General features: G+C 39.4%; 3 protein-coding genes across 5 annotated transcripts; 2 read left to right on the top strand and 1 right to left on the bottom strand.

Moving 5' to 3' along the window:
* Window positions 1-65,345: 65,345 nt before the first annotated feature.
* hgh1 (HGH1 homolog (S. cerevisiae)) lies at window positions 65,346-75,099 on the bottom strand. 3 transcript variants are annotated; one of them, XM_051936045.1, is made up of 8 exons: window positions 74,662-75,099; window positions 73,522-73,602; window positions 72,012-72,623; window positions 71,682-71,782; window positions 68,441-68,539; window positions 67,140-67,231; window positions 66,310-66,432; window positions 65,346-65,624 (listed from the first exon to the last, which is right to left on the bottom strand). In XM_051936045.1, exons 3-8 carry the CDS (start codon window positions 72,548-72,550, stop codon window positions 65,457-65,459), a joined length of 1,122 nt encoding a protein of 373 aa, XP_051792005.1. In that variant the 5' UTR covers window positions 72,551-72,623; window positions 73,522-73,602; window positions 74,662-75,099; the 3' UTR covers window positions 65,346-65,456. The 3 variants fall into 3 exon arrangements, with proteins under 3 accessions (XP_051792005.1, XP_028673934.1, XP_028673935.1); XM_028818101.2 differs by lacking the exon at window positions 73,522-73,602; XM_028818102.2 differs by lacking the exon at window positions 73,522-73,602 and having other exon boundaries at window positions 74,666-75,099.
* Window positions 75,100-75,314: 215 nt separating this feature from the next.
* LOC114664109 (ATP-dependent DNA helicase Q4-like) lies at window positions 75,315-93,987 on the top strand. Its single transcript, XM_028818082.2, has 8 exons — window positions 75,315-75,386; window positions 77,409-77,493; window positions 77,578-77,611; window positions 80,355-80,455; window positions 81,919-82,065; window positions 82,798-83,858; window positions 92,969-93,070; window positions 93,853-93,987. Coding segments are annotated over exons 1-7 (1,509 nt in total). The 5' UTR covers window positions 75,315-75,384; the 3' UTR covers window positions 93,048-93,070; window positions 93,853-93,987.
* Window positions 93,859-134,719, top strand: recql4 (RecQ helicase-like 4). The gene is given in 22 exon segments (XM_051936046.1): window positions 93,859-93,994; window positions 96,505-96,615; window positions 96,730-96,879; window positions 98,047-98,139; window positions 98,849-98,985; window positions 99,915-99,998; window positions 100,098-100,262; window positions 100,264-100,287; window positions 102,369-102,546; window positions 104,353-104,480; window positions 106,388-106,392; window positions 106,528-106,535; window positions 107,425-107,466; window positions 112,985-113,226; window positions 115,833-115,970; window positions 120,888-121,083; window positions 122,313-122,442; window positions 124,788-124,954; window positions 129,503-129,698; window positions 133,151-133,313; window positions 133,391-133,499; window positions 134,466-134,719. Coding segments are annotated over 22 exon segments (2,724 nt in total). The 3' UTR covers window positions 134,588-134,719.
* Window positions 134,720-144,179: the final 9,460 nt, after the last annotated feature.

Genomic DNA, 144,179 nt, shown 5'->3' with positions numbered 1-144,179 from the left:
CACCGCTCATCACCAGGCCAATACCATCCCTACAGTGAAGCATGGTGGTGGCAGCATCATGCTGTGGGGATGTTTTTCAGCAGCAGGAACTGGGAGACTAGTCAGGATAAAGGGAAAGATGACTGCAGCAATGTACAGAGACATCCTGGATGAAAACCTGCTCCAGAGCGCTCTTGACCTCAGACTGGGGCGACGGTTCATCTTTCAGCAGGACAACGACCCTAAGCACACAGCCAAGATATCAAAGGAGTGGCTTCAGGACAACTCTGTGAATGTCCTTGAGTGGCCAACCAGAGCCCAGACTTGAATCCGATTGAACATCTCTGGAGAGATCTTAAAATGGCTGTGCACCGACGCTTCCCATCCAACCTGATGGAGCTTGAGAGGTGCTGCAAAGAGGAATGGGCGAAACTGGCCAAGGATAGGTGTGCCAAGCTTGTGGCATCATATTCAACAAGACTTGAGGCTGTAATTGCTGCCAAAGGTGCATCGACAAAGTATTGAGCAAAGGCTGTGAATACTTATGTACATGTGATTTCTCACTTTTTTATTTTTAATAAATTTGCAAAAACCTCAAGTAAACGTTTTTCACGTTGTCATTATGGGGTGTTGTGTGTAGAATTCTGAGGAAAAAAATGAATTTAATCCATTTTGAAATAAGGCTGTAACATAACAAAAGGTGGAAAAAGTGATGCGCTGTGAATACTTTCTGGATGCTATCTATCTATCTATCTATCTATCTATCTATCTATCTATCTATCTATCTATCTATCTATCTATCTATCTATCTATCTATGCTTCACGGTGGGGATGGTGTGTTATTGATCATGTGCAGTGTTCAACCATGGTGTTTAGTCTGATGGCCAATTTTGGTCGCTTTGGACAATAGAACCTTCTTCCAGCTGAATGTGCCTTCTGTCAGACTCTAGCTGTGATGTCATGTGTACGTTTTGTCTCTTGGCCCACTTTCCCATCAAGCTGTGACTGGTGATGCAGTTGTTGTCTGCATAGTCACTCCTGTCTTATCCACTGTAACTTGTCACTCCTTCAGAGTTCTCAGAGGCTTCTTGACGGCCTCCCTCACTCGTCTTCTTCTTGCACAAATATTTAGTTTTTGTGAATGGCCTGCTCTTGGCTGATTTACAGCTCTCCCACACTCTCCATTTCATAATGATTGATTTAATTGGACTCCAAAGGATATTCAGTGACTTGACTTTATCTTCTTGTCTCCATTTCCCCTAACTTGTGCTTTTCAATCACTTTTTCATGGAGTTGCTTGGTTTGTTCTTTTCTCTTCATTGTGTAAGTTAGCCCACCATACTGACTCCCCACAAGGTGGACTGTCCATATCAGTTGTATTTACATGACAGCCAATTGCAACCCCAGATAGGTGACCTCCACTGAACTCATCCTGAGGCTTCTAAAACCAGTTGGCTGCCCCAGTAATGATTCAAGGGCATCATATTAAAGGGGGTGAATATTTATGCAGTCAATTATTTTGGGTTTTATATTTGTAATTAATTCAGACCTCTGTGCCGAGATCAGTTTTAACTTTGGCATTAAAGAGTGTTTTTTGTGTTGATTAGTGCAAAAAAAAAAGCCAAATGAAATCCACCAGGATTCAATGTTGTACAACAAGAAAATGTGAACACTTCCAAGGAGCTGAATAATTTTTCTGGGCAGTTTATTTATTAAAAAAAATAACTACTATAAATCAAAGATCCAGGGGAGTGATAGTTATAAGAAGTGCCAAAACTGCACAAATAAACGTGACAAACAAGTAACCCTGGTGCCCCTGTGGACCTTCATATACAGGCTGGTATGTTTGCCCACCAAAGATGATCCACTATGGCAACCACTAATGGGAGAAGCCGAAAGAAAAGATGTTTGCCCACTTCACAGCTCAGCACCAAAACATGCCCCCCGTCTCTCACCTTTCAGACATGTTTCTGGGATCCCCTGTTGTGTCTTTGCCTTGCCATTTCGGTTCAAGCTTTGGTTCACTCACCTCATCTCCAAAATGAGTCCACCTTATGACAAATCACTGGTGGGCTCAGTAATCACAAAGGGACTGGAAGACCTCCACTGCTGATGACAGAAGAATCCTCACTATGGTAAAGAAAAAGCCCCCAACGCCTGACAGATCAGAAACAGTCTTCAGGAGGCAAATGTGGATGTTTCAGAGATGTCTCACTGTAAGGTATGCCATCTGGAAATCCTGGGCCATCTTCCTAGAGCTCCCTCTGGTGGCTCCAGATATTCTTGTAACGTTAGTGGCCATCTTACATTTAACAAGCAAGCCTGTCTCCTGTAATAAACACTATGGTTTCATGTATAGTCCAGTTGACCCCCTGGCTGCCCCCCCAGCAGGATAATGGACTTGTACTAAATTACCCATCATCCTTCCTTGTAGTTCTCCTGCTTGTACCTCTTCCAGAAAATACTCCGGTGAATGAAAATGGAATGTGTTTATGGTGTATTGAACAATATTTTAGTAGAAATACATGTATTTGGGGTCTTGTGAGCATATGTCTGGATGACCTGACATGTGGATTACACAACACAAATAGCGTGAGATTTTTTTCATGGACATTTTGAAACTGATTGCTGTTGTCATTGTAGATCAGAAACTTTGTACATGAAAACATGACATTAAAAAGTTTTCTTGGCCATCCCTATAAACTACGTGGGATAACTTATTAGGATCATTTTGGGGTTGGGTATCCCTTTAAATCGAATTGACTGCATTGCACTATACTTAAACCGAAAGAATCCCTAGTGATGCACTTGAGCACCAGCTCAGCCGTCCTGCTGCTTGCATTGAACCCGACACAATCTGCTCCTTGTATTGTTTGCTTTTTCTTGCCTTTGTATCTAAACTGAGGCTTCTCTTACTAGCGCAACTCTTAATAACATTAGTGTCAAAGCTCACTAAGTCAGGAGAGGCACACATCCTTCTTTAAACCCTTTTAAAGGAATGCTCCTCACCAATACTGAAATTCTAAATTTGTAAAAAAAACGTATGGATGAGTTTTGTGTTTTTTTGACTGTCCAGGCATTTATCATCCTTTTGAAAATATCAGATGCCGTACCTCGGGTCTTGATGGTGTTTCTGATTGAAGCAAAGGTGAAGTAAGCCTTCCCTAGGGCGCTATCGCGGTGGCTGAGGTAAGACTGGAACTCAAAAGATTTGGCAGCTAAATCTCAAATTTTGACCTGTAAACCATCAAAATACAGACCAAAGCTGGAACGTATCCTTAATATCAAATTTTAAATACCTACTTGGGTGAAATGGATATATCTAACAAATGCTTTAACATTAGAACATATAGTTTAACCCTTAAGATGAACATATACTAGCATTCTTCAAGAGGTTCCTAGGTTAGTTATTTTTTTCTTTATGCATATTTCTATTTAATTATTTAATTTCTCACCTATTTCATTTTCTTTGTATGAATTATTCAGTAGTTGCCTTTACTTGTTTCTGCCCAGTGGTGGATCTGAGAATCCAGAGCCCTGCAGCTGGTCATTTGATGCCATCCATAAGGTGAGCACTCCACGCATTCCCACGAGGATCAGTGGTACTGTGAATCCTCACCTTCCCAAAGTGTTCAGATTTAACATACATTTGTATATATATATATACTAGTCATTTAGCCCGTTACAATAACGGGCGCTAGAACAGTAGTGCATAAACATTAGTAGGAACAGTCTATATTAAGTGGCAAGGGACTTTGACCTCATTGTTTTTGTTGGTCGTATTTTTCTTTCTTTCAGCCTTTCTTTTGTTGATGTTTACTTGCTGAGTTGACCGTTCTTCATGGGCTGCCGCCGTGTATTGTGTGTCTTTAATTTTCTGTGACAGTAATACTGTCTTGTACGGCTCTATTCAATAAGGGCGCGTAGATATCCATCCATCCATCCATTTTCCAACCCGCTGAATCCAAACACAGGGTGACGGGGGTCTGCTGGAGCCAATCCCAGCTAACACAGGGCACGAGGCAGGGTGCCAACCCACCGCAGGACACACACAAACACACCCACACACCAAGCACACACTAGGGCCAATTTAGAATCGCCAATCCACCTAACCTGCATGTCTTTGGACTGTGGGAGGAAACCGGAGCGCCCGGAGGAAACCCACGCAGACACGGGGAGACCATGCAAACGGGAAGCGAACCCGGGTCTCCTAACTGCGAGGCAGCAGCGCTACCACTGCGCCACCGTGCCGCCCGGCGCGTAGACAATTTAGTTCAAATGGCTGTGGAATATTTGAAGAACAACAGGTGCAGATCTTTATTTACGCGCGCCTTTATTCGCTGCGCCCAATTGAGGTCGTCCTTTTGAGGCTCGCCTTTTTGTGCGCACCCTTATTTAAGGATACCGTCTTGTACGTCCGCTGGCTTGTACGTCCGTAATATACGTCTGTAATATACCTTTAATTTTCTCTGGCGGTAATACAGGCGTGCGCGTCGGTAATATGCCTTTAATATCCTCTGACAGTAATACTGGCTCGTATGTGGCATTAATATGCGTCATTGTATTGTGTACATTTAATTTCCTATCGCAGTAATACTGGTTTGTATTTCCGTAAAACGCCTTTAACTTTCTCCGACAGTAATATCGCACGTAGCACCATGCCACGCGCATGCGCACTTCACCAGAAGACACCCACACACGGACTATCAGCCAGAATATCAGCCAATCAAATCATTGATGTAAACGTACCAACCAACCAACCAACCAACAGACAGACATGCTGAAATATATATATATATATATATATATATATATATATATATATATATATATATATATATATATATACAAGGTGTGATAAAAAAATACAGTGAATGCTTTAAAAAAGAAATGTTTATTGCAGTAAAAGATTTACAACTACTAGTCACCCTCAAAATACTCTCCTCCACTTCGAATGCACGTATCCCAACACTCCTGCCACTTTGCGAAGTAGATCTAGAAGTTTTCTTTCGAGAGTGTCTTTAGTTGGGCTGCCTGGATGTCCTCAATGGATTGAAATCGTTTGCCTTTCATGGTCATTTTCAATTTAGGGAACAGCCAGAAGTCACACGGTGCCAGATCGTCCTGATCTTTTCTTGTCTTCAGCCGAGTCAGATCCATTACAAAATCGATCATGCCACTTGTAACCAGTCTTAATTGGTGGTGCAGTGTCACCATAAACCGATTTTAACATCTGATGGGTTTCCTGAGCTTTTTGCAATTTGAAGCAAAATTTCATGTTAATGCATTGCTCGATATCCATTATTAACGACAAACTTGAAAAACACACTTGAACTCAACAGTGGCTCACAAACGACTGACAGTATCAAAGAAGGTGAAAGTTGTGACAAACGCGGCTCTAGGATGGACATGTCAGAACTTGCATTGAATTGTTTTGCATTGCTCTTGGATGGTGCTCTGCATCAACATTCACCGTACTTTTTGATCACACCTCGTATGTATATTAAATTACAATGGTGTGGTGATTAACACTATTGATATCAAGTTCTAGAGTCCCGGGTTCATATATCAGTCCTGTCGCTGTGTGTGTTTCTAAGTTGAGTTTGTCCAAGTATTGTACTTCAGTATCCTCCCAAAGATTTATGTGGTGTGGTGGTGCAGTGAATGGCACTGCTGCTTCACAGATCATGCATCCTGAGCTCAAATCCTGCTGTATGAATTTCTCCACGTGTTTGTGTCAGCTTTCCACTGAATGACTATGAATTGGCCCCAGTATGTGTGGCTGCTGTTGTGTGTCCTTCCAAAGACTTGTACCCTGCCTGGGATTATTTCTTGTCCTGTTTCCGTTGTCACCAAGACAGGCTCCAGAGCCCTGAAACTGTTATGGGACAATGTATATAACCCAGAATTGTGTGTATTAGACTGATTAGTGTCTCCAGACTGAAATGAGCGCTGCCGTGAACATGCCACGTGATTCACACATTGCACCTGATTTTGCCAGGGTAGGCTCAATTTATCTGGGGTGATGTACTTGAAAAAAGGGAGTTTAGCAAATGAATGATTTTCTCTGTCTGTATGCAGAACATTAATGAACAAGACAGGATCCCTCCTTTGGGACAAGACTGATTTATACTCTGGACTTTCTCATGACCACACACAAACATCTACTAGTACTGATCAATTTTAATTAATGCCATTTCTCCAGATTATGAGAGAACACAAATGTTTGTGGCTTATTTTTGTCTATATTCTGAAAAAGATAATTATTTAATGACGCTCTACCACAATGCTGATTTGTTTCCCATTTGGGTGCCACTGTATTGGATTTCTGTTTCTGCTGTCTGAATGGAGAACTTTCATAGAAAGTGCGCTCATTTGTGACATCAATATTGCCACAAAGCAAAGATCACTGTGGACATTTCTGAAGTACCTGAGCTTGATGGATAAACCTTATTTATGGCATCAAAAGATCTTTATTTGATCCTTTCTGTTTTTTTTCTAATGCTCACTCTTAGTTTTCTCAGAATTTTTTCAATTGTGTTTTGGCTTTGACAGAAGATTTCCTTGTCTCCTGATTTGACCTTTGGCCCATTTTTTGACTTTTGTTTCTCCAAGTTATTTTCATTTCATTTTTTAGTATCTCTCATGAGGCAATATAATCCTAGGGTGAACAAGGCCCACAAGAAGAATCCAATAAATTGAGCAAAAAGTCAAAAAATATTAAATCTAAAGGCAACAGTACAGTAATTACACAAAGAACTCACTTAAGCAAACCACTCACTGTTATAATCCGAATATAATTGCTGGAGGGATATCCCTAACATACAGAACGCAGAGAAACTAAATAACCGCAAAATAAAATAAGATTTATGCGTAATACACAACAAGACAAATAAGAAATGCATAATGTGTTTCAGTTCCTTTTTTTCACAGTTCTCTCCAATTGGGTTTTCCGATGTGCTGAATCATATTTTGCAACTTATTTTATAATTATTAATATTATTAACATTTTCAGTTATTCACTAAAATAATGACTATTTATTTTTTAAGGGCGCCTCAATTTTTAGTCAACATTGTTATGACACAATTTCAATTGTTGGAGGCCTTCTCTAGAAATAACATAATTCGCGACATTGACATGATAATATGAAATGTGATTCATCAGATGCATCATTATCAGGGTTTGATGATATTTCTAAAAAAAAAAATAACAGTTTGTGTGCGTGTGTGCGTGCGTGTGCGTGTGCGTGCGTGCGTGCGCGTGTGTGTGTGTGTGTGTGTGTGTGTGTGTGTGTGTGTGGGTATTCCAAGAGCTTCAGTATTGCCAGGCCTTGACTCTTTGCTTTTGTTTCCTTTGTAACAAAGGCGCTATATAGGCACCTGACCCGACACAGACTCACACCGGAGGCACGTATAAAACAAACAAACTTTTATTTTTCTTCACCTGTGGGGCACATCTTCCCCGTGTCCCACAGGCACAACACAGTCCCAAAGCAGACAAAAACACCAACACACAGAGTCCACTTTTGCACCACCACTCCTCCATCTACCTTCGTCCTCCTCCTCCTCCTCCTCCCCACTCTGGCCCTTGAGTGGTGGCTGCTGGCCCCTTTTTCAGTTCACCCAGAAGTGTTCCAGGTGTTTGACTGCTGAGTGCTGGTTGCACTTCCAGTTGTGGCAAATACATTGCCCATAAAGGCTCAGGAGTCCCAGCTGCAGCACCCCCTGGTGGTGCCTGCGGGACCCAACAGAGCTGCACCCAACTCCAATTCTCATGGAGCCCTGCGGGAAACTGAGGCATTGCTCCAACCCAGGGGGGCTGCCATCTAGCGTCCAGGGGGAGGTATGGCACCATCCATGGCTGCTCCACCTGAACATATACTGAAGGGGTGTCCCGGCCAGGCATGGACTCCAGCCGTCCACCACACCTTATAACCAGTGGCAGACTGTGTACATTTTTGGGGCCCTGAAACTTGAACTGTTATGGGGGCCCCTTCACAACCAGCAACAAGATTCTGGGTAACCACTGATATCTTCCTTAATTAGACTGTACTAGGGCAGATCATTGCAATTTGTTTTTTTTAAACGTTAATAACCTATTAGTTTTTACTTTAATTATTATTTTGTGCAGAATTCATCCATCCATTTTCCAACCCGCTGAATCCGAACAAAGGGTCACGGGGGTCTGCTGGAGCCAATCCCAGCCAACACAGGGCACAAGGCAGGAACCAATCCCGGGCAGGGTGCCAACCCACCGCAGTTGTGCAGAATTACACTATATTATTAATATTATATTTAAAAAAAAAAAACCTTCTTGTACAGTAGACATCCAAAAATTTTAAGCAATTTGGACCAAAGTCATCTCTGGATCCCTGCTGGCATTAGGGGTCCAGAAGCTTATGCTTCATTAGTTTCATCATTGATTTGCCCCGCTCACAACTACGAGGTGTGATCAAAAAGTACGGTGAATGTTGATGCAGAACACTATCCAAGAGCAATGCAAAACAACTCAACGCAGGTTCTGACAGGTCCATCCTAGAGCAGGTTTGTGACAACTTTCATCTTCTTTGAAGTTTATCGTTAAAAATGGATATCGAGCAATGCATTAAAATTGCAAAAAGCTCAGGAACCCATCAGATGTTAAAATCGGTTTATGGTGACACTGCATTGCCAATTAAGACTGTTTACAAGTGGTTTGATCAATTTCGTAAAGGATCTGACTCGGTTGAAGACGAGAAAAGATCAGGAGGTCCTTCGACATCAATAACCGAGGAAAATGTTGAAACAGTTTCATTTTTCATCATGACAACGCTCCATGTCACACATCCCTTCTAGTATGACAATTTCTGTCGAATAAAAACATTACGCTGTGTCCGCATCCACCTTAGTCGCCAGATCTGGCACCGTGCGACTTCTGGCTGTTCCCTAAATGTTAAATCTGAACACTTTGGGAAGGTGAGGATTCATTAGTTGGTCTGCTTGCTACTATAAGAGATGCCCCTTCGGTCTCAGCTTTTAAATCCCAGCTGAACACTCACTACTTCAGTTTAGCATATCCTGACTAGAGCTGCTGATTAACTGTACAGACTGCATCTCTGTTGTTAGTCATTAGCACTAAAACATAAGTAACATGATAGTTAGAATTGGATACTAACCCTCACCTTTTCTGTTTCTCTTCTTGGTACTCAAATGTGGCACTTGGTGCCACGGCCCACCTGCCAAGTTGTTTTGCCTGCCTAAAGTAAAGTCATCTCTGATGGAGGATCGCAGGAATCGTGAGAAAGAGGGGTCCTTTCATCGGATTGGCTGGCCCAGCACTGTTTCAGCCATGGAATGGCCAAATGGGGAAGGCAGCTTGATGGATGAGGTCTCCAGGAGTCTAAAATTATCCAAATCTTATTATGTGATATCATCTACTGTTAAATTCTGGTTTTTATTGAGGATTTGTTCTGTTCTGTGTATTGTATTTATTGATCCCCTTCTCTTGACACCCACTGCACACCCAACCTACCTGGAAAGGGGTCTCTCTTTGAACTGCTTTTCCCAAGGTTTCTTCCATTTTTCCCTACTAGGTTTTTTTGGGAGTTTTTCCTTGTCTTCTTAGAGAGTCAAGGCTGGGGGGCTGTCAAGAGGCAGGGCCTGTTAAAGCCCATTGCGACACTTCCTGTGTGATTTTGGGCTATACAAAAATAAACTGTATTGTATTGTATTGTATTGTATTGTATTGTATTGTATTGTATTGTATTGTATTCACAGTACCACTGATCCTCGTGGGAATGCATGGAGTGCTCACCTAATGGATGGCATCAAATGACCAGCAGCAGGGCTCTGGATTCTCAGATCCACCACTGGGCAGAAACAAGTAGAGGCAACTACTGGATAATTCATACAAAGAAAATGAAATAGGTGAGAAATTCTTTTTTAAAACATTCACCATATTTTTTGATCACACCTTGTATACTTTGACTAGTGTTTTTGTTGTGATAGTCGATCAGATCAGAACAGATTTTTGCTTTTGACAATATTTACATAAACAAAGGTAACTAAGGCATCAAAAATGAGTTAAAAATGCATAAAAAGCAATTAAAACCTAAATATGACAGTGCCTGATGCTCCGCTTGTTATACTGTCACATCGATTACGCTAATTTCGGTATTGCAGGTAGCACACAACACCACATCGCAACAATGGCAACTCAACATGGTGCCCATCAAAATAACAAAACTAGAACAGAATCAGCACAATTATTTTTATTAATAAAAAATAAGTGCACAGAATCCTAACACTCACAGAGATGGACTGGGTATGGGCTCTGAAATCAGGACTCAGAATGCACCAGGAAGCCGCAGTATCTAATGTGCCACTTGTCGTCCTAATAAAAAAATAAAACAAACTCATGTTTGATTTAATAAAAAAAATATCAGACACAAGTCAAAAAAAAACCAAAACACCTTACTTTCTAATTCATTGCGTTACGCTGCCCCCCCACACCCCATCTACTCATCTGCTCTTGTGGCATGCATCAGCTGCAGTGCCGTTTATGATGGCTGACAGGCTCTCGTTATTTTTCAGCTTCCATTTCAAACACATGCTGAAATACTACCTCTCCTGCTAGAGCTGAAGCTGCCACTGATGAAAGCCCACATGAGGATATCCTTCTCATGCTCCATTGTTTATTAGTGCAAAAAATGAACTTTCTGATGCAGTGTGATATACAGAGTGCTGTAATATTGCAGGATAATGTAACATTTCATCTGGAGTCGAAAAACCTCATTAGGATTAAAGTTCTACAAGCAGGCAGCCCCTCCAAACATCAGCTGGATCACATAGCACCCGAGAGCTGTCCCAGTGGGTACGTTAGACTCCATGGTGCCATATAAGCTGCAGGGTTAGGTGATGCCCTAATGGTGTTCAACATGCATTCTGAAGGGGCAAAAGATGTTGTGAGAAGTCAAGGAGGTGAAGTGGGTGAAACAAAGAAAGAATGAAATTAGAAGCAAAAGACAAAAGAAATGGTGACAGGTGAAGTTGAATTGTTGAGACACTCGTCAGTATAGGCATAATTTCCAGCAGGTAAGTGTTCTGGCCTAACGGGGTCTTTTGAGCAAATCATGCACCCAAATAAAAACCAAAAAGGCCAAGTTATATAAAAGGATTTATTATAACAAAAACACAAAAATTATAGGAACATAATAAAATGGATGTCCTCTGAGTCTAACTAAATGCCGGTCACTCCAGAAGTCCACTTGCCTACCCCATTGTGGTTCCTTTTATTTCTTCCTATTCACTCCTTCCACCTTTCTTCTTTCTTTGGTCTTTCTTCCTGTTCTTCTTCTTCCCACCAGTTGTATCCTTGCTTCTATTTCATTACAACATGGGTGATACTGGCCATCAGTTTATCTGTAACATGAAAACAGAAGTGAGGAACACATCAGGTAAGCTGATTTGTGGTTTCTTTTAATGAAAACTAAGTTCTGCGTTTCTTTATTTTTATATGTTCTTATTGATTATGGTGATGGAATATGCTGAGTAGTGATGAAGAAAACACTGCTGAATTTACTTCTCCTTGAGTTCTGTGAACATGCAGAAATGTTTGCAAAATGGACTGAAGTCAATGAGGAAAAAGAAACTGGACCATATTTGAGGGGATTATAATGCTGCAATGGTCTTTTAAGTATATGGCGTAAATTATTCACACATATGTGAAGCAGATCAGGCACTGCTGTAACGGGTGAGGTGGAGTACACTTACAGTACTCATGTGTGAAAGTTCAGTGCATACGTGGGTAGCACAGACTGAGTAGTGACATTCCAACATGGCTGCGACAGACCTGTGATGTCACGCTGGTCTTGTAAATCATCATGGGGCACTAGGAAAAAAAGTTTGTTTAATCCTACAGTATGGCAACACTCAGCAAATTTACTGTGAAAAATGCTTTAGTGAAATTCGCCAGTGAACACTAGTGGTGACATGTTGCCTGTTGGTCAGATATGCAAGTAAGAACACAAAACAATATGCAACCTGTGTGAACTCCAAGTTTGTTTAGCCTGTAGCACGGCGGTCCTTTTAACTCCCTTCCTTGGAAGGCCAAGTACTACTTCCCGGGTTCAGGAATGGCATGCGCAACTCGTGGATTTGCCCTGTCAGAGCTCCCCTAAGGGTCCCAAGGTGCCTCTGCAATCCTGGACCACAGACTTACATTTACATTTACATCTGTTCACTTAGCAGACACTTTCATTAAAAAGTGACTTAAAAGAGGAGTCAGCATAATCGAGTTAACATCGGTCTGGGGCACTGTTTGGAAATAAGTGCTACAGGAGAAGGGTACAAAATTGATCGTCACAAGTGAAGAGCTCAAAACCGAACAGAAGACACAAGACTAGTTCTTTTTTTATCTACTAATTGTTATGATTGTGTGTACTTAAAAAAATTTATTGTCTGCGTGTTTCAGCTCTTTTTTTTCACAGCTGTCTCGACTCGGGTTTTCCAACGGGCAGAATCATATTTTGCAGCTTATTTTATTATTATTAATATTATTAGCATTTTCAGTTATTCATAAAAATAATTACTTTTTATTTTTAAGGGCACCGCCATTTTTAGTCAACGTTGTTATAACACAATTTCAATTGTTAGAGTCCTTGTCCAGAAACCTATTAATTTTTATTTTAACTATTATTTTGTGCAGAATTACACTATATTATTAATATTATATTTTAAAAAGCCCTTCTTATACAGTAGATGTCCAATATTTTAAAGCAATTTAGACCAAAGTCATCTCTGGAGCCTTGCTGGGATTAGGGGTCCAGAAGCTTATGCATTATTAGTTTCACTGTTGATTCGTCCCGCTTACAACGATACTTTGACTAGCGTTTTTGTCGTGATAATCGACAGGACAGATCTTTGGCTACAGTTAACATTTTCTCTACCAATCATCACCAGTCATCTTTTCAAGTGCAAGGCATAATACTAAGAACCGAGGATCAAAGCCATTAACATTGTGGAGGAATATATGCTCAATTTGTGTGTGTCTCGTCAGGGTTTGTATTCTGCTCTGTTAACTTTAAATCCTTTCATTAGAAAAATATTTGTAGCTGTTTAACAATAAGTAATGAACCGAGTTTCATATATTGTATGTTAAATTGTTTCATACTAGTTAATTTCTTTAAGTGTTGTACAACATGCTTATGAAATATTTGCAGAGGCAGACATTAGAGAAGGCAATGTTTTGCTCTTGTGTAAGGAATAACTTAAGAATCCAGGCAGCTACTGATAAGACAATGAATGGTCTCTGTAAACAATGCAGCTGTTAAGTGTTTGCTCACTAAGGGTCACCAGACTTGACATGAATTTATGGAATGGCAAAAGTGGGGGAAAGATTTTAAGCTATAAAGGGTGTGCACTGAGTGAACTGGACAGTCAGAGATTAAAGTTCTGGATCAGCTTTAAAGCTTTTAAAGACCTCCTTTTGTTAAATTAAAACATTGTGGCTTCTTTTCTTCCACATCAGATAGAAAGACATTCATAGAGCATTAGTCTTCAAACACTTCTTAAACACAGAGGGAGTCAGTAGATCCACCAGCTTGGAGCTACTCATGAAAAGAGTCTGGATTGAGAATTGATGCCACTGTCACACACTTGCACATGGGAGGCAGCTAAAGGGCCTGAATGAATGTAATTCCATACCAAACCAGAGGGTGGCAGAGTGCACTAAACTCTTTCTCTCACTCCTCTGCAGACCAGTTACGAGAAATTCTGCCTGGCCCTGATGACATCACTTCCAGTTCCGGCCTCAATGATGTCACTTCCGGTTGTGGGCACAATGACATCATGTCCGGCACTGGCTCCAGAGATGACGTCACTTCCGGTCACAGGGTTAGCGACATCACCTCTGGTTCTGGCCTCAGAGATGACGTCACTTCCTCCAGTCTGCCTTAAAACCATCATCTTTTTGCCAACAAGGCAGTTCAATACTGGACTCCATTTTTGAGCCAGGGAATAATAAACAGGTGGCTGCCCCAAACCTTTTTGTGACTCTTTGTCGAATCTTTTGTGACACCACGTATGGGTGCCATCACCAGACACCATTTATTAGCAGATCTGAGTGGGCGAGAAGGAGCATAGGAGTTCATGAATGCCTCCATGTATGTATATTTTTTGTTCTGAGAGTTATCAGGCAGGGAAGACAGAACTTTCCAGGTAAGGTAGTTATGCCCGGCAATCATGGTACCAGTGTATCGTGTATTGATTAGAATTCCACTGTACTGGAGCCATGGGACAGTAATGACCCTGAGGCTATTGTGAGTAGCATGTGCAAATATGTGGGCCATTAAATGCAATCGTTTCAGCTGACTCAGAAGTAATTGCCTTTGCCCTGCAATGACAAGCAGTCATCTGGGGTTATGCATAACAAACATCCCAAATCATTAACTCTTTACAGACACCGTTATCACCCTAATTTCTTTTGATGTTATATTCATGGCCACATAGTAAGGACACAGCCATTTCTTTGTGACATTTCTAACCAGGAGTTTCTCCTATTTTAAAAATGTAGCCTGAAGGTATTTACATCACCTTCTGGCACGTTCACCTCTTCACTCAACTTCCAGACTATTAAAATGAAAGTGACATCCCTGTGTGTGAAGAAGAAAAGTGAGAAAGTGAAATTTTGTGGAAATAAGTCAGAAGACAGAACAAATAGATCAGAGATGAAAGACAGGAACCCGGTGACTCAGACGGGGAAAAAGTCAAAAGAAAGCAGGAAAGGGAAACCGAGCAACGAAATATATAGAACATAATAATACACTCTACTTCCAAAGATGAAAGGGGAGAGAGCATGAACCTCGATTAAACTGTAAAAAAAAATGTCTGAAGAAATTTGGTAATAATATACGTTATACAGGCAAATGGATGGAATGTTTTATTCCTGCGACTGTAACTCAAGGTATAAGTGTGACTATAAAATTTACAAAGAAAAAGTAAAGTGGGGTTAGGAGACTTTCCGAGTTCTTCCGGACACAGAGGTGCTACATACCATTTTTGCATTTTCTGAGTTCTGGGCTAAAAGTACATTTTTGGGTCCTCTTCCATATGCTATTTGTACAAGAAGTGTTATGCACCGCACAGGAAATTGCTTACACATCGTGACAATGAACAATAAAGTGCTGTTTTGAAGTGTCGGCCCTGCGGGACCTACGTTTATACCACAGAGACAAACACATTTATTAATACGAGTGTGTCTACATATGGTGTCTATTAGGGCCAATGACAGAAACTGGCAGGTCAAACAACCCTAAAAAAGAATTAAAAGCAGAATGATTGGGAGATTAAACAATGCTGTTTCAAGGGGCAAAACAAAGGAACAGTCAAAAAAAATGTTGAGGAAGACAAGAACTTCAGTTACTAAAACAAAAAAACTTTGCAGAAAATGTGTAGTCACCCGAGGCCTTAATCATTTCTTAAAAAGCCTTTCCCTGACCAACAGCAGCTGACAGATTTGTTGCTGTTTTAAATGATCTAAAAGTCGAATACAACATGCGATGGCATCACAGACCTCACCTCCATTATGTCACACATCACACTCATGTGACCGGCAACGGGAGCTGTCACTAGAAACAATACCGTTATGCCACAACCAAAAAACAAGAGCACAGTGATTTCAAAAATACGATAGTAAGATGAAAAAATAAGAAGAAAAATTGTTAATCTGAAAAAAATAATAAACAGCCACATGTTTAGAAATAGCTCTAAAATGAGATTGCAACAGTGTTAACCTGGATTTATTCAATGTTAGATGCAGAGGATGGGGTGGCCTACAAGGAAGTCAACAATAAAAAATAAATAAAATCATTTTAAAGTCAAAGATCCCAGAGTACAGTGGGAAAAGGATCTCTCACTCGACATCACAGAAAAGGAGTGGAAGGCAGCCATGCACAGAATTCACTCAAGCTCCATATGTGCAAAGCATACAATTATTTAACTTAAAATTATCTATTGAGTGCATCTCCATCCATCCATTTTCCAGCCCGCTGAATCCGAACACAGGGTCACGGGGTCTGCTGGAGCCAAGCCAACACAGGGCACAAGGCAGGAAACAATCCCGGGCAGGGTGCCAACCCACCGCAGGACACACACAAACACACCCACACACCAAGCACACACTAGGGCCAATTTAGAATCGCCAATCCACCTAACCTGCATGTCTTTGGACTGTGGGAGGAAACCGGAGCGCCCGGAGGAAACCCACGCAGACACGGGGAGTGCATCTCTCTCCTTTAAAATTGTCCAAAATGTTTCCAGGACAAGATCTAACCTGCGAATGCTGCAATCGAGTTCCATTCTCAATAGGCCACATGTTTTGGGCCTGCACCAAATTAATATCATTCTGGACCAAAATTTTTAAATGTCTATTGGACAGCCTTGGGGGGTCACAATCCCTCCTAATCCACTAAGAGTTGTGTTTGGTGGACTTCCAGGTGGCTTATAGTGGAGAAGGACAAACAAACCGTAATTGTCTTGAATTCACTATTGGCACGTTGACTTAACTTGGTCAACTGGAAGAATCCTAGCCCACCACCTTTAAGTCAGTGGGTAACTAATCTTTATATATAATACGCTACCATGGCTGTCCGTTTGTCTGTCCAGGGTATTAAATCTCCTGTAGCTCACAAACCGTTTGGACTCTTGACCTGAAATTTAGTACACACTGTCCACTGTCTGCTTCCAACGTGATGATTGACCTCCAAGGTTATTCCTCTTTTTTATTTTTATTTTATTTTATTGTAGAATCAACTCTTGGTAGTGGCCAGCAGGGCGGCCGTGCTTTACATGTGTAACAGGCGCTGTTCTCATCCCTACCACCTTTGCATTCACTTCCCCTACCTCCATCCATCCATCCATTTTCCAGCCCGCTGAATCCGAACACAGGGTCACGGGGGGTCTGCTGGAGCCAATCCCAGCCAACACAGGGCACAACGCAGGAACCAATCCCGGGCAGGGTGCCAACCCACCACAGGACGCACACAAACATACCCACGCACCAAGCACACACTAGGGCCAATTTAGAATCACCAATCCACCTAACCTGCATGTCTTTGGACTGTGGGAGGAAACCGGAGCACCCGGAGGAAACTCCTCTACCTCTTCATATCTTAAATCATTCTTCAGGCAGATTGAAAGAAAACGTACTAAGTAATTGCAACACAAACACTGACTTAATCAGTTTTAACGTGAAGAGATGCTGACAAAAGAAGAGAAGCAGCGGGCCGCTAGGATGGAGTAAAGAAGCGCTGCTCAGGAAGCAGCAAGCGCATCAACCTCTGAGCAAACGAATGTGAAACGTACTGAGAAAGAGGATGAAAACTAGGAATACTCAAGGCAAGTGGATTCACTGCACGTTATCGTGCAATACGCCGTTACTGATGTTATATATTATTTGAAATAGGAAAAAATCAAATTCTCACTTAGAGACCTGGCAGGATCTAGTCAATAACATTTTAGAATACTGTATGCATTTAAATGGATGAAGCAGATTCCCTTCCCTTTTTTAATTAACTAATTTATTTATTTATCCTACTATTAAAGTTTTTACTTTCTCATGGGTGGGGGTTGATTTGACTTGAACTTAGTTCTATAAAGTTTGACTTGCTTGTATGGAATATTATTTGCTTTTAATGTTAAATGTTAATGTTAATGTTAAACAATAAAATGTTAAAAAAAAAAAAAGGTCAACATTAAAAATTACATCTAAGAGTTGCGGTGACAGAATTTACGAGAATTAACTGCAAACTCAATGAGAACTTTTATTTTGAAGTGATATGCATGTGCTGGTTAACCTAGTACTGTGCACTGTGATTTCATTTGGTTTGATATACTTGGTTAATCGACGAGGGGATCACCTTTGGGGGTCAGAGAGCAGGGTCAGCCATTGTACAGTACCCCTGGAGCAATTTCTCAGGCTAAAGGCCTTGCTCAGGGGCCCAACGGAGTAGGAGTTAATCTGGTAAAGAAGAAGGACCTCCTTTGCATGTTGGCTTCATTACTGAATGTCAATATTGTAAGAGTGTCATTCTCTTTAAAAATGTTATGGTACCCTGGACATAACAAGAACAATAATAAAAATCTTGAACACCCCTCAGTACTTCCTTCACTCCTGAATTTGGTTGCTATTAACTAATATCCTGACAATCAAAGAGTTCTATCAGAAATGGTAATGGGACCCAATCTTGCTCCTCTTTGTTGATTAGAAGCACTGCATATTCTTTGGTAGAATAACGTATGTGGTTGAAGTCGTTGTCTTGCTGCATGACCCAGTTTCTCTTGAGATGTAGTCCAGAGACAGATGTCCTGACATTTTCCTTTAGATTTCACTGGTATAATTCCGAACTCACTTTCCTGTTCACATTGGCAGGCTGTCCTGGCTCAGACGCAGCAAAGCAGACTCAAAGCATGATACTACTGCCACCATGTTTCACAGATGCGATGAGGTGCTCATGCTGGAATGCAGTGTTTTTCTTTCTCCAAACATAACGCTTCTCATTTGAAACAAAAAATTCTGTTTTCATCACATCTGTCCATAAAACATTACTCCAATAGCTTTCACGTTCTTCAGCAAACTGTAGCAATGTTTTTTACTTTGAAAGCAGTGGTTTTCTCCTTTCAACCCTGACATGCACACCACTGTTGTTCAGAGCTCTCCTGATGGTGGACTCATGAACATTACCATTAACTGATGTGAGAGAGGCTTTGAGCAGCTTAATAATGTAGTTACCCTTGGTTCTTTTGTGACTTCGTGGACAATCGCATGCCTGTTGGTCGACCACAGCTGGAGAGAGTTACAATAGTCTTAAACGTCGTCCATTTGTACACAGTCTGTCTGACAGTGGATTGGTGCAGTCCAGACTCTTTAGAGATGCTGTTGTAGCCTTTCCCAGCACAATGAGATTCAGCAATTCTTGTTCTGAGATCCTCTGAAATGTCCTTTGTCTCTGACATGTTACACTGATACTGCACAAGTGAGTCTAAAGATGAGGCCCTTGTGGAACTTCATCAGAAGTTTCTCAGCTCACAACTTGCCTCAGTGAAATTAAAACCTGGATGGAGCAGAACTCTTTAAAATTAAATTGCAACAAAACTGAACTCCTGCAAATAGGGACTAAAGTGCAACTTAATATAATGAGCTCCTTCCCAGTCCATCTTGGCTGTGCCTCTACTGCAAAGAATCTTGGTGTCATTTTTGATTCCTCCCTTTCTTATTCCACGCACATAAATCACATTAAGAAACTTTCTTACTTTCACCTCCGTAACATATCCCGTGTTCGCTCCTTCCTCTCCTTTTCTAACGCTGGGAAACTTGTCCATGCTTTTATCACATCCCGCATCGATTATTGTAATTCCCTACTGGCAGGTGCCCCTTCTAATCTTATATCACAGCTCCAGCTTATTCAAAACTCGGCTGCAAGAGTCCTTACTCGAACCAGCAGCAGCGAGCACATCACACCCATCATGCTTCGCCTTCACTGGCTCCCTGTGTCTTACAGGATTGAATATAAAATTCTACTAATAACCTACAAAGCCTTAAACAACCTTGCGCCAAACTACATCAGTGACCTTCTCCATCACTATGTGCCTGCCCGCCCACTAAGGTCCTCTGATTCTGGTAATCTTGTTGTACCCCACACTAATCTACACTCCATGGGTGACAGGGCCTTCAGCTGTATAGCGTCCAGACTCTGGAATGACCTGCCGAAATTAATCAGGTCAGCTGACTCCATGAATTCTTTTAAAAAACAACTCAAAACTCATCTGTTCAGGAAGGCTTTTAGCTCTACTTGACTTTATTACCCTTCTCTCAGTTTACCTCTCTGTCAAGACGCTCATGTAACCTGTGTGTGTGTGTGCGAGACCATCAATTATGTTGTCTGTTAGGCTTTTCTCTGAATTACTATCTTACTCTTCTTTATTTATTTATCTGGTTTGTACAATGCTATATACTGTATACCCTGCCGTTCTTTCTTAAACTCTGTGAAGTGCCTTGAGCATGGGAAAGGCGCTATATAAATAAAATGTATTATTATTGTTATTATTATTATTATTGACAGACCCCTGTTCTTTAAATATAAACAGATCAGGTGTGCCCATTCACACCTGATCGTCATGACATTGACTGACACCACATGACTCTAATCTCACCTTCAAATGACCTGCTAGGTTGCCACTCACAGATATATAATACCAAGTGATTTCCCTCAATAAATAAATGGCAAGGTATGATATTTGTGTCTCATTTGTTCTGCTGGGTTCTCCCTATCTACTTTTAGGACTTGGGTGAGAATCTGATGATGTTTTAAGTCATATTTATGCAGAAGTATGAAAAATTGTGAAGGGTTCACTAACTTTCAAGCACCACTGTAACTCCAAGTATTCTGACACAGCTGTCACTGTGTTCACACAAAGAGCGAATAACACACAAGAATGGCCCTGTTACCCTGTATTCCTGCAGCCCTTCCCACAACACACGCCAAGGGACCCGGTCATATGCTTTTCCCAAATATACAAAATAGATGTATACTGGGTCTTTGTGCTTTGACCTACTCTTCAGCAACTCCGTCAGGGAGAAGAGCTGCATGTAGGACGGATTCGACATTTTCCTGCTGTATCTCAGTCTCAACCACCAGACATGAAAGTTTTCTCTCTGATACCCTAATATTATCCTTACCTGGAAGGCGGAAGGGCGGAGTGGTGGCTCTGAGGCTGGGGATCTGCACTGGCAATCAGAAGGTTGCTGGTTCGAATCCCACACTCTACTTCTTTGGGCTCTTGAACAAGGCCCTTAACCTTCAATTACTCTGTCCTGGGTATGACGTTAATCTGCATCCAGCCCGGCATGTAGGCCCTCCAACCTGCAGGGAAAATCCAGTCACCATAAAAAACCTCACACTGTTCCATTCCATCTGAACTAGTGTGGTGCTGCATGGCTGCACTCGGGCCCTGATTTGGGATCCTGAGTTGGTGGTGGGTGTGGCAAGGTGCTGTATCAGCACGTGCTCCTAACCTCTGGAAGGCCGAAGAATGTGATGTGGCTTTAGTTGTAACACAACCTCCGGTCACCGACCCTTAAACGTGGGATCCACCACACCAATCTGCCAGTCCATGGGTACTTTACCCACCTTCCATGTGACATTGAATAGTTGTGTTAACCATGTGAGCTCAACAATGTCTACAACAACATTTATTTATATAGCACATTTTCATACAAATGATGTAGCTCAAAGTGCTTTACAAGATGAAGAAAGTTTATAAAACTAGGGGGCTTTGTCCCCTGCTTGCTTCGCTCATCCAACCCCCCACAGCCTGTGCTACACGCCAACCACTTTGCGTCTCTGCCACATCCGTTGTGAAGAGGGGGGCTAAATGCACCCTAAGGAGATGTGGTTGCTCCTCCGACACCCCCTCTTAAATGGTGATACAATGGGAAACAAATACAGTTTTTTTTTAGCTCCTCTTTGCTCGATCAGCTGCTGGGTTGCTGCTGCTGTCATGCCACATTATCTGCATCTTGCGCGGCTCACTTCTGTCATATCGCCTACTGTATGTCCATATATTCATTCTCTTTTCGCTTTTACCTTTACATCAATATCTCATTGAATTTTGATTCCGTGTTTGGAATTACATCATGACAATGCAATGTATAACTGCCCGTGAGTGAATATTGTTTCTTTCTTTCTACAAGAAATGTGTCTGACATAACCATGCAGGACTTTTCCAAATTTCTTTGCATAAGCTTTTGTCTCGCGGGGCCTCCGGCTCTGGGCATGGTTACATCGCTTGGCACGAAGACTCGTCTCGCGGGACGTGAAAGTGTCTCTGAGACAATCATGTCTCGTCTCCTTCCAAGATTTTTTTTTTGCAATAGAGAGAAATAGAAATAGAAAAATAAGGTTAGGCAATACTAAATAACAAAGAATAATGTAAGGTGTGATGGTCAGGGTGACAAAAAAAAAAAAAAAAAACTCCAGAGGGCTGGAGAAAAAAAAAAAAACAAAATCTGCAGGGGTTCCAGGCCACGAGACCACCCAGCCTCCACTGGGCATTCAACCTAACATCAATGATCTCAATCAGTCCTCGTGGTTTTCGGGCTTCATGTGGAAGAATTAGATGATGATCATCATGTGGCCTTCAATCCATCAATGTAGGGACATCACGGTGCTTTGATCAGGTGGTGGTGGTGCAGATCACCACCACAGAAAACTGGAAAAAGAACAACAGAGAAAGTTGGGGTTAGTATGGATTGTGGAGATATGACCAAAATAATAATTGAATGCATATACAGAATATCAGGGTTACACTACAATGAAGCTATGACAAAGCCATGTTAAAGTAATGAGTTTTTAGCAGTTTTCACCGTATTAGCTTGGTGAATTTCTATCGGTAAGCTATTCCAGATTTTAGGTGCATAACAGCAGAAGGCCACCTCACCACTTCTTTTAAGCTTTGCTCTTGGAATAATAAGCAGACACTCATTTGAAGATCTCAGGTTACAATTTGGAGTGTAAGGTGAAAGACATTTTGAAATACAGTATAGGATGGAGCGAGATTATTTAAGGCTTTGTAAACCATAAGCAGTATTTCAAAGTCAATTCTAAATGGCACAGGTAACCAGTGTAGTGACATCAAAACTGGAGAGATGTGCTCGGATTTTCTTTTCTTAGTTAAGATCCTGGCAGATTTATTCTGCACTTGTTGTAATCGATTGATATCTTGTGCCATTCAACCAGTCGGCTCTGATCCACCCCAGCAGCCTTACCACCATGTCACACTATCAACTAATTTAATTAACATATCTTTAATAAGCTAGTAAAGAAGAAGACCTTGCAGACGCTGTGAGTTTATGAAAAGTGTAAAAAAACCGGACATTCAAGTAAGACATCAGATGGGGTCTTAGCTCTTCAAGGCAGTAACCCTGCTAGCTGCCCTTGTTATAAACTCTTTATCCGTCCATCTTCCCTGAACCTCCTCATCCAATACAGCTTGTACAGTTGACTACAAGGCAGGAATTACCATTTCATGAACATTTACAAATACGTCCATACTGACTCCCACAGTGGCAGTTTAGAATGAATAGCTAATTTAGAGGGTCTGTGAAATGGAAGAGAACATCGGTAGAACATGCAAACTCCAAAGACCGCTAGTCAGGACTCATCAAAAGCTTAGGCTCTATGAGACTACAGTACTACCACGCTGTCTTTGTAAATTTGAATTATTTTATGTGTCATTGTTGGCAGCTTATGGAGCTCATAAACAAAAAAAAATGCCAGGCCACATTGATTTAACAGCTGAGCAGTAACAAAAAAAAAAAAAAAAGAAGCAAAAGGAAAGCGAACACTTCAGTGGCATCCTGTCTGGTCTCTGCTGGCGAGGGCTGTGGGGCTGAAGGATGCCGTTGTCTTGTTTCACTCACTGAAGGCAGTCGCCAGTTTTCTCTGACAATGTGTTGCTTGAGCCCCCTGCCTTTGAAATGTCTCCTTAACTCCAAGCTAATTCAATAATCACCTTATTAACCAAAGCTCCAGAGACGCAGAAGACTGCAAAACAACCGAGAGGCTGCTCTTCTGCCGCCTGTCTGCAGTGAGCATTTTCAACACGCCGTGAGACACACTCGTGTGTGAACTTGAAAGGCCTGACTTCAGAATGGAAATTTCTTCTTTCGGGGATATGCTTTAGTATGAAGTGGCAAATTAGGTGTGCGCTGTCATTCTCTGATGGTTTACACTGATAAGAAGTTATGACACAACCACAGGGCTATTTGGGTAGGATAGGGGGGCACTGCTCTCCCAGGGATGAATTATAGTGCTCTGACCATAACAGCCCGGCTAGTATTACTATCAGAAATATTAAACTAAAACTTAGCATTGGCATTAATTACTTACATGCCATCTTTAAGGATAGATTTAGAATGCTTTAATTTCCTACGCCAGTGTTATCCCAACCATTTTTCTGGGCTGGCACACTTTTTGTAACCAAAATCATCCCAAGGCACACCACTGTTTTACTAACCACAAACACATTATATCTCACATACGTGCTCAGCTGTCTGAAGGGTTTGAACTACCAGAGAAACCATTTTAAGAAAGCAGCTCTGAGATTCGCGTTCGCAGACACGACACTCGGTGAGCACCAGCACACACCCAGGAAGATGGACTCTAGCAGCCAGGAGACACATCCAAAGTGCTTGAACATAGCGACCGCCAAGCTGCTTTTATGCCAGCTTCTCCAGGTGGTCCTGTCCTCCTCAAACAGGTCTCAGTCATCCCTCTCAGGTTCAGACCCAGGTGCCCTACACTATTATTTCCATGGCACACCTTGGTAGTTCTTACAGTGCACCACTGGGTAAAAAACTCTGTCCTAGGCAGATAGTGTGATGTACTGCCTTTCAACTCACTTTAACCCTGCGCAAATCACCTAAACTCACTCTGCTTCAGGTGTAAAGAATGTAAGCAAACAATCTGTAGTGCACCCTGAAAGTATAAGTCACCTTTGACCGATACAGCACATTGTCGCACCCACCACATGACGAACCACCTCAGGATCCCAAATCTGCAGTTGTAGATGCTCTGCACAGAGGGCAATGGTGTCCTGGTGATCTTCTCAGCAGTCTTTACCACTCTCTGCAGACGTTTGCGGTCCATAGCAGTAGTGTTGCCATACCACACGGTGATGCAGCTGGTCAAGATGCTCTCAACAATGCAGCTGTAAAAGTTGCCGAGGATCTTAGTCGACATACCAAACTTCCTCAGCCTCCTCAGAAAGTACAGACGCTGCTGGGCCCTCTTAACCAGCTGTGTAGTGTCCAAGTGAGGTCCTCACTGATGTAGACGCCCAGGTATTTAATGCTGCTCACCCTCTCCACTTCAAGCCCTGAGATGAACAGTGGCCAGTGAGGTCTCCTCTCTTCCTCATGTTCGCTATCATCTCCTTCGTCTTGTCAGTGTTGAGGGTGAGGTTGTTGTCCTCACACCATGATACCAGACTGGCCACCTCCCTCCTGTAGGCCACCTCGTCCCCTCCAGTGATGCGTCCTATCACTGCAGTGTTGTCTGCGAACTTTAGGATGATGTTATCTTTGTGGGAGGTGACACAGTCGTGGGTGAACAGGGTGTAGAGGATGGGGCTGAGGATGCATCCCTGTGGGGTGCCTGTGTTTGTGATAATGGTGGCTGAAATCCTATTACCAATCCTGACAGACTGGGGCTTGCTAGTCAGAAAGTCTAGGAGCCAGTCACAGAGGGTGGGGTGCAGGCCAAGTACAGACAGTTTATGGGTGACTTTATGGGTTATAACCATGTTAAAGGTGGAGCTGTAGCCAACAAAGAGCATCCTGATGTAGGAGTCTTAATAATGTAGTGCGGCTGTGATGGCATCTAAGGAATACTGTAGGGGGTCCAGTGTGTCCGGTATGCTGCTTTGAATGTGGGCCAGCACCACTCTCTCAAAACACTTCATGATGATTGGAGTGAGTGCTATCAGCCTATAATCAGTCTGTCAGTCATTTTCTAACCCACCTAGTGCTGAACAGGGTTGTGGGGTCAGCTGGCACCTATCCCAGCTAGCATGAGGGTGCAAGGCAAGAACAAACCTTGGACAGGGCACCAGTCCATTTTCAGGATGAAAACACACACATCCACCAAACACACACTAGGGCCAATTTAGGAAACGGTCTTTGGACTGTGGGAGGAAACCCACGCAGACACGGGGAGACCCTACAGTCCCCACCCGGGGTGTAAAGAGTGGTCCTCTTACTTCAGGGCAACAGCACTACCAGTGCGCTACCATGCCACCCTCGACTGAACCAGATGCATGAAAGACTGGTACAATACAGGAAGAAGGTATGAGAAAGGATGTGTACAATGCCTGTAATTAAAGTCCTGTATATTCTGTTCATTCTTGGTTCATTTGAGCAAAATAATGAATTTAATATAAACAGTCTGCAGTTCAAAACTGGAAGATTTTCCACTCCAGGATAGTGTCCTATTATTATCCATATACGGCAGAAAAATGTGACACCGATCATTTCTTAAAATCATCATAAGTATTAGTTTTCCACCAGTAGGCAGGCTCTGGTTATGGATTGGCAAATCTAACTTTACCTGTCTTATGACTTCCTTTTTGCTCTCTGCTGCATTTCTTTCCCTTTAACATTTTCCAGTAGCATTATTCTCTATCGTTTATGTGATTTCTTCCCCTCTGGTTTCCCTTTAGTGGTGTCTTTTAGCTAATGTCCTACCCATCAGATTCCTATCCTCAGTATCTCCTCTGTAGGACAGACTGGCATTACCTATCTTGCTAGGTTTTCACACACAAGCCTGTGCTAAAAAGCAAACTGCCAGACACTCATCATTCCAGAAGGAGTGGAAGTTTTCTCTCCACAGGGTCTCTTTGGAATGCAAATCTGAAAAAAATGACCAATCACAGACTAAGAGAATTCCAGAGACATTTCCTTGCTGCACCATCTAAATACTCGATCAAGTACAAAGAGCCATAACGTACAGTGCATCCGGAAAGTATTCACAGCGCATCACTTTTTCCACATTTTGTTATGTTACAGCCTTATTCCAAAATGGATTAAATTCATTTTTTTCCTTAGAATTCTACACACAACACCCCATAATGACAATGTGAATAAAGTGTACTTGAGGTTTTTGCAAATTTATTAAAAATAAAAAAAATTGAGAAAGCACATGTACATAAGTATTCACAACCTTTGCCATGAAGCTCAAAATTGAGCTCAGGTGCATCCTGTTTCCCCTGATCATCCTTGAGATGTTTCTGCAGCTTAATTGGAGTCCACCTGTGGTAAATTCAGTTGATTGGACATGATTTGGAAAGGCACACACCTGTCTATATAAGGTCCCACAGTTGACAGTTCAAGTCAGAGCACAAACCAAGCATGAAGTCAAAGGAATTGTCTGTAGACCTCAGAGACAGGATTGTCTCGAGGCACAAATCTGGGGAAGGTTACAGAAAAATTTCTGCTCCTTTGAAGGTCCCAATGAGCACAGTGGCCTCCATCATCCGTAAGTGACAGAAGTTCGAAACCACCAGGACTGTTCCTAGAGCTGGCCGGCCATCTAAACTGAGCAATCGGGGGAGAAGGGCCTTAGTCAGGGAGGTGACCAAGAACCCGATGGTCACTCTGTCAGAGCTCCAGTGGTCCTCTGTGGAGAGAGGAGAACCTTCCAGAAGGACAACCATCTCTGCAGCAATCCACCAATCAGGCCTGTATGGTAGAGTGGCCAGACGGAAGCCACTCCTTAGTAAAAGGCACATGGCAGCCCGCCTGGAGTTTGCCAAAAGGCACCTGAAGGACTCTCAGACCATGAGAAAGAAAATTCTCTGGTCTGATGAGACAAAGATTGAACTCTTTGGTGTGAATGCCAGGCGTCACGTTTGAAGGAAACCTGGCACCATCCCTACAGTGAAGCATGGTGGTGGCAGCATCATGCTATGGGGATGTTTTTCAGTGTCAGGGACTGGGTGACTAGTCAGGATAAAGGGAAAGATGACTGCAGCAATGTACAGAGACATCCTGGATGAAAACCTGCTCCAGAGCGCTCTTGACCTCAGACTGGGGCGACGGTTCATCTTTCAGCAGGACAACGACCCTAAGCACACAGCCAAGATATCAAAGGAGTGGCTTCAGGACAACTCTGTGAATGCCCTTGAGTGGCCCAGCCAGAGCCCAGACTTGAATCCGATTGAACATCTCTGGAGAGATCTTAAAATGGCTGTGCACCGACGCTTCCCATCCAACCTGATGGAGCTTGAGAGGTGCTGCAAAGAGGAATGGGCGAAACTGGCCAAGGATAGGTGTGCCAAGCTTGTGGCATCATATTCAACAAGACTTGAGGCTGTAATTGCTGCCAAAGGTGCATCGACAAAGTATTGAGCAAAGGCTGTGAATACTTATGTACATGTGATTTCTCAGTTTTTTTATTTTTAATAAATTTGCAAAAACCTCAAGTAAACTTTTTTCACATTGTCATTATGGGGTGTTGTGTGTAGAATTCTGAGGAAAAAAATGAATTTAATCCATTTTGGAATAAGGCTGTAACATAACAAAATGTGGAAAAAGTGATGCGCTGTGAATACTTTCCGGATGCACTGTAACAATGGACAACATTGATGGGCAAAACTTCACACCAACTGTCAACCACAAAAAGCCAATGGCAAAACATTTATTCATTCCTTTAAAAATTATTACAAACACCAGATCTGTGCTTTCTCTACGTATTCACTGCTCTGATCTTAGCCACCGAGACCCTGTTGACTGGGGTGTGATCGTAAGAAAGACTGGAGTGACCCCTTTTACTTTGAAGGGTAACATGGCGCTGGATGGAAGAGTGGAAGACTTGTCTGTGTTGGAGTTAGATGAGGGTGCCACAAATCCAAACCTCGTTAAGGAATAGCAAGTGCACAAGCAAAGGAGAGACCTACAGTACGATATGTAAAAGCCACACAATCGTCTTGCTAAAGATGTGTGTGCAGAAGGTGCCACCAAACTTAAGAAAGAGAAAAGAGAATTGTGCTGAAGAAAGCCGACCAGTAAAGGAACAAAGCATCGCCTACACTAAACCAGAAGTACACCTACAGTGATTCTGAGACCTGTTAGTTGTAACTTTGTAGCTAAACCCAGCTAATGTATTAGGGAGTTGGTGTTACTGCAACTGAAAAGTGTTTGCAAACCTTTCTGAAAACATGTTCTCACTTTGTCATTATGGGTATTGAGTGTGGACGGCCAAAATGGCATCCATTTCAAATTAAATCTACAACACAATAAAATGTACAGAAAGTGAAGGAGTCTGAATACTTTCTGAATCCTCTGTATATGGAGGCACTCAGGAAGTCCAACGGTCCTCCTCACTCCCTCGGGTCCGTTAGTTGATGGTGTCTGGTGATACAACCTTTATGTGCCATCAAATCACAATCCACACTTTCCAGGAGTTGCTCCTAGCTGGTGGAACAAGCTGCCCAGCTCTATCGAAACTGCTCTGCTGACCCCCTCTCTGTGTTTAAGAAGCGTTTGAAGACCCTCTTGTGCTGTGAATATCTTTATACTTGAATATGGTTTTGATACCCGGTTCTTGGAGATAAGAGTAGCTAGTCTTACGTTGCTCTGTTTGGCGTAGAACTCAATTTCTTAACCTTGTTCTGTAACGCTTGTTAGCTCAGATACGTTCATCTCTTTTGCAAGTCGCATTTGATAAAAGCATCTGCTAAGTGAGTAAATGTCAAAGGAAATTCAATCTTGATACACGATTGGCTGTTTAATCAAAGGAATTGTTGAGGAATGTGATCTGATTTCTGTTATTTTTGATGTAATTATTCCCCAATTTAAGCATCTCACTTTCATATTACTTTTATGGCCTTACTAATTTATAGTGAGCCACGCTAGGGCATGGGCTTGGGTTTGTGTTTTGGTTCTTCAGAGTTCTGGCATGCAGTGCATCACATAGCTACAGAGTCAGGGTGGCCGGGGCAGAGCCGGGCGCTGTGACCGTAGATGGAAAGCTTTCATACTTGGATTGCTTTCACTTGGATTTCACACGTAGTCACTCCGCATCCAATATGGGCCACTGGAGTCATAAATCGAGGGAGAGCGCAGAAATCGGATCACTTCCCCAACAGTCTCCTGCATTTAAAGTCATAATTTACTTAAAACAAAATAGTTATAATGATGCCCTGTGGTTAGATTTCAGTGCAAAAACGTAAAGAACTGGTTAGTTTAATTAGTAAAAACAAATCCAACAAGCCTAAGATCTTTTTACCTTAGGAGATTTATTTTTTCAGACTGTAGTGAAGTAAAAACATTTATTTTTTTATTTCTAATTGAAGAATCTGCTCTTTTATTATTTATTGTAATGTTCTTTTTGAGAAAGGGTGTTTCGGCCCTGCCTCCATATAATAATAATGAAGTGGCTCCAAAGCCAGGTGGGCAGAACCTCATCTATGGCGACTACCCAACACTAACACGGTGCAAACGTCTGATGACTGGAGACACTACTTAGAGTGCACTACGTTACCATTTTGGGACACCATCTGGAGAAGATAAAAAATAAAATACTAATAAATGGACGTGTTAAATAGGTGTGAGTGTGAGTGGGCCGTGTGATGGAGCGGGACCCCCACTCCAGGCTGATTCCTGTCTTGAATAAAGTGCAGCCAGGAAAGGCTCAGTCTCCCCACGATCCTGCATTAGATTTGGCAGGTTTGAAGGTTTAAGAATGTTATGTTGTTCCTCAAAGTCTCTCTAACTCTTTCTTTTTTAATTGTTTGAAGTTGGCAGACTGATTATTTAAAGGGGGCAATGAAAATGCTGGTTGTGCAGGCTGAAGTCATACACAAAACATTTGAGAAAACCAGCAAAGGTTCGGATTTCCTATTTAAAATAATTATTTTCTTTTCTGATTGCTCTGTCCAAATTCTTTGGTTTAGGCTTGTAGAGACTTACTTACCCAAGAAGACTTGCAGCTCTGATTTCTGCCAAAGAGTTTTTTTTCACAAAGTACTGAATTTGTACTCTGTGTGTGTGTGTGTGCGTGTGTGTGTGTGTGTGTGTGTGTTCACCCCAACATGGACTGGTGTCTTTTTCCAGGTTTTCTTCTTGTCCTGAGTCTGAATGTTGCTGGGATCGGCTCCAGTTTCCCTGCGGTCCTGTTCAGGATAAAGCGGGTTTAGAAAATGGATTGATGTTTTGATATGTAACATAATGTAATCGAACATTCTGAACATTCATGGGGGGGGCTGAAGCCTGTCATATCAGCACCGGGCACTGTACTTACCTGATGGACTTCTGTGTACCATCATAAAGGAAAAACACCGAAAAAATTAATTAATGCCAAAAAAGAAAAGCTAGCAGTTCACCTGGGTGGCAGCACAGGCAAAGCCCACCTGGTTTTTTAAACCCAAACTTCCCTGCTACAAAAAGAAGCTGGCAAAAAAATCAGAAGATGAAAAGACAAAGTAAAAGCCAGAAGATCAAAAGAACCAGGCAGTATTTATTCATAAGGAAGGTGGGTAGATATACCCCCCTGTATGGCAGTACAATAACAACAATGTATTTTTTATTGCCCAAAATCACACAAGAAGTGTCACAATCGGCTTTAACAGGCCCTGTTTTTTGACAGCCCCCTAGCCTTGACTCCCTAAGAAGACAAGAAAAAAACTCCCAAAAAAAGACCCTTGTAGAGAAAAACAAACAGAAGAAATCTTGGGAAAGGCAATTCAGAGAGAGACCCTTTTCCAAGTAGGTTGGATGTGCAATGGGGGTCAAAAAAATAGGGTCAATACAAAACAGAGAGCAGAAAACAAGTAATCCTCTTCACAGAGCTAGATGGCCAGCCTGTCACTGCCGCCTCTGGAATAAAATGCAATAGTAGAATCTACAAGGCAGAATGCAAGAATAGATGATACCACTCACTAAGTTTGAGTACCGGGAAGAGTAACAGAATAGGTGAGGGTTAGTAACAAATTATAACTATCATATCACTTATGTTTTAGTGCTAATGACTAATCATAGAGATGCAGTATGCATTGTTAATCAGCAGCTCTAGTCAGGGTGTGCTAAGCTGAAGTTGTGAGTCTTCAGTCGGGATTTTAAAACTGAGACTGAAGGGGCATCTCTTATAGAAGCAGACAGACCATTCCACAGCTTTGGGGCCCTGAAACTAAAAGCTCGAACTCCCACTGTGATTTTATTAATCCTTGGAATCATAAGCAGACCGGAATCTTGAGATCTTAATGTGCGCTCAGGTTTGTAAGTAAAAAGTTCAGATAAATAACCAGGGCCATGTCCATTTAAGGCTTTATATGTCAAACGGAGGATTTTTCAAATCTGCCTTAAGCTTAACTAGGAGCCAATGTAAGGATTTAAGAACTGTTTGTATTTTCTTCTTCTTGCAGCAGCATTTTGAATTAACTGCTGAAAGTTGTGTAAAGATCAATTTGAACAGATAGTGAACACTGCATTGTAGTAGTCAATCTTACTAGAAATAAATGCATGAATTCATTTCTCAGTATCCTGCAGTAAGGCTCACTTACCATGACGGTGGAGAGTGGTGATGTGCTGCCTGCTGATTAGCACATGCAAGTAATAATTTCACCGTAGTCTGTAAATGTGACAACACTGTCCTTATGAACTCTGAAAGAACAAGGCAAGACAAAGTCAGGGTGTCGGGGTACCTTGCGGCAAACCTTGTATAATAAAATGAATGATAAATGATAAAAGAAAGTGTTAAAAGTGGAGCGAGTTGTCTTCAGACCAGAGTCTTCTTAGGTGACTCGGCAAGATGGCGGTTCCTCCAGTTATGACATATGCGGGCAGGAACAGGTGGGTCCAGACGGGCGGACCCAGGAAGTGACATCAGAGGATGAGAGCTGTCAATCTTCCTTTCTGCAGAAGGAGGAAAGGAAAAGCTGCCATCACACAGCGCCAAACCAAGGATTGGCAGAGAAATACCATCACCAAAGCTCTTAAACTTAAACACTAGTAGCACTTTATACTTTACTTATTTTTTTTTACATTATTCCTTGTATATTAGCCAGCTATACACTGAAGATTGTGTAATGTGACTTTTTTTCGTATCTTTTTGGGTGATGATTTCAAAAGGAAAACCAGTTTTCTCCATCATGTAGCGTTTTTTCACAAAACTCATTTTTTATCTGTCAATTATAGTTTATTTTTGTTGTTTTTGCACTATAACTAATTAAATATCAGTATTTTATAATATCAAAATATATGTTTAAAGCAAAGCACTTATTTTATTCCACAATTATTAGGATGTATGTTTGTTTTTATTTTTTCATATGTTTTTTTGCATTCTGAAATCAAACAGTTGTTTTAGGAGTTTTGAAGTCTCTGATTATAATTATAATGTTTATTTTTGGAAATTCCAACTGTGTAAAAAGTTGTCTCATTTTTTTTTAGTCCATTTCATCCACCATTTTGTATCTCGTATTACTGCTGCTATGTTTTGTTCCCATTGTTAGGACTGCGTCACATGTTATTAGGGGTGTGTCCTCAGAGTTCATGACCTTTGGGTAACAATGTGATGGATGGTTATCAAAAAAATTACTTCATTGTCCGAGTCGCAGATTCAAAGCCCTTTTTCGAAGAGCTTGTCCTAAAGTTTTCCGTATTGAATTTTTTGTGTCTTGTTTTGCTTTGATGCTTGCGTGTTAACATCTCCTGGTTTTTTAACCCTTTTCTGTTACTGTTATTTCTCCTCCAGGTCATACGTCAGATCAAGTCAGTTCATTGATACAACAATGATAATGTTTAGCATATAGTTGGTAGGACAGAAGAGGCATAAGTTGGCATTGAGTTCAGGAAAGGCCAGACTGTAAAAAGTTCCAGCTTGCTGCCAAAAACATCACCAGACCTGGCTTGGTGGATCCAGATCAAGTGTTGCTACCTCAGCATCATGTAAGGCTTGGTTTAATAAAGCAGTCTGTCAAAACCCTTCAAAAGATGGCGCCCATGTGATGTGTTTGTACTGAACATTTCTGGGATTGTCTAAATTGAACAAGGGAATTTTTGCCAAACCTGATATAAAAAAAACTTGATTTCTGACAAATGACCTGTAATGACAGACTTGGGTATCATTAAAAAGTATAGTTTTTAGGTAACAACAAAGGTCGAAATAATGGAGAAACTGTAAAAAAAAAACGTGTCAGGTAAGTTTACGGAACTGGGTTTCAATGTGAGTCTCAAAGTTCACTTTTCAGATTCACATCCTGAAAATCTTGGATTGGTGAGTGAAGGGCAGGGTTAAAGATTCCATCAGGATATCAAGGACATGTGGAGAAGACACCAGGGAGGTTGGGATGTCAGTGTGATGGTGGACTACACACCAGAAAAAAACAAAAGTACAAATGACGGGCCAAAAAAACTAAGAAGTGACAAAAAGTTATACGTAAGTCAACAAATACAGGTATGTCTTGTTGTTTCTTTACAAATATGTTCAAGAATATTACTAAAATGTTTTAATGATAAATTGATGTAGAGCAATATTGAATACAAGAATAAATTGTGTTGAATTAATTTTTTTTCAATTTTATACTTAAATGCGATTTGATGGAAACATTCCAATTCAATTTATTATTTTAATGACCCGTATAAGTCGGGTCTTGAAACCTGAAAAATCGATCATAAAATCAGACCCTGACTTATACGCCCGTTCAAAAATGCAACACTTAATTTTTTTCTTAACATCTTCTTGCCTCCTCCAACCTCACATCAGTTTCTCAGACACTTTGAATTTTGTTGCAGCAACCCCGTTACCAATTTCTTTTGCTACTTCAACGACGTTTAATTTAAAACCAGCTTCATATTTTCTTCTGATCGAATGCTCCATCGTAGATAAGGGATGTTCTGACGATAAAGGTGTATAAGGGTGTGAGATACAAAAAACACAAATCAGTGCAAACGTCGGTTCGTTATAGTTTGGGTATTACTGTGTGGTCACGTAGGCAGAGAGAGAGCTTAGGAGCACGCGCTGATACAGTGAATTGCCGCACCCACGTAGAAAGAAAAGGCCGTGTGCTCCGTGGTTACTCTCTCAGGTGGGTGTTAGCATATCATAATCTCTTGGACCAATAGCGTGAATTTTCCGCATTTGATGTATATGACCGACATTATAAAATACCAGAAATTATACAGTAAAATCTAGTCCCGACTTATCCGTGGTAGAACGTATCCGCAAGTATATACAGTAATATTCACAATTACCACATTTTTATGAGCTTAATTTTGCAAGCCTGTTATTTTAAGAATCCATCCATCCATCCATTATCCAACCCGCTCTATCCTAACTACAGGGTCACGGGGGTCAGCTGGAGCCAATCCCAGCGAACACAGGGCGCAAGGCAGGAAGCAAACCCCGGGCAGGGCACCAGCCCACTGCAGGGCACACACACACAAAGCACACACTAGGGACAATTTAGGATCGCCAATCCACCTAACCTGCATATCTTTGGACTGTGGGAGGAAACCGGAGTACCCGGAGGAAACACACGCAGACATGGGGAGAACATGCAAACTCCGCGCAGGGAGGACCCGGGAAGCGAACCCGGGTCTCCTAACTGCGAGGCAGCAGCGTTACCACAGCGCCACCCTTTAAGAATCCATTTGTTAATATATTTGAATTTTCTAAGAAATATTAGTGTTGTTGTCCTGCAGTGGGTTGGCACCCTGCCCAGGATTGGTTCCCTGCCTTGTGCCCTGTGTTGGCTGGGATTGGCTCCAGCAGACCCCCGTGACACTGTGTTCGGATTCAGCGGGTTGGAAAATGGATGGATGGATATTAGTGTTGTTCTTTGGTTTTTATAGGCTACCATTTGGGATTTATTGGCCTTTTTGAGAGTGCAGGCCTCAGACCTGCTTTTGAGTTTCAGGGCCGGGCCTGTAATCAGCGCATGCTCCCAACATCCTCCTCCTCCTCCTAACCAGACCATTTCAGACCATTTTTTCTTTAATTCAGGCCTTTTTGTAGTTTTTGGGACCCAACAAGGCCAACATATTTATTTCCAGAGCCTGAGGTTTCTTGTAAAAACATGAGCTTTAAAAGCAGGAACCAGTGAATTCCCACCTACATTGATGTAGTGGTTTTCAACTCCCCAGTCACTCTTTGACCTCTCTCAGTAGCTTCTGTGTCACTTGAGTCCCTGTTCACACTCCTGCCAATTTCTGGCTCAGCGTGAAATGGCCCTTTTATTCCCTCCTCTAGTTTACTTTGTCAGCGATATCAGAAACCTATCATCAAGGAAAAAAAGGTCCAGGTTGTCATACATTAAACCTCCAGGTAGGCTTACTCACTGTTGTAGCTATTCTTGGGGAAAGGCCAGGAAAGTAACAATTCTCAGAGCGCCTTGCAGTGTGATATAACCTTACGCGTTGCCATTTTCAGGAGACCCCAAGGCCGTCTTCAAAGTTGATGTGGGAGCCTTTAAAGCAGTTGCCCTCAGCTGATGCTCCTGTTCCTGTCAGCATTTGACAGTTGGCCAGTTCCCTTGTTACTGTGAATGTGGTGGAGCTGTTGGTTCATCATATCGGTCATATGGGTCTCCCTGACCTAAAAGCTTAACACCATTTCTTCCTTTGATGCCCATTTGCCCACTGGGTTGCCTGTCAAAGACCTTAAAGACTTTAAATAATTTCACTTATTAGCACACTTTACAATTTTAAAATGAATTCTTAAATGCATGAATGACTGAATAGAAATCACTGAAAAGATTTGCTTCTTGCTTTGCAATGCTTACTGAGGAAATTTGCTTGCTGGGAAAGTTCCACCAAGGACCCATAAAAAAGTCACCAAACTCTGCCAAACAAACTATGCCACTGGTCTTAGCATTTTGAACTTTAATGTTCGATAATTTCAACAGACATAAACGTTTAGTTTGAGAATTTATGTTCATTCATTGAAAATTTTAATTTGTTAGGGTTTGTGGCATGTGGGCAAAGTGGATTAGAACTGCATTTTCACAGTTTTGTGAACACTGCGTCAACAGTTGGTCCAGAACCTGTGGAGTTACTGGGCACTGCAGTTCCTCCCTCATTCCTTGGGTGGGTGAGCTAGATTGATCGTGCCTCTTTCAATTGCAGTGAATGAGCGTGGTGCCCAGAGCTGCTGCTGTGATAGGCTCCATCTCCCTGTAATCTTAAAACTGGACTAAGATGGATTTTCAAACTTGGAACAGCATTCCCACATGTATGATTTATGTTCTGCTTTTCTGTTCAGGGGCGGCACGGTGGCGCAGTGGGTAGCGCTGCTGCCTCGCAGTTGAGAGACCTGGGGACCTGGGTTCGCTTCCCGGGTCCTCCCTGCGTGGAGTTTGCATGTTCTCCCCGTGTCTGCGTGGGTTTCTTCCGGGCGCTCCGGTTTCCTCTCACAGTCCAAAGACATGCAGGTTAGGTGGATTGGCGATTCTAAATTGGCCCCAGTGTGTTAGTGTGTTTGTGTGTGTCCTACGGTGGGTTGGCACCCTGCCCAGGATTGGTTCCCTGCCTTGTGCCCTGTGTTGGCTGGGATTGGCTCCAGCAGACCCCCGTGACCCTGTGTTCGGATTCAGCGGGTTGGATAATGGATGGATGGATGAATGGATTTTCTGTTCAGTTATTGGCACAGTATTAGATAGCATCTGAGCAACCAAATTTCCACAGATTCCGAACAGAACAACACAAATGGCAAGTTTAGATGGCCCACTCAATGTATTTAATGTAGAAAAGCAGTTAAAGAAGAACAGAAAGTAAGCCCATCCATCCATTTCCTTTTTTTAATTTTTAGATTTTGTCATAAGTATAATCCAAAGAGATCAAAAAAGTTTGGGGCAGCCACCTGTATATTATGCCCTGGCTGCAAATGGGTAATTTTTTGAGAGTTGTTCACAGGTCAGAGTCCAAAACAGAACTAATTTTAGGCTGTTAAAGATGGCGACTTTAAAGGCAGAGACAGGAAATGACATCATCGGGACTGGAACAAGAAGTGATGTCATCTCCACTGGAAGTGACATCATCTTAGGCACCAGAAACGTGTGAGATTTCCCGTGGATGGTCTGCAGAAGATTGAGAGAGAAAGTCAGTGCACCTCGCCACCCCTTGGTCTGGCATGGAGCTATTATTATTCAGGCCCTTTAGCTGCCTCCCAATTGCACGTGTGTGACAATATTATACAAAGTACATACTGTAACAATTAGGGGCCGGCAGGATGGTGCTGTTGTGCGTAGCACTGCTGCCTTGCAGTAAGGATGTACCGCTGCCCCGGGAGAACAACTAAACCCCGGGTTACCACACGATTAGAAAACTGCTGGTGTAAAGCAGTTCAATATCGAAAATCTATCGGGCAACGTGGCCAACGCTCGTCCTTTTATTGACCCCTCATCACAAGTCCCAGCTCAGCATTAACAACAAGCCATATCACAAAATAATGAAGAAGCATAAGAATAACACATATATATTTTACGTATAAAAAAAACAAACAAACAAATACATAGCAATCGAAACCGCCCTTCCTGGTTTAAACGCGCGATGTTCATGAATAAGAGAAACCAGTTTGTCCAAATGGGTTTACTGTCCTTATTGTTCAGGGTAAAGAGAAACCCTACCAGAATACGCCGGCCATCGAGCCGATAACAATAAAGTTTAATCCTACCGGTCCAAGTGTTCGTCAGCGAAATCAAAGAAAAAAAGAGTCCGTCTTCAGAGATGTGTCTCCCTTGTGTCGCTGAGAAGAACTTTTTCCAGCAGATACTTTACTTGCCACTACCTCGTCTCTTCTCTTTGCTCCACCACAAGATGTCTCTCTTTCTCCCCTTCTTTTCCGGTTTTTAAGTCTTCAACACCAACCACCCTGACTGAGTTATGACCTCCCCCTTAAAGGTGTATTTACAGTGTCCTTCTTCCCTGCAATGCACCCAAAGAGGCAGCAAACTGCTCACTGAATAATAGCACATATAAGTGGCATCCGCTACAAGGAGACCAGAGTTTGCATTCTGGATCCTCCCTTCATTGAGTTTGCGTGTTCTTCCCCAGTCCAAAAACATGCAGGTTAGGTAAACTGGCGACAGTAAATTGGTTCCAGTGTGTGGATGTGTGTAGAATGTGTGTGTTTTCACCCTGCAATGGCCTAGCTCCCTGTCCAGAGTCTGTTCCTGCCTTGTGCCCTATGCTTGCTGGGATAGGCTCCAGCAGACACCCAAACGACCCAGTTCAGGACTTTGAAATGAGATTACAATTAGTGAAATACAAGCCAGTCACACATACATCGTATTCAGATCAAATCTGACATCCCTCATCTGAACAATCCATCCATCTTCTAAAGCTGCGTAATTCAAGCTTAAAGTTGCACTGCTGCCTATCCTGGTAACACTGGGCTCAAGGCAGAAAGGGGTTCTGGACGGGGCACCCATCCACATGTGTGCCTTCAGGAATATGAGCGGCATGGAAAGAATGAATATTTAGGACCTGAGAAGGCGTCAAGGTCAAAATACCGAAAAACGGTTATCATTAGGAAAATTGAAAAAAGACAAAGAGTGCCGAAAACCAAAATGTTAAGCAACATGGTTGTCAGAAAGGAAAATGCAAGAGTTTTGAAACTAGAAAATCACATTTGGAAGCATACTGTTGCACTCACACAAATAGGGAGCATCCTCCCCGCACCATTAAAGTAAGACGTGACACTGTTTGTGTGTCACAGAGACGAGGCAAAGGCAGCAAGTGCAGTTTTTATTGGGATAGTGGTGACTTGGGTTGGTAGTTAGGGCTGAAGGATGAGCTGGCGCTGAGCCGTTAATGGGGGAATTGGCTAATTAAGTATGCATGTGTGATCGAGAGATAGTGCAGCCATCCCTCATTAGGAGTTTTGGGTGTTAGTAGCACAGCACCAACACTAGTATATAAAAGATTTGAGTCCAGGGAGAGAAAGGAAAGAAGGCATACGTCCAGAAAGCCAGCATGAAAACCCAAGCAGGAGAGGGCAGGTTGGGTGGAAGTCGTCAGGGGGAGCAGGCGAGTGAGGAGTGCTGTTGAGAGAAGATGGGTCAAGTCCAGAGGATGACTGGAATGAGCAGTGGGAGATCGAGGGCTATAAGGTCTCTGAGGAAGACAATGGAGGTGGCAGTGAGTAGAACGGACTCTGAGTAACTCTTAGCAGGTGCTAGGGACGTCTTAATATCATCACAGGCCCCCAGGCAAAGAAATGCACTGGGGCCCCTGTTTTGAAAGCAAAACAGAAACATACATAGGCATCAGAAACATTGTGGGCCCCTGTTCTCCTGGGGCCCCGAACCAGTGCCCATTGTGCCCCTACGTTAAGGCAGTACCCTTGCCGTCGTAATTCTGCTGAGTTACTGTTGAGTAGGAGCAGATGGGACAGGCAGTTTGTGGGCAAATGAGGAAATATGGCTGACTGTGATTTGACCAAGACCAAGATCAAGGCGTAAGCACCAGTAGCTTGTGTGTAATCGCATGACAGATGGAAAGACTTTAGCATTTTATGCATAAAGATTTAAGTAAAAGCATCATGAAATCAAGAAAATAAATTGTTCTGTCAGAGAACTGGCAGGTAAATGTTCTTAGCAAAAACCAGGAGATACACATAAAGAGCCCAATGAAGCCCAATACGAGAGACAACAATCGTGGTCGAGAGAGCATGAGAGTCAAAACCAAAACTACATGTGAGAAAAGTGATAAAGTATGGTAACCACAGAACGGATAAGAATTTACACTCATAGCCGTCCTTTTATCCTGCCACGTCGATGACAAATGGGCATCAACCTCAGAGGCCAGGCCCCTAGCAACACTGGAAGTGGACCTAACAACAGAAATCAACACTGGTGGTGTTGGACGACCCAAAAGGGAGGTTTAGAAGCGTGGGCTGATAGTGAGTCGCCGCACCCACCACACGACAAACCATCGGGATTGTGACCCAAGTATAGCAGGTGACAACTCACAACCACACTGGGACAATGTGAGGTTTTCTATGGTGGCTGGAGAGCCAATCCTGCCACCAACCCCAAAGTTTTCCCTGTAAGTTGGAGGGCATTTACGGAATTTGAACTGGCAACTTTCTGATTGGTGCACAGATCCCTAGCCTCAGAGCTAGCACTCCGCCTGACCCAAATCTGAGTAACCCAATTACAACAACATCAAGACCTACTCAGTCACCAATCAAGCTAACCAACATGTCTTTGAGATCAAAACCAGACTCCACTGACACAGACAGAGCATATAAAGTCCACACAGTTAGTGACCAGTCCAGGGTTTGGAGCTGGAGGTGGGCCAACTACCCAAAGACTAAAACAACACTGTAAATATGGGCAAGAATGGCATGGCAACTTAAAACACAAAAGCAAAAAACAGTATTAGGCTATTCAAAAGAATGATGTACGGGTCTAAATGGTCTGTCTTATATATTTTATTAGCTTTTTGCATGATTGCCCTGAACAGTAAAATTTAGGGCACTATAATATATGAAAAAAGAGATTGCTTTGGGAACAATCCGAAAAGTAGCCAAAATGAGAGCAAGATTTAGTAGGAATTGAACAACGCTTCCTGGAAGGGCCTCCAAAGTAAACCACAGCCACGCCACTATGAGGTGCGACATCCAAAAGCTGCACGTGCCAAGAAAAACACAAGTGGAGCAAAAAAAAAAAACATCATGTTGAAAAATAACCGCTTTTTAACTTAAATTTTTATTTTTTTTATTTTTTAATGTGTTGTAAAGTGTGAACTTTTCGGTGAGTGAGCCATATAAATCCACAAGACCCCCGTTCCTCTCTGGCCGCAGAACTCACACTCTCCAGCCCCTTCTGTGGGTCAATCTATATTGTTTAAATTGGTCTGCAGAGCAAAACTAAACACCACCTACTCCTCCAAAACAGTAACTAAATACCTTCAAGAAATGACAGATTGCCTATATTTTCCTTGGAAACTTGCTGGGATTTTTAAATTTATATAAGGTCTAACCTATTCGCTGTAGCAGCAGGTCTCCTCCTGGAGGCTCCGGCTCAGTGAAACTTAATGCAGCCACTGCGCCGTGTGAAATTAATTTCTTCCCAGTGTGGTGCTTTTCCACAGGAGGGAGACAGATTTTGCCCTTCCAGTACGGTGCACTCATTTTAACTGACTGCAGATCAGGAGATTCCGGCTGGGCATTGATGGTGGGGGGAACCTTCTGGATTTCCTGGCACACAGTGACAATGCTGAAAGGAGTTTTAATTGAGATGATGTGTTGTGTTTGTCCTTCCCTGTGCATTCCATATGGAAAGTAAAAGTGAGTGTGGAGTAGTGTCTGAAGAGGTGGCAAAAGCTGCCGGTTCAGTCAACACCATTACTTTTTCATGTGACCCTGACCTGTGACCTGTAGACAAAATGGAGATGATTAGCTATATTTAAGAGAAGCGATTCATTTCGGTGAATGAATTAGCATGATGGCACAATGTGGCTATCTTAGCTCCTCACCCTGGTCGCTGTCTGTTCAGATTAAACACATTCACTCTGTGAGCACGTGTGATGCCCCCATGCATTGGCACCTCTGCACCAACTCACAGACTCCTGGCATCTGTAGTTGAACCTGAATGGATCGGGCTGGATGAAATGGCAGCACAGACCAAACTATTAGACCAAAAACAAATGTTCTTGATTTCAACGCCAGAAATAATAATTCTAGTGTCATGCAATAAATCACAGTCTGAGGCAATGACACAAAAATAAGTGAAGGAGAATCTGTACAGTGTTTAAAGTGTCTCAAAAACAATAAGTGATAAACTATACAGTATTGCAAAAGTATTGGGGCGCCCCTCCAAATCATTAAATTCCGGTGTTCCAGTCACGTCCATGGCCACAGGTGTATAAACTCAAACACCTAGGCATGCAGACATCTGCTAAATACGAATGGGTCGCTCTCAGGAGCTCAGTGAATTCAAGCGTGGTACCGTGATAGGATGCCACCTGTGCAATAAGTCCATTCGTGAAATTTCCGCACTGCTAAATATTCCACAGTCAACTGTTAGTGGTATTATAACAAAGTGGAAGCAATTGGGAACAACAGCAACTCTGCCACGAAGTAGTAGATCATGTAAAATCACAGAGCGGTGATAGCGCAAATGGAGGGGTGCAGAAGTCACCAACTTTCTGCAGAGTCAATAGCTAATGACCTCCAAAAGCTTAAGAACAGTGTAGCGTAGAGAGAGAGCTTCATGGAATGGATCTCCATGGCCGAGCAGCTACAGCCAAGAAAAATTTTACCAAGTGCAATGCAAATCGTTGGATGCAGTGGTGTAAAGCCCACCACCACTGGACTTTAGAGCAGTGCAGATGTGTCCTCTGGAGTGACGAATCACACAATCTGATGGTCAAGTCTGGGTTTGGCGGTTGCCAGGAGAATGGTTCTTGCCTGACTTCATTGTGGTATGGTGTGGGGTTGTTTTTCAGTGCTTGGGCTTGGCCCCTTAGTTCCAGTGAAAGGAACTCTTAATGCTTCAGCATACAAAGCCATTTTGGACAATTTAATGCTCTTAACTTTGTGGGAACAGTTTGGGGATGGCCCCTTCCTGTTCTAACATGACCGCGCACCAGTGCACAAAGCAAGATCTATAAAGAAATGGATGAGCGAGTTTGGTGTGTAGGAACTTGACTGGCCTGCACAGAGTCCTGACCTCAACCCGACAAAACACCATTGGGATGAATTAGAGAGGAGATTGCGAGCGAGCCAGGCCTTCTCAACCAACATCAGTGCCTGACCTCACAAATGCTCTCCTGGAAGAATGGTGAATAGATAGATGCCTCATGGGAGGCTATGACAGTTTCAACTCTTCTGGAAAGGCTATCCATCTATGATGATGTGATGATGTAATTTCCTGCCCAGATGATGTCACTTCCAGTCTAGACCTTTAAAGCCACCATCTTTGCCACATGTCATCAGTTCTGTTTTGGACATTAAACCTGACACAACTCATCAATAACTAACCCTTTTGCAGCCAGGATATAATACACGAGTGGCTACCCCAAACCTTTTTATGTCTCCTGTCCATTCTTGTGACTACATATATATATATTCATGGCATTCGTAGTCTGAATGAAAGAGGGCACCGTGGCGGATGTTAGCTGACTTGTTGACCAACCACAAGTGTTACCTGGTAGGTAACAACCCATATAATCAAATTGTGATTCAGACTACGAATGCCATGAATGTAGTTACTCCGATCTACATGCTGTCAAATGAAAGATACGCACGCCGTGGCGCAACGTTACAGGCTTTGCCACCACCAGGGGTACACCAGACACCCTAACCTGACACAAGGAGACACCAGGCACAAGTTTTGCAGCACCACACACATTCATTTTACGTGGGGAAGCGCTTTTGTCTCGCTCCCCACAGCAGCACAGTACAATAGTAGTCCAAATCATGGTAAACTGTCACTTTCTTACCTTCTTCCTTTTCCTCTTCCTCTTTCTGCCTCCACTCCTCCACTGGCAAGCTTTGTCTCTCTCCCTCCCAACTCTGGCTCCTCGAGTGAGGTGAGATGGAGCACTTCAGGTGGCTCATCAGCGTTAACTGGAAGTACTCCTGGGTGGGATGGAAACCTAAAGTAGGGCTCTGCAGCTTCCCCTGGTGGCCCCATGGAACCCAACAGGGCTGTGCCAAACTGGAACTCTGAGGGACTCTGGGGGCTACCATGTAACGCTCTGGGGGAGGCGGTGTCCTGTACACGTCTGGTCCCCAAGTCCTTCAAGTACATTGGCCTCCCGGCTGGGAAAGGGCCACAGTCAACTATCACAATATATATACAGTATATTACACATGTAATATTTTAAAGCATATTTATATAATTTGTAAGTTTAATACATGAAGCAAGTTCCATCCATTTACTGAAGATGCTAGCAAAGTTTACCAAAAAAACAAAACTCACTCATGCACCAACTTGCCAATTTCAAGTCATCAAGCCCATCTTTGGAAATCTGGGTTCTGACATGAAACCCACTGAGTCATTAGAAGAACATGTACCCCCACATAGATAACACCTCAGGGTCACCTCCTTTGCTAACATGCTGTCCATTTATGAGATTATTGTTTTTAGCTCAACGCCGTTAGTACTTCTAGTTCTGCTTTAATTGGCTGACCAAACTAAATGGGCTGCCCTGCTTCCCATCCAGTGTATGCTTACTTGCAGATCCACGTTCACTCCCACCAGACCAACTGAGTTATTGAAATACACCCACAAGCTACAACATTAAAACCACCTGCCTAATATTATGCAGGTCCCCCTCTTGCTGCCAAAAAACTCTGACCCATCAAGGCATGGAGTCAACAAGGTGTCCTGTGGTATCTGGCATCAAGACGTTAGCAGCAGATCCTGTAAGTTGTGAGGTGAGGCCTCCATGGATTGGATTTGTTTTTCCAGCACATCCCACAGGTACTTGATTGAATTGAGATCTGGGAAATTTGGAGGCCAAGTCCACACCTTGAACTTTTTGTCATGCTCCTCAAACCATTGCTGAACAACTTTTGCTGTGTGACAGGGTACATTATCCTTCTGAAAGAGGCTACTGGCATCAGAGAATAACGTTGAGATGAAGGGGTGTAGGTGGCCTGCAACAATCTTTAAGTAGGTGGTATGAAGGCCAGGATCCAAGGTTTCTCAGCAGAACACTGCAGCACAGCATCACACTGCCTCTGCTGACACATCATCTTCCCATAAATAATCCTGCTGCCATCTCTTCTCCTGGTAAATGACGTCCACATACATGGCCACCCACATGATCTAAAAGAAAATGTGATTCATCAGACCGATCCACCTTCCTTCATTGCTCCATGGTCCAGTTCTGATGCTGATGTGCCTGGTTTGGGTACTTTGGGTGGTGGGCAGAGGTAAGCAAGGGCACTCTGACCAGTCTGTGGCTGTACAGCCCTTACTTAGCAAGCTGCAACACACTCTGTGTTCTGACACCGTTCTTTCACATTTGGGTTTTTCAGCAATTTCTGCTACAGTAGTTCTTCTGTGGGATTGGACCAGGCATGCTAGCCTTTGCTCCCCACTTTCATTAATGAGCTTTGGGCACCCATGATCCTGTTGCGGGTTAACAAGTTGTCCTTCCTTGGACCATGTCTGGTAGGTACTAACCACTGGGGCCACCTCACATGACCTACCGTTTTGGAGATGCTCTGACCCAGTCGTCCAGCCATTACAATGTAGCCCTTGTCAAAGTCACCTACATCCTTATGTTTGCCCATTTCTCCTGCTTCCAGCACATCAACTTCAATAACCGACAGTTCACTTGCTGCCAAGGACATCCCAACCCTTGATTGGTGCCATTGTAATGAGATAATCAATGTTATTCATTTCACATGTCAGTGGATTTACTGTTGTTGTTGATTGGTGTATAACAGGTACACATCACTGGGACGTGGAAGAAAAGATCAGACAATCTTTCTCTATGTAGCACCTTTCACAAAGAGCACCATTACAGGGTGCTTTATAAAGAAAATACACTGAAGACTAATGGAAACAATGAAACAGCCTGGAAATATCCTAACATCAAGGCAAAATGAAATCCATTCATTCATCCCTACATTATCACGCTTACCTAATGGAGCTCGCCCAAGCAGCATCATACACTAGGTAGGAATCAAGTGTGCACAGGGCATCAACCCATCACAGGGCACTCTCACTCCCACGGCCACACTGGCCAGTGTGCCTCTGTGCTGTCCAAAATGAAAACAAATAAAATCAATGTACATTGAACTGACTGACAATGCAGACAGATTGAAATCTGCATGGCACCTCAGTTTCACAAGAACAAAGAAAGAGCAAACACCACACAGATGGTGAGCAAACTGGAAAGTAAACCTACATTACTGGAACTATGAGACAGCAGTACTAACCACTGAGCCACCACGAACATGTCCACATTATCCTTTCTACCAGCTTCCTTATTTTGGCAAAATTATCAGCGTCACAGGAAACCAAAGCATCATAAAGGTGTGTGGTGCTCCCGATATCTATGGAAAAAGATGAAGGTCCAAGTCTTTAGAGTCCAGGGGCTTCCTGTCTTGCTATATCGTTGATAGACATGGACGCTATCCAGTGACCTGAGATGATGACTGGACTCCTCTGGAAAATCCTTGGGTACTGCTGGTCTCGAATGAGGCACATTACCTACTTTGTGAGGGAATATCAGCTACGCCACTACGGCCATGTGGCGTGATTTCTCAAGGTTGATCCGGCTCTCTAACCCTCACCTATTCTGTTTCTTTTCTTGGTACTCAAATGTGGCACTTGGTGCCACGGCCCACCTGCCAAGTTGTTTTGCCTGCCTAAGGTTAAGTCATCCCTGATGGAGGGTTGCAGGAATCATGAGAAAGAGGGGTCCTTTCATCGGATTGGCTGGCCCAACACTGTTTCAGCCATGGAATGGCCAAATGGGGGAGGCAGCTTGATGGATGAGGTCTCCAGGAGTCTGAAATTATCCAAATCTTATTATGTGATATCATCTACTGTTAAAGTCTGCTCCGTACTTCTAAAAAATGTTTATTTTTTATTTTTTATTGAGGATTTGTTCTGTTCTGTGTATTGTATTGACCCCCTTCTTTTGACACCCACTGCATGCCCAACCTACCTGGAAAGGGGTCTTTCTTTGAACTGCCTTTCCCAAGGTTTCTTTCATTTTTCCCTACTAGGTTTTTTGGGAATTTTTCCTTGTCTTCTTAGAGAGTCAAGGCTGGGGGGTTGTCAAGAGGCAGGGCCTGTTAAAGCCCTTCCTGTGTGATTTTGGGCTATACAAAAATAAACTGTATTATTGTTCAAGGCTCAAGTAGCTAGACCAGGTCAAGGGGATGCCCATGTAATACCTGGCTGTGGCAGATAGATGGTTGGAGTGGACCTTGTGTCTCCCTGGGGGGTTGCCAACCAGGATGCTGAGCTGTTTTGTCATGTGGTGGGTGTGCCAACGTGCTATACCAGTGCATGCTCCCCAACCTGACCTGACGATAAGACAGGGCCAACTTTGGTGCTGTACTGGCAACTCTTTCACAGATTTTTCCTGCCTTGCACACAGTTTTTCTTGGGCAGACCTTAACTGTCCTGACTCTAAGAGTGAGTTACTTTAGAAATCTGCACTTAAATGGACTGCCATTCCCATCCATGGCCGATTCCTGCCTTTGTGTCCAACGCTGCTGGATAGACAAGGTGAACCTCACTCAGGATGAATTCTCCTGAATAGTCATCCAGGTTAAAAGAGTTCTATCTTAGGTCATCCAGCTTAGCTGAGGAGCAAGGAAACTACCAGACATGCAAGGCAATCCACTCCAGCAGCCTGCGATTATCAAATAGAAAAATCTGGGTTCAAGTCAATGGAAGGATCATGTCAATACAATTCTCATTTTACAATTTATTGGTTAGAAGAAATATTAATTAAATATTCCTCTCCCATTTGCGAGTGCTGTTATATGTCAGAATTCAAATAAGTAATGTTATGCTTCCCTAGTGGTGCTAAATAGCTAAAAAGCAACAGACGTCGGGGTTCACGAAAATGCCTTTGATGCCATGTGCTTTCAGTAATGTGAACAGGACACCATGATGTCGGGGAAACTGGCTAACAGATTAGAAAGTGAAACGCGGAGGACTAGTGCAATGCAGCACATTTATGTCATTTTATTTAAAATAAATCAGGAAAAAAAAAATCCCGTGACAGAAATTTATAGCCACTTAATTTTTTTTTTGATAACTTTTTCAGTCTCCAGTCACTGTAAGGAGGGCTGGGAGGCCATTTATCACAAACAGATTGAATCTGAAAGTCTCTGCTCGGGTAGCACGCTCACTTTTAGTGGTTTACTTTATATTTTATTTTCTTTTTCTGGCATCAGCTGTGGTCCCGTCCCTTGTGCTCCATTAGCTAGGCTGTAGCCTCGAAACATTTGAAAAGTGGGCGAATCTGTGTACATTTCTCTTAGTAGAGTTTTTCTTCTTCACTCATATCGAGTTTCAAAGAATACTTGGTTAAAAAAAAAAAAGTTACAAAAGATTAAAAAGGAAATTTCTGCCTAGAGCCTGGCCTAAGGAATACTTACTGAGTATACTTTGTGTGGCAGAATTTGATCTGGTGTTGTTTCATGTGTTGAACAGGGCCAGGGGCATTGCTCATGTTTTAGTCTTATCATCTCCATGAAAGTCAAATGTCATTTTTGTCTTTTTTATTTTTGAGTTCACTTTATGCCCACTCCACTTAATTTGGATTGTTTTGACACATCACCTACTGTGATGATGAAACGCTGTCAGTACGTCTTTGATAGTGAACAAAAGATTACAACTCAAGTGCTGCTCTTTTGTGAGGCTCACTTGTCACCTATCAGGTCAGGCTCTGGTGCTGTCAGGAACTGTCATCCACTGTGACTGAAGTATAAGATGTCACTAATCATTCAAACACCTTCCTGATCTGACTGACCAAATCCAAGGGTTACTGAGATGGCTATTTTTTGCATTTGCCCACTGGCCTCACTGTTCTGTCACTACAATTCATTTGCACTTGTGGTTTCATAGATAAGGTAAACATCAGCGCCGTATATCCTGCCGTATTAATGTTAACATTGGGGAAACAGGGAGGGAAACAATGCTGAAACTGTGAGAGATTTATTGCTTTATTGACCTTCTGGAGTGGCGTCACAGTGGCACAGTGGTACTGCTACTGCCTCGCAGTTAGGAGACCTGGGTTCGCTTCCTAGGTCCTCCCTGCATGGAGTTTGCATGTTCTCCCCGTGTCTGCATGGGTTTCCTCCGGGTACTCCATTTTCCTCCCACAGTCCAAAGACATGCAGGTTAGGTGCATTGGTGATCCTAAATTGTCCGTAGTGTGTGCTTGGTGTGTGTGTGTGTGTGTGTGTGTGTGTGTGTGTGCCCTGTGGTGGGCTGGCGACCTGTGTTGGCTGGGATTGGCTCCAGCAGACCCCCATGAGCCTGTGTTAGGATATGGCAGGTTGGATAATGGTTGGATGGATGGACCTTCTGCAATGGGGTTTTCCAGAATCTGTCATTCCTTCATACAGACCAACTGGGTTTAAGCTGGGATGACTTTGTGATGGCTGTAGCTTTCTCCAGAGCAAAATGAGGTAAGACCTCCAAAAAGAAGCTAGGAAGAAGGTTAGAAATCTACCTGGTCTTCTTAGCACAGGCCTCCATTTAGAGCAAGCCCAGAAATAAGGAACTGACAAAATTACTGTAAAATGTTCAAAGTCTATAACAAAAGCCCAGCAAGGAGAAGGGTAACCGTCAGCCTTCTACTTGGGTAAATAGGGAAAGCAAAGAATCTTCAGAAGAATAAAATTTATTAACAAAAATTTCAGACATACTGGATTCTCTCCCCTCTTTTTCCATTCTATCTATCTATCTATCTATCTATCTATCTATCTATCTATCTATCTATCTATCTATCTATCTATCTATCTATCTATCTATCTATCTATCTATCTATCTATCTATCTATCTTTATTTATTTATTCACATATTTTTTACTATTATTAAAGTGCTACTCTGCTGACCTAGCTCTCTTTCTCATGGGTAGTGGTCGATTTGTTTCAAGCCAGTTTTGTTAAACTTGACTCGCATGTATGACATGTTTTTTGATTTTAATAAAATAAAATATCTCTCTATTATAAAAAAAATCTTGCGATGAGACATGATCTTTGGAAGAGAGACAGAGAAACACTTTCACGTTCCGCGAGACAGACAAGTCGCGTCATACTTACAACCTTTGGAAGCGAGTCCCGTGACACACATGCAGAGCAGGTTAGAGATAATGGAAATAGGAAAATTCGAAAGTCTCAAAAAAATTAGAGTAAAGACTGCATTAGTGCAAACAAACGGAAAATATTACTCGGTGAAATAACAGAACAGCGAAAAGCGATCACATGGTGTTTGAGAATGTCTGGGGGACAAGAGAGACAAGGCAGTGAGTCAAAAGGACAGGTGCTGTACAGGCTTTTAAATGTTGGAAGTGCCGCATGAAATGCAAATCACGCGGCATGGCAGCAGCAGCAGCAGCAAACCAGCAGCTGATCGAGCAAAGAGGAGGTAAAAAAAACAACTCTTATTTGTTTCCCATTGTATCACCGATTCAGAGGAGTGGGCGTGTCTCCTTTGGGTGCGTTCAGCCCCCCATTTTCACTACGGTGCGTAGCGCTGGTTTAAGTGGGGGGGGGAGGGATTGGCAGAAGGGGGCAAAGCCCCCTAGTAAAAAAAAAAAATTCAGACATACAAATAACATATCAAAAGAGCAAAAAGTGCACAAAGGAATTGCCTAAAAGACAACGCTAAAGAAAACAAAGTCCCAAACACAGTCCAGTAATGACTCCCAGTCCCAGGCATTTAAATAGCCTGAGGGAGGGGCCAAGATTGGTGATGTCAGAATAGTCCCACCTCCTGGAACTCCACCCATAATTAACATGGAATGTCAGTACATTTAAAGAGACAGGACACCATTATAACATACAGTATCTAAACTAGCAGTGTAAGCCTGTGCTGTAAAGAGCCCGGGGTCCTAGAAACTATTGAAATTGTCAGGAGAAAAACTGAAATGTAGAGATGTCAGGTAATTGAAAGGAACTACTCTGGGTGTCTCTCTCCTAGGAGGATTCATTTTGCTGACGTGCTCGCCTTGCTTGTGTATTAGCGGCGGGAGGAAAATTAAAAGCGATACCGTTTTAACGATGTTGGCGGCTAAGCAACTTTGTCTTTCTTCTGAGGTTTCCTTTTGGTGACGTGCTGGCCCCGCTTGTGTTACAGCAGTTAAGCGAGTTTTCTGTTTCCTTGGAGGTGGAGCCCTTACCCCGACTCCACCTCTCACTTCCGGGCCGGACAGACACACACACTTCTACATGTAGACGTTTATATATAAGAATATGAAAGAAAATAAAGACGTGAAACAGAATAACTAGTAAGATTTTTCTCATATTTAAATACTTCCTGTTCACAAAGACAGTGCTAACTCCACTTCTAACAAAAACTTTCACATTTTTCAGAATATCAGAATAGACAGTGCAAAATGCTTTCAGTTTGTAAAATTCTTCCCTACAATTTTCAGACATCCCAGTAAATGTAAGTTTGTCATGAGTTTTATTTCTAATACGGTTTTGAGAAATTCCCTAAAAATTTGTTTTACAGGCGACATCGCAATCACAAAAATTCATGTTTTAAACTTGTTTGGGATGGAGAGCAAGGGATATTTGGTGTCCAAGACTGCTGCCACCTTCCTCAGTTTCCCTCCAGTGCTGCTTCTGCTTCCCTGATCGTCCACGTGGGTCCGCATGCTCTCATCAGCCTTGGGCATTGTCTGCCTGCTCTCAGTTCTGCCTCATGCCACTCAGGTTTAACCTAACACCATCTGTGCATGCCTTCCCCAACTCTGTAAACTGATCTAAGCCAGACTCCGTCTAGAGACTTGCTGGTGGCCACGCACCCAGGCCAATGGATTTCAGCAGAGAAGAAGGCCCTCCACAGAGTGCACCTTAACAACCTCGGTACCAAAATCAACTGGGCCATGTTTTTGCACCTAGAGTAAAAAAGGTTTCAGATGAAATGGAAATAAATGTATTTCATTCGTTGAGAAACACCTTTTATTTTGCTAATTTTTTTGCAAAGTGAAACCCAGGTTTTGCTGCTGTATAATCCAATTTCATGCGAATCATTTTGCCCATCACTTAGGAGCCATGCACTGGTACTTCTGGGTTTTGTTGTATTTCTTCCTTGCCTTTATCTGCTGTCTTTGCTAAATTTTGGAGATAAAATAAAGCTATTCAATTTATTTGGTAACCCTTTAGTTTAGGTACTGCACAAATGTGTCTTTTCATGTACTCTTATGTAACAAGGCCTTAACATACACCTGTTTGGTTCTTCATAAACTTACAAAGCATCGGTAAAGTGTTTATTCATCTCTGCAATGTGACCAACTAACAAAACAGCACTTTGGAGTGGTCTGAGGAGGCTTAAGTGAGACACAGTTCTCTAAATCCTTCATATTGACAAGTCTTTTTAGATAGATAGATAGATAGACAGATAGATACTGTAGATAGATAGATACCTTATTAATCCCCAAGAGGGACTCCAGCAGCAGCATACTGATAAAAACAATATTAATTAAAGAATGATAAAAACACAGTGCAAGTTAAAAAGTGCAAGGCGGAGAGTGCGAGGCAGGTATACAGACAGACAATAACTTTGTATAATGTTAACGTTTACCCCCCAGGGTAGAATTGAAGAGTCGCATAGTTTGGGGGAGGAACGATCTCCTCAGTCTGTCAGTGGAGCAGGACAGTGACAGCAGTCTGTCGCTGAAGCTTCTCCTCTGTCTGGAGATGATCCTGTTCAGTGGATGCAGTGGATTCTCCATTATTGACAGGAGCCTGCTCAGTGCCCGTCGCTCTGCCACGGATGTCAAACTGTCTAGCTCCATGCCTACAATAGAGCCTGCCTTCCTCACCAGTTTGTCCAGGTGTGAGGCGTTCCTCTTCTTTATGCTGCCTCCCCAGCACACCACCGCGTAGAAGAGGGCGCTCGCCACAACCGACTGATAGAACATCTGCAGCATCTTATTGCAGATGTTGAAGGACACCAGCCTTCTAAGGAAGTATAATCGGTTCTGTCCTCTCTTGCACAGAGCATCAATATTGGCAGTCCAGTCCAATTTATCATCCAGCTTCACTCTCAGGTATTTATAGGTCTGCACCCTTTGCACACAGTCACCTCTGATGATCACGGGGTCCATGAGGGGCCTGGGCCTCCTAAACTCCACCATCAGCTCCTTGGTTTTGCTGGTGTTCAGTTGTAGGTGGTTTGAGTTGCACCATTTAACAAAGTCCTTGATGAGGCTCCTATACTCCTCCTCCTGCCCACTCCTGATGCAGCCCACGATAGCAGTGTTGTCAGTGAACCTTTGCATGGTTTTTACCAACATGTCAATATGCCACCCAGCACAGAGATGACTAACCGATCAACTGATGCTTTATAAGAGTTATGAAGACCTGAAGAAGCCTTTGTTAAGGGCTTGTTACATAAGAGGAAATGAGTAATAGATGGCAAGTCAATTTTTTGATGTTCCAATCGATTCCTTCATTTCTTAAGAGAACATATTTACCCTTTAATTAATCTGTTGATATATGGAATTGAATTCACGGCCCACCGTAAGTGTAGGTATGTTTGGGTGTTTGTAGTAGCTCCTCCATTTTACTAGTAAACAATGAGGAGTAATGAGTGAACCCATTGAATTCTCTTTGCTTTAATTTTGATGAAACATGGAAATGTTCTGGAATTTTGGCAGACTTGTTGAAATGCATTGAAGCCAATGTGGAAGGAGAAATTAAACTGTTTTTAAGTGGATTATAATGGTGTGGAGGGCCAGGGAAGCATCTCTCAACTATTGTGAACTGGTTATTGTGGTAAAAAATGTGACCTGAACTGTGAGGCAGTGTGGTATAGCGGATCCGTGGCTTAGAAGAAAAGGCCAGCTTTTAAATAAATAATCACCACACTCGCAGCTTATAGAGGGGGTGTAGTAGTGTGGCTGGAGCGGCCCCCAGGCGCAAAGCAGGCTTTGGCATTTCCATACTGAAGTGCACAGGTGAGGGATCGCCCATGTCCGTGACTGATGCCGGGAGCTCCTAATTGCCACACCAGTGCCACATCCCCATTATAAAAAGGAGAAGTGCGAGTGCGGAAGGAGGAAGAAAAAAAGAAAAAATCTGAAAGAAAAGAACAGAGGTTAAGGAAGAAGAAGGGAGAAGGCGATGGGAGCCGGTGCGTCAGCGAGAACAGGCTCACTGTATTAATGATAGGCAACTGGGAGAAGAGCACGTTAGTAGTGTTTGGCCGACACTTGGGGCCAGAAAGAAGTGGTCGCTCCTGCTGAGCACTTATGAGGAGCAGGAGTGACCGGAAGTTGGTCTGGCTCACCGCATAAGGCCGCGGAAGGCAGTGTGAGTCGGAGGCTTGGGAGGGTGAAGCCCCAGCGTGAGCGCCCTGGTCACTGGGGAACCCAAGTCTCGGTCTGGAGGAGCTGAACGAAGACAGGGATCAGGAAGCTACCAGACCAGCAGAAGGAGAAGAACAGCTGCAGGTAGGGCGACTCCCTTGATGCAAGGCCCGGATGGGAGAAGCAGGGGAGCCGCCAGCTCAAGAAGGTACCGGGTTTTGTTTTAAAGGACTGCTTCCTGCCATTGTTTTTAACCTCATTTTAATGGATTTACTAATTGGGATTTTAACCTCCACATTTTCACTCTGTTTTTAATGGATTATTTATTGACTTTTGAAGCACTGCACTTTCTTTTGAACACTATTTGGATTTGTTTTATTCATTTTTAATAAAAGCACTCTTTGCATCGTTCCCTTGTTTTGTTTGGTGTCCTCATTGTCCAGCTCATCTGGTTACATTACAGACGATGTCGAGCTCAAGAGGCTCCCAAAAGGGAGATGGAAGCATGGAGCAGGACCCGTGTCATTACAGGCAGCAGTGCTAACCACTGTGCCACTTGGCCTCCCTAAGATAAAATGGTATACACAATACTGGGAGGCCTTTATCTCTCTCTTCATCTCCTGAGCTCCTAACACTATAACTAACTAACTAACACCCACACAGTCTGTGATGCTATGGCTCAGTGTTGTGAGCTGTCTCTGTCACTGCCAGACCTGTGCTACGTAGCAAGGAGCATAACGTGCTTAATCCAGCAGTCAAGACACAATGCAGAATGATTCTATGCCAAACAATGAGGTATTTTCATATTCTCATTATGGTCTGCTAATATACCCTTTACTTTATTTTGAAACACTTGCAGGGTGCAAATCCAGCTGGATTACTGATCTTGCAGTGACATCATGTCTGTGTTTGTGCACTTTAAATTATTCACGCATGCGCAAAGCAGATCAGGCAGTGCAGTAAAATGTTAGATGAAGTACGCTTAGTACACACCTACATGAGACTTCTGTGCTTACGTTACAGTAGGCAGCAAGCGCAGAACGAGTTGTGACATCCCCATTCAACATGGCTGACACAGCTCTATTTGTTACACTGGCTTCGCAAAGCATCATGGGGTATGGGAGGAGTTTGTCTGATCTGGCCATACGGCGAATTTTCAGTATAAAATTCGATAAACAAAATCACCGGCGAACTCAGCAAATTTGCTATGAAAGGAGCTTTGACGAATTTTGTTGATCCACACAACTCATGAGACATGGAAAGACAAAAGTGAAGAATATCCATCCAGTATTGACTCCCATACAGCTATTGCCTAATTTGTTAATTTGTCCCCGTCCCCTACCCAAACTCATTTGGTGTAATTCCGTCTCAACGTTTCTCCATTAAAGTGTGTGTTCATTTATAGACAATCAGTGCCAAGACTGGTTCAGTATCGTTGTGTGGCTGTCCTGAGAACACCCTGGCAATGTCACCTGTGCCATGAAACACGCCTGGTGCTCTTGTTAGTCTCAGAATTCAACAAATTTCAAAATTAATGTCAATCATCCATCCATTCATTATCCAACCCGCTATATCCTAACTACACGGTCACGGGGGTCTGCTGGAGCCAATCCCAGCCAACACAAGATAGAAAGGCTGGAAACAAACCCCGGGCAAGGTGCCAGCCCACCACAGGGCACACACACACACACCAAGCACACACTAGGGACAATTTAGAATCACCAATGCACCTAACCTGCATGTCTTTGGACTGTGGGAGGAAACTGGAGCACCCGGAAGAGACCCACGCAGACACGGGGAGAACATGCAAACTCCATGCAGGGAGGACCCGGGAAGTGAATCTGGATCTCCTAACTGTGAGGCAGCAGTGCTACCCACTGCACTACCGTGCCACCCGTCAATCATCCTTGATGTAAAATAAATTGCAATAATATTTTTCTCTTTTGTGTTTTGCATTGATTCATTAGGGTGAATAACATTTGTTATCGATCGAGAAATTAAAAGAAACAAATACAAGGAAAGTGTTTTAAATCCTTTTCCTTCCTTCTCCCTCATCTCCCTCCTGTGTGGATAGGTCACCCATGAGACTTGGCTTTGTTGATATTCTAACTGTAAATGCCTCTTTTGATGACCTCCTGCTGGAACATGAAGCGGCGGCTTCATCTGAGACAAGTTCAAGGGGAGCCATTACTTAATGCTGGATTGCTTGCGGATTCTAAAGTATGTAGCTGCAGCCACATAATAAACTGGCATTATCGGTTACCACTCGCAGATGTTAGGCTCTAATTTAGACTAGAACACAACAGAAGCTCAAGTTAAAGATGACCGCACTTTGGGGGTCTTTTGTTCCATACTAAGCTCCTGACATTTCTGAAACAACGATATTTCCCAGTTGTGTGTTTTGCCCTCCAACTGGGCCACTGTACCTCTCTGATTTCCTGTCAGCCTCCACCTTTTCTAATTTCACCTCAGCTTCCAACTGCTCATGGCCTCTAATCAGTACACCTAAGAGTCTGAACTTTGTCACCTGCTCCTCTTTGTTTCCTGGAGATCCTCATTACCTTTGACAACTTGTTGTTGATTCTTCTGTCACCCTTTTTACTAGCGAATCTCAGATCATCCATCATTGTCTATGGACAGACTTTCTAACATGGCAGTGTTGCTTAGTCATCTGCTGGCCAGATGTCTCCCAGTAGCTCGCCTCTGACTGAGGCTCCTTCCTCTGATCCCTTTATCAATGAAACCATTTGGAGAACTGCTTGAAAAATGATACTGAAACAGGTTATACACATTTATTTAGCTGAAGATTTTATTGAAAAAGAATGAGAGGGTTTTCTATTTTTACGCAATAGGTGCACTGGCTGGTGGGAGCTCCCTTGTGGTTTACTGGCCAGCACAGTCTAGGTCAGTACAGACATACAAACTGCCTACCAAGTCCTGCTTTACCTGTGTGAATGGGAGGCTCACATCAATGCTAGATAAATATGTTTCTGGATGGTCACAGTAGTGTAGTAGTAGTGTAAATCGAGCTTTTTTCGGATCTTCGAACTATTTATTTTTCTATATAGTATATAGGTTATTTGGTGACTCTTGAAATGTGCGTGACTGTTGATTAATAAAGGCCTGAATAAAAGGTAAAGTACCACTTCTGGTTAGCGGAAATAGCTCAAAAATTGCTAAAAATCTATGTTTTGTACCCAATACTTGTTTGCAAAATTTGGTTGACCTAAGTGAAAGTGTACTCAAGTTATCGAGTTTACATACATGCACACACAGACAGACACACAGACATAATTCCAAAAATTGTATTTTTGTACTAAGGGAGGCCTAAAACGTCGAGATTCATCAAAATCTCGATACTGAATTTTTGGATGATTACAATACTTTCCGTATGCTTCGTATACGAGAAAGTAAAAAATAATAACATAATATAAATTTTATTTATATAATAACAATACAAAAACTAAATGAACATGAACTTGTATTGTCGGCTTGTCTCAAATGCTGTTTTTATGTTTATTTTGTCAATTTTCTATGTTAACAGTGCTGATTATTTAATTTCTTTAGGTCAATGTGTATTCTGCTGTGTTCCTTGTGTTTAATGGGTGGTTCCCCAAGAGGCGGGGCCACCTGCCCATCACCACCAAGGGACTACCCACACATCTATAAAGGCTGAGAACAACCAACAGTGGCTTGCGGTTCATTGTTAATGAGCTGGTGGTGGTGGTGGTGAGTTTCTCTTGTCGTTATTGTAATTGGGCTTTACTGGATTTTTAAACCAGTACTCTCTTGTTTTGAGCGAAGCGAGCAGGGGGCGAAGCCCCATCGTCTTATATAATAATAAAATTTGAAAACGTCCAAGGGCTTTTATAGGCACTGTAGATAGATAGATAGATAGATAGATAGATAGATAGATAGATAGATAGATAGATAGATAGATAGGAAAGGCACTATATAATAGATAGGTAGATAATGATTCTGATAAGTGCTTCATTTTGTTTTTAGGTTGCCAGCCTGCTGTTATTTGCTGTTGATGTAACAGGATCTTGAGGGGATCACAGATGCAGCATCTTAATAAACTTGAAAAAAAGGAAGGAGACAGGTTTGTAAGCTAGATATGATTATCCAAGGTTCTTATTCTTCTTGTTAGTAATGCAATTTTAACAGATACCTTTATCTAAGGTCAGTTACAAAAGCCAACATGCTGCATATACTGTTAAGCAAAGCAGTAAACAAAGAAAGAGAGAAATAAACTTTGAAGTAGGGCACAAAGGCTTAGTACCACAGTCATTCCTATTCCCACAGCTCAATGTCAATTACTATTGCAATAAAACTACATTTAGTTAATACTTGATGAGGTGAAAGTAAGCTGTAGACATTCAGCAGCCCAAACAGGCCTGGTGTATTTTGTGAAGTAGACTGGAAGCAGTTTGGACGGCCATGGGAATCTCATTCTGTGGTTTGGTAGCAGGAATTGGTTAACAGCTGATATTTTTAGCTCATTGGGTCAGAGGAAGAAAAGTTATTGAGGAAGGCTGAATTAGAATTCAAGATACTAATAGGGACATATGGTGAGAGCAGAGAATGGAGGCTATCAACAGTAGAGCACACAAGAACTTAAGGTCAAGATAACACTATTAAACTAAATTATAGCAGAAGCTGCAAGACAATGGACCGGCCGAAGCAAAGGATTAGTGTAAATGAAACAAGAAACAAAATATAACTGACTGGCAACAGAAATACAGATAAATCAGAGAGGCCAGATAGCAGCTGCTTGATGCCATGTCTGTTATTTATCAGGTTGAAATTATGTGTATTTTATATTTTCCTAGGGTTTGTGTTAATTTTGTATTATGTCTCATGTCTTTTGTTATTTCTGTTGGTTTTCTGTGTGATTTTCTATTAGAGTACTGTTTCTTTAAATGTAGTTATGTTCCCTGTTCTTTGTGGGTGAAGCCCCAAGAGGTGGGTCCACTCTGATGCCACCACGCCTGGGCCTTCCCTCTGGCTGTTTAAGTAAGCTGTGAAGGTCCAGGAGTTGGGAATCATTTCTTTAAAATTGCATTTTGTGAGTATTGTGGTCTTTATTGGACTTCATGGCTTCTTTAACCTTACTGCTATGATTGATCAAATTGTGTATCGGGACTTTGCTTGCTTAATATTGCCTTTTAGGCAACTCCATTGTGAACTTTTTTTTTGCTCTTTTGAGCATTTTTTATATTTTGACATTTTTTAAAGTAAGTCCTTGATTCATAAAAGTTTCTTTCTTTTGCCCTTTAACACGAGCCAAGGGTTCACAGTCATCTTTCCTCTTGTGGGGTTTTTACAATACATATTTTTGTGATAGTTTGTGTTATTTGTGGAGTCAATGGGGGGCTCTGATCAGGGCTCTTGAGAGACTCAGTGAGAAGTCTGAGTGTCTGGGTTTGTGAGTGTCCTGGATAACAAATCAAGATCCAGGCCTTTAATAACCTGTTAGGCCCCGCCATCAGCAGTGCATCTGTCTGCGGAGAGAGTGTCAACTACGTCGAGAGGTTTACTTACCTTGACAGTGACATTCATGTCTCTGGTGACTCTTACTATGAAGTCAGTAGACGGATTGTGAGAGCATGGGAGGTCATGAGGTTGCTGAAAAGGGGTGTGTGGCGCTCCTCATATCTTTGCAAAAGGATAAAGGTCCAAGTGCTTCCTGTTTTGCTATATAGTTGCGAGACATGGACGCTATCCTGTGACCCGAAATGAAGACTGGACTCCTTCAGTACTGTGTCTCTCCAGATGATCCTAGGGTACCGTTGGTTTGACTTTGTGTTGAATGAGCGGTTGCTCATGGAGTCCCAAATGAGGCACATTACCTGCATTGTGAGGGAGTGTCAGTTACGGCACTACATACAGCCATGTGGCGCGTTTCCCGGAGGGAGATCCGACTTGCAGGATCCTCATTGTTGGGGACCTGAGTGGCTGGACCAGGCCAAGGGGTCGCCCACGTAACACCTGGCTGCGGCAGATAAGAGCGTTATTTCCAGAGGGTAGGACTGGACAGCGTGTCTACCTGGGGGTTTGCCAATCAGGATCCTGAGCTGTTTCATCATGTGGTGGGTGCAGCAACGCGCTGTACCAGTGCATGCTCCCTGACATGACCTGGAATTCATTTTTTTCTTATTAAGTATGATAAAACCCAGCCAGAAAGATACTTTATAATTTTATTTTGTCTCCTGAAAAAAATGTATTATTATTAATATATTTATTGCATCGCCATATTTTGTTTCTATTGCTGACAATTCACCAGATTGCGCTGCACAGAACAAACACGGCACAATAAATAATAGTGGAATGTAGGTCCTGGTATCTGTGATTTGATTTAGTTATTTAAAATTCTAACTTTTGCTTTGTTTGTCATTCTTCTGGTATTCTGAATCTTTGTGTGCCCTTTTTGACTGTTGCCTTTTGACTGAACTTATTCGGTTCTTGTTGTCTTCTTCGTATCAATGCCCCTTCTCTGCATAACTTTGATTCTTTTATGGTGGGAATTTTCACACCATCAGCCTTAATTCAGTATAAGTTCTGCAGAGGTCAATTAAACCTCACAGAAAAGTGAAATTTCTATTTTTTTAACATTCTGACTCTCTTGATCTTAAAAAGAAGCAGGTGTGGATGTCTTAATAGAGGAGCTTTAGTTAACTTTTCCTTTGACATATTGAAAGCAATTGGTGCTTAATATGCCAGTTGAAACTGCATAGTATCTGCATGTTCATACTGTATATATGTATGTTATCATTGTTCGAACAGTAATATGTTAACAAATATGATACCAATGTTCTTATAACTCTTCCATAATAATTCACATAATCTATGAATCTTGGCACCTGCTTAACCAAAGATGGCTCTTGCCAAAAATCATTCCTTCTGTTTTTCTTCAATCCATTATTAGGCTACCATGAAATATTGTATTTCCTATAAATATCATTTAATTAATGTGAAATTTGTCTGTTTCTCAATTAGCAAAGAGGTTGCTTTCACTTAAGCAAAGCAAAACTGTAGCACTTCTCAAACATATTAGGATTTCTTTGTTTTAGTTGAAAATGATATGGTATTGTTGATATATGCTAAAACAGAATTCTCTAAGAATTCACTGATTATGCCATTTACCAATAACTGAAAACTAGCATTAAAATGCATTAGCAAGTTCTTAAGGTACGAACGAGTAAAGAAAAATTAGTGGTATGTGTGCGGAGTACAGTGAAAGTCTTACTTGTGTGTGCTTATCATGGCCACTAAATCTCAAATGGGAGACGGGAACATTTGATAACCCTACCCAAATGAACAAAACTAATAATGTTTCGAATGTTAAAAATTATTTAAAAAATAAAAAATATATTATTTAAAAAAAGAAAAATACACAAGTGCAGATAGGGTTCATAGGGTTATTATTATCATGTGTACATAGTACAGTGAAATTCTTATTTGCATGTACATAATCAACATGTCTTCCTTACCTGAAAAATCACAGAACACAGTTTTCAACACTACCTACAATTACGAGACTTATTGAGTTTCACTGAAAAGCTACTGATGGAAAGCTGGATTCATAAATACACAAACCCATATAGCAAAAGAATACTAACTTGAAGCTTGCAATGTTAGGCAAAGATGGAATTCAGAAACAAAAGACTATAAACGGAGAATACTTTTGGAGCTTTAATAATCCAACAATCTAGGATGGTGCTGTTAATAAAATGCCAGCTTATATACTGCTGTGCTAATGACCCAACCTGGCGCGTCCTCCAAAGCCACGCCCCTAGCAATGAGTCATAGCAACGTACTGAAACATGGAGTCACTAGAGCATAAAACAAGATTGTAAATACATTGTAACCTTAATGGCACCATTAAAATGCCATTAAGTTCTCCATGAAAAAAAGGCAGAATAACTTCCAGAAATGAGCATAAATGTATTTAAGCAGAAATAAACTTTGAAAATATGTTGAATTGTAATGCCGTCCATGCTACTACTAAGCTTTCACACAGTCACTATAAATATAGACACAAACTTTTAAATATATTTGCTATTTTGATTTATTGCTGCCTGAGACACATAGCATATTTTTAAAATGTACACTCAATTTAGCATCTACACTCAACACAGAAAGAAACACTGGCACAATTATAGCTTTAAAAATATACCCAGTATGTTTTAATTATTTTAGTACCCCCTTCTTTAGAATGCTTGCCTAGACTGTAAGCCTGTACTTTGCTGTCCCTTGTATTACTCTATCAAACTATTTACTTCTTCATAAATTATTTCCTTCAAATTCTAGAAAAGTTAAAATGCTGCAATTCCAAAGGCAAATGCTATAAAAACCTAAATATATAACTACCGGACACAGTTAATTTTACCAAAGACCTTGAAACTTCACACTATTGTGCTCTTTCCAACCCTCTATAAAATCACAAATGATTATTGAAAAAAATGTTTATGCAAATCATTCCCACATATTATGCAATATAAGATTATTTAAAGTTATTTTATAGAAAAAAGCAGATTAAGAATGGATTAAGGGTTTAAAAACATGTGGTTTGGAAAACAAACTCCACACCTTTGTGGTTTCTGACCACAGCATTTTGAAGACTTTTTACAAGTTTTAAAGCATGTGTTCTTGCCAGAAGCTGGGATGAGTCGTGCTCTTTGAATGAGAAATATCCTCACTGCCAAAATAAAAACAAAAATCTGCATGAAAAATTGTGCCATTTGGAAAAGATGGTGGTTTTGTGGATCCATTTATTTTCGGAACCCTCAGCATTGATTACAGATTTGCAGGGAGCTGGTGCCAGCAACATCAGGCAGAAACCATCCCTGTTAGTGCATCACAGGGCACATTCACTTACTTGTTAATGTTACACAACTTCAGGATGTGAGGGAACACTGGGGAAAAAAAACAAAACTAAATACTGAAATTTCAACCAACATAGCTAGTTATGAAGAAGCAGTGCTAACCACATCCAGTAACCTGGTAACACACAGTACATGATGGGTACAAAGACGACACATTGATCCACTGTGTAATCCGCCTTTTAGACACAACCCTAAACTCATGGGATTACATTTCTTATTGTTTACATTTTATATTCAGTTTATTCTTTACGAAGTACTCAAAAGATTCACAATATAAAATGTGTCACAGTGGTTAGCATTACTCCTTCATAGATCCAGAGTGCCGTGAAGAGTCTGTGTGGCCTTTTTCCAGGTTCTTCTCCCACATCCTAAAGACACTGTGTCAGGTTGACTCTAAATTAGCCCAGGATTACTGAGTGTGGATGTGTGTGTGAGTGTAACCTGCAATAGACTAGCTCCCTCTCTCAAGGGCTGATTACCCCCTCGAGCCTGACGTTCCCTAGAGAGTCTCTGACCTTCATAACCATAAACTAGATAAGGCAAAAAGAAAATGCATGTACAGATGGTGGGTATATGACCACACAATTTTTCCATACATAAACTTAAACGTAAATCTCAACAGTCATGCTAACATGATGTCCTGTTAATTTAAGAACTGAAAATATGACAACAAAGGAGAGGAAAAGAGAAACTTCAATTAACAGCATCACTGGAGAAAATAAAAATGAAGATTTCATGAGCTAGGTGACCATGAACTAGCTGCCCTCAAACTTTGTGAATTTTATAATTTCATAAGCACATGCAGAAATCTACAAATGTATAAATCAGAAAAAAAACAAATAAGCATGTTGTTGTGTGAATAAACAGTGAATCTTACATTTCTCTATCACTTTGATTCCATGGGCAGGAGCAGCAGCTTGAAATAGCAGCGGCCCCAAGTGACCTTCATTTTATACCATTATACCACATCTGTTATGAACAGTCCGAGTCTCTGTTTAGGTAAGATACCCCTAAGAATCTGCTTTTTCATTTTATTTCGAGGTTTTTTTTATGACAATATAATTAGTGCGAAAAAAAAAAATTATGATCATAGTACATAAATCATAATAGCAAACATCAAAATACTGTATATACAGTATACAAATATTAAAACACTAATGATTTTTAGATAATTACAAATCTGACTACTAAAACCCTGTGATGAACTGCCACCCCCCAGTGTGGGTTGATTCCTTTCCTGCATACAATGCTTCCAGGATACAATTTAGAGACTCATAAATATGTCTTGGAACATGAGAGTTTGGAAAATGCCCTCCTTTCATCTTCAAATCTGCTTGCTTATTTGAAATAATCATTCATTCATGGTGTTGAAATGATCAGGGCTACTACCCATCAGCACCAGCAAATTGGGATTGAGCCCAGCCTCAACACTGCCTGTGTGGAGTTTGAATGTTCACTCCATGCCTGCATGAATTGTTCTCCTTTATCCTAATGGTGTGCGGTTTAGCCAGGGGACTGCTCTAAGTTAACCGTGTTTAGAGTGAGAGTGAGTGTGCCTTGTGACTGATTAGAGCCTCAGCCAATATGGTGCACGAAAACACACTCTGTGGCAACCAATTGGATTAGATACATAAACTAATGTGTGCTTTCACCACATCCTGTTCAATTCAGTTAGAACTTTCATTGCCCAAGGAGTGAATTTTTGGTGTGTCAACAGTGTTTTTACAGAAGGGCAAAGACATGAACTCAGACATCACACATATCTTTGTAAAATTTTACATTTATATTTGTGATAAAAAACACACTTTGATGACTATGTTGTAAAATCTTATTTCATTATTGTACAGCTATTTTTGACACATTGCCAAGGAAGTAAACTTAAAAGTATACATTTTCTGGATGTGGTAGGAATGAGGGCATACTTCAAAGAAACTACAGAAAGCAGTGCAAAAAGGAAAAACCCAGAGTTACTAGCCTTTCCAACAGATTTTAATTTTATTACAATTGCATGCAGATAGATTTGTAAACTTAAATTAATCAAAATATTTTCAGAAAACAAGCTTATTGATCACTCAAGGCTGTAATGATTAATTCGATTGACTGTCATCTTCCCTTTTTTGAAGTTCCTCTTGCTCTTTCGCGATCTGTCTCTGTTCCTGCTCATCCAAAACTTGCAGTTTTTCCTCAATCTCCTTTGGAATGTCAACCTCCAAAAGATTCTCCATTCCTGGCTCTGGTTCATCCCCAATAAGGACCTAATGAAAATGAAAATGAAAATTAGAAAGAAAACTGTTTATTAAAGCGTTTACATCAATATTATTGTACATAGTGCATTTACATACAGCTGTATTACAAATCTCTTTAAAAGGCAACACAAAATAATAAGCTTCTGTTAGATTAGATTACAAGATATGTGACTTTGAAATTTATGTTGTCATATCGGTTTGAATGATTTCATCTGCGTTATCCATATCATGGAAGCTAGTGTCTTAAAATACTTTTACACACTCAGGATTTGTGCAAACACAAATGTTTCCCAAAGTAGAAATGATAATTAAGGAGGATACTTATTGTCAATGTTGTTTAATTCAAACATAAGTGTAAACGCTTGCCAGGCCCCGGACTGTCTTATCTTGAGACATAAGGAAAATAAAAGCTCACAAGGTCTTAAAAGATAATAAACATATAATGGAGAAAAAAGTACATTAGTATTAGATAATAAATTTGAATAGGTTCCAAGTCATAGTGAGTAACTTTTGATTTTCAGGCCACCTTTGTTGCAATCTGTAATATTAAAGTTACAAGTCTGGAAAGTATACAAAAAAAACAAGCAGATAATGCAATTTTAAAACTAAACTGGACACTAATAATGTGAAGGAACAAGTGGCTTAACAAACAATAACAAACAGCGTACTGAACCTTTGCCTTTTTCCTTCATACCTGGACTAACTTCTCACAGGAAGCAATCACATCAGGCTCCTTCTCCCATTTATGGAACTCCCTCATGATTGGATAAGTATTTTTTTTCTTTACAATATCACGACCATTTTTTGTGGCTGTAAGCTGGAAATTGAAAAAGCCATAATCACAAATAATCATGGAAATGGGGGGCTTTTTTAAAAAGAAAAAATGTACAGAAAAATTGTACTACTTTAAACAACTACTTTGAAACCACTGTATGTTCTATTTTAAATCCTTGTTAAAAGGCTGACTTCAGATGAACATTAAACTAGTTCTGATATAACACGTAATGTGTGTAAAATACATATTAAAACAAATCTATTCCAATAATAAATTTACCTATAAATCAGTTAAAAGGTGGTACATTTATTCACAATTATTACACAAGAATGTAAAAGCCATATCTCATAATATAAACTTAACTAAACCATAAAAGCCCTGGAATCAGAGCTTTGTTTCAGTAATTCAAAAGAAAAATGAATAAATCATTTAGTAAATGAATTGTTCCTGTGTCTGCTGTTTATAGTTCAGCACAGCCATGAACTGGGCCTCTAGTTAATGTAACTTTCTGTGTTTAAAATGATACTCCCTTGCCACTAGTAAGTACCGCAGCAGGTGAAATAATTTTTATGCAGAAGGAAGTAGTGGGTGGAGAGTGGGAGAAGAAAACCTGTGTTCCAGCTCAACTTTAAAAGCCAGTGTACAACAGAGTAATAAAGAACAGAAAAAGATTAAAACCATAAGCACATATATTTCACTTTTTCCCCCCCTCTGTCTAAAATTTAGATCTACAAGCCAGAAATGCTTACTAGCATTATAGTTTCTAACAGCATTTTGCGGATATCTGGGTCCTTTTCTCGCTTCTTATCTTCAGGCAGATACTGCAGGTCTACAGGAAGATCTGAAAATACACATATTATTTTGCACTCATGTATAAACATGTAAGAAGCAAGACAGTTTATATATAGAATGATACACAACACTAAATGAATAACACAAAAGGAAGTGCATTAAATAAAAAATAAGCAATGTAGAAAAAATATTTGAGGGGTTAAAAAAAAGATCTATTCTGGAAACATATTGGATACTAGACTGTTAGATGAAAGAGGAACAGAGCACTCAAAAACAAAACAGACAGCATAGTAATTAGGAGGTTTGAAGGGACTGCACTGAAAAGGAAAAAGGTAAAACCAGTAAAAAATAAATAAATAAACTGACAATAGTATACTGTAAAGAGTATTTATAGGTGTCAGTAACAAAGTAGTGTTAAAGCATAATTCTGCCAAGATAAACAGTTCGTAGAGTACAGAATAAATGACGGATAATTTATTTAACAAATACTAGCTGAAATACCCAGCGTTGCCCGGGAGGAAAATAAAGTGTTTTTTTTTTTTTTTTTTTAATAGTTTGAGAAAAATATAATAAAAAAAACAATTTTAAAAATTAAAATAAATTAACAAACAATGAAGACTCACTAATGTGCTTGTCTTGTATGTATATTATCATCCAGTTGACACTTGGGCTTGGCCAACTAATTATAAAAGCAACAGGGGCGCGATGGTGCTCAAACAAAGAATGATTGCAGACACCTCCAGTTCTCCCTCTTGTGGTCATTCCGAGTGTCAACTGGATGATAGCATGCATACAAGACTGCAAGATTCCCCCCCCCCCCCCCCCCCTATACCCAGAAGGGGGTGAGTTAGGGTTGATTTCACCCTACAGTATTTTTAGTCGACCAATGACGAACACGTGTACCAAGTTTCCAGTTACCAAGTTTCATGAAAATTGCTCCATTCGGAAGTGATGTTGGAACATACATACAAACACACACACACACATACACTGACTTTTGTAGATATAGATGATAATAGAATGAGAAAGAAATGAGTCAGTAACTGCTTTACATTTGAATTATGGATTAAGAAGATGCAGTTAAAAGTTATATAATTACTTATAAAAGTACACTGATTGAAATATTGCTTCACAATATAAAAAGGCTTGTGTTGACCAATCACTTACTAGCCTTTGCAATCAGACATGTTAGATTCTTGGAGGGCATATACATCTTTGAATTAAAGATCTAATAAGTATTCTATTAGCTTTTATTTACTTTCATTTTCCTCTTCAGAGAGTTCCTCTGGACCAGCAAGAGGTAACAACACACAGGGGAGAATATCCACTTTATCACTCAGTAGCCACTCATGATATGCTGTATTAAAAAAAAAAAAAATTTTACATGTTGAATGCATTCAGATTTACAAAATTAAGTACTATGGTGACTGAAAGTAACACACTGTACACCCTATTAAGCAAAAATGGATAATAATTGTACCTAAGAAAATATGCAAAGGTAGAAGAGCTTTTGAGTATTCGGTAGGGATCTAGGAGAAGAAAGTAATTTTTGAGAAAATGCGTAATTCATTATATCATGAAATATTAAATAAATGCAAATTTGTTTTACATCTTCCCTGTTTTAATTGCGAGCGACAATTCCTAAAAGCTTAAGAGAGATAATGATAATGCTCATATTTATAGTTTAAACAACATTTACTCTAATCAGTATAAGGTCCAGGCTGAACTTTTAGAATAATTATTGTGTGCAAGATCACATTTTTACTCTGAAATAGTTTATACATATACAGATGCTCATGTACTTCTTCAGTGTATTTCAAAATCATCAGTGTCATTCTGTGCACTTTTGTTAGATATAAAAAAAGAATTCTGCGGGATTCATTGGATGGATCGGTTTGAGAATTTTGATTACCTAGAATAGATTCTCCTAAACCTATTCATTAGTGAGAAGAGTCCAAACCAGGGAAGGTGCTCAACCTGAAGAATGCTGTGTAAAACAAAACGGTTCAGGGTTTGAATTTTTGTGTGGTATTGTGGGTATCATGCCTAAAATCCCACATGGTTTTACTTATTAAACAGGCTGACCCATTTCAGCATTGCTAGGAGCTGATCCCTATGCTGGCTGTATTGGCAGTGAGACACAAGAAACAAGAGGACAATGGAACCTTCTTGTTGGTTTTTGAATGCTCACATTCTGAGGTGTTAGCACACTGGCAAGATCCTTATGCAATAAAGGAGTTGGTAAATTACATCCTAAGACAAAGAAACAAATGGCCCTCAGAATGAACATATCATGTAAACTTAATAAAACCCTGAAAAGCTCCAGAAGGCAACCCAGAAATGCCGAAACCCTTCCTGGGTTTATTTTAACACCTACAATAGGTGACATTAAACTATGGAAACCAACTGTCTTCCAAACAGACATAAAGCAAGGTGAATGTTATCTTAGTTGCTAACCCTGGCATTGCTCAGTTGATTTTACATAATACTGTCACTGACCTCAGGACCATAGCGTGGAACCGTCCTCATTGTCTCCCTGAGGAAGAGTGAGCATAAGTCATATTGGAAGTTAAAGAAATGCTGCAGCTTGAGGTTACTGAAGAAAATATTAGTCTCTGGTCCAGACCCATTTTTTTAGTAACAACATCCTACATTGCATTTTTGTAATGAGTTCTGGAAACTCATGTAAAATTCCTAGTTTTGTCCCAATGTCCAGGGTTGACAGTCTTATTGAGAATCTACAGAACATGTGCTTCCTAACAACCACAGAAAATGATGAATGGCTACCGGCAAATTTACTTGACCCTCATGGAAAGTAAAAGACCACACATAGCACAACCACTGGACACTGGAAATTTCATTGGGTAAAATACCGGTGAGAAGTACAAGTTGACATGTCATTTCACAGTGGCACATCAGGACTGTTAATAAAGGAGTGTAGACTGGCAGATCTGTGAGCTTTAAATGGCTAAAATACTAGAAATTAGGAGAGGATGTCTGTGTAACACAATGAACTGAAACACTATTTTTTACAATTCTGTCCTAACTGTATATCTTTAATATCATTTTTTCTATGTTTGTAGCTTTATTGTTCTAATACTAAACCGATTTTGCACAAAAACATGTCTTTGAAGTTCTCTCTCTTCTGTTTATTTATTATCATTCTTTGTTATAAATAATATAATCAAGTTATTATACAGAAAGCATTGTAACAGTTGTACACATTAATCAATTGTTTAATATCTTTAGCTAATCTTATCTATGCTAGGGAATGATGGTGTTTTTTATATACAGAGGAATTTAATATTTCTGTAATTCAACAAATTTAACAATTAACTAATATTAACATGCTCAAAATGAGATTTATTTTTTTATCAGGAAAGATTAAGTGTGACACAGTTACATGAGAAAAGCTTAGTGTTTAGATGAAAGTTAACCTTAATATACTGTGTTCACAGGCATCTAGTTAACTAGAGAGAGTTTCTTAGTCTACTGTATTGTGTGCTCCAATAGTGCAACACATACACAAATAATTACACTATACTCAGTATTCATAGTAGTAAAATGGATAGCTTTCAGGAGAAAGGCATTATGTATTTTACAAAGTGATGCAGCCTTATTTCACTTGTGGGTGGGTCACTATCAGAAATAATTTCAGAACAGTTTCATTATGCAAAGTAAACTACAATATATTCTGGTCCTAAATGCACATTCCAATGTATTTGTTTTTGGGACAGTTTCAGTCTTACTTCACTAAAGGCACATTTCAGTATGATACTCTATTCCTGTCGTACTATGTTTTTAACCTCAGTTATTGTCAGACTACACAACATTATGCACATCATCTCTAACTCTGATAGGAATGTATCACTGCTAGTTCATGCTTCAGTTTATATTAGATTGTCTTGCCACCTCATTGCGTGTTTCTACCCTGCTCTCTTTTTCTTGACTTTGACTTCAGGAGTTTTCTTCCTTCTTTTTGCCGAGTGTGTACTGGAACATTGCTTTCAAATCCAGTAATTGAACTGGATTCAGGTTTTAACCTGCTTGCTGAGTAAACTTCATCTACAAGCTAAACATTCATTTACTCCCCCCCCCCCCCCAAGAGTTATTTTTTTATTTTTGACAGTGCATCCATGTTCTTTCACATTCCCTATATAAATCTACAGAAAGGCTATAGATCCATGTGCATTAGTCCTCAAACAGTATAAAAAGCTTCTTCTCTGATATTTATTAAATAAAGTACATGAGTTTTCAATAATTAGCACTGATCGCCTAACGTACAAATTTAATTTACTTTTGTTTTTATTAAAGAAATATTGCAGTTGCTTTTAGATAACTAAATGTAAGCCCCAATTCATAAAATGACAATTTTCAGTGAAAATTTACAAAAAACGAGTTGCACAACCAAGAAAATGTTAGGTGCATTTTAAGTTCAAACTTTTTTTCCACCCCCGAATATGGATGCTTTTAGTATAGTATTAAAAACTAACTCTTACAGTATTCAAAGCAGCAATTTCTGAGAGTACCCACAACTCCTCCTCGACGGATAGTGGAACTTTCATACTGTGTGTATGAAAGAAGTCTCTGAATTACACATCTGAAACAAGAAACAGAAATGACAACTGCACAAAAAATAAACAAAAATATTCAAAGATGTATTTTTGTAATCCATTCTAGAATAGGAGAAAAAATACATCATAGTGTGCTTAGGGCCATGCTAGAAGGAACTCAAAATAGGTAAAAGCATACAACAGCACTGTTTTACATATGGAAAAATGTAGAAGACTGTAAGAATGAAATTGCCTTATTTCAGTCTTTGTGCTCACCTGTCTTTATCCAGTATGAAATGTCTGGCCACAGGAAGCTGTGTCAGATTGGAAAGAAGGGGTCCTAGGTAATGCAGTGAGGCATTTTTATTGTATCCTTCTGTACAGAAAACCTCTACAATTTTTGCCAGACCTACTTCATCATGGATTACTCGAAAAACATCCATACAAGTCTTTTCATTTCGTGAAAGGTTGGTCAAAATAGTACAAATCTGATCTGCAAAAATGTATCCAGGATCCAGGAGATGACCAAGCAATGTGGAAAGCAAGGTGGTCTCTTTCAGTAGCGAGTGGTGCACCGTTTCATCTGCAGACAAGTTAATGAGGGCGTTGTAACAGTCCTTCACAATTGCAACAGATGTATCCGATGTCAAAGTCAAGAGTGCTTTTATAAATTCGGGTTTGTTGCCGAGACACTTGCAGCCATCTTTGCTGCCTGTAAGGCCAAGAATATACCCAGTTGCTTGTCCTTTTAAATCAGGGCGCATTTCCAGAGTAAGAAAATTGAGAAGGTCCTTGGCTTCTTTATCTTCCAGCATGTTTCTTTTTACTTTGTATATGGTATAACCTTCTCAACTGTGTTGTTATAGATCATCTGTTACTCATAGAAAGCTAAAGGATAAATATAAAAATAAACAATTGTGTCACTAGTGAAGCACTCGCACCAAAAATATTATTATATTGCCAATATGGAATCAACAGTCAACCTAACCTGCATGTCTTTGAATCATTTGCTGCATAAACAACTGGAAAGATTAGAAACTGAAACAGCAAGGCTAAAATGAAATTGCTTGCTTTCCCAGTCCAGAGATTTAAAATGACACACCTGGGCTTTATACATATTTCTGTGCATACAGGAGATTTCCTCAAGAGTTTCATTCCTAAAGTTTCAGGAACAGGGAGCATAACTAAACAAGTTTTAGGCAAGCACTTTTTTTTTTTTTTTAATTAAAATGAAGTTATGCATAGTAATGCATTATCGTGGTGATGTGTTGCATGTTGCTTGGACATTTAATTATGAATTTCACTGTAATTCATGACACAACAATACTACTATTACGACTATCCACCTTAATAAAAGGAGAAGTATCCATCTGGTTTCTATGTTTCTGTCATTCCAACAAATGGTGCATCACAAACATTTTTAAAAATGCTTTGCATTTGTCATTCTCATCGATAGCGCATCACAAACATTAACACTGCTTTTACGAACCCCATACCAAATGGCATACAACAGAGACATACCCATTGCATGGTGCACTGTAAACGTCAATGCTGAGGTCTACGTTGATTACATTATAAAATAACCATGTGGAGTATTTAGCAAAATAATAAAAGTGTGGATTAACTGATAAAAATATAACAATTATGTACATCTTATAAAAATGTCCAGGCACTGTTCCTTTCTAAATAAATCAATATTTTTTATTAGCTGATTCAATCGAAATATTATGTTGGTTACACAATTATTCAATTTAGGAGGTACTTTTTTAAAGTTACACAGAGTTACCAAGAACTATTCTCCATTGTTAGAAATGCTATCCCTCAAACCCGTACTCATGCTTTTAAAACTGCTTGTCAATCTTCTAATCTACATTACTAAACATAAGTGAAATTTCAATAGTGACTTTCTAATAAAGCCTCTTATCTCGTAATAAAAAAAAAAATCTATTTTTCCAAGGCAATATTGTAAGCATTTCTTATGTTCCTTCCCACTGGGAAAATTTTATTGCAGATATTGCCTGGAAGAAAGTGTGGACCAAGCCACTTAAATATCTAACTACAAATAGAAAATCTGGTTTTAAATTACTCCATAGGCATTATCCTACCAAACAGTACATTTTCAAATTTTAAAAAAAATACTGACCTAAAATTCTCCTTTTGTAATACCTGCACAAAAACGTATTGGGACCTATTCCTATACTTAAATATTTTGGAAAAATTTTTTTTTTGGTTTCTCAAAAGAATACTAACTGCAGACATCTCTTTATTTTTAAGGACAACTCTTTTTTTTTTGAGGTTAAAGATGTAAAGAAAAAGAATATAATCCAATCAGTCCTATTATACTGGCAACATTTCATATTCATAAATCTAACGCCATCAATCAGAAACCTTTGTTTTGTTTACATTCGAAAATGAAGTTAACTTTTAAGTTAATTATAAGTTAAGACCATTTCAACTTTAAATAACTGTAAGCTTTAAAGACTATTAGTATTTCAGATCTTAATGTTTTTCTGTAATATCCTCTAATGTACCCATAGCAATTTATTTGTTGTTTTTCTATTACCGTATTTGTAAAGTTTAGATCATAATAAAGATTTTTAAAAGTCCATAGATAAAGTATAGATAATACATACATTCCTTTAAATTAAAACAAAAAACAAGCAGGCGTCCTTACACTTTCATTTAATAAATCGCACACAAATGTTCGTTATACATTACGGCGATGCGTTTAGTACTGTATTTTAATACAAGACCACGATATTTCTGAGATTTTTAAATTACTTCATATAAACAATTATTCTGCATATGATGCAAAATTAACTGAGAAAATAAAAACGTTGCAGTTGAACAAGTGTACAACACACAGGTAGTAAACAAAACGAACATACAAACAAGCAAAATACCAAAACCAACAAAATGAACTCACTGACAGCAGCTAGCTTTCTCAAGCGTATCTGAACACATGGCTTGTCGCATGAATGAAGTCGTCACTATTTTTGTCCAATCAGAGATGAAGATGATCCCGGCGGCCGTGGGTGTCGTTAATCAGAAGCGTCACTAGAAGTGCTCCTTGGGTAATGTAGTCATTTAAAAGATCATAAACCCAGCTGGGCTGCACAGATTTTCATTCTCGCGCTTTGGTTTTGTAAAGTATATTATAGCATTGGTCACTATAAGTATTAAGCTCACTGTATCAAAATAAATCAACACAGGAGTTAATCACTGAATCACAAAACATTGCATTGTTAGAAATTAATTGAATAGAGGGCACGGTTCAACCATATAAACCTCACTATGGGCTTTCCACAATGTGATTATTCATAAAACTGCACAAACTGTAATAAAAGTAAAACGGACAATAAGATGTTGCAATTTAACTGAACCTGCGCTGCATGAACTAAAAAATAAACAGTCGCTATCAAAATAAGGAGATCGAGGTTGAAGAATTTCTGGGGCGGGCCTTCAGAAAAGGGAAATAAATCTCATTGGATAGATGCGTTGTCAATCATTAAGCTTTCCCGTCCAATTGGATGATTACAACGAATGCGTTCGAAGTGCCAATTGGAAGATTGAATGGAACTTTGCTGGGCGCGCCAAATTCTCTCTCCCTCTGTATACTACATTGAAGAAGCACAGAGAACACAGGGACATGTAAGTAAATAGATGTCTGTTTGACATGTATTAGTAAAATTCGAAAATGGCACAACAAAACCAGAAAAACAACGTACATAGGAGCGCCAGAATAAAATAATTATCCGGTTACCCTGCCAAATGCAGAGCGAGCGAAGCAACAGCTGCAGCTGCAGCTTTTGCTGCAGGCGCAGGCACTGGCACTGTTGACCGGCATTGTTGATTAAAAGATAAACGTGTTTACTTTTTCTGAGTTCCACTGCTAGATTTATTTTACTTAATGCATTTACATGTAAGGTTCATGATGAAAATTTTACGATGCTGCACGCACTCTCAAAAAAGATCATTAAATGCATCTACACTTCACGGGCTGGCAGAGGCTGTTTAAAGCCGTCTGTCACCCTTAGTAAGTTGAGTGAACCCGTGTCTGCAACTGAAATCTCACGTTGCTAAACTAGCGTAGCCATTTGTTAGTGGAGGATACTACAAGCGTGGCACTTCAATCCACACTGACTGGACGTATTTAACCTTGTGTACCATTAAAAATAATTTTCATATGCATGTTAACAATTGTGCCATTCTAATTTGTACATTCGTTGGATTAAAGCGTCTCCTAAATAAACAGAATGATTAGTTGTTGTTTTTGATTTACAAATAGATTAGTACGTTTGGGTTTTGGTTAAAACAAAATATTTTTAGAATAAATAATGTTAAAAATCAACACTGAAGTTTTTGGATGGACCTGAACATTGAATATTTAGTGACCCATCTGTTTTTTTTTCAGTTCTGAAATCCAGTTCAGGGTCCTGGAGGGTTGTAGCCTGTTCCATCAGCATAGATAAATGGGGGCTCAAACACTATTTTCTGGAGCTGTATTGGGGTAACCACTCTGCCATTGTACTGCTCACCATCTGGTAATCAGAGCTAAAATACAGAGGGAGCTACAGACTTTCCTCAGACCAACAGCAGATCAGTATGCCAGTCCATTTAAGGGAATATACACACTAGTATAGTCAAAATCACAGTGGTAGGAGAAATCCCCTCCATTGACATGAGAAGAACCTGTAAACCCTTTGTAGAACACTGAGAACCATTTAACTGCTTTAAAAATGAAATGAATCCCTGAATGTGTGTGGATATTATTTATGAGTACTATACATTTGTTTTTTTTGGTTATCATCTTGGGTAAATTACTGGGATTTGGTCATTGGTCCTGCTGCTGCCCATGTGGTTTTTCATATGAATAACTTGCTGGATACTTAGTTTTTTTTCCTCAGTTCCCAAATATGAGCTTCTTATATTAATTTGCAACTCAGAGGTGACTCTTTGTGGGTTAGTGTGGCCTATAATGGATTGGCATACATTCAAGGGTTGGTTATTATTACTGCTTACTTTTTTGCTGACACCTTTCTCCAAGGAGATTTACAACATTTGTGATAGAATTGGTTACCTTTCTTTTGCTTCTCCATTTGCAGCACAAGCAGATGAAGAGACCTGCTTATGGTCACACAGTGTCAGTAGCAGGATTTGAACTTTCAGCCTTAGGATTTAAAATCCAAAGCCTTAACTGCTATGCCACACTGCCTGGTTCCAGTCATTTTCCTGATGCTACTAAGAGGAACACCAATTCCTTCTTTTTGCTTTTATTTGTTTGGCATAACTGTGGCAATTACAGAAAGAATCAGCTTAGCCTTTGCATAAAATCATCATATCACAGCACATGTTTCCGTATTTCTACATCAGCTTGCAGTAGGTTCATTGCTTAGAATGATCTTATGGTTAGTCCGTGGATCGTTCTGGTACAATGACTTAGCCATTAAAGCCTGCTTCCTTTTTTGGGTTCTTGTACCTAGATAACAATTACAATTTTAGGACTTAAAAGAAATGGTTAAAACATAGTTTGGTGTCTAGTTTCAGGATAATGGTCTCTTGTCATGACTCATATCTAAGTGAACAATGGGCAATACAGAATTTGTAATTAAAAATACCATGGTGTTAAGTTTTTGTTGATGGGTTTTTATTCATTACAAGTTTATAATTTAGGATGGATCGTTACAATGACCTCAAAATCTTGTTGAAGAAATGGGAGTCATCTTTTGTTCAGGAGCATAAACGGAAGCCCAATAAGGTAATTGCTACTGGAGTGCTGCTCTTCTGCTAGTTGAAGAGATGAACATTGTGTATGATTTTATTTATCTGTTTGGTTTTATAGGAAGACATAGACAGCGCTTCACAAGAGATAAAAGGTGAGTTTAGCTTGACGGAACCATCTTGTTTGAAAGTTGCGTTTTTGTTAACTTTATTCATAAATCTTTACCTTTTTATTTTGATTTGATGATATTTGTGAATTTGCCTTTAAAATTCTATACAATCTTGTGTTACAATCTGGTTTACATTCCCCAGCCTCCCTTTGAAGAGGCTCCATCTAGTATTTGGTACTTCAACTTAACATAATTTAAAAAGCATTAAAATACTTTAAATAAACATACAGTACTTATCTTTCTTTAGTGTTTTGTTTATCTAGACATGAATTGTGTGAACCCACTTTTTCACAACAAGGTTAGAGGGATTCAAAGCCTTCTCTTTCAGCACTGGGTGACTACAGAAACTATAAGTCTGTAAGATGTCAGTCCAATGCAGAATTTGTCTGCGCACATACACACTCATATTTACTTGCACTGTTTCAGTTTCCTGACAACTTACTCTGTCCATTTTTGGAGTGTAGGAGGATTCCCAAGTGGACATGGAGAGACTTTTTTTGTCACAAAAAATGACTTTCACTTAAAATCTTGTGTTTTCACCTTCAATAATATTATTGGTTACATCTGACAACCATCCATTCATTATTCAACCCGCTATATCCTAACTACAGGGTCACGGGGGTCTGCTGGAGCCAATCCCAGCCAACACAGTGCGCAAGGCAGGAAACAAACCCCAGGCAGGGCACACACACAAGTGCCCACACACCAAGCACACACTACGGACAATTTAGAATCGCCAATGCACCTAACCTGCATGTCTTTGGACTGTGGGAGGAAACCCACGCAGACACGGGGAGAACATGCAAACTCCACGCAGGGAGGACCCAGGAAGCGAACCCGTGTCTCCTAACTGCGAGGCAGCAGCGCTACCACTGCGCCACTGTGCCGCACATCTGACATATCCTATTTTCAGCTTTCATATTAGCAAGAACTGAAATTGTAAACACTTTAAAATTCACTATATGTTGTATATACCATTGCTTTCTCCCCTTGCTTTTGCAAGATTTCCTTGAAGCATGGCCCTGTTTGTCACCGTGCAATTTTCTGCTCTTGGGCTTCTCTAACCTGGAAACCAGGTACTCCATCAATCCTTTGAGAGGCAGCATTGATATTTTACGGTGTAAAGTATAAAATGTTATTTCCTTTGCTGCTTAATTTATTCTTGATTTAAATGCCACATTACCACAACAGACTAAAATGGTAACATAAAATAATTGCAAACTTTTGTAGTTGGTAACACATTAAAGCACATTCTCAAATCTGCTTTAACCAATTTGGGGTGAGGGCCACTACACTTGGGGTTCGGCAGTAAATAGTCCAGAATAAGGTACCAGTACATCAGAGGGTCCACTCAAGCAGACCCATACTTGCTTAAGGACAATATAGATTTGTCAGTTAACCTAACCTGCATTCCTTTGGGAAGGGAAATCCAGGAACACCCAGAGGAAATCCACACAGACCTTGGGAGACCCACCTCTTTTCTGTTCCATTCTAGTTTACACTGTGCTTTTACAGCTTTCCAAACTGTTTGTTTCATGTCATTTTTATTTTTTAACATTTTGTCAGTAATTATGTATAAAACACTTGGTTTATGATTGGTAGTGTATTTTATAAAATTACATTAAACTGACCTAAATTACTTCTGGGTTTAGGGATCACCCCAAATGGTCAGATATTGTCTTGCAGTAGTGGCCTTCACTAATCCTGATCCAAACTACATTTTTAATCTTAAGATGTATAAGGAGTATGAGAAACTTGAGGTCACTCTTTCAGTATCTGGGCAGCAGAAACTATGCACTCCAAGTGCACTCTACTTATTTAAAAATTGTGGTGGTAACCCCACCATACATGTGGTCTTTTGACTTAAGATTCAAGCAAAAGTCTACTTAATTCCTTTCTCCTATTTGTGAACCCATTCTCAGAATTCCAGCTATTCTCACACAGACTGATAATTGTAGCCGCTTTCTTTGCTTTGTGCTGTCAGAAACCTTTTCCTTTACCTAGTGCTTACAGTCGGCCATACCACATACACTTCAGAACAGGTCATCCACCTGAAGCTAAGCATGTTCAGGCCCAGCCAGCCCTCTGCTGCTAGACGAGGTGTTGGTGAAGCCAGCAGAGGGTATTTACCCCATGGTCTGTATGTGGATCCCAATGCCCCAGTCCAGTGACGGGGACACCGTACTATAAAAATACCGCCATCCTTCAGATGAAATGTAAAACCGAGGTTCTGACTCTCTGTGGTCACAAAAGATGCCTGGGCATCCTTCGTAAAGAGTAGGGTGAATCCCGATGTCCTGGTTAAAATGCCCTTCATGGCCTAGTCATTCTGGCCTCCTAATCACCCCCTGTCTCTGACTACCTTTCTGTCTCACCCCTCACCACCTAACAGCTAATGTGTGGTGAACATCCAGGTGAATACCACACATTAGTGGTGGCTGAAGTGGCTCCCCACTCACTATGTAAAGTGCTTTAAGTAGTGAGAAAAGCGCTGTATAAATGTAAAGAATTAATATCATTAATAGTCCGACAACTACATGCTGACATCACCTGCAGACCAGCTGTTAGAGAAATCTTTATTAGTTGTATCATCATGTTCTAGATCGTTCAAGCCATTTGAAGTTCTCTTTGGGTTTACTCCATCTTGCAGAATATGTTACCAAGGCTAAGTGTAAACAAGAACTCTTAAAATACCCTGTTTAAATGTATATTTTTATTTGCTTTGTAGAGTTGTACAGAGAATACAGAGCACTCAAAATGACAAGAGAAAATGCAGAAAATGAAAAAATGACAGCATCCAATAGTGGAATATCCAAGCAAGATGATGTGGTAAATTAAAAGCATATTTGTGAAATTTAGATCAGTGTTGGATAATCTGCCTCTCTGTTTAATAATTTTTCTAGCAAACTTAATGGAAAGATATTTACAATACTTGCAACAATTCTAAATGAAGAAGTGTTAATATTTCTACTTGAGTCCACTGAATATACATCAATGACCATCAGCTGGTGGCCTGCGGGCTACTTCTGGCCCACTAAAGCCTCCCATCCGGTCCGCAAAAAAATTAATCAATTAATGAATAAAGAAAATGTTAAGAGGGGAAAATGCGCTATGCTATTTAGAATATTTTATTTAGAATATTAAAGCCATTCCAAAACATTTGAGATATAGCCTATTAATATAATTTCATTAGGTTTACATACCGAAAATAGGTGTGTTCCACCCCAGGTTCTAAAGAGTTGTAAATCTTTCAGTATATTATGAATTCTGCCTTTTATGAATGGAATGCGGCTTGTTCTTGTGAAAGAGTATGGACAAACTCATAACTCTCATTTAACATTTTGGTGTATTTGTTTAACATTATTTAACAATTAATTTTTTTCCCACATGCACAATAACAAACAAAACTGCAGTCAAAGCAGAAAAGAAATTTGGTTTAGTTGATATCACATGTAGTACTTGTGTGTTGCACCATGTTAGCCATTATGAATGCAATGAGAAGCAAAATGACTGAAGAAGGGTCCTGAGCTGTCTTGAAAACTTGCACATTGTAATAATTTATTTAGTCAATAAAAGGTGTTATTTTGCTTGATTACTTAATATCACATTATAAAACAAAAGAGCATGTCAAATTTCTGTTTTTTTGTGACAACAGAACATGGATATGAATTAATTAAACAGACATTTGTTAGTTTCCAGAAATGTTGCTTTCAAGAGAGTGAACAGATTGGTTCAATGCTGCTTCCTGCAAGGTATCGTCTGTGCGACAAATAATCGTTTAATCAACCATAATTTAACAATGGACCCTATTAATAAAATCTTAAGGCTGAAATACTCACATTTGGTTAATGGGAGAAATTACATTTCCCCTCTGACACCACCTTCTTAACATCAGGCTTGACAGTTGTTAGGCTTATTCACAAGCAGTCCTCCAAAGACTGGTTTGACAGTCTGTTCATTTTTGAGAACGCAGATTTGCATGAAACTAAAGTATCTTGATTGCCTAACTGCATTCATCACACAGATCTAAGCTAGTAAAAATAACATTAATTTTGTAAGAAAGTGAACATTTTAAACAATATCTAATTATGCTGAATAAATTAATTTTGTTTGAAAGTCTGGCCCCCACAGTGTCACAATGCCAAAATTCTGGCCCTTGGACAAATGTAGTTGCTGACCTCTGATCTACATCGTACCTCTTTTATGATCACACTTCCTTAGTTATGTATTGTTTAGTGAAGAGTATGATTTTATTGAAACCTGCAGAGCTCTTGTGATATATCTATTTGCAGATAGCTGACTCTGGTTGTTGGGGCTCCCATCTTAACCGAGTCAATACGCCATCAACAAAGTTAACTTCCAAAGAGAGGGACTCGCTTAAAGTTTCATCTCTGTATTATGGAATGAAGTTGAAATTAAACATGGGCACATTAACTAAGGTAATAAAATGTTTTTGTTTTCTCAATATACTTTGTGTTTTTTATATATATACAGTATATAAATATTTATTTATTTTTTTTTTTTTTAAAGGATGACTTTGCATTGTGAGTGGGCTATTTCAATTGCAACATGGTACCGAATAATGCATACACATCTTGAAATTCATTACATTTTGATTAAAAGATCTGCAGTGCTTGAAAATACTGTGTATCTGTATTTTTCTCTATATGTAGAGGTGGCTTGTTTGGCATCTCATTACTAAGGTTAAACTGTGGCTTATTGCTGTAGTTACAAAGTCCAGAAATTACAATGTAGCACAGACAAAACTTAAATTAACATGCTTTTTAATGAGGATAGTAACACCTGAAATTCTCATTTTAGGTTTTGTTTTTGCTGCCTTTTAATATCTACAAATTAAAATGATGGATATTTCCCTTGTTCCTTGATCCATCTGCTGCTGACTTCTTTCTGCTACTGGTTTAATATACTGCAGAGTTGAAATAAGTCTAAACCTGTCTCTGTAGCAATGCTGTCAAGACAGAAAGCTGTCCTTCATGGGACCAAAATTTAGGACATGAATTTTACTTACCCTCTTGAAGTGAAAATAATTAGATAGTCAGTAATTATTTATCTGTGTCTGAGATCTAACTAAATTCATTTTAGACATTCAGATACTCTAGTTATATGAACTTAAGGGTTTTATCTTTTATTGTACATTTCCTTATTTTCAGGATAGACCAACATCTCTGAAAAAGTCATTTACTCCAAAGAGAACCTTAAAGAAATCACCAGAAATGAGCACAAATACAGCTACTGTGGAAAGTCCACCATTGTGTGTGCCAAACCCAAGTATTTGTACCGCTCCTCTAAGTTGTTCTAGAGTTCCATCCTTGAGTACTGAGGAAGAAGATCAACCATTGCAAGGTTTAAATGTGGCTAAGATCATCTCACCTCTTACTTGTTCAAAGAAGGAGGAAAAAGCCCAGCGGTTACACAATTCAATGATAAAAAGGCTGTCTTCATTAGATTCAGGTTGGCTGGAGCGTTGTCAGGTGTTTGCTAAAGTGGAGCAGGAGGATGAGATGCCAATTGGAAACATGGCAAATGGAAACTTAAATGCAGAATATAGTAAAAAGAGCAACCTTTCTAACCATTTAGTAATGTCTTCTAAGGAAGATGCAGTAGATCAAGTTCCTGAAATACCGAAAGAACAGGTATGCTCATTAAATCATACAGAAAGCAAAGAGAAAGAGGGCTCTGTTAATGGTTTCCAAAAAACACCAAGTGATCACAAAACTGAGAAAGTTACCAAGTCCAAATATGTAGAAAATATGCATGAATATGAATTTAATGAGGACGAGCATCCACTTTCTACTGACAGTAAGCAGAATTCTGGAAATGCAGAGTTTGAACAGGAGACCCAAGAAACACAGAAAATTGGTAAAGAAATACATAGTGCAGTTGTCAGTGAAACAGAACAACCAAGAAAGGAGATAAGAAAAATAAACAAAAAAAGGCGAAGAGTAGAGGAAACTGTCAACTCTTTAGAACCTACATCTGTCCCCAAGAAGAGAAAAACAACAAAAGGCAGTCCAGTTTCTACAGTGGGAGAGAAATGCAGCAAACCAAAGGCCGATAGGAGATGTGGATCCAAAGACGTCACTGAGGAAAGTAGCATTGCAGAGAAACTGAAGCTGGACCAAACACATTCCATAGAGAATATTTTTGGAGAACTTGAGGATGAAGCTGAGGCCATGAAAAACAGCAATACACATGCAAGTAGGGGAAGAAGGTAAAGTGTAATGGTATATTATAACTTATTTTGAATGGTATTAAGGGAATATTGGTGGCCTCTGTAGGTATAGATATGCTTTACCTTATTATGGTATACTTAGCGTATATACAGTATTTATCACATGACACCAAGGATTCCAAATATGAGCTTCATATACCCTAAGTTCTTGTCTATAAGCCGCGGCTTATCTAAGGAAAAAAGTTGTGAAAATGAAAAAATAGAATATCGGCTTATACAGTAATCCCTCCTCCATCGCGGGGGGTTGCGTTCCAGAGCCACCCGCGAAATAAGAAAATCCGCGAAGTAGAAACCATATGTTTATATGGTTATTTTTATATTGTCATGCTTGGGTCACAGATTTGCGCAGAAACACAGGAGGTTGTAGAGAGACAGGAACGTTATTCAAACACTGCAAACAAACATTTGTCTCTTTTTCAAAAGTTTAAACTGTGCTCCATGACAAGACAGAGATGACAGTTCTGTCTCACAATTAAAAGAATGCAAACATATCTTCATCTTCAAAGGAGTGCGTGTCAGGAGCACAGGCTGTCAGAAACAGAGAGCAAAGCAAACAAATCAATAGGGCTGTTTGGCTTAAGTATGCGAAGCACCGCGGCACAAAGCTGTTGAAGGCGGCAGCTCACACCCCCTCCGTCAGGAGCAGGGAGAGAGAGAGACAGATAAAAACAAAGAGTGAAAAATCAATACGTGCCCTTTGAGCTTTTAAGTATATGAAGCACCGTGCAGCATGTCGCTTCACTAAGCAGCTGCACACAGAAGGTAGCAACGTGAAGATAATCTTTCAGCATTTTTAGACGAGCGTCCGTATCGTCTAGGTGTGCGAACAGCCCCCCTGCTCACACCCCCTACGTCAGGATCAGAGAAAGTCAGCGCAAGAGACACAGAGAAAAGTAAGTTGGGTAGCTTCTCAGCCATCTGCCAATAGCGTCCCTTGTATGAAATCAACTGGGCAAACCAACTGAGGAAGCATGTACCAGAAATCCGCGAACCAGCAAAAAATCCGCGATATATATTTAAATATGCTTACATATAAAATCACAATTTAAATGACCGCTACGCGCGCGTGTTGACTCGGCGACGCCCAGAGCAGAAAATACGCGCTCCGGCCGCTCCAACCGCGCCATGCGGGGAGTGAGAGAGACGCCAATATCTCACACTCTCTCCCCCCTTAAAGAAATTAAATGGGTGCGAGTGAGACCACTGACCTCCCTCCCTTCTATTAGTTATAGGTTATAGTACGTTCGGCTTATCCATGAGTCCGGCTTATCTATGATAAGATTTTATTTTAAAAATTCGTATGATTTTTGGTCTCCGGCTTATACACGAGTCCGGCTTATAGACAAGAACCTAGGGTAATATAAATTATGTGTATATTATTATAAATTAAATTTAATAGAAAAGATTTAGTAGAATCAAGTAGTTTTTCTGGTCAAAATGTACATGCGATTTAAATGCAGATGTCCAGTATGCTGAAACGCTATGGTGAGTTCTAATTAAGTATTTTGACATAGCTTGTTAAGTTATTAATAATGCAGGTCTTATTTTGTGTTGCAGCTTGCACATTTCTGTTGTGCTAGTACTTGTTATTAACAGAATTCTTATGTCTGGTTCATAAAATGGGGAACAATAGGACAAGATATTATAGGAAAATTAGCTAGACAGAAAGATCTATGAACATTTTAACCAGATGGAAAATATTCCCCTTATCTTGATGTGTCCTTCCCACTCCAAGACAATGCATACATACAAGATTTCACATAGATAGATAGATAGATGCTTTATTAATCCCAAGGGGAAATTCACAATTTCACATTTCTACAGTTACTCGTGCAAAAAATAAATCTGAGTTGATAAAGCTTTTCTGGCAGTTGCTTTTGTATACTCTCTGATATCAAACACAGTATGATAGCAAAAATGACCTCATTAGTGTGTGTCATATGATGTTCATTTTATTTTGTCGGTTGGAGCATCGGTTTGAATGTGGTGAAAGTTCATGTGCATTTGTTGAACTTAATTCTCAACTGCTGCTGCTAAATTACAAGGAAATTAGTGGTAATAGTTTGTAAGAGGAATGTTTGATGAAGTGAAAGGCTGCATTCCACCTGTATTTTCCACTAAGATGTGTTTGCTGCAGTGTTTGGTGTATAGAAGTTGGGAATTTGTTTGGGAAATATAGAGCAAATGCTTAAATATTTCCATTTACTTATATCACCGTATTGCTAAAGTAGGTTGCATTTTTATTAACATTTTTTTTGTCTAGTCCTTTTATATGATCAACAAAGCTGTTATTTAGGCTATTTTCACATCACATTAAAGTAGTACATATACTGTACATATTAGAGTATTACTTAAGGTGAAACTGTGGAGGAGCAATGAGCATCTCTGCTTCGCAGCCCCAGGGACCATTTTAAATTTCTGGAGAGCAGGAGTAAGGGCCTGTTGTGGCACCTTTGAGAGCAAGCTAATATCTAGTTCTGTTAATTTCATTGTAGGGCAGCATCCCACACATACATATAGCTCCTCATAAGGAAACATCTAACAAAGAATCTCAATTTATAGTAACCAGACTTTACAATACAGAAGTGGAAAATACTTTAAAGGTGAGGTTCATCATTAATGTAGAAAAATGCAGTCAGTGATTTGATGCTCTGAATCTTCTGTGCAAGGATAACACAAGGAAAGAAACTGTACAGTGTTTTTTTTTTATCATTGTCCTGATATTTCAAACTTAAACCAGTTAATAATTGCATGAAAGGCATTGGTATAGTAACTGGGAAGAGCCAGAGATTTGGGGCCTTTCTGATTCAGCTGTAGAGGATCCCTGAGACGGCCCATTTTCATTTAGACCAGTGCCTTCTTTTAAATGGATATTGATAAAAATTGAATATACTATTGAATTATATTAAGGGGGAAGCAGGTATGATACATGTACAGTATGTTCTGTTAAGCTAGGTTTGAAATAATTAGGCAGACATTGTTTTAGTTTCACCCATTATTATGTTATCACTGAACTGTCAGGGAGCACGGTGGTGCAGTGGTAGCTCTGCTGCCTGGCAATAAGGAGACCTGGGTTCGCTTCCCGGGTCCTCCCTGCGTGAAGTTTGCATGTTCTCCCCATGTCTGCATGGGTTTCCTCGGGATGTTCCGGTTTCCTCCCACTCTCCAAAGACATGCAGGTTAGGTTCATTGGCGATCCTAAATTGTCCCTAGTGTGTGCTTGGTGTGTGGGTGTATGCATGTGCTCTGAGCTGGGCTGGCGCCCTGCCCAGGATTTGTTCCTGCCTTGTGCCCTGTATTGGCTGGGATTGGCTCCAGCAGACCCCTGTGACCCTGTAGTTAGGATATAGCGGGTTGGAAAATGACTGACTGACTGAACTGTCCAAAAGTTCTGTTCAGTTTCATACAAATATAAAGTATAGTTGTTTGCTTTATACACCTAAATAAATAGGTTATTTTGATGAAGAACATAAGAGTAATTTACAAGAAAAACAAAAGAAATTTGAGAAGACAATTTCATCAATCAAGCTTATTTAGTTAGCTAATATTTAAGCTGTCTTAATATCTCATCAAAACCATTTTAAAATTGTTAGTTTCAGGTTCAATTATGTGATTTAATAATTTATTCTAGATTTTCATGACCCTGTGAGTGAGGGGGAAAAAATGTTTCCAGGCTTCCGTGCTAAATGCAGTTCCCCTTAATTTTCAACCCTTGAGTGTATGAGTCACTGTTTAAGTTGTAGAAGTCTGCTGGATTAACTTTATTGATGCCTTTACGAATACTGAAAGCCTGGATTAGGATTCCACATAATGTTTTGTGCTCAAGACTATAAAGGTTTAATTCCGTAAACCTCTCAGAATAGGAGGTACGATTGCTGCTTTCTGCATAGCTTGTCTGGCCTCTATATCTTTTTTTGTAGCGTGATGATTGGAACCACAAACATTTCTTCAGCTGCAGTTTCATTACATCATTAATAGAATATGAACATAATATAGTGTGATTTTATATTCCATTTAAAATGTAGCCCAACCTTTTATTGACCTTTTTAATTGCCTAAAAAAGAATGTTGCGTCAGTGTAAATTCGCAAATCCTTTTTAGAGGTTGCTGCTGTGGTTCAGCATCATTCATCTTGAATTTACTATTAATGCTTATTTTGCCAGCATTTACAGTTAAAGACCTTCTGAATGTTTTCCCAGTTTTGAAGATTGCCCAGGTCTACTTTAATATATCTATACTAATAAAAGGCAAAGCCCTCACTGGCCCACTCATCACTAATTCTCCAACTTCCCGTGTAGGTAGAAGGCTGAAATTTGGCAGGCTCATTCCTTACAGCTTACTTACAAAAGTTAAGCAGGTTTCATTTCGAAATTCTACGAGTAATGGTCGACAATGTCCGCCATGTTAAACTTTCTTATTTATGGCCCCATCTTCACGAAATTTGGTAGGCGGCTTCCCTGCGCTAACCAAAACCGATATACGTACTTATTTCGGTGGTATGACGCCACTGTCGGCCGCCATATTGAACTTTACAACGGTCTTTGTTACTTATGAACCCATCTTCCAAGAAATTTGGTACGCGGGTTCCCAACGCTAACTGAATCCTATTTATATACATATATACGTCCATAGCCTGCAATTCGGTCGCCGTGTGAGGCGGCGTTGGGTCCACCATTCCCACGCCTCCCACGTAGTTGGCTGCCTGCCTATATAAGGCCGTCCGTCGCTCCGGTCTCTTCATTCCCTTCCTTGCTTTGCCATGGTATTCACGTCTCCCTGCTGATAACTGCAGCCTTTTTATTTAATCCACAGCTTCTCCTCTGTTTTATTGTTCGTTTATTACGATTATAGTTATTGTGTAGGTATTTTAGACTTAGTTTACATTGTTCAGGTACCCATTTCCTTTATTGTTCCAACCGTACCCCCATTAACATGTCTATCGAGGTGATCACCATTGATCAAAGAACTGTAACTTACCGAGTGGTTTCCATGCCCGGAGATGGTGCCTGCCTTTTCCATTCTCAGTGTTACATATTGCACAGCCATATCAGGCTCACTGTTGATTTCCGAAGGAACATTGTGTCTTATGTATTGAATGACTGGGACAAGTTCAAGGTGTGGACTGATGACGGTACAGGAGATAATTATACTATACAGGAGCACTATAAAAGTGAAATGCTTAAGCCCTTCACCTATGGTTCTGCATGTAAGTTGATGGCTGCCGCTGAATTGTTCGGTTGTCGCTTTCAAGTGTACCGAAATGGCCAAATATTTAACACCTTTGGACAACCGCCAATGCCTCTTAAACATCTTAGATTCACAGGTGACGATATGAGTAGTGGACACTTTGATGTTTATGAATATTTAAACTCTCAAAATCTGGATGCGAAGTTATCGATGAAACCCATTTCAATTCAAACGCCTTCAATTTCCAGTAAGGCTCTGCTTCGCAATGACAATTAAGTCTCAGGGACAGACCCTACAAAAGGTTGGCATTGATTTGAGGCAAGATTGCTTTTCACATGGCCAACTATACTTTGCATGCTCAAGAGTAAGCCCAGCGCACAGCTTGGTCATATTACAACTGGAGGGCCGAACTGACAACGTGGTATACAAAGAGATCCTTAACAAATAATTATTGGTATATTTTCCCTCAGTTTAAAAAGGTTTACTTTTCTTCTTAATAAAAATTTTAAAGCAGTACTTCACCGCTGTGAAGTGCGGGTATTTTGCTAGTCTTTATATATAATACGTTCCCGTGGCTCTTCGTTTGTCTGTCCTGGATTTTAAATCACCTGTAGCTCACAAACTGTTTGACCTATTGACCTGAAATTTGGTAGACATATACTACGTGAAGTCTGCTATACGTGATGATTGACCTCCAAGGTTATTCCTCTTTTTATTTTATTTTATTGTAGAATCAACTCTCAGCAGCGGCCAGTAGGGCGGCTGTGCGGCGCATGCATACGGCCGCCATTCTCATCCCTTCCACGTTCGCCGTCCCTTCCCCTACCTCTTCATATCTTAAGTGTTCAATCTGCCTCAAGAATGATTTAAGTGCCAGCTTAAGTGAAAAATGAAAGAAAATGTACTAAGTAATTGCAACACAAACACTGACTTGATCAGTTGTAACGCGAAAAGATGCCGACGAAAGAAGAGAAGAAGCAGGCTGCTAGGGTGGAGAAAAGAAGAGCTGCTCATGAAACAGCAAGAGCATCAACCTCTGAGCAAACAAATGCGAAATGTACAGAGAAAGAGGATGAAAACTATGAATGCTCAATTCAAGTGTATTTACTGCACGATAACCGTTACTGGTATAAAATATTATCCTTTTTGCTACCTCCTCAGTGTTTGCTGTTTCATCAGTTTTACTGTTATTTACTTGCACATTCAGCCTAAAATTGGAAAGAGTAGTGATCCACCCACAGGACCCTTAGGGACTCCACTGATGGCCTTTTCTAATCTGTCTTCAGGTGATCAACCAACTTGGCCATTTCAGCATTTGTTGACAACTAGCTGTAAATGTTATTAGTATTTCAGGCTTTTATGTACAGCATCTAACATACTATGCTTCCGTTACATCGTACTAATATGCTGCTATGTTTTGCTGGGTACAATATGCAAGTTTTTTGAACTGATTGATTGTGTTTCACAGTGTTTAATAGCAGCTAAATTATTTGAAATTGTAATCATCATACAACTGTAAGATGACATTAGTTGAGCATCAGGGTAAAGAGGCATGGAGCATAAATGTTAGCATGAACACATCTAAGTCACTAGCAGCATTGTTTGGATTTTGTTTCGGTGATATGAGATGGGCAGGAGGAGAGCATGGGGACATTATTGAGAGGCAAAGGTTCATATATTTACTGCTAAAACAGCAAAGGCAAGAGGACAAGGCCAAAATCTAGGTAAAAGTCACCTTGTATAAAGGCATCAGCCAAATATAAGTAACAATAGATATAAATGCATTGGCAAAATTTCAGTGGTACTTTTGAGAAAAATACAAAACAAGCACCTTTGGAAATCAACTTAATTAGTGATGCTTGGTGAATTCTAAGATGCTGCTTAAATATACAACCAGAACATTCCGAGACTCTCTTAATCCAGTTTATGGTTACAGGAAATATACAAGCTGTTAGGTTTATACAGACTTAGGTGATAGCAATGGACATGCACTTCACTACACTATTGGTGACCACTTCCAAGTAAAAGCAAGTTTAGGCCAATATTGCTGTTGTAAGATAAATGAGCCACACTGCTGAGCCAGGACAGTCTGCCGAAGTTAGTTTTAGTTTCAAAAGGAATTCTGGAAAATATCAAATTAAGCAGAACCCTGAACTGTGCTGGCAAATTTTCCAGGGTTGTTTCCTGAATTTTTGCCTTGTGTCCAGTGCCGCTAAGAGAGGTTCCCGCTCCACACAACCCTGAATTTAATTTAGCAGGTTTGGAAATGCACAGTATCTAAGAGTGTTTTAATAGAATTCAAGTACAATAAGGTATATTCATTCTAAGATATTAAAATCTGGCCTGTTTTTCATGCATATTCTACTTATTCTCATTGGCAGCACATTTATGCTCCATGGTCCAAAGTTATAAATTTATAAATAAAAAAGGATTAGTGTTCAGTGGACAGAAGTAAACATGGTATAAATGTCTTTTACTGTAAGTGCATTAGACTAAAGATGGCTGGGGTATTGTCATGTGGTTATGTTGGGTCTTTCGCCAGTGAAATAATCTTTTTTTCCATTTCCAAAATGGCTGAGAATGTCAAGACAAGCTTCACATGAATACTTTAGGGTATTTTTATTCCCAGTCACTTTCATTTGAAACACAGTGCAGCACATTAACAGTAAAGCTTCCCTCCGTGGTAAACATAAAATGTCAGCTCACTGCAAATGTTTGTGGACATGGAAAAATACCTTAGACAAAATTTGTGGGCCTTTTAATTTTCTAAAACTTTCTAAAACTTTATTTGAATTTTTAGGGTTCCTGCTAATAACAAAAGGAAATATTTCAAATAAAAAGGAAATTACCCTGATCCTGTTTTATTCAATATTAGTGGGGGTCTTGTCTTTTACGATTATAATGAGAGAACCATATGTGATCATGGTCAGCAGCGTTGCTCTTGAGTTATTATATGTGTGATAGTCACTTATACATCATGCTGGAAACAGTCAAATTGTGTTCAAGGATGCCTTAAATATGGAAATATGTGCAAAACTCAAAGTTTAAATTTTGACCCCATTACAATATTTTATCCTGTAGTAAGTATGAAGAAAGTGAAAAGGAAATGCAGGTACTTAATATTCCAAATTAATTGGTATAGTGCTCTCATTGCATTTTTCATAATCAAAGAACTACAATTATTAATTTCATAAGTTAATCTAATATACAGTATAATGCTCAAATTCTGTGTATTTGTACTGCTACTTTACCTTCTTAATTCCTATGGAAGCAGTAAGGGTGTACTTAATTTTTCACACACTGCTACTGCAGTTTGACTTAGTTTTTGATATGTCATGTGTTGTTGTTCATCTGAGGTTGTTTTTGCCCAATTTTAAGACCTGCTAAGGACCAGATGATTTTTTTTTAAGTCCTGATACATAAAACCTTGGAATTGAAAGAGGGTGTACTTTCTTTTTCACTTAACTCTATATACTGTATATACGTAAATCCACACGGTTGGACTAAATTTTGTCATAATTTGCACACTTCATTTGATTGGGGAGGACTGTCCCAAGTTACAGGCCTGAAATGCAGGAATGGATGTATATTAAGAAATTAAATGAAGTTGACCAGACCAAACAATATCTTGGGTTCATACTTTCTGCAATGAAATAAAAGTCAAAGTAAATTTAAGAATTACGGTGTTTTATTTTAATTTGCATTTTCCATACCTTCCCAACTTTTCCTAATTTGGGGTTGTACACTGATTGGGTACCTTTTTAATACTGATTCATAATTAGCTTTAATCAATACTGGTACCTTTCCTGAGAAGGTGTAGCTGATTTCAAGAATATTCTAAATTTTTTTTTTGATTTTTCTGATCCCTGTATTAAAATATTTAAAAGTTCTTTTTCCATTTAGGCTTGGTTCCAAACCTACAGATGGAAACTTTGTTAGAATCAATCTAAAAAAGAATCTCACGTTAAAGGATTTGCACTAAAAGGAGCTGTGCTTCGTAAACAGGTATGTTGGACTTGATCTGCAGTTATTGCTTCATTGTAGTCCTGGTCTTATACATAGATATTTACCTCTTTTTAGCTTATATACATATTTATATATACGTCTACATTTTTCGTAACTGTGGAAGCTTTTAAATCTGACTGAATGACTATTGGGGAAGCAAGGATTCTGTCAAATTGAAAAAAGAGATTTCCTCATTTAATGTGCTGTCATTTGTAGTGCACCACCTGTGGAAATGCTGAAGCAGTGTATTTTATTTGTACTTGGCATACCCAGCAAAATTATTTCTGTCAACAATCCAATCCAATTTGCAGAGATTCTTGTACCAAATTCACTATTCATGTTCCTCTTTGGTGATTAGTATCATTTTGGTTTTTACATAGCTAACAGCAAATAAAGGGCAGGTTATGGAACATTCAGTTTGCAAGCATTGTCAAGTTGAAATCAAGTAGTTTGAATCGCTACAAACTAGGACAATTTCTTCAGCTCTAGCTGATAGGAAAATTTCACCAAATGAATCGAATTTCTGCAGCTAAACAAATATAGGAAATAAGTTTTTCTAGATTGTGAAAAATAAAATGATTCTATGTGCACTTGTGGGCAGACTTGTGAAAGGGAAAGCATTTCTACAAAAGGAAAAAAAACAGCTAAGTTTATTGGTATATTTACTTTTATTATTGTATTTACCAATAGTTTGTTTTTCCTGTAAAGCTGTATTTGAAAAAGGGATATGTTTTAAATTGGGTGCAACAAAGTATATCTGTTTCTCTTTTTCCAAATTTAAGATGTACATGCATAAGTTCCAACTGAAGGGTGAACGGTTTGGAGGTGCTGGTCGAGGAAGAGGAAGAGGTTTTGTTAGTAGTAGTGAAATTTGCTTTAGATGTGGTGGCACTGGGCACTGGGCTAGAGACTGCAAGGGCCGAGGTAAGTACTGTCTCTGTTTCCTGGAAGGTGATGATTAGGTTTCCCAAGTCTTTTAGGAGTTATTAATTATGTTTTCAATGTCTCTGCTTGTGTTGTAATAGATGGCATGAATGGGCTGGCATCTTGGCTGGGATGGTCTGTGGTACTTTCCCTGATTGTTAAACCAGAATAATAGAAAGACAATGGGAGTCTGCCTCCTAGGGACATACTGCATGTTCACCCAGATTGATGGATTCCAGCATACCCCTGGCTGTGCTCCCATTTGGATACCCATGGGGCTGCATGGGATATGTAGTCTGAGCAGGCACCTCTGTTGGGTCCCTCAGAGCTGCTGGAGGAAACTATTGTGAGTAAGCTCACCTGTTACCTTGGACCTCTATCCAAATGGGAAAAGTGCTTGTAAGGTATGCCTCTGACCTACCAAAAGTCCTCCCTAGTCTTTAAAAGAGTCTCCCCTCCTCAGCCAGGTGAGTCTGAGTTAGAAGCGTTGGAATACAGCATGCGACTAGAGAGGGGGAGAAGATTATTATTTGTTCTTTGTTATTGTGGTGTGTTTTGGAAACAGGTGCTGTTTCCAATCAAGGTGTCTTATTGAAGGGAGGCTTGTGTGTTAAACAGTTTTTACTTTCTTGTGTATGAAGTATAGGGAAACTATTGTAATTGTCCAAAAATTTGACCTTGAGTTTTTGATGAATCTTGATGTTTTTTGACCTACCCGAGTCTGATTTACTTTCTCGTAGGGAAAGTATTGTAATCATCCAAAAATTTGATTTTGAGATTTTGATGAATCTTGACGTTTTAGACCTCCCAGAGTATGAAAATACCTTTTTTGTAATTACATTTGTGTGTCTGTCTGTGTGTATGTGTATGTTTTTGTAAACATGATAATTTTGAGTAGACTTTCACTTAGGTCAACCAAATTTTACATACAAGTATTAGGTACAAAACGTAGATTTCTATCAACTTTTGTGCTATTTCCGTTTACTGGAAGTGGTACTTTTTTATTCATGCAGCTGCAGGGTCCGATTTATTCAGCTTTACTCCTGTAATAATTTATATGATTTGATTTGTTGTTGATTATTCTTTAATGTACATGATATAAAAATATAATAATTATCTTGCGGCTTACTCCTCAAATATCCATCTGCATATCTGAGCATACAAGAAAGTCTATTTTTTTTTTTTTTTTTTTTTTTTTTTTTTTGGGTTTGGTGTCTGAGATGCCTCCCAGTGTCCACAGTGTGCAGAGAATAAATACATCTGAATGGTTACAGAACATAATAACCAGCTTCAGAATTTTGTCTGTTTTTACAGAGAATAAATACATCTGAATGGTTACAGAACATAATAACCAGCTTCAGAATTTTGTCTGTTTTTACAATAATTGAAGTAATATCTGAGTTACTGAGCTGCACGAAACTTTATTTAACTATTTGCAGTTGCATTCTTGTAGCTTTATTTAATGTGCATGCATGACAGCTGTGTATTTGTTATAAAAGTTCATTTTAGCCTATATTAAAGTTGAGCTTTTTTTGGAAAGGGAATGATATTGCTTTCTATAAGTAGCAAACCAGTTTTTCTTCTTAATGTCTTCATAATTGCAAAAAATATTTGTATTTTTTGAGAACAGAGCCACTGTCTCACTCTAAGGTTCAATGGACTGTGTCCTGTTTAAAATACCTTCTACCCTAGAAATGAAAAATATGGGATGTCAACTAAACTTATAGTTAACCCATCCATCTATTGATTATCAAAACCGCTCATCCAAGCTGTTTTGTGGGGAACCAGTGACTGTATCAAAAGCAATGGGTGTAAGGATGGAACCAACCCTGGATAGTGTGCCAGACCATCAAAGTGTACATTCAGGTGGAAGTAATCTACATGTATGTCTGTATGATGTGGGAGAAAAACTCCATTTTTTGGAAGAAAGTGCAAATTCCTTAGAGGTAGTGCCTGGATTTGAATCTAGACTAACTTGTCTCTTATTGACCTTTGAAAATGATGCAGTCTGGTAGTTACTGTATATGCAGCACAGACTGTAAAGCATTCCTTGCCGTTTGGTTCCCATTAGTACATTGTTTTAGGCAGCAGCATAATTTAACAATTTTAAAAACAGCATTTTAAAAGGTGGTTCTTTTTCTTTTTTTCTCATTAAGCTTTGTTCATAACTGCCTATTGCCTTCTTCCCTGAGGCATGCTGTTATTGATAGGAGAGGCAAAGTTTATATTTGGAAATAATTGCTGCTATGTATAATGGTTCTGTATTATTTAAACTTCTTTTCTTTGTAGCCTTAATGATTACAAGGTTCCAGTGGTACAAATCATATCAGACATTTTAGACAGAACTAAAAACTCACATTACATCCTATGCAAACATAAAATTCAGAATGGTTTAACAGCATGGTAAGGAGAGTCTTAATTATTTAAATGTTACTAAGAAGACGTCGCCACATTGACAAAGTAATAAGGTATTTTAGGAGCTGTATGCATTAAAGTTGTCTAACTTTTAGCACCAGTTGTAAAGTTAGAAGAGCCAGATGAAAATGCTGAAGAAGCTTTTGAGTTGCCAACACTTGAAGAAGTGGCCCGTACCACAGCTACACTACGATGTGATCCTATTGGTGTGTATACTGTTATATTTAAATGTTGAGTTTATAATTTAAATGTCTGTGAAGTTTAAAGCAAAAGAGTGTATTTATTTTTTTTGTCTGACTGCACTTATCTGTATTTTCTAGTTCCTGCGCATTCTAGTCAGGAAAATGAGTCTGAAATGAAGGAGGAAGATTATGTCCTAATGAATGTGATCCGTCCTGATTATGAAAAGCCGACTCCTCCAGAAGCCATGAAACCCCTCTACCATCTTGAGGAAGATGGCAAGGTAATAGGTATGTAAACAGCTTTTGCTTTCTGTATGATTTGTATTTTTGATTGGTCTTCCAATAATTTTCATTGTTGCATAGGTATATATTAAACCATCCATCCATCCATTTTCCAACCCGCTGAATCCGAACACAGGGTCACGGGGGTCTGCTGGAGCCAATCCCAGCCAACACAGGGCACAAGGCAGGAACCAATCCCAGGCAGGGTGCCAACCCACCGCAGATATTAAACCATACATATATAAAAAGAATAAGAATTCATTAAGTTTGTTTTCTCCCAGTAAAAATGTAGTGCAAAATGGGGCCAGTATAATATAGGAGAAAAATAAAACACTAATAGATGAAAATCATGGTTAAAGTAAAAATATTTACAATGTGGTACAAAATGCAGCTCATGTTTACCCTTTTAATTAAATCCTATGTTTGAAAACACACTATTCCTCCCAATTGCACCTGCTAGGTATATCAGTCCAAGAATTCGCTCTGTGGTATCACTGCCTGCCAGCTGCAAACCAGCAGCCTTTAGGTTCTGAAGATGAACTTAGAAGATGCTCATCAGGCATAATACATGTGATATATACTGAAAACCTGTCTAGCCCTCCACTTCTACTTGTACTTTAGCCAGTTATACCAGGTGTCGATTTATACCTCATATGATCCTTTAGGACTACAGTCAATAGATGATATCCTTTAGAAAATCAAATACAACTCCTTTAATTATCTGCATGAGTTTCCTCACCTTCCCTGTCAAGGAAGTAACTTTAAATGTTCCAAGAGCCAGTTTTCCATTGCCAAGGTCCTGAATATCTGGGTTTTTCCCACACAAGCTTATTGGCCAACTACCATTGCATCTTGCCCTCCCCCATTTTGTGAGTGGTGAGCCCATGTGGTGGCTCCATGCAACTTTTTTAGACTGAAACTGTTACAGCTTTATGGGTCACCCAGCCACCAGGTGTTCACTAACAAACACCACTCCCAGGCCTTGATTTACGATTGAGGTACAGTATCTCTGTTCTGGATGAGATATTGTTAGATTCTATTAGAACATTTATAAAGTTCAGATTATGAATTGTTCTTCTGACTTTTCCCAAGTTAATTAGCTGTCAGTATACCTGTCAGGAATGCACATCACTGGACAACATATGATAGCTCTTTTTCTAACTTTTTTTTCAGCGACTCCACCAGAGGTTTATGAAGCTCTTGCTGATTTTGGTTACAAGTCATTTAGACCTGGTCAAGAACTCGCTATTATGCGGATCCTTTCAGGTAAAACTTTATCTTTTTTATTCTTGTCATAGCAAAAATGTGTGAAGAGTGGAGAGATTTTATATGGCTTGCAGAAACATATAATATTGTAGTTCTATTATTTTCATACCTCTATAGTGTACAATAGTATAGGTTTCTACAACAATGTTTAACAATAATGTTATTTTTACCTGATTTAAAAAATAATAAAAATAACATTTATTGTAAGCTCTTCTTGGGAGCTGAAACCCTTTGAAGATGGCCTGCTGACTATTCCTATGCTAAACTACACATATCTGAAAACTTAACTTATTCTGAAGCTCTCTTCTAGTATCTGATTAAGTAAGTAATCCATCTTTAAATGCTTTTTTCGGTATTCTATATATAGATATCACATTAAATCATGCGGAATGTCTTTGTCAAACGTATCCTCAAACAACATTATATCTGCTATCAGCTTGTGTACATTGAATTTATCGGTCTCCATTTTTTGTTTTAGCACATGAAATGATGCGTTTCTGGAATTAAGCCGTGCAATTTTGTACCTTTTTAATGCATTACATGTGATGAAAGTTTTTCAAATTATAGTTTGAAAAAAGGAAATCCAAATTTCTTTCCTATTATTTGTAGCTAATATGTTTGCTTCTTTTTATACTGATTTTGTGCAATCAGTAGTTAATAACTGATAGTAGTGTGATGTATAAAATATTTTTTGATTTGTTGCTAATAGGCCTGTCCACTTTAGTGGTTCTTTCTACTGGAATGGGAAAATCTCTTTGCTACCAGCTTCCAGCCTACCTGTATGCCAAAAGGTCAAAAAGCATTGCGCTAGTTGTCTCTCCATTAGTGTCTCTTATGGATGATCAGGTAAACTACAGTAAATATAGACAATTTGTCATAAAGAATTTAAAAAGGTATATTAAATATCATATAATTGAAATGCAGTATGATTCATTATTTTGAAATATAATACATACTTGCAGTAGCAGAAATTCCATGTATCCACTCTGTATAGCTGAAATTCATTACAGAGTGCAGTGTTGTCTGGTGTCTTTCTTCAGTGTTGTGGTTTTCAGTCTTGATGGAGGCTTATCCGATGGTGCTGGAGTATTACAGGGAAAGGAGTGTTCACAGCCAGTTTCCTGTAAATCTCATCATTTCTCTGTTGTCAGAATGAAGAGCTTTGTGTACACCTTAAGTAAAGAAGAAATGGACAGTTTTATTTGCAATATTATCTTACCCAATAAGTTGAAAGGGTATAGCAAAAAGTTATGAAAAAGTAATATGTTTTAGTCATAAAGTTGTTTCATTCAAACACCAGGAAGCCATATGTTGTATGTTGTTTTAACCTCTTCTAAAAGTTCACATTTACTGCCATGCATACAGAGTACAGTGAAATTCTTACTTGCATGTCTAACCGGCATATAGCATGTTGCTGCTAGACAATACCATGATCAGGAAGTGTTAATCCACATTTTCAGTTTACAATCTTGGAAAGCCAAAGGCTATCCCAAATGTAATGGGATATAGTTTATAATGATTAAGCCTTATATACTGTAGCTGTTCAAGTTACAATCTGTCTGTACAAAGTATGTTCTTGCAAGATTATTATATAACCTTTTTTATTGAAAGTAATGACTTTTCAAATGAATATCAGGATTAAACAATAGCTACAACAAAAAAAAAACAAACGTCTGGCTTATATGGTCATGCAAAAGTATTACAAATATTAATAAGATGCAGAAATATTTTACTACAGGTTTTTATTTTTTCTTTCCACTTTATCATTTTTGTAGGTTTCTGGTCTCCCCCCCAAAATAAAAGCTGCCTGCATTCATTCCAACATGACAAAAAATCAAAGAGAAGCCGCTATTGAAAAGGTGCGAGTTGTTACAGTTAGAAAAGTACAAAGCAACAATAGAGCTCGATAATGTTTCTATTTAAAAAAAAAAAAAAAAAAAATCTGTTTTTGCTTTCAGGTGAAAGAAGGCAAAGTCCACGTACTACTTCTGTCTCCTGAGGCACTTGTTGGCGGTGGACATGCTGGATCTGGCTGCCTGCCTCCTGCCGATCAGCTTCCCCCAGTATCCTTTGCATGTATAGATGAAGCACATTGTGTATCTGAGTGGTCTCACAATTTCCGGCCCCTGTTACCTTAGGCTTTGTAAAGTGAGTAATAAGCTGTGATATAATATATTTTTTTTGTTCAAATAAATCTTAAAAAAGCCATAGCATACACCTTTTTACAGGTTTAACGGAAATGAAAAGCTAAAAAGAGTGAATTAAGTTTTAACAACCATACTATGTATGTAAAAAAATATATATATGTATATTTATATACTGTATTTTAGGTGTTTATACTGTATGTATATGTGTATATATATGTTTATGTGTACATTATAAACTGTTTTGCATATTTTTGATATTTTCTTTCTCCATGCTAGGGGTAAAAGAAATGATTTTATCTTGCAGTGGTACTAAGCAAAATATTCTAGCTATCATAATAGAATATCAAAGAGGCTGTCATCTAAAGATAAGAACAAAGTGATAAGAATTTTGTATGCTGTAGTGTGTACCCCACCACAGTATGCACTTTCTTGTATTGCTACCTTTTTAATTTGTCAGATATATAAACAGAAATGCATGTGAGTAAAGTTCTGCTGATGGTGCAAATAAATAGGTCATGATAGGGCTTGTTTTGTCTTTGAAATGGGGATAGTGGGGATTAGGGATTTAGTGACTGGTGATGGGGATTTAGTGACTAAATAACTGAAATTTACACCAAAATGTTTCTTGACCAGTCTGTATGACTGTCCATGTGTGAATTTGAGCAAGTCTCCTATATCTACCAGTCTTTTAATTTTAAAAATGATGTTTTTAAACAGTTTAATTGTGCACTAGAGATGTACTAGTCACTATAGATCAGGGGTCTCTCAACTCCAATCCAGGAGTAGTACTGTGGTTGCAGGTTTTCATTCTAAACCTTTTACTTTAATTTTAATTAACTTGCTGTTTAAGACTTAGAACCTTTAATTATTTATTTTTTCCTTAATTAACATCCAAACAATAATTAGATAATTAATGTGATACATTGTCTATTATACAATATACTATAATAAAAAAGTGAAGGTCAAAGTAATATTGATCAGCTCAGGTCCACAAGACATTTTGATGGTGTTCTTAGAAAAAAGAAAGTGAACAGTTTCAAAAATGTCTGCTGTGGCAAATGAACAGTACCAGCAGTACATAGAATTAAATAGCAGGTTTAATTAACACTAAGAATTGTCTTTAATTAAGAAAATTAGTTGGAGTCCCAGACTTGGCTGGTCATTTGTTGTCTCACTTCACATCTCATTTTTGTTTAGCTGCTTTTAAGGAAACAATGAAGCTGTTCAGAGGGCTGAATCATAAAAAAAACAAGTCAATTAAAATGAAAAAGTTAATTAGCAGCAAAAACTGGTCACTAATTAAGAAAAGGGTTTAGCATGAAAACTTGGCAGACAGCAGTAGCACTCCAGGATTGGAATTGGAGACCCCTGCTTTAGGTAAAACATTAGATGCTTATTCATTTGTCAATCCTGCTTAATTATATTTGGGGGGCACTTATGGCTCTAACGTGTCTCCCTGCCAACATCTGATAAAAGGCAGTAACCAACCCTTAGCCAAGAGTACAGTCACACATATACACACATACTGTATACCCACCTTACTTGAGGATAATTTTCAGTCACCAGTTAACCTAATATGCACATGTTTTGGAAAGAAACCGAAATACCTGGCTGTAAAAACTTTGCCAAAAGAGGTGGGGCATGAAAACTCTGCACAGACATATGACCAGAACTTTGGAATTTTTATTCAGAACTGTGGAGTTGTAAGTCAATAGCACTCATCACTGTTCCACCATAATTATAATTATCTTTGTTCAATAAATATAAATGCAAGGTCACCCTTCAGTTCTAGGAATTACAACTGGAAACTGAAAATAAACAGACCTTTCATATTCAGTGTGGTATTATGACTTACTAGCTGAACTGTAAATGCACTAGTTCTCTGGTGCTTTGATCACTGTGTGACCACGGACAAGTCAACTGACATTTCAGTGCTTCACATTTAGAAAAATATAATCCAGCGTTCCATTGTGATTGTTTAGAAAATGTCTGACTCAGTAAATGTAAAATATATTTTAATCAGAATGTAATGCTTTGTGTCAACAATTCAAATAAAGCTGTTAGTTGTTAATTATTATGCAGGTTCTTAGAGACCGCTTGGGTGTGCGATGTTTGCTAGGTCTGACAGCAACTGCAACTCTTGCCACAGCACGTGATATTGCCCATCACCTGGAGATCCAAGATGAAGATGGAATTGCAGTTAGATCTGCAGCAGTGCCTCCTAATTTGCATCTGTCTGTGTCAATGGACAAGGAAAAAGAATCAGGTATAGATTTACTCTTTATAATTTTTTATTTTTCTTTGGTTTGTAATTGTTTCAACACCCTGGCGTATACAGTATGACAAAAGTTTAAATCAATCATACATTGGCTGTGCAGTCTTTACTTTCATTATAAAGCACGTTGGTATTTTTGTTTTTCCTTTTTTGCTTCCTATATTCATTGTCAATGAGAGTGGAACTCATTTTTTAATCAAACTTAATAGGCCAAATTTAAAATGATTGTGGAATCCAAAAAGTTCAGGGTTTAAAGAAACAGGAAAAAAATGGTCGGGTTTTTGAAATATATATTGGTCGTAGATATTGTACCTAAATTTTATCCTGGAAATCTCATAAGACATTCAACCTCAGTTTATAGTCAGTTAATTGGTCATTGGCATGTGGTGCAAAGGTTAAGGCTTTGGACCTAGGACTTTAAACCCTGAAGTTGTGGGTTCATATCCTACTGCTGACACTGTATGAACATGAGCAACTCACTTCACCTATCTGTGCTCCAAACGGAAAAACAAATGAAATGTAACCAGTTGTCTGTATTCAAGGCGATTTACTATATTTCAAATACATCAGTCAAATAATAATTATTAGTTATATATTATTAAGTCACTAGGAGAGGCTTACTCTTGAGCTCTTACCCCTAAATAGTGATGTATTGGATTGTCGTTTCTTAGTGAAGAATATACCAGCCAAATTTCAGCTTTTTAAGTAAATGGGGAAATAGTGCTTTTGTTAATGAGTGAGTGAGTGAGTCTGTGAGCTTTGCATTACACACAAAATATATGTGTGTGTGTGTGTGTGTGTGTGTGTGCATATATATATATATATATATATATATATCGTAGCAATTGAGGTGTTTTGCGTCCTCTTCGACCCTCAGGTACGACTCTCAAACACCAGGTAAAAAGTCCAAGACTTCTTTATTTTTATAATACAGTGCACCAAGCACCCTGCCACTCCACACTACTCATATAAATACCAATCAACTACAAATAGATTCACTATTCCTCCACTCCCAGACACTTAGCCACCCGACCCTCCCAGCTCAGCTCAGTGTCTGGCTTGTCCCAGAGTGCCTTTTATACTCCCTGACCCGGAGGGTGTTCCTGCCCACAACAGTCCACAAGTCCTTATTACCTTCGCGGGTCAGGGGTAAAAGTCCTTTTCTTCAACCCTGGAAGTACGTCATCCTCCTGTTCACGTGACATAGACGTACTTCATGTTATAGGGCAGCATAAGAGTCCCGAGCCTCCCTACAGCGACTCCCGGTGGTCCCAAGGTATCCAGCAGGGCTGTGTATAAAAACTACAAAGTCCATGAGGCCCTGCTGGAGCTTCGGGTCACAGTCCGTGCTGTCGGGAGAGCTCCTCCTGGCGGCCTGGGGGTGAGGCCGGAAACTCACGCCGGCCATCCATTACTATATATATATATATATATATATATATATATAGATATATATATATATATATATAGATATATATATATATATAGATATATATATATATATATATAGATATATATATAGATATAGATATATATAGATATATATAGATATAGATATATATATATATATATAGATATAGATATAGATATATATATAGTATATAAACTGTTTCTTTTTATGAAACATAAATTGTAGTTTTAACTTATCTTTATATATTTTTTTAACTCTCTTATTTAAAACTAAATCAGTTCAGGAATTTTTGATGTGTTTTTCTGTTGTAGTCTGGACAGTTTATTATTAAAGTTTCCTTGCCATTGCTGCAGTCCATTAATTGGTGCTTTGTTATTGTCATTAGGCTCTTGTGGGTTTGCTGAAAGGTGATCGATTTGGCTCACTGGACTCCATTATTGTCTACTGCACTCGGAGAGAGGAGACTAACCGTATTGCTGCCTTGCTGCGTACTTGTATGCAAGGTGTAGTGCTAAAGGAAGTCCTGAATCTGTTGAAGAGGGAATTTGAGGATATCCATGCTAAAGGAAAAAGGCTCTGGGTAAGATATGGGTGAAATAATCATCTATTAAATCAGAATTATAATGTTTTGTTGGACCTATAAATGGAAGTGAATTGCTATGTTATTTGAAAGGATGTAAAATGTGTTAACTGGAGGAATATAAATATTTTCTGAACATTGAAATCTAATTTGCAGTCAATAAGTTCTAACATTGACTTCCCTGTGGGGTTGCTGGCATTACAAGCCGTCAAGACAAATATGATACATTTAATAGTGTAATATCACTATCTATAGTGCCAAGCTGTATCTATTTGGGAGCCAACGCTCCCTGAAGCATGTGTTTCTCAAACATTGAAGCAATAAACCCTTTCTCATTCACCCTCCATGCCAAATTCATTAAGATAACATAACACACTGAAAGAAGGGAACATTTGAATAGACTTTAATACTGGCCTCTCAAACTAACAGCTGTAGGGAAACAGTGAAAACAGTTTAAAGCTTATAGTAGGGGTTTCATTCCAGTAAGATGATCAACTGTCATCCAAGGATGACCTTCACAGCATATACAAGGGTGTGCATGCCCTTTTACATTCTCAGGCAATGATTTTTTTAATAAATGTATTTGGATGTTATGTAAGAGAACATCTACTCTCTCCTGCCCTTCTGTAGTCTAACACATTCATTTCACTACCTCCTTCTGCACATACATTTTCATCTCTTAGTAAACACCAGAAATGTTTCCAGTGTTGATAAAATATGCCTAACATTTTATTTTGAATAAACATCTACATAAAATATTTTCTATGTCCTGCACATGTACTATGCCCATTAGATTAGGCACAGAAACTACAGTTAATGCTGCCAAAAAATGATCATTGATTCAACACTTAAGTATTTGGTCATTCAGACATGATGTTTAGTGTAATTCAAACATTGTTTGTAGAGCATTGTTTAAGGGAAAAGTGTCCGCTCTTCATCAAGAAACCAACCAGCTTTGTGTTACATTGGTAAGTGACACCTACAGATGTTACTAAGGTACTAAGCCACACTGCTTTTATATGTTCCATTTTCAACTACCCCAGTTTTGAATAGGTCATTGTCATTTTCAGGTCTCGGTGGTCCTGAAATAAAAAAGCCCTGCTTTATGGACATTTATGATTATGCTAGTAAAGTTAAATATAAACAAAATAATTGCAGCATATATTTTACTGCATTTGATTTTTCTGTAGATTATTACACTTGTAAATTTATCAACTCTAATTGGAAAATTTCAAATAACACTAACAATTGCAATTATATGAAATACAACATATATATATATATATATATATATATATATATATATAACAACGGATAAAAAATTAAATGAGTGTTGGGGCTTTATAAGAAGAACCAATTTATTTGCCAAAAATCAAGGAATGTTTTTAAAAGCTATGTGCATCAAAATGAAGGATTTTAGATAAACTTACTTCTTTGATATTTCCTCCTTTTGAGGTGGCCTAGAATGGGAGGTTCTGTCCATATATGCTGGGGAACCATAAGGGGCAGAGTTAGTTGATTGGCCAGAGTAATATCATAATTCAAAGCTTTTCTTCCATACTGGAAAGGAAAACAGATAATTACACGTTGTGTGCTTTTTACCTCCCCATGCTCTCATGTTCTTGCACTAACCCATATAAAGCACTCACTAAGCTGTGTATGACCATCTAGAAATACATACTGTATATCACAATATTACTCTCTCATAAATATTGTTAATTTCTAGTCAGAGGGGATGCCAAACTTGATGACTCCCAAGTATGCCAGATTACATTAGTACAGTAGATATTACAGGGTTTTTCAAAATACATGAACGCATAATTCATTTCGGACAGTGGCTGTACAGGCTTTAAAAAGATCGAAGGGCAGCCCCCCTCCCGAATGCGAGCAGCGTTATACGTCCTGCAAGAAAGAATTCAACCACGCCCGGGGCCAGAAATAAAAGACAGGTATTGCTTTTACAACATCACGCGAGACCAGGCAGTGAGCCATCATTTAAAACAAGTCAACAGACCTCTAACCTAGCAGTTGTTGGATTGCTTTTGGCAGGCAAGCATCATGTGCTCCCAGCTCTTAAAACAACGACATGCGACAGGCAGAAGAGGCAGCTAGCAAGCAGCAAAAAGACAGCAAATGATCCAAAGGCATATCCTTAGCGTATGTTCAGCCGCAACAACCTTCACAACACGAGCAGCATTATACGTCTGGCAAGAAAGAGATGTAACCACGCGCGGGGCAGGAAATAAAGAAGTATTGTTTTTACAAAAGTTTTTTAAAGTAAACGTGAAAATAATGCATATGTAACAATTCCCAAGAAAATAACAATCTCTTTAAATTGTAGATTGCCTGCCTAAGGTAAAGTCATCCCTGATGACTGGGGATGTGGGAATGAGGGGTCCTTTCATCAGATCAGCGCTATTTCAGATGTGGAATGGCAAAATGGGGAGGCAGCTTGATGAATGAGGTCTCCAGGACTTAAAACAAATCCAAATCATATTATGTGATATCATCTAATGTGAAATTCTACTCTGTACTTCTAGAATTTTTATTTTTATACTGTATTGAGGATTTATTCTGTTCTATGTATTGTATTAACCCCCTTCATTTTGACACCCACTGCATGCCCAACCTACCTGGGAAGGGGTCTCTCTTTGAACTGCCTTTCCTAAGGTTTCTTCCATTTTTTCCCTACAAGGGCTTTTTTTTTGGGAGTTTTTTCTTGTTTTCTTGGAGGGTCAAGGCTGGGGGGCTGTCAAGAGGCAGGGCCTGTTAAAGCCCATTATGGCACTTCTGGTGTGATTTTGGGCTATACAAAAATAAATTGTTTTGTATATCCGGTAAACCAAACATGGGGGTTGGTGAGCGAAGCGAGCAGGGGGCGAAGCCCCCTAGTCTTAAACATAAAAGTCTACGTGTGGAAGTGTGTGTGTCTTCTGTCTTCCCCCCCCCCCCCCCCCCCCCTGAAGTGTGAGGCTACAGCAAAGAAGTTCAAAGACCTGGCAAAGCGGCCCCAAGTTAAAAAGTCAGAGACAAACTCTCTTAGCCGCTGATAGTGAGTAAGTCCGCAAAACGAAACTTCCGACTCTGCACTTCAATTTTTTTCTGACAATTTCAATAGTTTCTAGGAGCCCGGGCTTTTTACAGCATGGGCTTACACAGCTCATATTTATATATAAGGAATCTCTTTTACTCTGTGCAGAAACCTTTAAATAGGTAGTGAGAATGATGGGTAACTGCTACAAATATGATGTGGCCTGATCACTGTGGTCAAGCCTGTCCACCTTTTGAAGAGCAAACCATGTATAGATAGACACAGAGGGACAGTCATTACCTGTTTTATTCATTTCAATATTTTCCTTGTTTGCCACTCCCTATTTCCATACTTCACTGACTCATTCAGTGAAAGTGTAATTTTGTTTTGTATTCTGTGATCTTGGGCCATTTTAGTCTGAATAATGTTGGGAAAATACATTGTCATATTTGAGGGAGCCACATATTGCATGCACCGAGTAGTTTTACATTCATGCTTTTGTCAATATAGATGTGCAATTATATGGAAATAAATGCTGCCAGATGCCCACTGACGCTTATGAAACTATGTGTGAAATAGTAAACTGAATAACGGAGCCATGTTTTCTCGTAGCATCCATTGTGCAGCCTTAACGTAATGTCTGCATGATAATGATACAGTGGTATTCACAAAGAGGATCTGCCATTAGCTCGACAAATGCTGCTTTACCTATTGATATTTCTATGATGATGTGAATCAGAGTTGTGTCAACACTGTTTCAGTGGAGCATTGAAAAATCAAAACATTTACATTGATAAAATGGATAAGGGTTACCTTGAACATTTTTTTTATGTATTCAGCAGACCTACTTATTTTTGCCACTATACTATACAGCAGCAGCACAAACCATTAAGCTTTCAGCCCCCGTGTTGGACTGTTGCTTGAAGGTAAGATGTCTGGAACTCATTTCCAGTGTTTCTCTGCTCACAGATGAGTCTACCAGATGGAAATTATTGAAAACTAGATTAGGCAGTGAGTGTTACAGTTCTCCAAATTCAGGTTACTTTTAAAACCATTTCCTTGCTCCGTTCTTTCCTGTGGTGAATGACGTTAACTTTGGACAGCAGTAGCTTCCTCTTTGCTACTCATCATTTGTAACCAAGTCTGTGTTGCATTGTTCCTTGGCGGGTTTCTTCATTTCTGAGTAAATATTGAGAACAGGTTTAGCTAAATTCCTTAATCGTTAGCAATTGCTTGCTGACCTGTTAAGTCAATATACTAGATTCATAGCAGTGTAGTTACATTTAAAAGTAGTGCTACAGTAGGTTCCAATCTCATTGATGGCTCAAAGTGTCATCTTGAAGATGGATTTTATCCTCTCAGGTTAAGTTCATATATTGTGTATATATGTGTTTATTTTTTAAACTCTACCACATGAATAGAATTATACCAAAATCTGACTAGCTATGAGTAGACTTTTTTCTCTTTCTTGCATTTTTTTACACCCAGTGCTTCCAGGATAGTCTTCGGTCCATTGCAGCCCCCATTTTTGGACTAGGCTGAGTTAAGAATGTTTGATAATGTTATTTTACAGTTTTTGACTATAAATACTGCATAGACAGCCTAAACTATTTAAGGCAAGGTAGTCCAAACAAATTTGAAAGTTTTAATTTCATACAGATAGATTGGAATTAATTTAATTTGTTTGAACTTTCCACAAAGACTGGATTAGCATAATAGAAAACTGAAAAAGAGATATAAAGCTGTCACTTTCGATTTATTGTTGGTGCATGTTAGGCAGTGTGACCTAGTATCTAAACATTTGAATCATAAATGAAAATTTTTTTTTGTACTGTTTACATTTAATCATCCCGATGAAGTAACTTTATGTGCCAGTGCTCCTCTTGTTGAAATGCTGTATGTTGACAAATGTAAAATAATTTAATAATTTGTTCGTCACTTTGACGAAACCACCCTAAATTGAGAAGTCTGGATTCAAAGTCAATGCAGTGTGTTGAAGCAAGAAAGACAGTACTTAGCAGGTATATTTTAACATCCCACAAAAGTTTTGTGTCTGATAAATTAAGTTACGTTACATGTCCCAAGTGTCAACTTCTGTTGCCAGGGTCTAGTATACTTAGATCTGTCCCACTCTTTCTTGTCAACCAAGTGGCACTACACACCTAACACTCATCCTTCACCTTGTATGCGGTGAGCCCACATTGTGGCTCTAGGCAGCTTTTTCAGGTTGAGCCTGAATGGGCAACACAGTCACCAAGCAGTCGCCAGTAAACATTCAGCCTCAGGACTTGCACCAAGCTGGTTCCATTTTACTAATTATGTTCTTATTAAGATTCTCTGTGTGATCTTCTTGGAATTATTGTGAGTGTCATTTATGGATTGTTTAGTATAAATACCTTAACAACACAGCCTGGAAATGATATTGCCAGTTGCATTGGTTGGAGTAGGGCCCATCTCTTTGGCTGATGTCTTCTGCTCCAAAGTAGCAAGGTCACACTGGAGGATGAGATTGAGCTGGAATTATTGAAAGCACTGGATATTCAATGTGGGTGTTTTGGGTTTGTTCCTTCTACTGTTGCATGGGAGATGAGGATTACCACCTGGGCAAGAAGGTGTGGGTAGTGGTCACTATTTTTAAAAGGGAAGACGAGAGGTTATCCTTCTGATACCAAAGGATCACACTCCTTAGCCACTCTGGTCCAGTCTAAGCTGGGATATTCAAGTGGAGACTCTATGCAAGAGATGGATTATAGATCGAAGAGGAGGAATGGGGTTTCTGTTCTGGCTTTGGGACACTGGACCAACATTTTTTATATGTATAGAAATTTGATAGGTACTGGAAGTTTGATAATCACATGTGCATACACTTTATGGATTTGTAAAAAGCATATGAAATACTTCATGGTATCTTGTGGAAGGTGCTGCATGAGTATGAGGTTCAGGTTCTTTTGCTGCATGTTATTTGGTTCTGTATTTATGGAGTGAGTGTACTTTGGTCCATTTAGTGTAGTATTTTGTGCAAGGTTGAAACTTGTCTTTTTTTCTCTGCTATGAATGGTTTTCGTAGACAGAGTATCAAGGTGCATTTGAGGTTTGGAGCGTATCCTGTTTGAAAGGGTTGTATCTCTGCTGATTACAGGTGTGTGTGTGTTTTTTTTTTGTCTTGGCCTCTTCAGACAATGAGTCCATTTACATGCACACACTAAACCGGGATAAAGTGAGATACCTGGTTTCTAAAATTTCCCCGTTTACATGTGCAAGTTCACTTATGGCATTCTGGTTTAGCAATATGCTATGATGTCATACAAATGCACTAAAAAAAAAAGATTAAGCATCATCAATGGCTGCTATGTATCCAAAAACAAGCATGGAGCCTGTCTACCAACAGGGTACTGCCGAGCTTACCACTGTATGTTCAGCTCATTAGCATAAATTTATCAATTTCTGAAATATTGAGATAGGTTATTTCAACCAGGAGAAGGCATAATGCGATCACCGGAGCATTTACCTCAGGAAATTTATTCTTTTGGATGCTTCCACCATTTTCTACCCGTAGCTGCTGGATATGTGTCTGAAGCAAAAACTGGTGGGGCAGAGTTAGCACAGGTTAAGAGTGCAACAGACATGAGCAGACTATGAAATCCTTAATTGCAACTTGGTTAATGGCTTACATGGCCACATTACCAAGTTAACCAAGGAGAAATCTACATGGGTTAACCTAGTTTCTCAGAGACCAATATCCTGGTTTCTCTAACTGGAATAGGGTTATACATTGCATTTTTGAAACCGGGTTTGCGCATAGCATACGATTTTTCAACTTAAAATTATATATTGAGCACATCTGTCTCGTTTAAAATTTCCAAAATGTTTCCAGTGCAAAATCCAACTTTCGAAAGTTGTAATCAAGTTCCAACCTCACTGGGTCACATGTTTTGGGCATGCACCAAATTAACATCATTTTGAACCAAAACCTTTAAACGCCTTTCAGACAGCCTTGGTGTCACAATCTCTCTTAATCCACTAACAGCTGTGTTTGGTGGACTTCCAGAGGGGCTTAAAGTGAAGAAGGACAAACTAACTGTGGTTGCCTTTACTACACTACTGGCATGTAGACTTATCTTGCTCCACTGGAAGAATCCTAACCCACCTCTTTTAAGTCAGTGGGATAACTGATGTTATATGATATTTAAAATTGGAAAAAATCAAGTCCTCACTTAGAGGATCTGTACAAAAATTTTTCAAAACCTGGCAGGGTCTAATAAATAACATTTCAGAATAAGCTAATTTTGAGGAAGCTGATTCTCTCCCCTCTTTTTTTTATTCTATTTATTTTTATTCATGTATTAATTTATCTATTTACTTATTTTTACTTTCTCATGGGTGGAGGTTGATGTGTTTCAAACCTAGTTTTGTTAAACTTGACTTGTTTGTGTGGAACGTTTATTTTATATTAATAAACTCAACAAAATGCAACAAAAAAAAGAAAATGGGTTTCTGTGAATAACAGAGTTATTAAAGTGTAAATAAATGTTGTGATCTTGTTTTCTCTGTTGCTGAGTGGAACAGTTCATAGCTGAGTGAGACATGATAGTTATATGTATTAGCATAGATTGTTTTTGAAGTAAATTATTGTACTTGCAGTGATGTTTGTATTTGTTTGATTGAATTGTGTTCTGTTATAATGTGTAGTTTCCAGATAAACCTAATACAAAAATTAACACCACCTAAATCTGAGGTGGTGGTTCTGTTCCCGATTTGTCTCAAGCATGTAAGAGGTGAGCATCTTCCCAAAGTGCTAGAGATCCAGTATTGTACATTGTAATCTTGTTCACAAATTAAGGTGGAGGTGATTGTGAGACTGACCAATGAATTGTTCCAGTGGCAGCTCTTGTGTGGATGTTACACTGGTCTATGATTAGGAAGAGGGTACTGAGTCCTCAGACAAAGCTTTTGGTTTGTTGTTCAGTATACATCAACCATCATCATTTATGGTCGCAAGCTCTAAATAATGACCAAAAACATGTGATTACAAGAAAAGCCACTGAAATGAGCTTTGTGTGCAGTGCTGACATGCTTACTCTCCGTGTTAGGATGAAGAGCTCTGTACTTATAGGAAGGCATTGAGGAAGAACGGCCAGTTGTGTTGGTTTGGAGAAGACAACCAGGAGGATAATAAGGACACGCTAGAGGGATTATGTCTTAGAGAGTATGAAAAGGATGACCTGGTCAGACCTGTTTGGCATTTTTCCATAATTAACTTCAGCAGAAACAATTGAGTAATGATGTAAATCCATGTAAATAATAAAAAATACTATATGACGATAAATTATAAGTCTAACACTAACTTCTACATTTTCTTGGATAGCTAAGAAGATGATCCGGAAGCCACTGAAGTGGATAGCTGAGTCTTATCATGCAGGCATGTCTGCATCTCAGCGTCGAAGAGTCCAGAACAACTTCATGTGTGGTGAGCTGCGTGTTGTTGTGGCAACAGTGGCTTTTGGAATGGGCCTGGACAAGTCAGATGTGCGTGGGATCATCCACTATAACATGCCGAAAAGCTTTGAAAGCTATGTGCAGGAAATTGGCAGAGCTGGCAGAGATGGGAAATCCGCCCATTGCCATCTTTTTCTGGACCCTGAGGTTTTTATACTTTTATTCCTGTATTAATTAAATATTTAGTTAATTTTTCAGATATTTACATTTTGGGTGTTTTAAATATTTTAGCTCATAGAGTACCTATAAAAATGTAGACGCCACTTTGAATTGTTATAGTCAAAGCCACAATTCATGTAGAGCTATGTAGAACAAAAGGTTGCTCATTTCAAGGCTGCCGTGTTCAGCAGGGAGCACTAACTTCACTGGACAGATTGTTCTGATTACAGTAACACCTCGACCCACAATGGTGACAAATTAAGCACTTTAATAAAACAAATCAATCATGACACATAATAATTTTATACTTAGCGTCTATTAAAGAATCTTTCAGCGTACAAATTCATAAAAAGGCTTTGTCAGGAGACCAAAGGTAAAAGTTGACAGAGATGAATGCAGTATTCAACTGAAGACTTTTTTTGCTCCTGTTATCTTCTCCAAATGTTTTACAAATGTCCAGGTAGTTTCGAGGTAGATGGTTACAGTGGCCATTAATTCGAAAGCCTAAGAGTTGATCAGCTGTGGTGCTTCAGGGTATTTAGAGTCCAGTGGTTGTGGGGTCTAAATATGGCAAAAAACATATTCTGTGGTAGTTCTATTTGTAACATTAGGATAATACTGTTTTGACACAATAAACCAATTAGTTTCTAACTAGGACTTTTGCCCCTTCTTTTCTAGAAGTTTCTGTAAAACAAACATGCTTTCTCTGCCTTTCTTCCAGGAGAACTGGATTTAGGCAGTACAAGAATGAAAACAAGTAAGCAATGTTACATAGTGACAATAACAGTATAGATCAGGAATAAAGATAATGTTTATTAAATACAATAAAAATAACTACTGTTCACAACTTTCTATAGCTACTATTATCATAACCATTGGAAATACTATTTTAAACATGTATGCCATCCATTTTATTTTCTGAACCCACTTAATCTAGTTCTGAATTGTGTGGACAAAAGTCTGTCAAGGCTGCAAAGGGCACAATGCCAGTGCAGAACAAACTCATTCACATACTTACACTCTCACAAACCAGGTCGAACTGGAGTCTTCAATTAACTTGGCATGCATGTCTTTAGTTTGTTATCCTAGTATGCTTAAAGAGGATAGTGAGTGCATATATATATACAGTATATAATATAAAATCCTTAGCCTAAAAGTGCAATGATTTTGTGTGACCTTTTTTGTCACACTTTAAATAGGGCTTATTTTAAACCCACATACAGTATATATGTTTGGTATCATTCTTTTCAGATTTAATCAAACTTTAATGTGCTGTTAGATTTTTAGATTCTTATTCTGTTTTTAAACTATAAACTAAAATATCAAGAAAGTTGTGGTTTTTAATATCAAGAAAGTTGTGTTTTTTTGATTGAGTAAACTTTCTTTCACAGGAACAAACTATTTAAAAAAAAAAAAGACCTATTCGTAACACCAATGTTTGTATGTAGGTGATTTGGTTAGCTGAAGGTCGAGTTACTATGACCCATTGCATACCACTTTAGTTTTTACGTGATTGTTCTTGTTATTTAAATGAGTCATTTTTAAATTTTTTTTTTTTTAATCTATAAGAATGTCAGTTAAAACGAATGGATAGTTTATTTAATCTCTTATAAATACTCATCGAGCATAGTGGACCTCAGTTTAACAGGAATACTTCAATCAGTAAGAGAGTAAATATTTTATTCTCATTTCATGATTTTTACTCCGTTAAATAATAATTAATTTTTCTTTTACATATTTATAGAATTTCGTGATTTTTGACTCCAATAAATATTTTTTCTTTTGTACATTTACAGATTTTACAAATATTCTGGCCACAACTGGGGGTTCGGTGCCAAAGGTGCCAGGGGGACTTGCCCCCTAGTATACATATAATAAATTATGTCTATATATAATCTTTAATATAGATTCCTTTGCACAATTCATTGCACACAAAAAAATATTCTTAGAGGCTGGAAACTGTCAAATATTGTACCATTATATAAAAAAGTGATTCTGAAGATCTAAGTAAATAAAGACCAGTAAGCTTAAAATGCATCACGACATTTTTATTAGCACAGTTTCATACAAAAAAGCAGCTCAAAGTACTTTTCCATAATAGTTTCAGTCCATCAAGCTCATTTGGCTAGTTAGTAGCTAAGTTGTCCCAGTATCTCGTATAGATTCTTTGGAAAAGTTGTTAGAATTTCTGCTTCAACTATATAGCTTGGCTTAGGGTGCATTCTAAATTAATTTCTACTGGTATCCTTGTGTACATGATTCACCAGTCAACTGAAAGAATAGTGGTAGATCAGTTTTGATTGATGCCTTTGAAAATTTTGAAGACCTGGATTGGATATACACACAGCCTTCTCTGCTCAAGATTAATAAGGTTTAATTTCCTAAACCTCTCAGAGTATGACATGCCCCATTCACCCATGAAATGAACAAGGCAAGTTTGGTTTAGTCAACATTTACTAAAAAAACAAGTAAATGTCTACATTATAGCTACATTATTAAAACAAGTAATATGCTTGTCAAACAGACTTAAAAAAAATTGAATAACTATATTGTCAATCTGAAACTATGAATAATGTATGAATTATGTCTTTTAGGGCGGAGATCTTTGTGAACTACGAAGGCATATTTATGGAGATACTGTTGACTATTTCACTGTGAAGAAACTGGTGCAGAAATTATTTCCACCTTGTAAGTGCCGTCAAATAAATGAAAAACAGCAGGCTGTACTTAAGGTAAGGCATTAAAGATTCATAAGTGTTCTTTTGGACGATAAATTTCAAATATATACTGTATTTGAAACAAATGATGATATGATATTACAAAGCCAAGGTATTTTTTTTTCCCAAATTGTAACATCATTTTGTAAAGTGTGTATCAATGCTGCTGATCTCAATGATTTAGTATCTGTCCTGCTCAGTCTTAGAGACACAGAGGAGGTGACAGTAAATGATCCAGGGTTTATTTCTTTGTTTTGTAGAAATTCTAAAATTAAAACTTCCTTACGGATTCAATTTTAGTTTTCTGAAACTACTAAGATAATTGTTAGTCGAGTCTTTCATACATGCAGACATTCTAAGGATTTTACTTGTTTGTTTATTGGTTCGGGGTATGTATGATCAAAGCTGAATCCAGGAATAACTACAATGTTGGTGGTTGCAGAGCTTTTACACAACATTCAAGATCACCAGACACAAGTGAGATAAGATTTTTGACTATCAACCCAGGAAATTGCAGTTTCCTTTGTATGTGTCAACAAGAAAATCATAGTATACTCCAGGGGTGGTTAAGTCATGCGTTTTCTGAGTCATATGTATGGGAGAGGCTAGTATTTGACATGACTTCTGGACTGTACCATAAATCCATTTTAGCACATTCAGAAAGCAGCAGTACACTTGATATACTTCAATCTTCGCTTTTACTTTTCCTCCACATGCTTACAGCTACATGAGACAATAGCTTTTAAACTACAGTCACTTCCTATATACCAGTCCAACCTCTTCTTAGGTCCACGACTGGTTGTCTAGTGGTGCCATATTCTGCATGGCTGCAAATCACCTGCTTGTTTCTTGTTGGGCTTACTTCCAAGTTTCTGAAACCGAAGAACTGCTGATTCTATTTACAACTTCTGAAACGATGTGTTTTTTGTTTTATATTTGAGTTTATCTATCTTCTTCAGCCTGACATACTAATACCTCCTGTAAGAACATAACTATTTTGATAGGATCAAGCCATATGGCCTAACACAGCTTGCTCATTTTTACTCACTTGTTCAAAAGATATTCAAGTGAATACTTAAGTGTCCTATTAGTGCTAATTTAAATGACATCACTTGGTTAGTTGTTCATGTTTTCTATCATTCGTGGCAAATTACCCTTAACTAGCCTCCAACTAGGTCTTCTTTAAAATAAAATTCTTAAATAATGAACACCATCTGCCTTACTTATTCCTCATATTTGTTAATGAGACATTTTTCGGATAAATGGACAAAATGTTTCCGAAGTGCCTTTGAGATGTAGAATAAATCTAGTGGTGCTGTTATCTGGCACATCTTAATAGTTTTTTTGAATTGCCCTGTAACGCCATATGTATTATATTGGATACAGGTATTTCTAAGGTTTTGTCTGTCAGACCATTAGGACTCGCTAGTGTTTTTTATGGATGAATTTTTTACTTGCAGATCCTAAATTGTGTAATTCTATTAAATATTTCCATGTTCTATCTATAATAACTTGCATTTATTTACAGTAATCTTAATCTGCCTTTATCTTTGGATCATCTAATATGTTTTTTATATTTTTATTTAAATCATTTATAACATTTTCATATCAAGAAGCTTCGTTGGCACTGATCTTTGCAACCCTTCTGCACAATGCTTTTTGATTCTCTGTTGCTTTGTAGTTTAATGATTAGACTCTTGTTGGTAACTTATCAAAGATTTTTTGAATATCATTGTCGGTAATACTGTATAACCTGCTGGCCTACTACTTTTACGTTAAGGTTTTGTTATTTCCTCTTGAAACTCCAGCATGGAGTCTTCTGTGTCTAAACTCATGTACTATTCTTTATCTTTTATCACTTCTGTTTCTTTTTTTTTTTAACTAGTGATATAAGTTAAATGTTTCTGCAATTAAGAAGGTCCAAAAAATCTCTTTTTTTGTGTAACAGGAGAATTTGTTCGGCTTCCAGACCGTAGGAATTTCTCCTTAAGTAGTACAATAAATATTAACGATTTGTAATGCATATTTACATTGATAATTGAAAAAATAAAGGAAACATCTAGGTAAACTGTGTTTAATGCATTGTTAATCCACTAAAAACCTTAATTTTCTCTTGGCATACAGTAGCTTCTGCAAGTGTCTGCAGTTGTATTGTAGTGGTGTGACAGAATTTACCCTATGTTCTCAACAATCATAGTCAACCATGGAGTCAAACATGATAAGGGGCATTCTAGTGTCTATTAGTGTCTTAAAAAACTGACCCCTAATATAACAATTTTCTTTCTTCCTGGTGGACTTTGGGAATACCTGACACTTCAAAAAAAAAATGCAGTTTCTTTAAGTTACAAATATTTAGACTCTTAAATCCATGCTTCATGTTTCATTATTGTGTGTTGTACCTGGCCTGTGAACCCATCCCCCCCATGTGTGTCTCTGGATTAAGATGTCCTCCCATGCTTATGAGAGGGCCACACTGTAGCAGCCCTGAAGCACTAAGATTCACATTATTAAAAACAGTGTTTTATTTATTTGAAATGGGAAAGCCAGGAGGACATCACCTAGCCTGGACCAATACACACCCCTCCTACAAAGACCCACCACGCTGAGGTAACCAATCAAAAGTGTATATCCATCCATCCATCCATCCATTGTCCACCGCTTATCCGAAGTCGGGTCGCGGGGGCAGCAGCCTAAGCAGGGAAGCCCAGACCTCCCTCTCCCCGGCCACCTCCTCCAGCTCCTCTGGGGGGACCCCGAGGTGTTCCCACGACAGTCGGGAAGTATAATCCCTCCAGCATGTCCTGGGTCTGCCCCGTGGCCTTCTCCCAGTGGAACATGCCTGGAACACCCCCTCTACAGGAGGTGTCCAGGGGGCATCCTAACCAGATGCCTGAACCACCTCAACTGACTCCTCTCAATGTGGAGGAGCAGCGACTCTACTCCGAGTCTCTCCTGAATAACTGAACTCCTCACCCTATCTCTAAGGGAAAGTCCAGCCACCCTGCGGAGAAAACTAATTTCAGCTGCTTGTATCTGAAGCCAACAGAACCACATCATCCGCAAATAGCAGAGACAAGATTCTGAGGTCACCGAACCAGACCCCCTCCGCTCCTTGGCTGCACCTAGAAATTCTGTCCATAAAACTTTCTAGGTGCAGCCAAAAGTGTATATTCAAATGAAAAATATCTACAAACAAAACATATATACAGCTATTTACATATTCCCTCTTGATAACCCACAATGACAGTAAACTGTTAACTGCACTCACACAGTCCAAAACACAGTCTAGTACCAGGTGATTTGGAGAAAGATGGATCAAACGCCAAAATGAGCAGCCTTTGGGAAATATTTAAATTTTGCTCTACCATGCAGATCTGTAGTGGAAGAAGCACACTCTATATGACAGTGACTCTAAATAAACAAATCCACAAATGAACAGATCATGAACAAAGAATTTAAAAATCCAAAAAAGAACAGTAATCCTTGTGGGTAATGATGAGAAGATAATCCAGAAAAGGTGAAGGGAAAATGTTTTGCTACAGTTGTGTAAAACAACTGGAGAAAAAAGAGAGACTTCTGATTAAACCAGTGTCATTTATTAAATCTTGAGCCATCAAAGCTGCCTTCCAACAGCCCCTTTCCAGCAGGTTGAGACAGTCTTGTAGCACAGTCCTCTCGCTACATCCCGGGCGATGTAGTTCCACTCAGGTAATAATGCTACAGTCTCTCTAAAGGATATTTTGGCAAAATCTCCAAATCTCATTTGCAATGTAGGCTAATTGTTTATTCTTCAGGTTCAGTATCTTTGAGGTTTGAGTCCTTGAAGCTTACAATCACTGATGATGTCTCCATAGTAGATTGCTTCCTCAAATTTTATCATCCAGCTTACATTGAAATTACCCCATTATGTTTAGTAAAAGCTGGCTACTCTTTACTCTTTTAATTGAAGATTTAGAGAAAAGCCAAGCCAAATGACACCTTTTATTGGCTAACTAAAAAGATTACAATATGTAAGTTTACGAGGCAACTCAGGCCCCTTCTTCAGGCAAGATGTAAACTAATTGAAGATTTAAAAATTGTTGTTAATCTACCATGAGCAACTTCCTAGTAGCCTTTATTAATGTGTCTTATCTACAGTGGATTAAACATTTTCACGCTTCTTGCTTCACCCAAGTTGCGACTCTTTCAACAATAGTTTAAATTGTTTGAAACCTTTAGACAGTCTTCCTCCAGATGCCCTCTCTTAATGGAGCAGGATCTACACTTGCTACTTCAGGACATCTCAGGTTTTATCTCAGTAACTTTCTACAAGCTTGTATCTATGTGTCCACAGTTCAGTTTTCTGTTTGCCTTTCTTTTTATAGCACAATTTTGTATTTGAACAAGTTAGAAATTGTTCAGTTCTGTATAGCATGGGATATAAATCAAAATTCAGAACTTTTATAGAAGACTAAGAAAAAAGAATTGGTATTTCTATATGCTAATCATCTTAACTGCCGAACATTTTCTGGGATGTATATTTTTTCCTGTTTTTCACTAAACAGGCAATTTGTTTTGCTGTCAGAGTGATTAATCAATCAATCTTAAAGTTCATTTTGAATTTTATCTTGCACCAACAGTAGAAGTTGCATACTTAGACTCAAAGTTTACATTATTCTAGCTGCAAGAACATTTTGAAAATGGGGCTGTGTTCTTTTTCATTTTTATTGATTTTTTTAATTAATTTTCATCTTTTTGTGCTGAACAAAGATCTTGGATATTTTTTGGGAGGACATTTTACATATTTTTTAAGGTTTTCTGATTTCAGTTATTAGCAGATTCAACCATACATGTTATCTAAAAAGATAAATAATAATTTAAGAGCACCTCTTAAACAGTATGGAGAAAGCTTTAAATATGAAGATATTGTTTTTGAATCTTCAATCATTTTAGTTTGGGGAAGTTGAAGATGAAGAGATGCTTAGTCTTCCTGATCCTTCCAATGGGCAGTCACCTTCCAGTGTTCACCAGCATCAGGAGGAAGAACAAAATTGCAATGAAACACAAAATGTCACCAGAGTCTGTCACACTCATGAACGTGCAGTTCCTATCCAAGAAACAGTGGAAGCTCATGACATAACAGAAGAAGGTTAGTTTAAATTATTATCTACCATGAAATTTTGAATATGTATGTATTTGGTGGGTTGGTATGGTGGCACAGGGGTTGGTCCTGATGACACACAAATCCAAGTACCAGTTTGTTGTTATGTGTACATAGTACACATAGATTCTTAGTTTCATGTTTTCTCTCGTCAGAACAGTGACAATGATTCAATAACAAACCGGTCTTGCATGCGAAAAAGCATACATAGAATAAAACATATATACGATATATATGAGCTCAAAATAAAATACGTTCAATGAATAATGGCATTAAAGATACCTAATATCCAGTGCATAACAAGTGAAGTGAATGCCCTTTTATACTGGTCATACTGAACATTTAATCTTATCATACACTTGGAAGCAAAAGGTGAAATTCCTATCTAATCTGCTATTATACAAAGTAGTGGCTGATATTACAGAATGTACAACACTCCATTGACCTTAAACTTGAGCAGAATGGGGACTCTAATTCCACAAAATATACATCTTGTCATTTGCATTGGCCTCTCTATTCATGTATTCATACAGAAGAAAAATGCTTGAGTAAACACTGTAAAATCATTCATAAGCCAACACAGGTCAGCACAGATTATTTGATGATTCTGTAGTACTAGGGTGTTGTACCGTGTTAGCCATTATGAATGTAGAGAAAAGCCAAACAAAATGACACCTTTTATTGGCTAACTAAAAAGATTACAATATGCAAGCTTTAGAGGCAACTCAGGCCCCTTCTTCAGGCACATCTTCCCTGTAGAAGGGGCCTGAGTTGCCTCGAAAGCTTGCATATTGTAATCTTTCTAGTTAGCCAATAAAAGGTGTCATTTTGTTTGGCTTTTCTCTTGATGATTCTGTGAACTGTTTGAAACACTGTGTAGCATTTTAGGAAATCAGTTGTCCCATTTTCTTATTTATGTCTTTTTGAATGCAGTTTTAATCTGCATAAAAACTACTACCAGCTTGTTTTCCATATTTTTACAGTCCGTACCCCCAATAAAGTATCAATTCAGCTAAGGTCACAATTAGAAATTTACCTTACATGGTAATATTTAATAGCAAAATGTGACTCTCTAGAAAAATTTTTCTGTGCATTTATTTCTTAACTTGTGCTGTTTTGAAAACTAATTCTATAGGTTGCGTTGTGCATTTAAATTTAGATATGGTGCTCTTGTAACTATTAAACGAACATGTATTTAACTATGCCTATTCTTCCAGGTATAGAGACTATACTTTGCTATCTGGAACTGCACCCTCAGCACTGGGTGGAGTTGCTACACCCCACACTCTCTTCTTGTCATTTGGTGTGCTATAGTGGACCCCAGCAGCTTCGAGCTATTGCCAAGATGTAAGTTTGAGATGTTACTTTGCAGTAAAAACAAATGTATTATTTAGCACTAATAATCTTGATTTGATGATTTGGTAGCATAGTGATTAGTGCTTCTGCCACACAGCTATAGAAGACTTGGTTTAAATCTCACGTGTTATGATGGGGTACTCTAGTTTTTTCCCACATCCTAGAGACCTGTGTGTTCAGTTAATTGGTGACTGTAACTGGCTCAATATGGGTGAGAATGGTGATGTGTCATGTGAGTATGCCCTGAGATGGGCTAGCAGCCTGGTTCAGAACAGATGGTGTTGTATGCCTGATCCTGCTGGGATGTGACCCTGAGTTGGATTAGACAGTTTCAGGAAGTGGATGGATGGATGGATGGATGAATGGTTGGATGAATGAATAGTCCACATTTGACAGCAAACATTCAACTCACAATAGATATTGTTTAATTATACATCATACATAACTAACCTAACTGATTTGGTTCAATCCACTGTAACATAATCAAAATATTTGAAATGAGGATATTTTTTAAGAGAGGAAGATAGTTATTTTCCAAATTTATTTCCTCTGAATTCTTACCAAGTACTTTAATAGCACGGACCGAAAAAGATGTCACTCCATATGAGAGTGCATGTGACTACCGTTTAAACAATTTTAAATTCACCATTTCTCTTAGAAATGCTTCAGTGTTTTATGCTTGAATTTCCAATTTCATGCAACAGGCACAGTAGGTTTAAAAGAGTATTGTGTCAAACATAGAAGAAGCTATGGGAATAAAGTTTTACAAATTCATTAAGATTGGATGCTTTGATATTCTCTAATACACGTTGTGTGGCTGTTCGTCCAGTCAAAGAATTTAGTGGAACTGATGGGCAGTTATTGCTGGTCAAGAAAAGCCATGTAACCACAAATGTGCAATTTTGTGAAAGGTAATAACATATATATTGTAGCAGTAGGGGCGCTAGAGCTCCCTTGAACCCTCAGGTACCACGCCAAACACCGGGTAAAATTATAATTATTATTTATTTTATAATAACTATGTGCACAAAGCACCCTCCACTCCACACTACACATACAAGTATTCTACAATAATCAATAATCACCAATCCTCCTCTCCCAGACACTTTGCCACCCTACCTCCCAGCTCAGCTCAGCGTCTGGGCTTTCCCACCGTCCTTTTATATTTCCTGACCCGGAAGTGTTTCCCGTCCTACAGCCCATGTGATTTCTTATCACTTCCGGGTCAGATGAAAAGTCCTTCTCTTCAACCCGGAAACACGTCGTTCCCTCTGGTCATATGATCATGACGTGCTTCCGGGTTATAGGGCACGTATAAGTCCTTGAGCCTCCCTGCAGCGTCCTCTGGTGGGCCCCACGGTGTCCAGCAGGGTTGGGAATAAAAACTCCATTGTTCATAATTCCCTGCTGGTCTTCGGGGCATTTCCATGCTACAGGGAGGGCTCCATCTGGCGGCCTGGGGGTATTGGCCAGGATGAACAGCCGGCCATCTCCCACAATATGTAAATTTTCTTTTACAATACATATACCAATTTTTCACATGCACGTGTAAAATGAATATATGTATTTATAACCAGCTATCTGCACATTTTCTAACCTGCTAATTCAATTCAGGATTGCTGGGATAACATGGGTACTATAATGTTTTTGACGATGAAGTCAATTTATTTAAGAAATAATTGTTGCTTTTGATTTACCTAGATTAACCTATAGATTTTAACAGTGTAGTTTTAATCAGCTTTCTAATGCATCTTTATGATCAACAAAACTTTTACTGAAGCAAAGGCTAGAACTGGGTGGTATGGAGTATGCACCACAAATATCATCATTCTTTTAAAATTTAAATTGAAGATGAATGAAAAAAAACGGTTCTACCAAAAATATTTACATTAGAAAACTAGGTAAAGAATGATTTGAGCATTTAAAATGTCGTTATCAATAATTACATAATGTAAAGAGACAATGATGTTAACAGATATGCATATCTAGATATATACACATTCTCTGTGAATTATGCTATCTATCAGTGTGACCAGCTCAGGATCTGATCAGTGTTTATCTGTGTACCTGTTATTTTGTACATCAAGTGGTGGTTTTTCTTCACCACAGATGAGTAAGATGAATGGTACCAAAGCCAGTTTAAGAGTAGAAAATATGTCCCCACCAAAACATAAACTTAGGATTATGGATCTGTGAAGCAGCAGTGCAAAATACTATACTGCCCTAATGTAGTAACTTAAATCAATATTTTACCTCAAAAGTTTTTAATTTGATTGTAAAATGATAATAAGTTGTTATACTTTTTGTTATAGTTTTGTTTCAATCATGCTTTCCAGTTGTCCCCCAGTTGCAGTAGCACTTGCCCGTAAGAGGCTGGCTGGCGAGAGCCTTTCCCACTCAAGTTCGGTGACATTCGATGTGGTGGAACTGGCAGACTCTATGGGTTGGGAGCTTATTCCAGTCAAAAGAACTCTCCGGCAACTCCAGTGGAAGACTGAGAGAGGTATTTGAAAACAATTAAGGCTAAAGCACATCAAAATGAATAAATATACTGTGTTTTTTTTTTTTAAAAAAAAAAAGGTATTAAACTGTTTTGTTATCCTTTGTAGGACAGTAAACCTGGCTCAGAAATTACATTCAATATTTCTCCTCTTAAAAAATGTTAGGGATTCAAATTTAGTAGGTGCTGATAGTGGACTGGGTTATACTTTATCATTTTGGGAAAATAGGTGTGACTGTTGCCACAATAGCACTGAAGTTTGTTTTTAAAGTATAGCTTTGGTTTTACATAGAAAATGATTAGTATTACAGCAGCTCTGTCATCTCAAGTCCGCATCATGCAGTACAATGGCACTCAAAGTCAAGAGTGAATATATACTGTACAGGTAATCCCTGTGTTAATAGAAATGTCCGTTTAAGCATCATGCTTGTGTACTGTATGTGTAGTTCTATTGGTTAGAGATTATCCACACAGTTTAGATACTGTACCGTGTACTGCAGAGATACCAAGTTTAATCAGCTACCCAGATGGCTGTAGTTTTGGATATTAACTGTTTTTTGTTTCCACAGATAATATCACTGCTTGATATCAAAAGATGTAAGAAAGATATAGTTTATAGATAACTAGAATATGTATTAATCTTAAAGGTTTCCTGTGTTGTATTGTAGTTGCTGTACAGTTAGCCTAGCATTCTCATTATTCAGTTATGATTAACTAACTACATAAACTATATCTGAATATCAATTTGAGCATAAATCATGTTCTAATCAAATTGTACTAAAGATGAAACTCATAGCACTGTGTTATGTTATGGCAAACAAGTCGGACACTAGCAGGAAACACTACTCAAGTCTTATTCACAATACAGTGAATAGTATTTTACCAAGTCTAATTTGCTGCTAGCCTATTTCTGGTTTAATGTGCACAGTCTGCTGTAGTCCATTGCATATCTGTATATTCATGAAGGTGGAATGTTTTGATGATGCTGTACTGTTGTTAGATACAAAAGAGTGCACAATAAGGTTCACAGTGCTACAAAAACATGCATATCCACATTTCCACCCCTACTCCCAATTTTCTGAACCTTCTTATCCTACTAGAGCGTCAAGAAGAACCTAAGCCTGTTCTATAAGCATATAGCAACAACCAGGGTACATTCATGCACCCTATATATATATATATATATATATATATATATATATATATATATATATGTGTGTATATATATATATATAATGTGTGTATATATATATATATATGTGTGTGTATATATATATATATATATATATATATGTGTGTATATATATATATATATATATATATATATATATATATATATATATATATATATATATATATATATATATATATATAATATGTACATCTTTATAAGGGCGTGAATCAGCATACCCGTAGAAACGCACATACACTACACACAGGGAGACCTTTCATTGCAAGAACTGACAAGGCCAGAATTGAAACTAAGACCCCTTCAGCTTTAAGGAAGTGGCACTAACCATTTTGTCATGGAGCTTTACATTTGGCATACCTCTTCTTCTTTCGGCTGCTCCTGTTAAGGATTGCCACAGCGGATCATCTTCTTCCATATCTTTCTGTCCTCTGTATCTTGCTCTGATACACCCATCACCTGCATGTCCTCTCTCACCACATCCATAAACCTTCACTTAGGCCTTCCTATTTTCCACTTCCCTGGCAGCTCTATCCTTAGCAACCTTCTCCCAATATACCCAGCATCTCTCCTCTGCACATGTCCAAACCAATGCTATCTCGCCTCTCTGACTTTGTCTCCCAACCGTCCAACTTGAGCTGACCCTCAATGTACTCCTTTCTAATCCTATCCATCCTCGTCACACCCAGTGCAAATCTTAGCATCTTTAACTCTGCTACCTCCAGCTCTGTCTCCTGCTTTCTGGTCAGTGCCACTGTCTCTAACCCATATAACATAGCTGGTCTCACTACCGTCCTGTAGACCTTCCCTTTTATTAAATTACTCCTGACACTCTTCTCCACCCATTCCACCCTGCCTGCACTCTCTTTTTCATCTCTCTTCCACAATCCCCATTACTCTGTACTGTTGATCCCAAGTATTTAAACTCATCCAATTTCACCAACTCTACTCCCTGCATCCTCACCATTCCACTGACCTCCCTCTCATTTACACACATGTATTCTGTCTTGTTCCTACTAACCTTCATTCCTCTCCTCTCTGGAGCATATCTCCACCTCTCCAGGGTTTCCTCAACCTGCTCCCTAGTATTGCTACAGATCACAATGTCATCAGCAAACATCATAGTCCACGGGGACTCCTGTCTAATCTCGTCTGTCAACCTGTCCATCACCATTGCAAATAAGAAAGAGCTCAGAGCCGATCCCTGATGTAATCCCACCTCCAACTTGAATTCATCCATCACTCCTACCGCAGACCTCATCACTGTCACACTTCCCTCATACATATCCTGTACAACTCTTACGTACTTCTTTGCCACTCCCGACTTCCTCATACAATACCACAACTCCTCTCGAGGCACCCTGTCATATGGTTTCTCCAGGTCCACAAAGACGCAATGCAACTCCTTCTGGCCTTCTCTAAACTTCTCCATCAACATCCTCAGAGCAAACATTCCAATTGTGGTGCTCCTTTCTTGGCATGAAACCATACTGCTGCTCACTAATCATCACCTCACTTCTTAACCTAGCTTCCACTACTCTTTCCCATAACTTCATGCTGTGGCTCATCAATTTTACTCCCCTGTAGTTACTGCAGTCCTGCACATCCCCCTTATTCCATTATTATTATCCCTTATACCACCCGGGGGGGTAAACGTTAACATTTAACATTATACAAAGTTATTGTCTGTTTTTCACCTGCATTATTATCATTCTTTAATTTAATATTATTTATTGTATCAGTATGCTGCTGCTGAAGAATGTGAATTTCCCATTGGGATTAATAAAGTATCTATCCATCTATCCATCCATCCATCCTTAAATATCCGCACTAGTACACTTCTTCTTCACTCCTCGGGCATTCTCTCACTTTCCAAGATTCTATTAAACAATCTGGTTAAAAACTCCACTGCCATCTCTCCTAAACACCTCCATGCTTCCATAGGTATGTCATCTTGACCAACGGCTTTTCAATTCTTCATCCTTTTTATAGCTGTCCTTCCTTCCTCCTTGCTAATCAGTTGCACTTCCTGATTCACTATCTCCACATCATCCAACCTCTTCTCTCTCTCGTTCTCTTCATTCATCAGCCTCTCAAAGTACTCTTTCCATCTGCTCAACACACTCTCATCGCTTATGAGTCTGTTTTCATCTTTATCCTTTATCACCCTAATTTGCTGCACATCTTTCCCAGCTCGGTCCCTCTGTCTAGCCAATCAGTACAGGTCCTTTTCTCCCTCCTTAGTGTCCAACCTCTCATACAACTCATCATACGCCTTTTCTTTAGCCTTTGCCACCTCTCTCTTCACCTTGCGCCTTATCTCCTTGTACTCTTGTCTACTTTCTGCATCTCTCTGACTATCCCACTTCATCTTTGCCGTCCTCTTCCTCTGTACACACTCCTCTATTTCCTCATTCCACCACCAGGTTTCCTTTTCCTCCTTTCTCTTTCCAGATGTCACACCAAGCACCCTTCTTGCTGTCACCCTTACTACATCTGCTATAGATACCCAACTGTCTGGTGACTCTTCACTGCCACCCAGTGCCTGTCTCACCTCCTTCTAAACTCAACCTTGCAGTCTTCCCAGATAGACAGATAGATAGATAGATAGATAGATAGATAGAGGCCTTTAACAGAAGCTTAATAAATGAATAATATTATATTATGACAAACAACAAACCCCTCTCAGCTATACACAAGAATGTCTAAAAAGAAAAAAAACTAAATATATAGTAGTGCATACTACAGATGTGCATAATATTGGGCCATTCTTGATTCAAGTAGGAATAAACTCAGTAATATGGTAGTTATTTTCATAAAAATACGGTATTGTTTGAGTGTACTTCACACAGTTAGAATAAGAGACTTGTATTTACTTCACTAGTTATGAAAATGAATTGAATGCTCCTTTAGTGACATTATTTTATATGTCATCTTTCACAACAAACATAGCCACGTGACTTTTTAAAGCAATGTGTGATCATTCGTGGGGAATGCAAATCAGGAGTAAGAAGTATCTGGAAACCATAACAATAACTAAAGTATATATTTTGTATTTGGTCTTAGAAATAATACATATGCAAACAAATTAGTTACTACTCTTAAAGAAACAGCAACTTTATAACATATGCCCAATAATAAGAAAAAAAAAACAAATGTAAGAATACAAAAGATAAAATTTAGATAGATAGATATATACTTTATTAATCCCAAGGGGAAATTCACAAAAAATTCCCTTATTTGATAGCTAATGAACAAATGTGAAGTGCACATTATGTCTACATTTGTGTTAGGCATATTGAGATTTGAAATAAATTTCTCTGTGTTGTCTGACTGCTTGTACCAATGTCTGTTTTCATCAGGTCCCCCAGGCTTTAGAGGGACAGGAAAGAGTGGTGTCCTGGTGGAGTTTTCCAGTTTGTCCTTCCACTTCCGTTCTTATGGAGATCTAACTCACCAGGAAATGGACAGTATTTGTGAGTTCTTACACCAGAGAATTCAGGCTCAAGAGAAGACTCAGCTGTATCAGCTAAAAGCTTGCTTTAAGGCCTTCTTTAGGCAAGTTTAGTGTTCACAGTTCTGTCAATAACTTTTCAACTTTATTGTGAATTACAAGCAATATATTCTATAAAATGGTCCACATGGTATTGCTCCAGAAACATGTTCAGAGTCTGTTTTATCTGTTTCATTTTAAATCATGCAACGGTTAAATTGGAAACCCTTTTCAACAAAACAGGAAGGCTTTGGGTTGGAAGGAAAATAAAATGAAGGTTGAGAACAATTGCATAATAAGACAATTTATAAAACTGAGGAAAAAGTAGTAAGCACAGACACTATGATACTCAGAACTTAAGACCACATTTACTGAAACTACATATGTTTGAATTTAAATATATTTGTAGGCTGTTTATTGTCACATGTATATAGCACAGTAAATTTTTTGCTTGCCTGTGCTAATCAACATACAATATGCTGCTAACCTTCATTAGTGAGTATAACAACCTTACCTCAAAACTACTGTCTGCCTTACCTCAGGATATCTGCCCTGCTTATACCTGCACATTTTCGCATTGATGTAGTCTGGAAGAAAGGTGAAAAAGAGAGTGCAGACAGGGTGGAATGGGTTGAGAAGAGTGTCAGGAGTGATTTGTGACAGACGAGTATTGGCAAGAGTGAAAGGGAAGGTCTACAGGATGGTAGTGAGACCAGCTATGTCATATGGGTAAGAGACAGTGGCCCTGACCAGAAAGCAGGAGACAGAGCTGGAGGTGTCAGAGTTAAAGATGCTAAGATTTGCATTGGGTGTTATGAGGATGGACAGGATTAGAAATGAGTACATTAGAAGGTCAGCTCAGGTTGGACGGTTGGGAGACAAAGTCAGAGAGACGAGATAGCATTGGTTTGGACATGTGCAGAGGTGATACGCTGGGTATATTGGGAGAAGGATGTTAAGGATAGAGCTGCCAGGCAAAAGGAAAAGAGGAAGGCCTAAGGGAAGGTTTATGGATGTGGTGAGAGAGGACATGCAGGTGATGGTGCAACAGAATAAGATGCAGAGGACAGAAAGATATGGAAGAAGATGATGATCTGCTGTGGTAACCCCTAACAGGAGTAGCCAAAAGAAGAAGAAGAAGATTTTGATGTAGAAGTTTTAGTTATTTTTATTGTGAAGCTATGTGTTGGGTCTCATACAATCGAATTGGTGAGACTATTTTTATAGAGCGCATGAGACTACTTCCACAGCCCAAGTTCAGACAGAGGTCTGTCACAAGCTAAAGTCTGAGATTGTCAGACTAATTCAAAGACAAGGGAAAACTCATCATGCCTAAAAACAAGCTCTAGATGATGAAACCTAAATTAATCTTAACCTTTTTCTCTGTATTGCTCAAGAATAGAATTTTCTCATGAGGTAGTTTCTTTACTTACATTAAGTAAACACACCACTTAAAATGTAGTCCTGATTTAAATCACCAACTTGTAATGGTACATCTTTATATATAATCTTCATTTGGATCTTGATCTTTGTTTGTCCGCGAATTCACTGCCTTGTGTGGTGTTCCTGCTGTGTTCAGTAGAGGGCAGTAGTGATGGAGGAGGAGAGGAAGTGAGGGGGAGGATCGTTGGATGAGGTTGGAGTGTGGTGATTAAAGAGGATTGAACTAAAGGAGACTACGTGCTGTTTGTACTGGCTGAATACACAACACCTTGGTTGTTACTTTTGTTTACAAACACTGTCGATACCACTCTTTGTGTTTAGATCTGGCGTCAACACCGTGCTTTGTGTTTAGATCTGGCATCGACACCTGCTTCGTTGTCGAGACTGTGGTTTTTTGTGTTTCTATCGACCGTCGTTGGCAGCACTTCGTCCAAATCGAATGTTCACCCACTTCTTGGAGTCGGCAGTCAGAGTATATAAGTCGGACACACTTCTGTGATTTTCCATCAGTCGGCGTTTGGCGTTCAAGAAAGAAGCATTGGTTTGCCACAAAGCAACCTGCGAGATTTGAGAAAAGTTGAGAAGAGATCGTGAGAGGAAACGACAGCGTCATGAAAACGAGATGGACTGTGAACGGAGAGAAGCAGAAATGCTCCTCCACCACCACATAATTACTATTCGGACAGTGATTCCGAGTAGGCCATTCCTATCGAATCAATGTCCAAGGGTTTTGTTTTGTAATTTTGTTTCCCTTATAAAAAAATCATAATGCTGTGCGACGAAGGGCCCAGTTCACAACTGGCAGCCACGTTTAAACAGGGAGCCCTTCACAGACAACTTTAACACGCGCAACGTAGTTGGGCGCAAATGGCTAGTACAGTATAATGTATCACATGGCTAGCGATGTGTGTTGTCATAGTAGCATCTGTGAAAATGCAGAATAAAGAAAGAAACAATAGCAGTAGAATGTCATTGCTTAAACCTTGACAATGTGTAAATTAAATATTAACTATGTAGTCACAAAGAGAGACTGTGAGGGATAATTTATCTAAAAAAAAAATTTTCTTCATTTGTGTAGAATGCTGCTGCCACTGCCCATTTTCAGAGTCTAGGGTTCGAATTGCAGCGTGTATGCAGCCAGTGAGGAGTTTGCACATCCCCTTGTCTGGTTGGGATTTTCTTTGGGTATTCCTGTTTACCTCTCACATACCAACTATATTTGAATGAGTGTGTGTGCGTGTGTGTGTGTGAGAGCATGTCCTGCTATGGCTTGGTTCAGACCGAAGTCCTATCCTAAACCTAATGCTACCATTAAAGAGTCTGGAAAGAGTGTGTAAGTCATAAAGTGGATGGGCATTTTGTTGATATAGTTAAGTATGATGCATGATTTTATAAAGTGTAATAAAAAGAGAAATCCAAACTTTTTAACAGTAGACAAAGCAAAATGTATTAATTTTTTAAAGAGTTGATTAAAAACATAATAAATACATAATTACCATTACATATTGTAACCAGTAGGGAGCACCACTGAGTCTCAAACCCAAGACACAGTAATGCCCAGCACACTTTTAAGATAAAATAAATTAGTTATTTATCCAGAAGCACCTTATCCAAAACACCTTTCCAAAACCAGTTGCAATGAGTACTTTGAGAAGGTGAGAAAAGTGCTATATACGTGTAAAGCATTATTATTATTAGTATTATTATTTTTAAATACACAATCAACTCTTCCTCCTGCCGTCCTCCAGCTGAGTGTTGCCCGCCTTCTCCTGACTGACTCCTTGATGTAAGGTAGTGGGTTCCTTTTAAAGCCGAACCTGGGAATGCTTCTGGTTCCGCACCATGTCTTCCTTGAAGCATTTCTGGGCCATAAAGAAGGTACGGCGGTCTTCCCCCGACAGCACCCTTTATCGGCACCCAGGAACCCCATCAAGTGTCCCAACTGGGGTGCCATGCGCGGATGCCTGTCCTTCACCTACAATATGTATAAATGTGATTTTTCTGTGTTTTTTTTCTTGTGCCCATGAATCCAGTTTTTTTTAGTAATTTGGTTCCCTATTTTTCTCCTCTTTAGTGTTGCTTACCATAACTCTACTTCTTGTTCTGATAAGATGGATGATGACAGGAGCCAAAAGCTGAAGGCCTTGCTAATGAACTACTTTGACAAGAAGGCTGAACTGGATCTAAGCAAAAAGTATGAAGAGGATAAAGAGGACTGTGAACTTAGTAAATATAAGGTGAGTGTTGTTGAAGGAATCTGCAATGCAAGCATTCGAGTATACTTAGCTCATCAAACTGTGATGTTATTTTGCAGTTAAAAGACTGGGGGGATCAGATTCGTGCAGACATAAGAAGTTTCCTTTCAACTCGCAATGAAGAAAAGTTTTCTGGAAGAGCAATAGCCAGAATATTTCATGGAATTGGTGAGATTTAGTTTTGCAAGTCTTAAAACTGTCAAGAGCCTAAATTCATTATTTTTTGCTTGTTAAACATCATTTTATTCATGATATTTGAGAAATAGTAAAATGTGAACACATTTTCTTGGAGAAATTAGAAGCAGAATCATCTTATAATACTAAGAAAGCTTCTAAAGCTTCTCGTGCTTCTAAGATCAATCATGTCATTTAGCCTTTATTATGAATATGGTGTTGAATATTTTCACATATGCTATTATAAAATATTGAAATTTCCCTAAAAGGGAAAGAAGACCATAGTCCACGTGACCGTCATCATCAAGTCCTTCCATGAGAACCCTGAATACAATGAGGACTGATTGATGTCATTTATGTTAGGTAGAATGTCTAGAGGGGGCTGGGTGGTCTCATGGCCTCGGAACCCCTGCAGATTTTTTTTTTTTTCTCCAGCTGTTTGGAGTTTTTTTAAAAAAATTTTTCTGTCCTCCCTGGCCATCGGACATTACTTTTATTCTATGTTAATTAGTGTTCTCTTATTTTGTCTTTTTTTTTTCCTCGTTCTTCATCATGTAAAGCACTTTGAGCTACATTATTTGTATGAAAATGTGCTATATAAATAAATGTTGTTGTAAAAGCGAGGCTTTGCTCACAATAATATGAAAATAATATGAACCCTGTCTGTGAAGAAAATAACGCATGTGGATAAGTATCCAGGATTTTTCAGCATGGTTAACAGAAAAGAAACACACTGGTCTCATTCCTGTAAAATGAATGATCTCACTGTCTCGACAGAATTTTCAACTTTTGATTTATGATGAATCAAGACTTCTTTTTTTTCTCTCTTGATTCAAAATGGAATCATCACTTTATTACCACCCTTTATTATTTTTTCGTGTATTAAAAGCTTGCAAACAAGGATTTTGCCCCAAATGTCTAGTATAACATTTCTCTGTTTTACTGATTTTTCCCCTTTAGGAAGTCCTTGTTATCCTGCATTGATTTATGGAAAGGACAGAAGATTCTGGAGAAAATATATTAATTTTGATTTCAATGAAATCATCAGAATAGCAACTGAGGAAATTATAAGAACCAAGTAAAACTGAGCATTATAACTTGGTAATCTGTATTTATATGTTTCGTCTGTGATTTATTTAATTGTATAACATCTGTAAGTTTTTTTTAATGAAATTGTATCTTTTTTAATATCAAAATAAAAACTTTATGCTTTATTAGTGTTGTCATTTTTTTTCACTTTTCAAAGATAAACGGATGTTAAATTCATGATGTGGTTTTAACTAAGATCGGGTGTTGGATGAATTAAAAGCAGGATGCAGATTTTCTGAAGTTGCCGCAGCCTGAGTCATTCAGCAACAGCAAGTAATGGAATGTGCATAACCATATTTTAGCCAGAGGTTGTCTAAATTAGAACCGTTTCTTGCACTTTACGAATCAGTACTAGTTTCCTTAAACAATATTTTTTATTATTTTTCTTTTTTTCTTTTTTTTTTTATACTTATGCTCACTTTAAAACTGTACAGTCAAGATAGAAGAATGTTAATGTACAAGGTTTGACAAAAAATTAACATGTGCAGCAGGCTAACTGTTGTATCTTATTTTGTTTTTTTATTTCATACAGTATTGATTAGAATTACCAGTAGGACAGCGCCATGTTATTTGACTATTGGCAGTTTTCACTGCAAGACACAAGTTGTTGCAATGTAATGTAAGTAGATATATTTCTGAATTCATTGCAAAACTCTTCTGTAGTTTCAGTGAGAACTTGTTGGTAGCTAAAGTTTAATTAAAGAAACTATATGTGATGTGTTTGTACAGTGTAAAGATGTACAGTGCCTAAATAAATATGAAATATGCTTGAAATTCTGCCAGTTGACATGTAGTTTAAGAATGCTTTTGCCTTTCAAAAGTGAGATCACTTTGTACTAATCAGTTTACCAGTCTGTTAACTGCTATGCATACTTAAGGGGTATGGAGTAACCTACTATATACAGTAGATCATTTGCAGATACATCATGGTTTTCTGTTTATCTCTTGTTCACAATAATTAGCGTATGTGTCTCCATTTGGTGTCATCTATATATATATATATATAATTCACTAAGCAGCTGACGCCCGCCAACTCACAGAGACCCGCCCACCAACTCTAAGAGCATGTGACGAGAATGTCTGCCTGCATGCCCGCCTGACTGTTACCAGCACCCAGCCCACCAACTCTAAGACCATGGGATACGACGACAACTCACAGAGCCACGCCCACCAACTCTAAGAATTCACTAAGTCCATGGCAACCAAGACGCATGCAAGACAGAGCCACGCCCACCAACAATTCACTAAGCAGCCGACCATGGCACACGCACGACAGAGCCACGCCCACCAACAATTCGAGTGAGAGCAAAAGCATTTGCCAAGAATGTTTTCATTAATCGAGAACAAAAGTCGGAGGTTCGAAGACGATCACATACTGTCGTAGTTCCGACCATAAACAATGCCGATTGGCGATCTGGCGCCGTTATTCCAATGACCTACAGGGCAGCCAACTGGGTAACCAAAGTCTTTGGGTTCCGGGGGTAGTATGGTTGCAAAGCTGAAACTTAAAGGAATTGATGGATGGGCACCACCAGGTGTGGAGCCTTTCACTTAATTTGACTCAACATGGGAAACCTCAGCAGGCCCGGACACGGAGAGGATTGACAGATTGATAGCTCTTTCTCGATTGTGGGTGGTGGTGCATGGCCGTTCTTAGTTGGTGGAGCGATTTGTTTGGTTAATTCCGATAATGAACGAGACTCCCTCCTGCTAAATAGTTACGCGACAAAAGTGTGGTCGGCGTCCAACTTCTTAGAGGGACAAGTGGCTTTCAGCCACGTGAGATTGAGCAATAACAGGTCTGTGATGCCCTTAGATGTCCGGTGCTGCACGTGCGCTACACTGAATGGATCAACATGTGTCTACCCGGCGCTGAGAGGCGTGGCTAAGCCGTTGAACCCCATTCATGATGGAGACTGGGGCTTGCAATTGTTCCCCACGAATGAGGAATTCCCAGTAAGTGCGGGTCATACGCTCGCACTGATTAAGTCCTTGCCCTTTGTACACACCCCCCGTCGCTACTACCATGGTCGGGTGACTTGGTGGATTATATATAGAAAAGCAGCCGGAACCGCAAAGAACAACGATAAGTCAACGTGGCTCAGAGGTGCATGTGGACTGTAGCAGAGACGAAAGTGACTGAGGCGGTGTTTGGAAAATGAACAGTCAACGTGACTCACAGGTGCATGTGGACTGTACACAGACGAAAACGATTCAGGTCAGGAGTTGGGGGCGGGCACATGAGCAGGCAGTGCGTACTGAACGATGACTAAGAAATCAGCAGACTAGAAAGAGGGGGCGGAATGGGCATCCTTCCCCTCTCCTCCCGTTCCGCACTCCGCGCCCGAGCGCCGTCCAGCCCCGTCCCTCGCTCTGGGAGGTGGAGGCGCGACAGCAGTCCTCCAATTTTGAGTTGCCTTCTCCAGAGTTCCATCTTTTCATTCACCTACAGTCGTATCCTCAAACCCACCCCATTTGGACAATTGTGTCAGGAAGTGTTCACCCATCAATACATAATTATGCGGCGTATGCTGCGGCGTATGCTACGCCGTGGGTTGGCTAGTTTATTATAATTTTAGAGGCAAAATTATTAGCAATGGATATCACGTGGCTCATTAAACCTATGATGCGGGTCTGCTTTACACTGATAAACTGCAATCTATTGTTCAGTAAGTAAACTACTTTACATAACAAAAACTATGCCATGTTGCTTATTTTGTATGGATTATGTGTATCATAATTTTAAATACTGATATACAGTACAGTGGAACTTCGGTTCACAACCATAATTCGTTCCAAAACTCTGGTCGTAAACTGATTTGGTCGTGAACCGAAGCAATTTCCCCCATAGGATTGTATGTAAATACAATTAAATCGTTCCAGACCGTACAAACTGTATGTAAATATATATATTTTTAAATTTTTAAGCACAAATATAGTTAATTATACCATAGAATGCACAGCGTAATAGTAAACTAAATGTAAAAACATAGAATAACACTGAGAAAACCTTGAACAACAGAGAAATCTAACACTGCAATAGTTCACGCTATAGTGCTAGGAACCGCTCGCTAAAAACACTTTTTTTTAATGAGTTTTAAGCACAAGGGAAAAAATGAACATTTGAAAAATCCGTAATTTAATAAACCACCAAGAAAAGTAACATTGCAACAATGCACACTATGAACCGATCGTTGTAAACAGAAGTGAAAACAAAAACAAGCCTTCTCTACCTTATGCGTCCCTCCCTCTCTCTCACTCGCTCTCTCTCTCTCTCTCTCTCTTTTGCGAGCCTGGAGCGCCTGTGTGTGTGTCTCTCTAGCGTGCTCCTGTGTGTGTGTGCGTGCTTCTGTTTTTCTCGTGCTCCTGTGTGTGTGTGCGTGCTTCTGTTTCTCTCGTGCTCCTGTGTGTGTGTGCGGCTCTCTCTCGCTGCCTGTGTGTGCGTGTGTGTGTGTTGCGCGCTCTCTCTCTTGCTTGCTGCACAGGAAATGCACAGGGAGAGACTGAACATGTACAAACCGAAAGGGAACCTGGCTTGTTCGTATACCGAGTGTGTGGTCGTGAACCGAGGCAAAAGTTTGGCGAACTTTTTGGTCGTAAACCGAGTTGTACGTGTACTGAGACGTTCGTGAGCCGAGGTTCCACTGTACATGTTTATGCATTTCCTCTTCAACGGTACTTTAACTGCCACAGTAACATAAGGAGCATGTGATATGTTGGACAATTCCCACAGGCATCAAGCCAACTTTTAATCAAGGTAGTTGACTGATTCATGCCTAGACACTGCAATTTTTTAATAATCTGTAGGCTTGTTTGGAGAACAAGAAGCAATTTTGCGAATCATTCCTGTCTGTTTTACACTATGTGCTATTACATCCTTATAATCTAATAATTATTTCAAAAGTTAATGCTCAATAAATATTTTTGTTTTGATGTGGTTCAATTAAGAGATTCTGTAGGCTGCAATTTCGTATTGCACAGGACAGTTAGAAGGTGTCAAAGTCAGAAAAAAGGTCCCTCACACACACATTGTATTTAGCCGATTGGGTGATGTGGTATCAGATTTCATCCTTGTGCTTCTGGATTATAAATCTCTCTAAGAATCTGACAAGTTGTGAATTCCAGCGAGATAACTTCACTTCTTTGGATTGACAGTGGTATTTTTAATATTGATATGATACGAATTTTGAAATGAAATTCTCTTGTGCAGCATATTGCCTTATTTATTTATCTCTCTATATACATACTCTATATAATACAATATAAAATTCTAAAAGCTGTCCATCTGTTATGGAATTACTCATGAGCTACTGGAGCTAGTCCCTTGATCTTGGTCTTGATCAAAAGCTTAGGACCTGATACGTACTGGTAATTCAAAAAATGTGAAGTTACGGAAAGCTCAGAAACTGACCACTGCTTGAGATGACAAAGTAAACCACAAATTAAGTGATATGGTGGAAAGATAAAGAACACAAGCAACATCTGCTTAGCATCACACAGATTTTGCAGGCTCAAGATGTGACACCATAATAGGCAGAAGAAGTGCAATGCCATCTGCTGAGTGTTAAGTGTGAGATACAGAATGCATGTGATTGTCACATACGTGTTCAGAATCCAATAGGAAGTGCAAGTTCTTACGTATGTAAACAACTGGTGGAATGTTTACTGTTGTTTATATCTAGCTTTTGTTGTCATGATATGTTCTGGATATTTGAAAAATTGAAGGTGCCTGAAGAAGGAGCCTGAGGTTGCATATTGTAATCTTTTTAGTTAGCCAGTAAAAGGTGTCATTTTCCTTGGCTTCTCATTGCATCCATAATGGCTAACACAGTAAAACACCCTAGTACTACATCAGTTATCTAAAAAATAGTTATCATGAAGTCATAGATTAGAATGCTGAGAAACAATTTAGAAATGAGGAACATCTATAAATCCACTAAATTCATTCTACACTTTGAGGAAATAAAGGGAAATTGCATTGCTGTATTTAAATAAATAAAAATCTGCTATTGAAAGTAATATGAAGTCAAAATGTGTGTCTGTTGGGTTTCTGAGTTTGTCCATTTATTTAAAAATTAGACCCATGAGTTTTTACATTTTATTCAAAATAAATTGCACTGTGAAAATAGAACTTGGAAATACAGTCAGAAAAGTCTCGTCTTAGGTGGGATTTGTTGTCACAATAGTAACATATATCAGTAATATTTTGTAGTATACATAAGTTCTAATTTAAATGAACTACAGAGCCCTGATCAAACAGTCCTTAAATTTTGATATTTTACAAAACAAAATCAAGATAGGTTCAATCCTTATACAGTACATACAATTTGATGTTTTATGTTTCTGCATTGTTTAGAACAAGTGATTCACAGATGTAGTGACCTGTTTTTAATTAGCAGTCTCATCACTTTCAGTAGTTTGCACATTCATCTCATGTTCATGCCATAAAACAGAGATGAATGATTCATTTGTTAGACTGAACTGATTGAAGTGTGTGTATTAGTTTGCCTTGCAGGAGGCGTCTGTATTATTCTCAGAGCTTGCTGGAAGATTTGAAACAAATGCTCCTGAAGGCACACATCACATTAATGATAGTGATGATTGGCCATCAGTTTAGATAACTTGTGTAAAAACAACATCTAGGAGTTCCAGATAAGCCCCTCAGGTTAACATGCGACTAACCAGTTCTGAGGCAGTATGCTGGTGGGGAAACTGTATGGTCTGTCTTTCAGTTTAATGTTGAAAGAAAGAGATTTAAAGAACTGTGTGAGTAGAGAATGAACAAAACAAAAAATGTGCCATTGTAAGCAACAAGTGCCAATAGTTTGCATCAATTGCAGCCTCGCACAGTAGTCAGCCTGTAAAATTTCTAGATTAAGTCTTGAATTGAGTGGGTTTGTATGGTTTGGCTGTTTTCCCTTCTACTTTGTAGCACTATAACTAATTGGTATCATTGCAGTTTTTTTAATGCCAAATGCCCTCCCTGTTTCAGACTGTTTGACAAAATACACATTAACAGTGACTTTATTTTAATTTTTTGTGAACCAGTTCATTGTTATGAACATAATAGGTTAGGCATCACAAAGGTTAAACTGAGAAAATTGTCTGATGAAATTTGGAACTCATAAATGAATTTGAATGAAATGAATGAAATCAATACACGTTCTGTGTGTTTATTTTATGAACTTGACTATTTTGATGTTATAAAGTCTGTAAGAACTGTCCAAATGTATGTTATTGACTTTGGAAGGCCCTGAAGGTAATCTGGAGGATGTTACCTTCAGGCATTGATGTATACAGAGAGTGTGTGGATACTCAATTCCGCATAATCACCTTACACAATGTTGAATGCAAGGTCTTGTTCAGCATCGTGGCCAAGCGTCTCTCCAACTTTCAGTTAAGAAACAGATACATTGACACCAGGGTACAGAAGGGAGTTACTCCCAGTGTCTCAGGATGTTTGGAGCACACAGGCGGGTTGACTCAGCTCGTCAGGGAAACCAGAGAAGGCAGATGGGACCTGACCATATTGTGATTGTATCTTGCCAAGGCATATGGATCAATCCCAAGTGCCACTCGAGAGAGACGCTGTGTCCCAAAGAATATGAAAGACCTTGTCATGGGTTATTATAGTAACTTCAAGATGAGGGTCTCTTTAGGGCCAGTGATATCTGAGTGACACCAGCTGCAGGTAGGAATTATCACTGATTGCATCATCTCTGCTCGTCATCATCATCATCAACTCGTTTCACTCTGGTTATAAATATCCTGGTGAAGGCAGCAGAGCTGGAATTCAAGGGCCCTTAGCAAAACCGGAACATGGCAGCTACCAATCAGGGCAAACATGGATGATCTAACAGTGACAACCACAGCGGTTCTGGGAGCAAGATGAATCCTGCAGGGACTGGAGAGAATAATGACCTGGGCCTGCATGAGGTTTAAGCCAGGAAAGTCCCGGTCAATGGTGCTGAAGAAAAGGAAGGTCATGGACAAGTTTGGCTTCAGAGTGGGAGAACAACAGATACCATCCATAGCAGAGCAGCCAGTAAAGAGCTTGGGCAAGGCGTTTAACTGCAGCCTATAATACACGGAAGCCATCTAAGATGCAAGCAACAAGCTAAAGGGATGGCAAAAGGCAGTGGATAGGTCTGGGATTCCCGGAAAGTTGAAGGCCTGGATATACTAGCATGGGATCCTACCAAAGACTCTTTGGCCCTTGTTGATCTATACCTGTCATGTTTTTGAGTAATCGGTTAGCAGCCATCTTAGGAGGCGGTTAGGTCTGACATGCAACTTGAGCAGCATTGCATTGTATGGCAACAGCAACAAAGTAACACTCCCATTTAGTTCAGTGAAGGAGGAGTTTATGGTCACTAGAGCATGAGAGCACCGACACGTATGCTGTCCCAAAAGTGGCCAGTGCAGGGACTACAGTGAGGAAGTGGAAGGCAGCTGAAGCTGTGAGACAGGCAGAGGTCCGACTTCAGCACAAAGTCCTAGTAGGAAGAGTAGCCCAGGGCAGATCTGGGCATGGGGATGGTGTGACAGAGAGGCGTGATCTGGGAAAAAAGAGAAGGGAGTTTGTGCTGGGAAAACTTCTATCAGCCATTGAGAAGGAAAGGAATAACAGAACAGTAGCCATGAAGCAGCAAGAAGCAAGGATGAGGTGGAAGAAGGTTTTGGAGCGGAAGATCACCTGGAAGGGAGATCCTCATGCGATTAAGTTCCAGATTCAGGGAGTCTGTTATGTCCTACCAAGCCCATCAAACCTTTCATTATGGGGTAAGATAGATTCACCTCTGTTATCTGTGTCCAGAGAAAGGAACGTTGTAACATATCTTAAGCTGCTGTCCTAATGTTCTGGAGGCCTGATATCGCTGGCGACGTGATCAAGTGCTCAGGTCAGAGGCAGGAGAGATCGGCAAGGGGATAGACGCCAGCAGAAGTGTCTCTGTGTCCGCAAATGTGGTGGCTTTCATTAAGGAGGGGGAGCTGCCAAGGCAACCGTTAAAACACAGTGAGACTAGTCTGCTACACAGAGCATGGGATTGGGTGAGACTAGTTTACCTAGAAAAGAAACTTAGCATACCATCTCACATTATCCAGACCACACTGAGTCCTGACATTCTTATCAGTTCAGAGGCCACAAACCAGCTCATCCTGGTTGAGCTTACGGTTCCATGGGAGGAGAGGATGGAGGAGGCCCAAGAAAGGAAGAAGGCAAAATACCAGGAGTTGGTTGAAGGTTCTTGGCCATGAGGGTGGAGAGCAAGGTGCTTGCCTGTTGAGGTGAGTTGCGGGGGGTTTTCAGGGCAATCCTTGTGGAAGGCCTATGGAACCCTTGCCATCATTGGTGCAAGCAGGGCATCCTCCGTTGGGTCACCTGGAATAGGGTGTGTGATAGTTCAAAAGACACAAAACACCCAATGACGCCAGGTTTTATCACTGATGATGTGTCCAAGTACGTACATCAAATGACGTACCGTAACTTTTGTGTTCTACTACAAGCTCACAAGATTTCGGGGTCCATTAGGTGTATGGTAGGTACCAGCATTGAATGGGTCATCTTTCCATCACAGAGTTGAGTTACTCATGCTGCCCCAGTTTAAAAATATGACAAACCCTACCGTAGCTTGAACCTGTTTGGGGTGATAACAGTGTACTTACAAGAATAACTAGCAAACTTCACATAGGCAATCCAGACACTGAGATTTAGACCAAGTACTCTTAACTATGAAGCAACAAAGGCATTCATCCACCACCATTCTTCTACACAAATAAACTTTTAGCATTTTTTTTTTTTATTATTCATTTTACTTATGGTCAAAGTTTCTTTTGACGTCCTTGAGTAATGATAACTTGTAGAACAAATACTGTATCTTATATTACAAAACATTCAAATAAGATGAATTGTTTCACTGCAGGTAGTGTTGCCATGTTATTGTGCTTGAGATTTTGGACCTTTCTGTGTAGTTTTCATATACTTTCTGTCTTTAGGTCAGTTTGCTCCGGGAATTCCATTTCTTTCAAAAAATCCAAGGAAATCTCATTAGGTTGATTGACAACCCTAAACTGGCCCAGTGTGAACTTATGAGAGATATTCTGCCTGTCACTTTGGGATGAATGTAAGATTGTTTTGCATCAATTAAATATAAATTTAGATTTTTTGTTTCTGATTATGCTGACAAAGGCACTTTTTAAATGTGAACTTCAAGTTTTGCAATGTTCATATGTATTATTTTGAACCTTGGCAGTCCACTTTTTAAAATAATTAATGACTATGTAATTAACTTGTGTAAAAGTCCATAGTTGCTTACTTGGATTTATTCCCACAATAATATAATTCGGTCAAAATCCAAGTATGTCTGGAAAACCAACTCTTTTCTGACTGCTAATACAGTTGTTTATCCCATTTGTATGTTTTGGAAAATTCAAGTCTTTTTCTCAGAAACTCCAATAATGGTGATAATGTCTGAGCATCCACTGTACCTGTGGGCCCTTCTCTGCCTCCAGCGAAGCACCGAGGCTCCCTCTTGTGGCCAGATCATTATTTGCTACTTCAATTGGTAGGTCGTTTTTTCATTA

This window comes from Erpetoichthys calabaricus, chromosome 13 (genome assembly GCF_900747795.2).
Source record: "Erpetoichthys calabaricus chromosome 13, fErpCal1.3, whole genome shotgun sequence".
NCBI lineage: Eukaryota > Metazoa > Chordata > Cladistia > Polypteriformes > Polypteridae > Erpetoichthys > Erpetoichthys calabaricus.
The sequence above is the reverse complement of the archived record's forward strand: the minus strand, read 5'-3'. Positions and strand labels throughout refer to the sequence as shown.

What these genes read in the sequence shown, in the direction of transcription:
- hgh1 (XM_051936045.1), bottom strand. Translation starts at nt 72,550, where the DNA reads ATGCTGGAAGATAAAGAAGCCAAGGACCTTCTCAATTTTCTTACTCTG. An exon ending in TTCATACTGGATAAAGACAG is followed by an intron (nt 71,783 to 72,011) that starts GTGAGCACAAAG and finishes TTCTTGTTTCAG; the next exon opens with ATGTGTAATTCAGAGACTTC. An exon ending in TGTTAGAAACTATAATGCTA is followed by an intron (nt 66,433 to 67,139) that starts GTAAGCATTTCT and finishes TTCAATTTCCAG; the next exon opens with CTTACAGCCACAAAAAATGG.
- LOC114664109 (XM_028818082.2), top strand. An exon ending in ATAAACGGAAGCCCAATAAG is followed by an intron (nt 77,494 to 77,577) that starts GTAATTGCTACT and finishes TTGGTTTTATAG; the next exon opens with GAAGACATAGACAGCGCTTC. An exon ending in ACATGGGCACATTAACTAAG is followed by an intron (nt 82,066 to 82,797) that starts GTAATAAAATGT and finishes CCTTATTTTCAG; the next exon opens with GATAGACCAACATCTCTGAA.